The sequence below is a fragment of the Rhipicephalus microplus genome, chromosome 7, assembly GCF_043290135.1.
Source record: "Rhipicephalus microplus isolate Deutch F79 chromosome 7, USDA_Rmic, whole genome shotgun sequence".
Taxonomy (NCBI): Eukaryota; Metazoa; Arthropoda; class Arachnida; order Ixodida; family Ixodidae; genus Rhipicephalus; species Rhipicephalus microplus.
The window spans coordinates 86,812,916-86,924,925 of NC_134706.1; the positions used below are offsets into that span (position 1 = coordinate 86,812,916).

A 112,010-nucleotide genomic window follows, 5' to 3' on the forward strand; every position below is an offset into this window, starting at 1 on the left:
CTGAGCAGCCTGAGAATGATAACAAATCAAGGCAACTGATGATTAATGCTTCAGCGCATCCGTATTGTGTGCACACAATTGGCTTGAAACAGCAAGCTTACTAGGTAAACTTGCTGTTTGCTGTCAAGGCTAACATCGTGATGTGGATCATGGTACATGAATTCCTCCTTCAGTGCCAGCACTGAATCTGTGAGAAGCTACGGTATATCAAGCCTCCACAGTCTTCTTAATTTGAATGAATGCATTAGGTACGCACAAACACTATTTAAGCATTTTCATTGCACAGAAATAAAAGTTTATCACAGCGATAATAGAACTGACACATCCCCGAGAAGGTTGATATTTTTTACAATAAGAATACGTAGTGTTATTTACCCACACATCGAGTTGTTGCGCACGATCACACGCCTTGAAAAGCGAACATGCGTACTTATAAATCCAACACGACTGCGGCGGAGATTTCGAATACTCACGCATGACATATCCCATTCTGGCAGCTTGACGAGATCTTCTTTCTTCTCGAATCACGCCCTTGCATTTGTTTGCTTGTTTTTGCAATCTATGGCCCATACCCGATTCGGCGGATTGGCCAAGAACGCGAAGCTGAAAATTTAAAACGTTATTTGAAGAATGTTTGTTGATTTGTCACGCACATATGAATGTGCAGACACATAAAATATTAGAAAAAATTAAGGCAATATAACTGATTAAATGTTAGACCAGCATGAGAAAGGGAAGTGTTTTTGGTATATTTTTTCTCTAATATTTCTGTGCCATGTTTCCAATATAACAGTCTGTGGTGTTTTATGTCCAAGTTTTTCACCCGAAACTCGCTAAGGTAAGTCTCTGGAAGCCGCTTATAACGCAAATGCATCTCTCTTTGATCAATAAACGACTAAGTACGCCCTACTAAACACTGCCGAAATATATGACGCCCTCAAAATTTGGAGCGGAAGTAGAGGCATCATGACCTGCCATTTCGTTCAGCACACTTTCTCGCATACCAAGAGCTTTTGAAGCAAGAGTGGGGGCTTTTGGCACGGCACTGGGTAAGCGTGGTTTATTAATAGAATAATGCAGTTTTCCTCTTAAGTGTTCATATGAAACGACAGTTTCACCGTATCGCTATGTTCTTCAACCACAACTACCCATGCGGGCCGGCCCCTTGCCATGTCGCGCTGATCTTGAGGTTGGTGAGCGGCCAATAATGGGAAAATGTGCAACGCTAGCACTCAGTTCTTTCTTTATTTATTTATCAGTTTATCAATAACAATTACGAAATTGTCCGAGGAGACACGGCAAAAAGCAAACATTGCGTGACTGGGCCGTGCCACGCATACAGCAGCAGCAGCAGCAGCAGCAGAAAAAGGCATTCACAAAATATATAAAAGGGTACATGCAAATCAAGTACTACACCTCTGATCAATATTACACAGTCATATAGCAATAAAAAAAATGCCGCCATATCCACGAAGTGAATGATGATGAGTGGGCGAAACTCCGGAGGTAAACCTGGTAAACCATGAATCCTCTGTACATTTTGCCCACTCGATTTTATTACATCGCTCCCCCTAGCGTACGTCGCCGCACTAAATCGAACGATTGCCTTCAACCAATGACACGCGCCATATGTGACATCATTCCTATTTTATAAGATCTCGCGTCTTTCATCAACTACAAGTACCGCTTTCTAGTTTATAACATCTTGCATCTTTTCATCATCAGCTACAAGTACCACCATCTAGTAAACACTACAAGAACTATACGAGAGGTGGCTACATGGATGGATGGATGGATATGGCTGTACCCTTTAGATCGGGCGGGGGCTAGCGCCACCAAGCCGTAATACCTAATGAACCAAAAACTATATTTTTTTCCTTAAAAAAAGAAAAAAAGAAAAAAAAAGAAAAAAAAGAAAGAGTTTGAGGATTCGTACTTTGCAGTGAAGAGTTTAATTTTCACTCGTGCCTTGACTTTAGCCACCAATCAGATAACCTCCTTCTAGTTAAGTCTACCCGCTTAAAGTTTATTTTGCCCTCCCGGTCCCTAAACCCAAGTGCTTTGAAAAACTCTGCGCCATCATCCTGAACTATAGGGTGAAGCCCTTTACAGAACATTATCAAGTGTTCGGCAGTTTCTTCTTCCTCTCCACACGCACTGCATACTGTGTCTACCCCTTCGTATTTGGCCCGATATGTCTTGGTTCACAGTACTCCCGTTCTGGCCTCAAACAGTAGAGAACTACTCCGAGTATTATCATAGATCCTTTCCTTGACAATTTCCTGCTTAAACGTTCGATAGATCTCTAGTGCGGACTTCTTTATCATGTCCATTCTCCACATGTCAGTCTCCGTTTCCTTCACTTTCTTCTTAACCGATAGTTCTTTTTGGTTTGGCCACCTGCTGTTTTCTAAGTATTTACCAGTCAACTTCCTGGTTCGCTTCCTCCATTTTGTATCGACATTCTTCATGTACAAGTAGCTGAAAACCTTCCTAGCCCAACGCTCTTCCCCCATTTCTCTCAATCGCTTCTCAAATTTTATCTTGCTGCTAGCTTCCCTGCCCTCAAATGATGTCCACCCCATATCACCTTGTACTCCCTGATTTGGTGTATTCCCGTGAGCTCCTAAAGCAAGCCTACCTATTCCACGTTGCTTAATTTCTAATCTTGCTTGAACTTCTGATCTCATGCACAAGACCGCATTGCCGAACGTCAGCCTAGGAACCATGACCCCTTTCCATATTCCTCTCACAACATCATACCTATTGTAATTCCACAGTGCCCTATTTTTCATGACTGCTGCATTCCTGTTACCTTTAGTCGTCACGTATATTTCGTGTTCCCTCAGATACTCGGTCCCATTGCTTATCCATACGCCCAGATATTTGTATTTATCTGTTATCTCTAGCGTGACCTCCTGTATTCTAAGCTCACTACCTTCGTTGTCATTGAAAATCATGACTGCTGATTTTTCCTTACTGAATCTAAAATCTAACCTATCTCCTTCATTACCGCAGATGTCCATCAATCTCTGCAAATCTTCCTTGTTGTTGGCCATTAGCACTATATCATCTGCGTACATTAATGCTGGTAGTGCCTGATCAATAAGTTTTCCTTGTTTGACTAAAGAGAGGTTGAAGCCCAGTCCACTTCGCTCTAATTTTGCCTCTAATCCTTGTAGGTACATCATGAATAATAAGGGTGACAGGGGGCACCCCTGCCTAAGCCCCCGTTTTACCTCTGCAGGCTTGGATACCTGTTTTTCTCTTTTTATAACTACCTTGTTACCTTTATAGATACCCTTTAAAAGATTAGTGACTACATGTTCCACGCCTAGTGTGTCCAGTATTCCCCACAATTCCTCTTGAACCACGCTATCGTATGCTCCCTTGATATCCAAAAATGCTAGCCACAGGGGCCTGTGTTCCTTTTCTGCTATTTTGATGCACTGCGTCAGCGAGAACAGATTGTCTTCCAACCTCCTGTGTTTCCGAAACCCATTCTGCAGTTCCCCCAGCACCCCGTCATCCTCTATCCACGCCTGCAGTCTTTCCTTTATAATCTGCATCGCCAGCCTGTAGACCACTGATGTCACTGTTATAGGACGGTAGTTGTTTATGTCAGCTTTGTCCCCCTTTCCTTTATAGATCATGCTCATCCTGCTAAGTTTCCATCCATCGGGAACTTCACCACCGATTATTATTGTGCTCACTGCCTCTCTCAAAGCCTGCTTAGACTTCGGACCTAATGTCTATTTCAGCCTAATTGGAATGCCATCTGGGCCTGTTGATGTACTACTAGGAACTCTTTTCTCAGCCCTTTCCCACTCTTGTTGTGAAAATGGAGCCATTGCACCACTTGATTCGTCCTCGTCTATTGTGGTGCATAAAGTACTTCTTTGTTGAAATTTTTCTGTCACTTTTGTTCTTATATATTCAATAGCTTCGTCCCCTTCTAGCCTAGCACCTTGGGCTGTAGTTATAAATCTCTGCTCTAGGCTCGTTTCATTTCTTAGGGAGTTTAGATGGTTCCAAAATTTCGCAGCTGCCTTTCTATCTTTTTTATGTACTTCTGCCAGCCACTGAGCTCCCTTCCTTCTAATCTTTTCATTGATCAGAAGGGATGCATCCCTTCTACAGCTTAGAAAGGTTACCCATTTTCTTTCAACATCATCTGTCGGTTCACCCCGCTGCTTAGCATGTCTGTGTTCCCTAGAGGCTTCCTGACGTTTTGCTATGGCTCTCTTAACTTCCTCATCCCACCAACTTTTGGGTTTGTGTCTTCTTTTCCGGTGTGACTTGTCACGCGTCTTAGCAAGCTCTAGCTCAAAGAGTCTAATTAGATTCGTGTATGTCCACACTGTCTTATTATCCTCCGTGATTACTTTCTCAATTTGCTTAGTGGCTATTTCAATTTGCCTTTCTGGATAAACATTTTCCTGTAGTTGCTCTTCTTGTCTCCTTCCCACTTTCACTCCTCTTCCAAAACTTAGCTTGATACGTTTGTGATCGCTACCCAGACTTCTGGAGCCACCTTCATCTATGTGCATACCCCTGAGCTTATCATACATACATACATACAGGAGACGGTACCGCCACTAGTGAACACTGCAAAAACTAAACTAGAGGTGGCTACATGGATGGATGGATGCTATGAGCGTCCCCTTTATAACGGGGTGGTGACAAGTATGCCACCAGGCTCGACAAAAAAAAACCTTTTTTCTTTTTTTTATGTTGGCCTAATGCCTCTACATCGATAAATTCTATCTTAATGGAAAAAAGGTAAATTTTCAGCTTAAGTTCTCTGCCATTTACGGCACACTGTCCATATTTTATTTTTCCAATATTTATTTTTGTCCTTTCTCTCTAATTTTCTGCCACCGATACTCTAACCGTCTCTTGCTTATTTCAATCGCGGGTGTGTTCAGCTTTCCATTGGTGTCCCTAAAACCCAAGGCTTCCTGTAGGCTCGTGCCCAAACGTACACCTGGGTGGATATCTCCACATTCAATCAGAACATGCTCCGCCGTTTCCTTATCTTTCCCGCAGCATGTGCATTGTTCTTCTTCTTTACTGAATCTTGCTTTATAACTACGCGTTCTAAGGCAACCCGATCTCGCTTCAAACAGTAAAGCGCTTCCCCTTGAATTATCGTAAAATGCCTCCCTCCTTATTTCATTTTTGCCCTTTCGGTAGTTACTCAAAGCCGGTTTTTTCTCCATAGCTGCCATCCAGTAAATCCTCTCCGCCTCCCTGACTTTTCCCTTAACGCTCTTTGTTGACATATGGCTCACAATACCAGCCGTATATTTACTAGTGAGTCTTCTAGTTCTTTTTCTCCACTGTGTGTCCACGCTCTTCCTATACGAATAACGGAACACCTTCTCTGCCCATCTACTCTCCTTCATATTTCTTAGCCTTTCTTCGAACCTTATTTTGCTCTGCGCTTCCCTCGCCTGAAAACCTGCCCACCCCATATCGCCCTTTACAGCCTCGTTTGTCGTCTTCCCGTGAGCACCCAACGCGAGGCGTCCCACAGTCCTTTGATTTACATCCATTCCCGATTGCACCTCTGCCCTCATGCACACCACTGAGTTCCCAAAAGTAAGCCCTGGAACCATTACACCCTTCCACAGACCTCGAAGCACCTCATACCTATTTTATCCCCACAACGCTCTGTGCTTCATTATTGCCGCATTCCTCTTTCCTTTTGCTGCCGAGGCTTTTTCCTGTACCTCCATGTATCTATCACTCTCATTTACCCATACTCCAAGGTACTTGTATTCACTTACCCTCGGTATTTCTTGGCCTTGTATGGACACCGTCTGATCACAGGGATCATTGAATACCATCAAACCACACTTCGTTACACTGAATCCTAGTCCAAGAGCTTCACCTTCCCTTCCGCATATATTCGCCAGCTGCTGTATATCATCTCGACTGTCCGCAAATAAGACGATATCGTCCGCATAAAATAAACCTGGAAGCTTCTGCTCAATCATCATGCCGCCCTGTTTGTGTGACAGATTAAAACCAATGTTGCTACCTTCTAGCGCTTTTTCCATACTCACCATGTACAGCATGAATAACAGTGGGGACAAAGGACATCCCTGTCTCAGACCCCTGCTAACCTCAACGTTCTCTTTGCTACGCATTCCTTCCCACTCTATGCAAACTGTATTTTCTCGGTATATCTCCCTCAAAAGCTGTATACAGTCGTCGCCCATGCCCATTCCTTTCAATATATCCCACAAGATTTCCTGATTAACGTTGTCGTATGCCCCAGTGATGTCTAGAAAAGCCACATACAAGGGCCTATTCTCTATTTTAGATATTTCTATACACTGAGTGAGAACAAACAGGTTATCGTCTAACCGCCTGTCGACTCGAAATCCGTTCTGAAGTCCTCCCAAAATATCGTTATGTTCGGCCCATGTTTCTATTTTCATTTTTACTGCTTGCATCGCCAACCTGTATAGTACCGATGTAATGGTTAGTGGTCTATACGAGCGAATCTTGTCCTTTTCTCCCTTGCCTTTATAGATTAAGTTCATTCTACTTTGTCGCCAACTGTCCGGTATTTGTCCGTCCTTTAAGCTTTTTTCTACTGCTTTTAACAATGCTTCTTTAGTGTTATGTCCTAGTTCGTTAATGAGGCTAACGGGAATCCCATCTAAACCCGCGGCAGTGCGCTTTGGAATTTTTCCTTCGGCCTTTTTCCAGTTGAAATTATCTAGTACTAGCTCTTCCTCTGTTGCTTTCTCCGCCACACTTTCACTCACCGGGGAGATCCCCTGGACGCTCTTTTGAAACGAATCGGCTGTTACCTTTTGGATGTAACCTAGCGCTTCGTACCCTTCCAGTTGATTTCCTCCTTCATCTAGAATATGTTGTTGCGTTGTGACAGACTTCCTACCTAGCGCCTTTATGTGGCTCCAAAAAATCCTAGGCGCGGCCTCCTTAATTCGTGTATCTCTGTCATCCAGCGTTCACTTTCACCTTTAATTTTTGCCTCTACCAATTTCTGTACAAGGGATTTTTTCTCCAAATATATTTCCCATATTTTTTTGACTTCGTCCTGCGGGCGCTTCTCCTTTTTTGCCTTTCTATGCTCCCGTGATGCTTCGCGTCGCTTCTCGATCGCCTCCCGGATTTCCTTGTTCCACCATCTTTTTGGCTTCCTTTTTCCTTTCCAGCAAACGGTTTTCTTCTCTTTTTCTATCTCCTTCGTCATTAGATGTAACAGCTCCCTATACTCCCAGTCCTTGCCTGGTATTTCGCCTACTTCTTCCTCGACTCTTGCGGCTATATTTATTATTTGTTTGTCATTTAAATACGAGCTGCCAGACTTTGATTCCATGCTCATATTTTTAGTTTCGTGTCCCATTTGTAATGTTATTCGTTTATGATCACTACCCAAGCTGTTAATGCCTTCCTCGTCTATCCTCATTTCTGTCAGTTTGTGGTAAATTCCTTCAGTCATGAGACAATAATCAATACTTGATTGCTTGTTTCCGACTTCCCATGTGATCTGGCCGTCACATTTAGGCCCCGTGTTAACTATCTCCAGACTATGTTGCTCGCAAAGATCTAGTAATAACTTCCCATTGGTGTCTGAATATCCGTCAAGGTCATGTATGTGGGCATTCATGTCCCCTAGAAGGATGATTTCAGCCCCATTACCAAATTCCTTAATATCCGCACTCATGCAATCCACTATCTCCTGATTCTTTTCTCTGCAGTTATTCCCCGTCCACAAGTGGGCTACCCCTAGCCACGTTTCCTTTCCACCTACTGTGCCCAGAACCCAGAGGTGCTCTGAACACGTCTGTTTCACTCTAACCCATTTGGCTCCGCGGTGAATTAGCATTCCTACACCCCCACCTTTCCTTTCCGATATGGTCCTGTTACACCCTTCCCAAACATAATTTTTAATATGTGGTGGCTCTTCCAAGTCTCTAAGGTGTGTTTCTGTAACCGCATACACGCCTATCTGTTCTTTGTTTAACTGCTCCTCAATCTCTAACCATTTTGCCTTCTTTCTGCCACCCTGCATGTTTATGTAACTAATTGCAACACGCGCCTTTTTCCTTTTTCTTTTACCTTTTTTCTGGTTTTTCGCAATTCTACCTGTCAAAGCGTCCTCCTGGTTGTTTTCCCTGTTACGAGCTACCCCGGACTCCGAAGGGCCCGTGAGCCCCCCAAAAAAGCTACTGCGCGTCCTGCCAGTCGCCAGCCCACCTCGTGTCCAAGCCTCTTATCGAAATGAATCTTGTCTCTTTGGAATCCACCCGACCTGTGCACTTCCCTGTTTAAATCCACTACCTCGAAACCCTTCTCTCGACTAATTCGCCATATCTCTTTGTTTGCGTCGACTACCGCTCTTTGCAGGTTGACGTTGCGTACTGGTACTTCCGGTACTGTGCATACTACAATTTGCACCTGGGGGGACACGGTGCGCATGTCATCCACCCCTTTCGCCAAGGTCGTCGCTAGTCCTGACGATTCTTTTTTCAGGACGTCATTTAACCCTCCCGCAATTACAACGAGGTTACGATTGTTAGCTTTAGCTGCGAGTTGTTCACCCGCTTGCTCATTACTGTCCCCAGCGTTTGTCCTGGGAACGTCCCTATCGCAACTCTCTTGTCGCCTTTCACCCTTTCTTTGATTGCCGCTGCGCATCGGACTAAATTTGAGTCACCGGCGATGATGACCTGTTCAGACATTCCTTCTGAAACCTGCACCTGGCTGCTGACTAGGTGACTAGCGTGAGTCACGGCTGCTGGTTTGCTCCCTCCCTCCCTCAAAACTACTTTCCGGTAGCTGGGCCCTGTGGCCAATGTATCTGCCTTTGTCATGCCTGTTTCCCTCATCTCTCCCGCACGGGGGGTCGTCGCCATAATGCTTCCGCCGTCACCTGCGTCTTCGTTCCCCTTCACGGCCTTCGATAGGCCCTTCTCGGCTGCCCGGAGCCTCTCCTCCATGGCTGACGTTTTCTCTCGCTCCTTCGCCAATGCATTCTCCAGCTCTGCGATTTTCTCCATGAGCCCACTCTGGACCGCCATCATATTTTTCATTGTCTCCTCGAACTCGCACTGTCTACACTTGGCGTCATCTTCTGCTTTCTCTTCCGCACTAATTTCCACCTTCCACCCTATCCCGCACTCTGAACACTTTACGGTCTTTTTGACCATGGCTAGTTCAGTTTACCGATGCCCACGTGTTAGAAAACTGTACTAAAATACACTGGTCTAAGCCAAAAGGAACCACAATAATAAATAAATACGCTACACTTCACAGCACCTGCGCATGCACGTGGTCGGTCTACGCGCAGGCCTCAGCCACGTGGTGGCTGGAGAAAAAAAGACACAGTACAGAATACTAAAAAAAAAACGTACACCGTACTAGACCTAATCAAGCTTTACGCTAGCGCCTTACGTTCTCATAACGCTACATACAGAGGCAAGCTGGAAACATGCAAAAACACTTATCTGTAGCTGTCATTCCGGAGCTCTCCAAAAACACGTCCGACCTCGACGAAGGCGCCTCACCTTTCCTCATACAGGGGACACATACAGGGGACGGTACCGCCATCTAGTGAACACTGCAAGAACTAAACTAGAGGTGGCTACATACAGGGGACGCACAGCCCGCGCCCTAAGAAGCTTCGCCCCAAAAAAGAAAAGAACACAAGTACAGTTCGGGCCAAAAAAATTGCACACACACACGCACGCACGCACGCACACACACACACACACACACACACACACACACACACACACACACACACACACACACACACACACAAAAGCAAGGTAGATTTGTTAAGCTACGGCTACATGGATTATCACACATGCACAGTACTGTGTTTTTCTTGCTCTCTCATTCAACTTTCAGTACATTATAGAAAACGAATATCACAATCGGCAAACAGGATAGGCCCGAATTTGTAAATAGCTTTTGTGATCCCGGCCTGTACGTATGTGATAGGTGAAAAATAACTGAGAAGCTTGTGCCGTTATGTGCGTTCTTGAACGAGAATTCGATGGCACGATGGCACGAGAATTCGAATACGATGGCACGGGATAGATGTGACATAAAGTGTTTTTAGCTGACCAGTCTGGCCTCCCGCTCCGCTCAGGCACTCAGTGGTTGCGCCACTGCGCATGCGCCATACGGTCAGCTGCTGAGCGGACCGTCATTATCGGCTTAGACTCTCGCTAGCGAGGCACCACGGGGCGCAAGTATAAACAACCGAAATGGCAGCTTCTTGTGCATCGGAAGATATAGCGGTTGTTCGGCACACACGCTAGTCCCCGGCAGCTCTTCGGGATTCACGAGAATCAGTGCCTCCTCCGCGAAGTCGTCGCAGCCAATCCCTTTGAAAACCCGCGCATAGTAGGCGACATTCTACGCAGCGACAGGTCGAGATCTGACACTTCGGGGCATAAACGAGCGTATCGAGGTGCTTTTTTGGTATTTTGGTGCAACGGTCTGAGAAAAAATTGTTGAAAGCGTGTCTGTCCACCATTGTTTTATTCAAACCCTCCTTTTTTAGCACTCTTTTTGTTTTTGTTTTTTGTTGCTCTTTCTCCTCTTCCTACTTTCTTTCTGTGTCCACATATTTCTCCTTTTCCTTGCTCTAGTCTCTTGATCTCTCTATATTTTTGTTTTCTGCAATTTTATTTCACTATATTTCCCTTTAATTCTTTGTATGCTGAGCCAAACTCTCTTCCCTTTCCCGTTTTTTTTTTCCTCAACCAAACGTACTTTTGCCATTCTCTTGGAGTACTACACTATGTAAGACTATGTTATGCTAAAATAGCGTGCCCAGAAACTCATGTGGTTGTGATGCTCTCTTTGATATCTTGAAGACAACGGTTCGAATCCCATGTCATCACGATTTTTGTTTTTTCGCTGGGAAATTCCTTTTTTTCATCTTTCTTCTTTATTTTTATTTCTCTCTCTTCATTCCATCTATCCCCTTTGAGTGTTCAACCGACCACGTCTGACAAATCACTTCAGATATTTTGGTATTCTGGGTGCAAAGCCGACAACGATGAGGTTAAAAAGAAGTACTGGTTTACAATGACGATAACTTTGGCTTAGCCGTCATTGGCCTATACTATGTTTAAATAGCTCCGCTATTAAGAAAATATGGTGTAAACACCTTCGACAGTTTTGGCACTAAGTGGCAGTAAGTTGTCTACACCCAGTGAAGGACTGACTGTATTTTACACAATAAATTTGCAAATCGTTGCTACGAATATGCTGCTTATCCATTCCGATAGTTGTCTGAATTACCGCGGACAAAAACTGCATTACACATATAGCCGCCATTCTCCACATGAAAACAAAGGGGCCAAAAAAACACAAACGTTTGCTTCACTGTGAATCAGAGAATGCTGTGTGGGACTCGTATTTGATCTTTTGCAGCATTCGCGCTCTGCAGAGGGCTTGCTGCCGAATAACTGCTCGATGAACGCGATCAACACAGCACAATCACTATCGCTCGTTAGCAAGAGAGAATAATGAACGATGAAAAAAACAGTGTCACTCTAAGAACTCCGTTTATTTTATAGTCATATTATAATGACAACTAACAGACAATGACGCAAAGAGAAGTATAGAGGATGTAGTGTAGATGGGAAGAAAAAAAAACTTTAACCAAAACGTAACCTGCCACCGGGTGTACCAAGCCTGCGACCTTCGAATAACGCGTCCGATGCTCCAACACTTAGCAACGCTGGTGGTCATGCCCCGGCTCACTTTATATGCTATATACTGTTACGCGGGTGATTTATTTATTGACTGCTAGCGCTGCGCAGACCACGCAGTATCGCAGACCAAGCGGATAGCTCGAGCGTTCAACTCGCATCAACCACGTCACGTTGTCGTCTTCCTCTTTTTAGGTATCGCGCTTGTGCCAGAGTCACAGTTCCATACGCGCGTGGCTGTTTGCAGCGCCTGTAAAAATTGAGCCCCAGTAGTTTATAACGAAATTGCAACATCAGTAATGTCAAAGATGTGCTTGGTTTAAGAAATTTTTACGGTAAAGTTACGGCAGACATTGCATTATAATATATTATGATGCGCGATTCTCTCACTTAACGTGTTGCGTGCATCTAGAAGGGTAGAGACATTGACCTATGAAAGGCCAAACGAGAATGGAGGAAGATCAGCGCACTTGACGTTACAAAAGAAGGTAACAAAAAAATATGACAAACGCTTGTGCTCGCGTTTTCGCACTGACCAATAAATTCTCCACAGTTAAAAATTTCAGCAACGAAGTGTTTTCTGTGCGAAACTTACGCCGCTTCATGCGTAAACGCGGCACAGAAAGACTGCTGACTGAACGAGACGTAGCAAAAGACCGCCACATTGGCTGACTTGCTCATGCAGTCTAGGTAAGCGCTTTCGTTTATTTTATACCGCTGGCATGGTAGGCTCAAGGATTATTGTTTTCGACATGGTTCGTTCGAGTGTGCCTGCTGTTCGATTCCCAGACATTAGTTTCCTGGTGTGTGCAAGGAAGGCAGTACTTATACATGCAACAGATCACTTTCGGAAATAGACAAAGAGAACCATGCTTAGGAAAGAAATGCCACACGCCTATTTATAAAGCAGCTCCCATGTATGCATATATGTATATATGTATGTATATATGCATATATGTATGTATGTACGTATATATGTACGTATATGTGTCTTTACGAATGCATGTATGTACGTATGCATGTATGCACGTATGCATGTATGAACGTGTATATGTCTGTACGTATGCATGTATGCACGTATATATGTCTGTACGTATGCATGCATGTCTGTATGCATGTACGCATTTATGTATGTATGTACACGTCCCTTCATACACGTTCTTTGAAAATGTATTTAAATAAACAGATTAATAATAAAAGAACATTTTATAGGACAAAAAATTGTCTGACTAGTTCCAGGCAACAGTTAGCAACATGAGTTTGGTCACATCGTAATCGCGTGTGCATGCATATTTTGAAACTCTGACTAAAGTTATCTCGGGCACCCTGTGTATATATATATATATATATATGTATGTATATATATATATATATATATATATATATATATATATATATATATATATATATATATATATATATATATATATGGCATGCCCAACAAGCACATCTACGGTTGCCCTAATGCATGCTACGTGAAACTTAACTATGGTCACACACACACAAGCGCAATTGCCACTGGGGGTTCCACAGTGGTTTCGTTAGCCGCCGTATTTCGCGACTAGCTTCTTTCACGTTGGCGTGTTTCCCCATCAAAACACCCGTTTGCTCGCACGCATCGCTGTCGACACATTCGCCGAGCCGTCGACCGTATGGAGTGGTCGATAGTTACCTATGTCAGTATCACATACATTCATACTGCACGCGCGCGTCGCTTGTGACATCGTGTGGTTTACACGGGCTGAAACGCCGCAGGCGTAAGTCAGGCATCTCCAACACTCTAAACTGCACTGGAAGTATTTCTTTCCCTGAAAGGTGGCAGTGCATCTCGCCTGCGGTCAGACCTGTCCGAATCGAGCCGACCAAAGCTTCAGCGAGACGGCTAAGCTGTGCTCTTGCTCTTTACAGCATTGCACAACGCACTAGACGTGCGAATCGCTGGCGGATGTGGCGGCCAGCGGCGCCCTCGCATGCATGAGGTGAAGGCTTCCGTTCAGATGCTCAAGGCCACGTTTCCCAGTGACCGTGTAACTTAGAGCGCGTGCACAACACTCCCTTCTGAACCACCGCCGACAGGGCAGCGCTCTACGAAAGTCACGGCAGCATTGATACTGGTAAGTCATAATTTGTAGGCTTGTTCTACATATGGTGCACGCTCGTTCTGACTTATAACGTCTTACGGGCTTTGAGGCTCTTCCATTGCGGCATTGAGACTAATGAACTACTTAAATCGATCTCAAATAAATGACGTTTCTCACGCTCTCTGCCGGAGCAGAGTATTGTCTTACGAGTTGCAACTAACAGCTGACAAGCATAATCGTCCGTGAGCTGCATAAAAAATATAATTCGAGAAGCGTGAATTCAGTGATAAAGAAAGTTATTACACTTGCAGAAAAGATAACATATGCCATTGTAATAATAATTTCAGGATTCCGGGCAGATAAAACCTAGAAACATTGTTCTAAAAACAAAATGGATTGCTTGGAGTGTTCTCGATTCACTACTTATTTTGGCAGATGGTAAATTTTTTTCTGTCCATTTCACTATTTCTACAATCTTTTTAATTCACTTTGTGATGACATGACATTAAAATTAAATCACGTTCAAGTGACCTCTTGTAGGTAAAGCTGGGGTTGGATCCTTTAAATCTGTACCTTTAAAAAACAGACAAGAAATGTTCAACAGAAAACAATTTACTTGCATAAAAACAGGATTCAGTAGTCAAGCATCAATATGTGGTAATGCGTGTACCAAAATGCTTTATTTGGCAGAATTATCACAGTGAACGTTGAAAAATGCCAACACATAAAAAATCAGCCAGTTGAATGCTCGTTGCATTGATTTATTTTCAATAAATACAAATGTGACCTCAAACCTCGGCTCCGCTCATCTGGCCTGTAATGTTTCTTTGATAGTATCATTTGGACAGTATAACCCTTATAGTTGAAACCCACTCGTTCTCTCCAGTTTCCAAACAAAGCACTGATCCTCAGGCGGCCAGTTATCTTGGCGCATATGTGCTGATATAATCTATATATTCTGTTCTTATCAGCAAAAGGGATTCACACCTGTAGAATAATCGTGTCTCGGTGTTCCTAACATAGCGCGAACATTTCAATGCCAACAAAATCTTTGAGGGACACTAACCATGCAAACTGCGCCAACCATGGCAGTGATATTTTTTTTATAAAATTCGGAATATCGCACGCTTGTAGGAACAAGTTATACAACGTCTTCCCAGATTATTTTGGCCGGGAAAATTGTTTAGGCGTGTGAGCGACATTTGAACATTACACATAGGTTTAAAAGGAGGTACGAGAAAAAAAGTCGCTAATATTAATCTTTTCACGCACTCGTTAGCCTCATGCTTTTTCACGTTTCACGAGCGTGGTGTTTTTGCTATACGTAAATATGTTATACCTTTCTATTATTTCTCTTTAGCGTGTAGGTGGGCTTCAGTAATTTGTAGCTGCGTGGGGATTTTTTTTCCACAAAAGAGGATTGCAGTTCATATGCGTAAATTATTTTTGAAGACCTTTAACTAAGACATTATATCTTAAAATATCCGTCGACCCTATCTCTATTTTCAGGGCTCTCAAACAAAATAAATAAATAAAAGCACTACTTTCGACTATTTTGAGACCTATCTTGCGCCGTAAGGGGGACATCAGAAAAATCTATCAGAAAAAAAAACACGCACGATTGAGAACCATAAGCTTTGCCTAGAGAATTTTTTACCGAAGAAGTTTTTGTTTCAGCCGAGAAAACATTTCTCACGTTTAGAGTCACCAGTGCTTTTTGGCTGTGAATAGAGGGGGGGGGGGGGGGGAGAATAAAAAACTTGATTTTGCTGCACAGAAAAAAAAACACAATAGTGATAGGCTATGTTCGTAGAGTGGGATCTTCAAATCATTTTGTTGGTGCTTCATTTTGTATATAAGATGTGAAGGTCATAACAGCAAGGCGGAAAAATGTCACAAGTAAATTGTCTAAAACGTCGCATTTCTGCCTAAAATAGGTCGCGATATTTATTCCATATTTTATGCACACACGCGGTGGCGGAGAATTACTCCAGGAAAATTGGCTGTTCCTGTGATCTAATTACAAGTGTATAACAGTGCATGTTAATGTATGGACAAGTCGTACTATAAGCAAAATCTGCTGAATATTGCCACGAGGAATTGTTAAGGCGCAGTACAACGCAGACGTTGTTAAAAGAGGAACGCTGACGGCATCGCTACGACTCATGAAGCCCGCCGGAAGGCACGAGCCGGCCCAGCCTGTGCACGAGCTGCTACCGAGCAGCGGAAGAGAAGAGAAGAAGAGGACGACGAGCGTTCGCTGCTTTCTCCCAGCTACTGTGTAGTTCTTTTGGCTTTGGGCACAAGTTCGCCCTTATTAAACCTTGTAAATAGGACGTCCCGGTTGTGAGGTTGTTATATCCGTTACAATATATTATCAAATCGAGACGGAGACAAAATTGCGTGGCCCATTCTATGCGTAGCGTCGCCGAACGCTTACGGAATGCACCAACATGCAGGGCGTGGTCACATCGTGGGCTGTTGAATGGAGCATACAGAGATGAACGTCGTTTGGATCCGCTACAAAAGGCCATGCTCACAGCTTTGTTCTGCGCTGTATGCATGTAAACTTCAGAGCTACGCGTCACACACACGCGAAACAGCGCTTTTAAGAGACGGTACCCTTTGTGGAATATTATATAATGAATAATGAACACATTCGATATATGCTCGTGTTTTGTCGGAAAATTCTAGAGCATGATGCACTTTAGTCTATTTCACCCTATAACTAACGAGTAAAAAAGTATGAATTCATGGTAATAAGGGCTGCAGCGCAAGCACGAAGGTGGTAGAAGAAACGTGAAACGAAAGGCGAGGCAAGGAAAGCAAAGAGGACAACACGAGCGCTGGTTTTTTTGTTTTGTTTTGTTTCCCTGGGAGGTTGGCTCATACCCACTAAGGTGGATTGGCCAAGAAAGTGTAGTGCAGTTTTTCCGTGATCATTTTAACTATGTGTAAGGAATTGGAATTTTAATAAGACTAATGTAAATATAAAAACAACATGAAAAGAGCAAACGAAAAAAAATCAAGTTGAGCAATTTTGATATCTGAGGTGTTATGATTACCACTCAGCTGCGTTTACTTCACTCTGCCCTGGGGAGTAATAAATAATTTTTTTAATTGAAGATCACAAAGGTATACGCTTGGTTGCCTGAATATAATCGCAAACGGCATTGAGAGCATCCCTGTGGCAATGTCCCAAAGCTGAGGCGCCAAAGCTTAGCGCCGTTTCCGCCGTCAATCTAAGGCCTATTTTCCGAAATGGCATAACTAGTAACCTTTTTCTAAGTATCTCGTAGCGGCGACAATACAAAAAATAGTGATCTAGTGATTCCATTTCTCCGCAGAATGCGCAGAGGGGTGATGTTGTCTGACCAGCTCTGTGTAGATACAGGTTTAGGGGGGGGGGGGGGACACGACATCGAAATTTAGTAATTAAGACTTCGAGCTTTCTGGACTGACTCCAGTGGTGTTGCCATGGAAACATGAGGTGGTGATAGTCTGTCCATGTAGTTACTTTTTTTATCGTATCCGTGGAGATTGCTGATTTACGATATCTTATAGCCGTGATATATTCAACATCTGGCAGTATGGACAAAACTGCCCCATCAAGTGCGGCTCGTGCTAAGGAATCGGCCAATTCATTTAATCTTAATCCACAGTGTCCCGGAACCCATACTAATCTTAGGAGTCTCAACTTCGGGGGTACTAATGTTTTGAATGTGCTTAGAATTTGAGAGTTCTCTGAAGCTGTCAGAGCTGCACAAACTGAAAGAGAATCTGTCATTATTACTGCGTTGTTTTGATTTATTGGAAGTTTTCGAAGAGCTAAAATAATCGCCAAGAGCTCCGCTTCAAAAACTGGAGTAAAATCAGGCAGTCTCACTGAAAAGGACCAGTCAAGCAAATCAGAGGCAATGCCTACACCTGCCTTTTGATTATTTACGGAAGCATCTGTGCCTATTATATTTTTAGTTTCTGCATGCTCCAAGTAATCTAATAATATGTTATTTAAAAATTTGAGGGATTGTAATTTGGCGTTTTGGGGGAATATATCATCATACTCAATAATAACATGACAATTCGAGTCATTAGTCTCAATTACATTTCTAATGTTCACATTTATACTTTGTAGATTTTTTTGTACAAAAATTATCTGAGGTGTGTGAAACCGTGGCCAATGAGCAAGAAAGAAGGCGTCTGGGTTTGCGATAAAAGCATATAGAGATCTTCTTGCCGGTGAGCTATAAAATTTTAAAAATGCTTGTACGGTCAAAATTCGAAATCGACAAAGTAGTGTAGGCAGGCGCGCTTCCTGGTACAGTACGTTGATAGCCACAAATCTAGGGAGTCCCAGACACATTCGCAGTGCTTCTCGCTCCAAGACAACTAGAGGTTTCGTTTTATAAGCAGGGCAACCCGAGAATAATATGCAGCTGAATTCCATGATGGGGCGCATGTACATCTTGTACAACGTTATCAAGGTGTGCCTCCGTAACCCATATTTCCGGTTACTTAGCTTGTGTAGTAAGCCTGAAGCCCGCTGTGCTTTGGTAGTTATATACTCTATGTGAGGACTCCAGTTAAGTTTGTCATTATAAATGATTCCCAAATATTTTATAGAGTCTACTTGCTGGATGGGTTCCTGTTTCTATAGAATTGAAATTGAAATTGGTTCTGCAAGCGGAAACGCCATGAGCGCGCTTTTGTTGATATTTAACGATAACGAAATCGACTGCAACCAAATTTCTAACATGTTAATATATCTTTGTAATTTAAGTTGTAATGAGTAAATACCACAGTCAGCAGCAAAGAATGCGATGTCATCAGCATAAATGTAGACAGTAACTTCTTGATCTGTTGGAATTGTGCTCATTAAAGCATTAAATATTATTGGAGATGAGACTGCTCCTTGGGGAACTCCGCGCGTTTGTTTAAATCTAGATGAGGAACATCCATCCTTGACGCAGTAGAATTCTCTTGATTTTAAGAATTCTGCCACCCACTCAATAAAATATTGTGGGAAGTTCAATCTCTCTAGCGTATTTAACAATATGAAATGCTCCACACTGTCATACGCCTTGGCTATGTCAAGCGTTACTAAAGCAGCGTATTGCCTTCTTTTACGCGCGAGCTGTATTCGGCTGTCTAAATCAGCATGGGCACACCAAATTGAGAAATCACTACGAAAGCCGATTTGGTTCGGTTTTATTACTAAATTATCTGCCATCCAGATACTTACTCGGCTATGTAGGACCCTCTCTACTAGTTTGACCATGTTAGATGTTAGAGAGATTGGTCTGATATTATCGACTGTTAATCCTCCACCCGGATTTTTTAGTATAGGAATCACCTTTGCTATCCTCCAATCCTGCGGCACCCATGAGTTTTTTAAGGAGTAGTTAATAACATTGGCGATGTCTCGAGGCGATAAATTGAACAGAATTTTAATCATGGGTACTGTGATTCCATCTGGGCCAGGAGATGCACAGGGTAAATGTTTAATCACGTTGGATACTTCAGTCTGTGTCACTTCTTCAAAGTCAGACTTTGTCGTCGACTTGTGCCAGTTGTTTGGCACTATTGAAGTGAATCTGCTTTCCAGACCTTTACCGATTGCCTCTAAGGTAGTGGTCATTTCTTGTGCCGACAGATTATCACAAGCTACATTAACTGGTGATGGCAAGATTTTCCGAGCTCTCATATATCGGAACAGTGCTTTCATATGTTTAGGCTTCGACAGGTATTCATAATATCTTCTGTCATAATCTTGTTTAGCTTGAGCTACCGTTCTTTTAAAGCCCGCAGCAATGAATTTATAATCGGCCCAGTTTTGTGGGGATTGATTATGTAAGAGCTGCTTCCAAGCTGCCTGACGTCGTCGGTGCTCTCTTGTACATTCATCATTCCACCAACGGCTATATACTCTTTTTGTGGATTCAATAGTAAATTCGGCTCTTTTGTAGGATCGTTTAATGACTGCGTTTATTTTCAGTGCTTTTTAATCATCGCTCTCTTGCGAGTGAACAGCCAGTGCTGACTTCAGGTCATTCCTAAATTTAGTGTAATTTACAAATACTCTTACATTTGAACAAGATGGAATTATCGGACAAGAAATTTCAAAACTTATCGGTAAGTGGTCACTGTTGGTGCCACAGTCTAGCGCTTTCCAAGAAGAAGTAGTAATGGCTGAACTGACAAAACTTAAATCTAAGGCCGACCTGGAGTGATTACGAATAAATGTGGGGGTTCTGACGTTGAGGCACGTCAGGTCATTAGCCATTGTCCACTCCCACAAGCGTTTCCCACTAAGATCAGTTCTAAAACCCCAACTCGTGTGGTGGGAATTAAAGTCTCCAACTAAAACTTTGTATTTGCACCAAGATTTTGTAGCTAGATCCAAACTTCGTGTGTCTTGAACTCCATCCGGAAAATACATATTAACTAAAGTGAAAGGAGTGCAGTTGGGCAGTGTAATGTCTACTGCCAAAATTTCGCATTCTGGCGACATATGTGTGTATGAGCATTTGACTTTCATACTAATGCTATTATTAATAAAGAGAGCTAGACCCCCACCTCTCGATGAACGGTCTAATCGAAAAGATTGGAAGTTATTTAAATAGAACAAATTATGTACAGATAGCCATGTCTCTTGTAATGCTATAATATCAGGAGCGAATTTAGAAGTCAAGTATACCAAATCCGTAGATGCAGAATGGATTGATCGGCAATTCCAATGGAGAATCTTAAGCGACCCTATGGTTTCGAAAGAGCTGCTTCCGCTATAGCTTTCTCTAGAACGCTTTCTTTCAAGAAATCCCTCTTTGAAAGGCTCTCTTTTTCTTTCAGATACTTTTTGTTCTTTGTTTGTTTCGGTGAGTTAGTTTTCTTTGACACATTGCAGAGGCTCCTGCGGGCTGATAATACGATGGCGCAGTTTCAGATTCACCGTCAGCTATTGGTCGTGAACTCTCAACATGTTGGGATACTAGGCCTGACTCTCCCGCTGTACCAAATATGCGAGTCATCTGGTTAGCCAAACTTTGAGATAGAGAATCGCAAAGGTTAGAGGTCAGTCGTTGCATGGCTTTTTCTAGAGCCTTTTCTATGGCCTGCGCTATATTCAGGGAAATCGACCCATTTATTTCCGAGAGATGTCGTGCTGCAACACTGGCATACCCCTGAGTTCTAGTCTGTATTTCCGCTAAGGCTTCTCGTCGAGAACAGCGCCTACGCCCAATAATTTCAAGAATTTGCATTTCTCGAGCCTTTGCAGAACAATCAGGATTATCTGCACAGTGTTGTTCGTTGCAGAGACAACATTTCTCTTCTTTAGCTTTGCAGTAATTTGTTTCGTGGTTGTCACCACACACTCGGCATCTGAGTTCTGACCTGCATCCTTTAATAGTGTGACCGTACACTTCGTACACTGGAGTGGTCGCGGTGATAGCGGTTCCACTCTGTATATTAGTGGCCATGCCTTGATTTCGCTTGGGAGATTCGCTCCAGCAAAGGTTACAATTACCGACTCCGTCAGCGTCTTCTGCTTCTCTACTAGTCGTGAACACCTATAAACGGAAATAGCACCAGTCACGGCAAACATCTCTAATACCTCAGACGGGGTCAAGTTAACATCGACACCGCGAACAATACCCTTCACACATGCCAGATGCGGGGGAATAAAGGCGCTCACCGGATTGGTCGCGAAACTCGAGCACTTCAATAGGTCTTGGACACAGAGCTGATCAGATGAAAAACATAGAATACCACCTCTGCCGAACTGGCGGACCTCTGTGATGCTGTGAAAGTGAGACGTCGCAGCTCTAAGCTCCGCCTGGATCACTTTCGGATTCTTCATCCGAATGAAGCCGTCATTGCTAGGGACGAGGGCCACAGGAACTGCAGGAATGCCGTTGCGTAGAAACTGATCCACTGGTATTTCCTGTGGCGGAAGCGCTGGTGTTGTCCTCTTTGCTTTTTTGCCTCTCCTTTGTTTTCACGTTTCTTCTAGCACCTTCGTGCTCGCGCTGCAGCCCTTATCACCATGAATTCAAACCAACTAGCCCAAATAACCGTTCTTCATAAAAAAGTATGAAGCTGAAATAAAAACTGGCCCCACAATAAAATCGCGATTCTCTGAATACTCGCCAAAGGAAGTACAGAAAAAAATATCCGACCCTGTCGATTCACAGCGTTTTTATTTGTGCTTTGTTTTCCAACATTCAATGAGGCTCATTCTGACGGTGTTGTGACGGCGACGAAGACAGAGACGGCTTGTCCAAAGTGAAACTGTTTATTTCGCTGAACTTTTGTCCGATAAACGAAATTTCAGAGCACACTGTCACTGATCGCAACGAACAGAGCGTCAGCCATCGATAATGCAGCGGTGAATGGAGTCTTCATTTATACTTACAGCCGTCAGCACCTTTAACACGAACACTTCGATGCGTGGCCAGGGATAGTTTGATTGACGCCAGTCGCGAATTGCTGGGCGCTTTTGCCGAGATAATACCTTGGTAGGCATGGATAGTACGTCGGCAAGAGTGGTTAGCATCTTGGCAAGAGAACCCAAACGTACGTGGCACCAGCGTCAATCGAACTGCTGCAGGACACGTGGCGTAGCGTTCGTGTTGAAGGTTTCTGACGGCTGTATATGTGCCGTCGAATATTCCAGCGTTATTTCTAGCGGCCACGTCGGTTCCAGAATAGCCTGTAATGTTCGCGAAGTTGTCGTAATCTTAACAAAATGATGTGCTACAGTCCTAAAGCTTCTCGAACATTGCAGGTGCGCTTTGCGCTGAAAATTACGGTGTAATGGGGGCGGTAACAAAACTTGAGGAAGGAATGCGGCATTATGCGTGTGATTTTCTCAGAATGTTTTGGAAAAACCCGTTCTTTTCGACTGCTATGGCTGGAATAGTGGGCGTAGAATGACCCGATATACCAGGAGCTTCGAACTCGCGTCAGCGAGCTGGCCAGTCACGAAATTTTGTCCCTTGAGAGTCGAGGTATAGTGAAAGAGATAGCAGCGGGGAAGGGGAGTTACAATGTTCCACCAAACGCTGCCACTTGACGGAAGAAACTTTCCTATCTCATATACAGGGAATTTCTGAAGGAGACTTCATGTCAGGGTTCCAAGAACATGTCAACACCAATCTCCAAACTGGCCCAAATCTGAACTCAATTTGCAGAATAATACTTTAGTTTTGTGGCTATGTTTGGAAACAAGACAATCACATGGAATAACTCATGAAGGCCATGCCTTAAACCAGTCATACCTGTGCAGCCCACGCACATATCTAACCGAAGAATTAAAGAAATATATGGGGTGAAAACAGTCATGTGTGGGCCGCGGGGGGCAAACAGAGTGTTGGAGAGCGCTGCTGTATACAAAAAGCGCACCTGAGCTCTTCGCGTAGTAAAGCGGTTTTTAAAAAGTGGAACGCATCTGTGAAACACATAGCCTTCAGATTATGCCTAAAGCACACACTACTATACTAGTTAAATAGGGCTTCTTGTACGTGGAAGTTTCGTTTGAGTTTCCTATGCCACCTTATATCATAGATTATGACGGAAAATTATTACTTGTCAAAGTAAGCGATTTTCGTTACCGACAGGTCCCGCAGACGAGAAAAGTAAGCGCTGTTGAATTTTTCTTAGTACACTTTCTGCTGAAGTGCCTGAAGCCACGTTCTTTCCAAGTGATCATTTATTGAGCGAATATTTGTTTTGCCTTAATATTTTGCCAAATATGTTATTTATGAGCAGGCACTGGTTCAGTAAAATATATCAGAACAGGAAAAAAGTGTGAACTCTTTCACAGAATGCGAATGAAGCTGCATATTTTACTAGTTATTCATATTATGTAGATGTAAACATAATGCGATTGGTTCTCGTATACCAATTTCCTCGGCAGTGTCTCAAATTTTTCTCCTTTTATTCAAACTAGGCCTAACATAACGTTACTGTAGGAGGAAGACAACATTCAGGCAGACTAATCAAGGTTCATAATTCCCTGCACCTTGCGCTCAGTACACGCTTTGGTATTTTTCGTGCAGAAGGTAATTAACTGAAGCATGTTGTGTACAGTCTGCACCAGCTTTAGGCAAATTCCTACGCCACAAATATGAAACATGAGTTTTTCTTTGACTGAGACGCCAGGGTAGCCTGTGTATTCGTTGTGCACTTCCCATTCCATTATGGCAATGCGAGAAATGTGTTTGGGGGCACTCAGTTACTACATTGTGAATGATTTGCTTGCGTAGCTCCCTTGAATTACGTTCACGTTGATACCTGCGGTTTCGGTGACGCACAATGAATACCTTTAGGAGCTTGCCCCTTCTGCTCATTGCTGGCCCTATGGCGGTGGGCGGTGCGTACACTTCTTGTTGCTTGTACACTTCTTCGGTCGCGCTCAAGGTTGTCTCTTCGGTGATTTCAACAATGCTTACAAGATGGCGCACCACCACCCAAAGCTTTAGAGTTACTGTACTTGCTACCTTTAGGTAGCAGAGTTGCGCCACTGTTATCCGGCCACCACTCACTCGGCTTTTGGCAGTTTCAGCAGCGCTATTGGTCGAGCGTTATTACATGGTTATGGGTGGCTTATTTGCACTGCGGAGAAGACAACACTATGCAGACAACGCTGACAGCATCGATGATTCGAAGATTCCGTGCAGACCAAGCGTGGTTGACATGGGCTGTTATTCTCGCCACGCTACTTCGGTACCGTAGTCATGTTGCCTGTTGGTCGCGAGAAAAGTGCTAACAAGTGCATTCTATGTTGCATTGTACTACGTACAGCTCATGTGATTGGACGCGGGTCTAGCGGGCTATAGACGTAGGATATACACTCGGGCTATAGGTCACGCGGGCTATAGAAATATTACAGTGTTGAGTGAAAAACGAATAAACGCTTGGCTTCTTTTTATCTATCCACGGTACTGCAAAACCTGCACTATTTGTATTACCCACAGATGCAGTGAATACGTTATACGTGCAGAGTGTGTCAACGTGTGTCGGCCACATACGTCCAAATCGGTCAACGTGTAAAACGCTGAAAATAAAGGCAGACCATATAGAGTGACATGGACAGACGTTAAACTAGAACTCTTCGAATCGGCAAGGTGTTGCAGCAAGCGCGTGAATTTATTGACTCTTCCAAACCACAAGCGAAAGGAATGTGGGACGCGACAGGGGTGTTTAACAACGAATCACTTCCACTTTCGTGAGCCGCGATCGTTTCAGGAGCGAAATACCAAAGCCGCGATTAACACGGGTGTCGCTCTATCACTGCCCAGCTCGATTTAGCTGAAGACTGTAAACTAGAGCTGGCTTCTTTACACAGTTAACGATCGAGTCCAACGTGACGGAAAAATTCCATCCCTAAATGGCTTGATCACAATGAAAAGTGCAAGAAATGTGATATATGATAATGAGAAAAACAGCAAAAAACGAAGATATTGTGTGAAGAACTATGAATATAATTTCACTGGTCCAACAAGCCGACGCACTTTGATTTCTTATTGCATACAAAGAACGTAAGCATCAAATCAAAGTTGTAGGCGTGACCACTGCAACAATGTTTCGCTCGTACATTTAATAAAAAATAGAAAGAAAACCGGAAAATTGGGGTTGATCTTTTTTCTAAAAAGCGGTTTAACACGAAAGTGAAACATGCCTTCATAGAGGTAGTTGAGCGTTTCTTCTGCATTGTTTCACCATTAGAGCGAAGGAATGAATGTTACAGAAACAAACTGCAAAATCATTCGAAGAACGAAAGCATGCTCAAAACTTGCAGCACACCTCAAATAGAAAGCACGCACGAAATGAACATGCACAAAACGTGCGCGTACTAGCAACTGCCGCAGCTCAACACCTGAAGCGCGCTATTCAAGCAGAATGAAAGAATCACGAAATAAATGAACGCCCAGTGATACACAGGACGAGTGCGAGCAACTGTCATAATTCTTACTTTTTCGTGTGTGAGCAGCGTACTCGTTTCTTCTACGCGGCCGCGGCGGCGAGCGAAGTGACCTTCACGCCCTTCTGAATCACGAACCTGACAAGGGCGTATTCGTCATATCCATGCCATATCCGTCAATGCCATATCCGTCACAGAAATACATCAGCGGAGCTGAGGTGAGCCCCGGCATAAAGCACTATCGTGTTAAAAAAAAAGACGCTGTATCTGCATGTTACACTGCAAATGTCGTCAAAAAACGATAGTCATACATCTGGAGAGTAAACAAAACGTTTATTTGATGTTCTGCGCAAGAAAATCGGTGGGTGGTATTCTGGAGGCGCTGCGTTTGAGTTCCTCGAGCGTGCAGCGAAGACGAACGAGCGAATCAAGTCACGTCACATGTTAGAAATGAGTGTTATCGCGTTATCTTGCAGTTACCTTGGAAAACGAAGCGCGCGACTTGTGCGCCCGTCTCGGAGGTGATAAGGTTTTAAGGTGTTTGCAAAGCGTTGAAAACACTTGCCTTTTCGTCCAAGCGTTGCATGGTCAGCGTAGCGTGATAGACGCTATGGTCCTTAGAATTGCTTACGTATACCTTTTCTAGTAAAAGACACACATGTGGAATACTGACATACAGAATATTGAATATCACGCATCAGATATGCGCAATAATCACTTTTTAATTGACAATCGCACAAGTATGAACAATGAACCTTGAGCAATACTGGTGGACGCTGCGGATGGGGTCGGCCGTTCAGAGTAGCGTCTGGTGCTGTTCACAGTGCCGCTAAGAGCGGATGGACAGACAGACAGACAGACAGACAGACAGACAGACAGACAGACAGACAGACAGACAGACAGACAGACAGACAGACAGACAGACAGACAGACAGACAGACAGACATTTTTCCGTCGAAGGTCCCCAAGAAAGACTATCATATTTAAAAAAAAAAGAACAACGCTACTACCCTGAAGTGTAAGCACTGCTCCTATGCGGGTGGTGAGTGGCTTTCCCGCAAGACTTTTCAACTCAGGATTGCGTACCTTGGCACAACTCTGCTACCTGAAAGTATCATACACAGCAACTCTACAAGGCTTTGGTTTTCAAAGGCCCGCGTGCTCTCCCCTTCGATGTGGATTTGAAAGAAAGGGAATTGAAGAAAAAAGTGTGTCATCGTAAACTCAGGAGACCACACGGGGGATGAGTAGTTTAGCCTTATTTCTTTGCAACGCTCACAAAAAAAGAAACAATAAAAACTTACATAGGGGCGGAACGGGTAAACAGCAGTAGAAGCGTATCCCGGACTTTCCGGGGGACATTTCGTGCCCGCTGCAGATCGAAGACGTTAGTTCGAAATTAAACATACATCGCCGTAGAAATTAAACATACATCGCTTCCTGGAAGCTCAAAGGATGGCTCAAGCTGCGGCAACCAGCTATGACACCGCCTATATAAGAGTCTTAAGCGCCCTTTATAATCCGGTGCCACATCGGTGGCAGCTACCGGCGGCAGAAATTGGTTACACTCGATTGAGCACGTTAAATTGAAGCGAAAACCAAACGCTCAATACACATACACGCGTGCGCCGCGCCACTTTGACGTGTGTACAATCGCTTAACTGATCCCAAAATGAAAATACCAAACCAGTTTTGCCGAGAATTTGCATTAGACAGTGTCGTAATCATGAGTAATATTTCTTTTCTACAACAGCACGTGCACCATCTCATACGCAGAGCGATAAAAAAGTACGTTGCCTTTAACGTCAATAACGGCATGGTACGCTGCAGCACACTCTCATCAAAAGAAAAAAAAAAGTCCTTGACTCTTTTTTCATGATTCCTCTTTTGCCACGTGTATGACAGTCTTTATTTCTTTGTCTGTCTGACTTTCTTTGGAAACTAATACACTCTCGTCTGAGAGTCGTGGCAAGCAAAACAGAGTTAACGACGTGTCCCTTTTGGAACACTGACATACCTGGCGTACCTCGTTTAAAACAAATGACGAATACCTAATATTTTTTTTGTCTTTTTACGGTATACCTCTTTAAGTTTGTCACAACTTTCTGTGGCATTAACGAGAATCCGTCGTCAAAACGAATGGTTTCGGCTCTATACAATATATGTCCCGTCGCCTAGAAGCGGCTTGGTGGAAGAGAAGTAGGTGGAGAGACGAGTGTAAAGAGTGAGGATACGATATAATTAAAACACACTTTCTCGGCGAGACAAGATTTGAACCGGCGCAGCCACGGTTTGGAGGCTAGTTGGGTAACTCAGCCATACAAGAATGCTAGTAGGACTAGTACTGGCAGAAACCATATAGTTGCGCTGCATGGGCAAGGAAACTAGAAAAAAATAGATAGAAATAAATAGGGAGAAAGAAAATAGAGAAATAAAAACACAGAGATAAATACTTTCATTTGACCGAGTGAACTAGTGAGAACAACAAATATATATATATGAAACGCACCGCATAGTTTTCATAGTATAGAGCACCAAGCGGAAAGGAAATCAAACCGGGCCTGCACAGGCACATATACCGAAACATTGATATGTGGGGTTTAACGTCCCGAAACCACCATAGATTATGAGAGACGCCGTAGTGGAGGGCTCCGGCAATTTTGATTACCTGGGGTTCTTTAACGTGCACCCAAATCTGAACACACGGACCTACAACATTTCCGCCTCCATCCAAAATGCAGTCGCCGCCGCTGGAATTCTATCCCACGACCTGCGGATCAACAGCCGAGTATCTTAGCCACTAGAACAACGTGGCGGGGCTAACGTAATTCGTATGAGCTATTGTTACCTGGTGATAAACAATGTTTTTTCAATTATTGTTCGATATGTATTCTTTCTTCCTTCCGTAAAGTCATCGAAAAATAATTTATAGTTTGGCTTAACGAGTATCTGACTAAATTTAATGTATTCAAGTCCTGTCAGTTGGTGTTTCGCTCTGGAAGCTCAGCTAACCTTGCCCTGGTTTCCTTTTCTGACCACATCAAACGCTCTACTGATTCAGAGTGCATCGTCCGGTCAGTTTTTTTGATTTTTCAAAGCAATTCAACCTCATTAATCATCTAGTTTTGTCCAAGAAGCTAGACACATACGGTATGGCAGGTCTACCACTCAAATTTTCAAACTTTTAGATGTTTAATAAAACATACTGTATGCATAGACGGTTCACTTTTATCTCCTAAAACAATAAATTAAGGTGTTCCTCAAGGCTAACTACTGAGTCCCTTACTTTTTTATACTGTACATTAATGGCGTTCCTAACATTACAAATAAGGCTCATTGCATTTTATATGCAGTTATTAATCCAAATAAATCTAAGTTTATGGTTCTTAGATCACCTCTATGCAAGGTAACTTGATCACCAGGGATCACAATTGGCTCTCATTTTAATAATATCAGTGACAGGGTATCATTTCTCGGTGTTATACTCGATGCTAACCTTAAATTCGACCTCCATATTGCTAACGATAGAAAAATGACAGCATTTGGCATTCGCGCAAGACTTAAAGCTCGCTCATATTTTTCTCATAAAGCAGTCGTTTCTCCTTACTTCGCTTCACAAATTTTCATGTATCTTACGGTATCGCTTCATGGGGTAATACTTATCTGAGTGATCTTTCAACCTTGCAGCATTTACAAATTAGAACCCTTCGCGTTATTTTTGACTGTGCTCGCAACAGTAACATCACTCACCTCCTCCATTGTAATCTTAATTGTTAGCAAATTATTTGGATTTAGTTTATATGTTCCTGCAAAAAATAACACATGAAGTGTCTACTAATATCACTGAATATGAAATTCTAGTTAATAATAACACTACCAGGTTTCCGGCTAGCAACAACTTCCTGCTTTATAAGGTTAACGCTAACTATGGTAAATCATCTTCACAGTTCTTTGTCATCTCACTATAGAACTGCTTACCCTCATCCCTAAAATGTAAAATTTCTTTGATTTCGTTTCAAAATTTCCCAAAGCATTATTTGTTAAATTTATAAGTTCGTTTATTAAGGTGTACCAGATTTATTCCTATGTATGAAACTAATTATGTATGCTTTAGTTGCATATCTGTTTGTTTATTATTCAAATTAGGTATTTCTTGTTTGTTAAGTTCTTCCGGTGTTTTGCTGCTGTTAGGTTTAGTTATTATTTGCTGCGTGTTTAATTTTTTTTTGTTTCTTATATGCCTTTTGGCTTTTCATATTCGGTTTTTTCAGTTCTGACTGCTGCTTTGAATTATTTTATTCAATTGTAACCATAACCAAGGGTCCCGTTGCAGTTCCGTACTTAGGGATCCTCGTCTGTATATTTTATACTTCGTATTGATTCTTTCTGTCTTAATCAAACTCATTGATTTTATTTAGGAATTAGAAAAGGCATATATATTCCCAAGCTTATTCTATGCAGCTCAGTTTATTGTTACAGTTCTACGCAACATTCTATTCTATGCATTATGATAATCTTTTTCATCATTGCCAGCCTCACTACGCCCACTGAAGGGCAAAGGCCTCTCCCATCATCGCGAATGTGCACGGTCCTGTGCTTTCTGCTACCACGTTATACCTGCGAACGTTTTTCATCTCATCGTCCCAGCTGACTTTGTCTCCCTTTCTTGCATTTGCATTCTCTGGGAATCCAGTCAGTTACCTTTAGTGACCAGCGGTTATTCTGCGTACGTGCTACGTGCCCAGCCCATGTCCATTTAATAATCTTCACTTCAACTGCGATACCCTTAACTGCACTTTGTTCCCTATGGTTGCTTTGAGTCCACTGTAGATATCTTCCAGAATGTTTATGTACGGATCGTAGATGCCCTGATTCCATAGTACCTGCATCACTGCTGATGTCTTGGCTAAGACAAACGCCTTCTCGTAATCTATGAAGCCTAAGTATAGGATTGGCTGTATTCCGCGCATTTTTCTGTCATTTAATTTAAAGTATGAATGAGGTCTATTTTGGAAATTTTTCTTGCTCTTTTGTTTGACTGAACTGAAAAGTCACCCTAATTCTGTAAGCTATTATTTTAACCCGAGCTTGTTTTATGCCGGGGTCCTCCACGTCTGTGCTGGCATACTTCAGTCACGAAAGTGACGTTGAAAATGTGTAATACGAGATTGCAAGGGAAAAAAAAGCAGAAGGCAAGCATCTGTTCCATGAAAGCGAATCGGCAACCTCTCGTTTCGCAGCGCGCGGCACCAACCACTACGCCACAGAGCGAACATTGTCCGGTATGCTAACGGCAAGCCATTTATATACACCATACATCGTGAGGAGGTTTTTTGGGCTTCAATACCTAAGCCCTTTTTTGTTGTCAGTAGGAAGATAATGCGACGGGCTCACGTTGGGAGCGCTCTGAGAGCCCTCGCCTTAGGGAGCCTACATGAACGGCCGTGTTTAGGGTGATGTCAGCCTTTGACCCACTACATGACGCCGCCCCCCAAAGCACAATGTTGCCAGACAGCAACGCCACGCTGTCGCCCCATCTTGGTGCCCGCACTGCGTCTACGCCCGGTTGCGTTTAGTTCTCATTAATACGGCGTCGAACGTTGCGGTAGCGTGTTAAATGCTGCCGGTGAAGCCTTGGAATGTCTGGATGCTGCGTACCACTCTGCACTAACCACAACAGAAAGGGGGTGCGAATGTTCCGCTTCCCAGCGAGCCTTGGCCGACGACAACTATGGCTGGCTCAAGTGAAGCGAGACGGCTGGGAGCGCACCGGTGCGTCTCGTATTTGCTTTGTGAGTACTGCGTATTTCGTTCACTGTTTTTCCTGCGGCACACGTATATGTGTTTCGCGGTGTTCGCGAATGAGTAGATAACCGAAGTTGTCGTTGCTGCGTCCACGCATTGCGAGTAGGAAGCCCACAAACGGGACGCGTCCGCGCGTTCGTACGGAGACGCGCTCGCTAGTCTGAGCTGTTGCCACGCTTGCGTTCGTGTCAGTGTAACCTCAGTATTATGTCGCAAGTGTTTGTGTGTGGGCTGCGAATTTCTTCGTGCGCTCACTTTGAGAACTGGGTCGCTTACACGACCCTGAGAACCGCCGCTGTCAAAAGCCCAGGCTCCTTTTTGTTGCGCCGTACTTCGCGTAGCTGGAGGGAGCGGCGGCTGGCTCCAAAATGGCGGCGCACAGAAAACTATGCTGAATTTGGTGGAAGCTGGCAACAGCGTGCCCCGTTGCCCGCTGGTTTTGGCTAAGTTTCTTGAAGGCACTTATTAACATGTCTCCACCCTAAAAACGGCCGTTCATGTAGGCTCCCTACGTCGCCTCCACGAAGTGCCGCCTTTGCGGAGGGTGGTCTCTCCTGCGCGCGCGCTTATCAGACTCATATCCCGGGAGAGGACGAAGTTTTCTTCGCTCGATGCTGCGGCCGAGTTTTCGAAAGGTGCGGGCTAGTCATGCATGACGACGGAAGAATTGTGACAGCTGTTTGCGGTTGTCCTTTCGACCTTTCTGTTCGAACAGTGCGCTTCTAATGTAGAGCTGTGACAGTTTTTAGTCCGCGCTCTTCCTGTATATTATAACTCCGTCCGTGCTTTCTGCTTGAGGTGTGTGCTGCAAGTATGGCAAGTGTGCTGCAAGCCACTTGCCATACCTAACGTGACTTTGCAATTTGCTGAAACAGTGTACAATACACGCTTCGCTACCTCTGTAACACAAATTTCACTTTCATGATATACCTATTCCCATATAGTGGGATCAGCCACGTTTATTGTAGCTAATTTGCAGAGAACGGCCAGTAAGCTGATGGACCTGTGATTTTACAAGCATTTTGTGCAGCTAAGTATTAAACCCTGAATACATATTTTGTTCGAAGTAAAGACGTCTAACGAATGCAAACTTTTTGCCAGCCTAGCCCCTGCTGACTGGATGTGCCATCTGCTGCCTCAGGTGCCAGCGTACGCAAACGTCAATATCAACACTCGCGTGAACCATGTAATCAAAACAAAAGACAGCCAAAACTGGAGACAGTAGCATACGCTGATCAATGATCGAATTTTCCCGGATCAACGATCGCTGCACTTGCCGAAAATGCGCAGCTGGTCCGGTGGTGTTCACTCCGGCCTATCGGTCGGACGCCTCGCAGTCTGTAATTGCTAACGCTGACTCACGCTGCCTGAAATTGCTTTGACCACTTTCAGGTGAGAGATTTACGCCATTTTTTTCGGGTCAATCAAAAGAACTCCCTCGTTAATTCACTTGTTATCTGCGATGTAAAAAACTGTTGAAGGCCTACGCTGCTCAGTGTGGAAGTAACGACATAGCCCACTTCCATCTTCCGAATGAGACACTGGTATAGTTCGTATTAGAGAAAAAAAAAGAATAACAAACAACACGCGGACTGTAATTGCATACGCCTTACATGTAATGTGATAGTTGGAGGAAAAAAATAAAACTTTTAGGCCATAGTGAGCTCTCTGGCAGATCATACTGACCATCATGTGCAAGTCCCGGAGCTAAGAATGACGTCATTTTATTACCTGAGGTGCAACAAAAAGCACGAAAAAATTGATGACAGTAGGATACAGTATTTACAACAACAAATCCCAACTAACAAGGACATTTGTTTTTTTAAAAAGCATTTTTAATGTGCCCTAACAAAGCTTCTTTTGCCCATCTTCTAATTTTTGTCGTCAGGATAATAGAAATACTTCAGGATTTTTTTTCCTCCCAGCCTTTTTCTGAATTTATTTTCTTTCTCTCCAGGATTTTTTTATTCCGGAACTTCTAACAGTGAAGGTGTTCTAGCAAGGCGCAAATCGTGTGGAGTGTGTGACTTTGTGCGATAACTTTTATAATAAACGAGAACATGCCAACCAACTTGGGGGCATGCCACTGTTTTCCGCCACGTCCTGGCCTGCGAAAACTTTAAGGACGAATATAGTGAGAGTGAAAAAGAGGAAGAAAGAGAAACAGAGACTCTATATATATATATATATATATATATATATATATATACATATATTGTTAAGACGTTTATTGGCGGACACTCGTTGATTAATCACGACAGCGACAGTCAATGCGGGGACCGACTCTCTGCACGAGCTGCTCTTCTTCTAATGAAAAGGGCGACCCACTAGAAGGCACTCGAGAGGACGACCCACTGTTCGAAGGCTTTGCCACAACTACCCCGGGTACGAGAAGGGAGCCGCTTGGCGACCTAAAAGGTGGTTACAATGAGCGGGTCATGGTAGGCCTTGAGGCGCTCCACGTTAACAATGTTGCGTCCTCGACGGCGCATGTCCGAAGATGGTTCGATTGGTTCAATCAAGTAGTTGACAGGAGAAGTGCGTTTGACGACACGGTAGGGGCCTTCGTATTTGGGCAATAGTTTTGAAGATAGGCCAGTTGCAGTGGTAGGGATTGAGAGCCAAACGAGCGCTCCAGGGAGGAACGTGGGCGCAGTAGTGCTGGCGTCAGCGCGAATGCTTTTTTGCCGCTCTTGATCGTGCGCAGTAAAGGTCTTTGCAAGCTCTCGACACTCTTCAGCAAGCTTGGCTGTAGCAGAAATAGGCGCCCACTCAGACGGATCTGGCCTGTACGGAAGTATCGTGTCGATGGTGTGCGACGGGTGCCTTCCATATAATAAAAAGAAAGGTGAAAAGCCAGTAGTGCTCTGAGGGGCGGTATTATATGCGTAGGTGACGAAGGGTAGAATGTAATCCCAATTTGTGTGATCGGCGGCGACGTACTTGGAGAGCATGTCGCCGAGCGTATGGTTGAAGCGTTCGGTGAGGCCATTTGTCAGCGGGTGGTAAGCAGCAATTTTGCGGTGAACAATGTTGCACTCTTTAAGAATGGCTTCAACGACTTCAGACAGGAAGACGCGGCCTCGGTCACTGAGCAGTTTCTGGGGTGGACCGTGTCGCAAAATGAATCGTTGGAGCAGAAAGGAGGCCACATCGCTCGCTGTAGCCGCGGGGAGTGCGGCCGTTTCGGCGTATCGCGTGAGGTGGTCCACAGCGACAATGGCCCAGCGGTTACCAGCCGACGTCAGTGGAAGTGGCCCATACAAATCGATGCCAACGCGCGCAAAGGGCCTGGCAGGGCAAGGTAGAGGTTGCAGACCTGCCGGTGATAGGTGCGTTGAAGCTTTTCGGCGCTGACAATCTATGCAGGAGCGAACGAATTTCTGCACGTAGCGGTACATGCCGCGCCAAAAGTACCGTTGGTGAATGCGGTGGTAAGTCTTTGATACCCCGGAGTGCGCACATTGCGGATCGGAATGAAAAAACTCGCATATATCAGAGCGCGTACTGCGAGGTCTGACTAGTAGCCACTGGCGGCCGTCACCGTTGTAATTGCACCTGTGGAGGAGGTCGTCGCGAATGGCGAAACGGTAGGCTTGACGACGCAACGCGCGAGTGGCTGGAGTGGATGGATCAGCCAGCAAGTCGATCAGTGAGGCGATCCATGGATTCTTGCGCTGTTCAGTAGCAATGGTATGAATGCTAATGGAAGAAATAACAAGGTGAGACGCGGAGTTGAGGGCGTTGTCGTCAGGCAAGGGAGAGCGTGACAGGGCGTCGGCGTCAGCATGTTGCCTTCCATTGCGGTACAGCACGCGGATATCATAGTCTTGCAGGTGAAGTGCCCACCGGGCGAGACGGCCTGAGGGATCTTTCAATGACGACAACCAGCATAGTGTGTGATGGTCAGTAACGACATCAAATGGGCGACCATACAAATAAGGTCGGAACTTCGTAAGGGCCCCGACGATTGCCAAACATTTCTTCTCGGTGACGGTGTAATTAGTCTCGGCCTTAGTAAGCGTACGGCTTGCATACGCCACGACATATTCCGGGAACCCTGGTTTGCGCTGCGCAAGGACAGCGCCAAGGCCGACATCACTGGCATCCGTGTGTACCTCTGTAGGGGCCGTAGGGTCGTAGTGGCGGAGTATGGGAGGCGACGTCAACAAACGACGGAGCGTTGTGAAAGCGTCGTCACACTGTGATGACCACGAATGGAGAGGCCCATTACTTCCAAGGAGCTTCGTCAGCGGCGATATGATAGTAGCGAAGTTTCGAATGAAGCGCTGAAAGTAGGAACACAGCCCTACGAAACTGCGCAGTTCCTTGACGAATGTTGGCTTGGGGAACTCGGACACGGCCCGAAGCTTAGCTGGATCAGGGAGAATTCCGTCCTTGGACACAACGTAGCCGAGTATTGTCAGCTGCCGAGCTGCAAATCTGCACTTCTTTAGGTTCAGTTGCAGACTGGCGTCACTCAGACGCGTTAAAACATGCCGTAGGCGCTGAAGATGCGTCGAGAAGTCCGGAGCGAAAACGACGACGTCATCGAGGTAGCACAGGCACGTGTGCCATTTCAGGTCACGCAGAACAGTATCCATCATGCGCTCAAAGGTGGCGGGCGCGTTGCACAGCCCAAACGGCATGACGTTGAATTCGTACAAGCCGTCGGGAGTGACAAAAGCGGTCTTCGGTCGAGCGTCCTCAGCCATAGGTACTTGATTCTGCTCCTTGCAGGCTGCCAATAGCGTCATCTACCCGCGGTAGTGGGTACACGTCCTTACGAGTGATCTTGTTGAGGCGTCGGTAGTCCACACAGAACCGCACAGAACCGTCCTTCTTCATGACGAGAACGACAGGAGATGCCCAGGGGCTGCTAGAGGGGCGAATAACATCGCGGCAAAGCATGTCGTCGACTTGCTCGTTGATTACACGGCGTTCTGTGGGAGATACGCGATATGGACGCTGTCTCAGTGGTGGCTGTGTGCCTGTGTCGATGCGATGCGTAATGGTGGATGTGCGGCCGAGAGAAGGTTGGGCGACATCAAAAGAAGACCGGAATTCTTCCAACAGGCCCAGAAGCTGGGAACGCTGGCCTGGCGTAAGGTTGTCGGGAACGGAGGGACCGAATACATCATCGGATGATGAAGCAGATGTCGAAACAGCACTAAGCGTACTGGAACTTGAGCAGCGCATGTCATCGGGTTGATCCATAACTTGTTCCATAACTTGTTCGTCTTCGATGGGTTCCACGCTGCCGAGACATTCCCCTCGCACCAACGTAACGCTGTACGGGGATGAGTTCACTACAAAAATATTGGTGCTGCCGTGAGTGAGTTGCACGGTCGCGAAAGGAACCAGCAAGCCTTTTCTGATGAAAACACGATGAGATGGCGAGAGGAGTGCAGCGGTGTCAGAAAGGCTTGCGCAGTAGACCGACACCGTCGCGGACGAGTTTGCAGGCACTTGGGTGTCATCTCTGACGAGTAACTTGCTTGCGGCAGATGGACTGCCGGCCGGGTGTCAAAGAAGAGAATTGGGTGAGTTCTATTTCTGCTGGTGCGCAATGAATGACGGCGTCATGGCGGGAGAGAAAATCCCATCCTAGGATGACGTCGTGAGAGCATGAAGGAATTATGATGAATTTGACCGCATACATCACGTCCTGAATCATAAGGCGGGCTGTGCACATCGCCGTAGGGTGAATTCTTTGGGCGCTGGCTGTACGGAGGGAGAGTCCGGAGAGTGGCGAGGTCACTTTGCGCAGTAATCGGCTAAGTTTTGCGTCCATGACTGATACGGCGGCTCAGTATCTACAAGGGCAGATGCACGAACGCCATCCACAAGTACGTCTATCACGTTCGATGGGCTTTTCTGAGGGCTTCCGCAGTTCGACAGCGTCGCAGCCCTTGCCTCGTGGACTGCGACGACTAGTTTTCCTGGTCGCCCTCGAGTGGACGTGGCCGCATCGGCGACAGTGAGCGACGTCGCGGAGATGGTGAACGGCGGGTAGACGGAGCGGGGCGGGACGACGGTGACATAGATGGCGGTTGGTCATAAGAGCGGCTTGATTGGCTGGGAAAGTTCGAGGCGACCTGTGGTTGCTGCACACGATTGCAATAACGTGCTACATGACCGACGCGACCGCAAGCAAAGCAGATGGGGCGATTGTCAGCAGTGCGCCATCTGTTCGCGGGTCCCATCCATGTCGCAGAACGCGTTGGGCGAGCCGGCTGCTGATATGAGTGCATGGTGGGCGGCACTCGGGGCACGTGGGTGACGTCGGCGTATGTAGGCGACACAGTTTCTCCGAAGGCGTGGGGCCTCGTGGTGGTTTCGGTGTAACTTACAGGGCAATCCACAGAAATCGGTGGGGGCGGCCTGGCTACAACTTGGGCGTAGCTGAGTGGCGCAGATACAGGAGGCGGCTGGTGGTATTCTGGAACTACCTGCGCGATTTCCTGCTGAATGGCTCGGCGGAGCGGAGGTACAAGTGTACTTGATGGCGGCTGAGCATGTTGCGGCGGAGCAAAAGCCAGTAAAGAGACCTGGCGGGCAACTTCCTCACGCACGAATGACTTGATTTCGGCGAGCAAGGTTGTGTGGTCAGGAACCGCTGACAAAGCCGAGAGACCAGCATCACGTGGTGGCGATCGACGGGTCATCAAGCGCTGCCGCCGCAGCTCGTCGTAACTTTGGCATAATGTAATGATTTCTGCCACAGTATGAGGGTTCTTGGCCAGAAGCATGGTGAAGGCATCGTCGGCGATGCCTTTTAGAACATTCGTGATTTTGTCAGCCTCTGAAATGTTCAGGTCGACTTTCTTGCACAAGTCAAGGATGTCCTCGATGTAACTTGTGAAGGACTCGCCAGTCTGCTGTGCTCGTTCACGTAAACGCTGTTCGGCTTGCAGTTTACGAACGGCAGGGCGGCCGAACACGTCAACGACAGCGGTCTTAAAAGCGGACCAAGTCGTGAAATCAGATGCGTGGTTATTGTACCACATTCCGGCCACGCCCGCAAGGTAGAAGAACAGGTTACCGAGTTTAGCTGCCTCATCCCAATGATTGGGGACGCTCACACGTTCGTACATGGCAAGCCAGTCCTCGACGTTGGTGCCATCCGCGCCGGTGAAGACAGGAGGGTCGCGGATGCGGGGGACACCGGGACATGGCGTCGGTGTAGGAGGGAGCGTTTGCTGAGCGGCGTCCTGGTGCATGGTAGAAGGCACGGTACGGGATCGAAGCTCGAAGGGCATCGAATGCGAACCAAAGATGTTTGAAGGGGACAGCACTCTCCACCAAATTGTTAAGACGTTTATTGGCGGACACTCGTTGATTAATCACGACAGCGACAGTCAATGCGGGGACCGACTCTCTGCACGAGCTGCTCTTCTTATGAAAAGGGCGACCCACTAGAAGGCACTCGAGAGGACGACCCACTGTTCGAAGGCTTTGCCACAATATATATATATATATATATATATATATATATATATATATATATATATATATATATATATATATATATATATTTATCAGGCAGGATCTGAACGCACTAACCTTGGCTATGAAAGTGGCGTCGTAACTACTGAACTATTCAAGCACTTTAATATTATTGTGATAGCAATTATATCAACATTCTCTGCTGAATTTTACTGCCGGCATCGGCGTTGACTTGGTCGTCGCCGTCACTCAACATATATGCATACATATCTATATACGTGGAAACGCAAAAAAAAGAAAAATCTAGGAAAAGACTACGGCACGCGGAATCGAACGCGGAACCTTTGAAACGTAAGTGCGAGGCGTTAACGAAGCACGTCCTCCAACGATCAAATGGCAAGTTATTCATATTTATCACTTGCAGCTGGTGACGGGCAACTGGAGAGGGGGGTGGCAACTATCCTATTTTCAACATCACCAGCAAGATGGTGCAACGATCACACGTCGCCACATCGTCACAACGCTGTGGCGTGAGTTCTCATCTCCCACGCGTATTTTGCCCCGCAGAAAAGAGGGGGGGGGGGAGGCGAACGCTCGGTCACACACCCTTAGCTCACGGTGGGGATGATTATACGTCATGGCTGGTCTTTGGCCGGAACAATTCTGCTGTAGTTACCGGGCACGCAAAGGTCACTGCAGTCGATGTACAGCCTCCGTTTGCAGAAAGCGCGTGCTTTTCAGACTTAGCAAACTAACAACTGAGACTCTTATTCGCGTTCATCTGTACCAGTGAGCGCGTTTCGTGTGTTATTTGTGCGTGAAAAACGCCGGCACGTTTCGATGTGCTTGCTATTCAGCGCGTGATCTTCCAAGTCGTTGCTATCGCGTTCATTGCTTAGCCCTTATGCCAAAGCTGTGACTTTTTTTTGTTTATAATAAGCATTCCCAACCATTCAAGTTATGTTCAAATTTCAGAAATGTATATTGAGACAGACACAATCGCAAATCAAACACAGACAACCATGTTAATGGATGACTAAGACGTTTGTATATGCTGCGTGTTTGAATTGTTAGTTTGTTGTAAGATGTTTTTTCGTTGAAAGTAGAAGTTCGGAATGTCTGTCAATTCGTTTTGCTCTCGAGCGGGGCTATGAAGATCAACAAGATGAGTTTATAAGCTATACCCTTTCCGCCTCATTAAGATGCCTACTCTTACGGTTTGCACGGCTGATTTTAGTCTTTTTTTAGTGTTCGCTGCACTACACCCGAGAGTAATATATCATCACAACAATCACTAAAATAATGATCGGTAAGCTCTTGTCTTTTTGAGCAATTTATAATTACGCCGCAGGAAATGCCGAGATATCGTAGCAGAGAAGAGCCTAGCCTTGTATAGAAATAAAAACAGCGTACCCCCCTCGCTCCCCTAGCAAGACTTTAAAATAGACCAGCTACACAGGGCAACCACACTTTTTTGTTGTTACGCACCCATGCCAACTAGCCCACCTCACTACTTTTTTCTTTGTTTTGTATAGTGCAGCAACGAGGCTCCTAAGCGAAGTAATGGTTGCAAAAATATATTAAAAAAAATCTTTTTTGAAGCATGATTCGTACCTGCGTACCTTATATACGAAGGCGACTGTTTTGACCACACGATTATCTAATTCACGCTAGCAAACCGTACTCAGCGCTGTATAACATAGCATATAGTATAGTACAAGTGTTTCACTGAGAAAAGAAATACTAGTATAGACTGAAGGGGGAGCAACGCTGGTTGTGTTGGTCGACGGGAAGTATACGGGTGGCGACGAGACCTTGCTTGGCGATGTCGAGCATTGCGTTATTTAGTGAAAAAAAGAAAACGCGCATTTTTAGCCACTCGTCCTGCATTAACTTTGACTAAGCACGTTCTTGAGACGTTTTAGCTCAGGGCACGCGTATTGTTTGGCTTGATTCAATATTTAACAAAAGCAAGTGCAGATTACAGATCTACCAACAATTCTGAAAACATCTTGAAGAGTTATTTTCATTCTCTTATATATTACCATCCTAAGTGATATTGTGAACATGTCGAACAATTACGTGCAATACGACTTCTGTGTCATGGAAGCTACGCATCTGCTTGCTGCATATGAGAACACAACTTAACAAAGAAAAAACGAGGTGGTGTAACAGCGAACACTAGGATTGCATAATGAACGAAAAAAAAACGTCCTGCGCAGGAGGAAATTACCGTAGACGGAATTCAACTGAAACTAATTTTCCGACACGTCTTCTGTGTCAATGAAGCAACTGGCACACTTTGAACTTCTTTGAAAAATATTCGTCCAGAAAGGGGCACTTAATGAGTGGTGCCGGGCCCCGCTGCGGTGGTCTAATGGCTAAGGCACTCGGCTGCTGACCCGCAGGTCGCGGGATCAAAGCCCGGCTACGGTGGCTGCATTTTCAATGGAGGCGGAAGTGCTGTAAATTCATAACATATCAAAGAGCGGTGCTGCACTGACAAATACAAGCCATTTTGTCGAAGCACCCACACATACGACATTCCAATGCTTATAGATTTCGGATGCTTTCAATCCTCTATCCTCCCCTGAACTTCTTTCCTTGTTTGACGGCGAGTATGAAGATAGGCTACCGAAATTAATTTCGCGATGCCTGTCCAAGACATTATCGTTCCAACACGTAAGAAACACACACACTACGCAAGAAAATTGGCGAAGCTTGTGTTAAGCTGCGCAAGTCCGGAAACTGCAGAACCGGACGCTTCTGAATAACCATCGGATTTCTTCTAGGTTACTTAGCAGCCTTAGCTGGGTGATGTAGGTTCTAGATTGCCTCTAGGCTGTTGCAAGCCTTTAACAAGGTCTCGCTTGGTTATTTTAAGACGATTCTCAGCGCTAAGAGGTTCGAGGTTGATTGATTGATTTGTGTGGTTTAACATCCCAAAACCACGATATAATTATGAGAGACGCCGTAGTGAAGGACTGCGGAAATTTCGACCATCTGGGGTCTTTAACGTGCACCCAAATCTGAGCAGAGGTTCAAGGTGGAGCACACGCCTCGGTCGTCCTACTCCGGAGACATAAAATGGCGCTGAAACAAGCTTTCCTGTCTCTCGCAGATCTACGAGCACGTCGTGCTTCGCCTTCCACCGTCTTCTCGCAGCCGACTTCACCCCACCGATGTGGTCGGTCGCCTCACCGAGGTACTCGGCTGCTGACACACAGATGGCGGGATCGAATCCCGGCTATGGCGGCTGTATTTTTGATGGAGGCGGGAATGCTGTAGGCCCATGTGCTTAGATTTCGGTGCCCGTTGAAGAGCTCCAGGTGGTCGAAATTTCCAGAGCCCCCCTCTACGCTCTCATATTCATATGGTGGCTTTGGGACGTTAAACCCTATCTATCGTCATAATTATTACCATCAATCGCAGCCGACTTCGTCTTTTGCGTTTCTTGCCGTTCTCTCGTTGTACGTACCCGGGCCTTCTGCTCATCGTCGTCCCTTCCCAGCCATCATCAATTGGCATAAATGTCACCTTTTTTATAAGAGCACCAGTGAAGAGTAGTAGAAAGTGTCCAATATCGGTAGCACTTACCCGTTTCTGATAGGGATGCATGGTAGATCCACGTGGGTGAAGGTACGCTTGCCAATGCACAGACCACTAGAGTGGCAGACCATGACCGGAATAAGATAACACTAATTTATTGAGCTGACCTGCGCTCGAAAAAAAGCTAACACGCGCCGCTCCGCGACGGTGAAAAACAGGACAGCGGGCCCGAATGGTGGCGGTGGTCTCTTATCTGCTTGTTGCGTCGCAGCACAACCAGCATCAGGGTGGCGCATGGCTGCACTTGATCAGATGCGTGAGGCTAGTAAAGAACACGATAATATAGGCCAGTTCACTTTTTTTAAATGAAAAGGGCAACACTTTTGTGCGATCAACTCACGAAGCATAATTTCCGAATCAGCTTCACTGTCTAAAGTTGAAAGCGCGGGAATATAGGCTTATCTCGGTGGGTAATGACTTACGTTTCGGTAGCACATGAACTTATGCCTTCTGACTTCAGTGTTGTTCTTATCAGCGTTATTTTTATTTGGGCATTGCCGTGCTATTCCGGTGCCGCCGTCGGCCATCTATCCGGATACTGCCGCGCTTCACCCGTATAGCACTCGTCCTGTTCACCACATCCACATCACATCACATCACATCACAAGACATGGAAGGCTGGTGCACACCGGCGACTAGCAGCGGTCGCGCGACCATTTGCGACTGGTCGCAAATAGTCGCGAACGGTCGCAAACGGTCGCAAAGCGACTGCTTTGACTAGTCGCTGTCTGACCGATTTTTCAGTTGCAAACCTGCTGGAACCAATCATCATCATCATCATCAGCCTGACTACGTCCACTGCATGACAAAGGCCTCTCCCATGCTCCACCAGTCAACCCGGTCCTGCGCTTGCTGCTGCCAATTTATACCCGCAAACTTCTTAATCTCATCTACCCACCTAACCTTCTGTCTCCCCCTAACCCGCTCCCCTTCTCTGGGAATCCAGTTAGTTACCCTTAATGACCAGCGGTTATCCTGTCCACGTGCTACATGCCCGGCCCTTGTCCATTTGCTCTTCTTTATTTCAGCTATGTTATCCTTAGCCCCCGTTTGTTCCCTAATCCTCTCTGCTCTCTTCTTGTCTCTTAAGGAACCAATCAGCGATGCTCAATTTTTGCTGTTTGTTTTTTCATTGAACTGGCAAGAACGGATAAAAACAAGAAATGCGACGTGCTCGGTTTGCTCCACTCACTCAGCTGAAGGCGATCGGCTGATCAGCGCCGGTCTCGGTAGTTCTCGCTGATAGCGAGATCCGGACGTGACTCTTCAGTTTTGCGACTTCCAGTCGCTCGCACGCTGCCTCTGCCGGTGTGAACATCAGTCGTTTTTTGGTCGCCAGTCACAAATGGTCGCGTGACCGCTGCTAGTCGCCGGTGTGCACCAGCCTTTACCGCACTGTCGAGATCTCTGCGATGACATTCCTACGATTTGCGTGTGAACTAAAGGTTGACGAACTATTGCCACGAAGCCATTTATATGATGTGAGGCGCTGTTGGTGCACCTACAGCCACTTCTGTTGATGGGGTCGAGCATACAACACACATAATTCTCGCCGCTACGCACGCAACAGAGCAGGCCGGTACAGAATTGCCAAATGGCGCTGCTACACTAAGACCAGGCCCAAATGAAAAGATATATTCACATCCGTGCCTGCTTACATATCAAACAACGTCCTCAAAGTAAACGCAAAACATAAATAACGCATTGTGCATATGCAGTAGGCAACTTAAGTAACACTGCAGATAGCGTAGAATTGTTCGAAATGATAATATGCTATAGATTTTTAGCAATCATGGAGATAAGCTCTCACATCTGTGCACCTTGACAAACAATATATTATACAAACTATAAGACTTACGAGTAATAAGTGACTATAGATGGAGGTTTCTATTGCCACACTTAGCCTCTTTCCGATGAAATGAAAGGGAGCGGGACGGAAGCGAAAGCACACAAACACACTAAAACGTCACAAACGTTCGATGAGGCGGGTCAATCGCAGGAAATTCAGGAAGGCCTCCGTCGCTTTTTGACGTGAAGCTCTGTCTTTCCGGTATTCCAAAATTAATTTTTCGGAAAGCGGCAGGTCGTGGAGGCGTGCAAACACTGCTGACAGGGACTGTCTCTGACAGTTGTACTGAGGGCACTGACACAAAATATGTTCGATGGTTTTGTCAGCGCCGCAATGATCCCACGCAGCACTGTCTGCCCATTCTACGCGGCAAACGAAGACGTTCGTAAAAGACACCCCAAGCCACATGCGACAGGGAACGGTTGTCTAAGATCTGGATAACCCTAATTCCCCAGTGCAGGGTAGCAAACCAGACACTTGCTTTCTGGTTAACCTCCTTGCTTTCTTAATACCATCTTTCTCTCTCTCTCTCTCTGGTGGAACTAGCTTTAGAAAATATGGTGAGATTTTCGGCCATACTATAAAAAATGTATTTTTAGAACACTCATACTTTACGTACGTGACACACTATCGTACTTCTTTTTGAGTGTCCCTCTAGATTTCTATAAGGAAAAGGGAAAGCTCAAATTTCACCACATTTGGCATTTTAATCATTTATCTGGTCAGAGCAGTCGCATACTGTGCGATTTGAGCTATCTTTATTATGTGGAGATCATCGTAGATCACTCATGTAATATACTTAGCCTACCTACAGATCATGCACAAAACAATCGGCTGACATAGAGTACGTTCAGTTCCACTTTTTGTATATTTATATTTACTCCCACAACCCACCAATGTGATACAACTGGTCTCCGAGAGTAAGCCAAAGAAGCAACTTAATCAGCCTTCTTGTTGTACAGTATTATAGCGATAGCATTTATATGGATACTCTCGGCTGAATTTCGCCGCCAGCTTCAGCGTTGGTGTCGATGTGGACGTCGGCGTCGATGTCATGCACCGTATATGTATACGTATCTATATATATATGAAAACGCAAGAAAGAAAAAAATCCTGGAAACAAGACTCCGGCACCCGAAAATGAAAGTGGTGCCTCCGCGTCGTAAATGCGAGGCGTTAACCACTGAGCCACCGAGAGGTACCTCCTTCAGCGTTCAAACAGCAAGCTATTTATATCTACCACTTGCCGCTGTTGGTGGGCATCTCGAGGGGAAAACTATCGTGTTTACATCACTATCAGCAAGATGTCGCAGTGCACGCGCGGCTGCTCCAATCTCCCACACGTACTTTGGCCCGCGTAAAGAACAAGGGGGTGTACTTTCAATCGCGCGCCCTTATCTTGCAGTGGGGAAAATCGTACATCTTGGCTAGCCTTTGAGTTTCGTTGGAACGATTCTGTTGTAGTTACCGGACGCACAAAGGTCACTGCAATCATTTTAGAGCCTCGGTTCGCGAAAAGGGCGCGCTTTTCAGACACAGCGAAGTAACAACTGAGGCGCTTATTGGCGTTAATCTGTACCTGCGAGTACGTTTCCTGCGTTCTTTGTGCGTGAGAAACGCGGGGCACGTTTCGATCTGCTTGCCATTCTGTGTGTGACCTTCCAATCGGTTGCTATTGCATTCATTGCTTTGTCTTCGTGGCAAAGCTGTGACTTTTCTCATCACTCTTCTTGTCGTCGAAGAAGCGAACAATGTAGTGGGTGCTCGATCACATCTTGGAAAGGTACCAAGCCAAGGATGAACAAGAACGAATATAGGCAAATAAAAGGCACCGCCTCATTGAAATGGAATTCTCAGAACCAGCAGTAACACATACTCAATGAATAATAAAATTGGCCAGCGTGCAGGGGACGCGGCACCTAAAGCGAAAGGCGTGCCGCCTTTTTGATTTCATGAGGGGGGTGTATTGTGATAGACATTCACCCCTCCTCGGAGGGGAACTGCGTTTGCCCATGAATAGCAGCTACCCAGTGACAACAACATTACCTTGGAGTGTACTTTGTTCCACATCAAGAACAAAAAAAGCAACTTGTATATCAATTGTTCTGGTTTAACGTCCCCAAACCACCATATCACCATGAGAGACACCGTAGTGGAGGGCCTCCAGAAATGTCGACCTCCTGGAGTTCTCTAAAAGGCCCCTCATTAGGCTCCCAAAATACCAAAAAATAGCGCAATATTCTTTCCTTCATATTTCTCGTCCTTCTTGGTGCCCTACAGTGACGCAGACAGTAGTACCCGTGACGTCTACAGCGTACGCGCTCTCGATTAGTTCATATACGCGAAATATCACATGAGATTTGTCACCTGCACTGCTTTGCCACGCAATGACCTGTGTGTTCTTCTCTGTCTGGCATGAATATCGAGCACAATCAGCTCATCCAACTTCATTTTTTGTGTTTACAACTGCGCAAGCTGCAATCACAGCGTGCTGCCCAGAAGCGCGTAATCCTGATAGGCTCTAGCGCTTAGTGCTGATGCTGTTCACTTGCATCCAAGAAATAAGGGGCGAGGAGGATGCATCGTGTGTATGAAGGAGAACAGAAAGTCACCCTCTCGTTTTTAAACGCGGGGTGGTGAGTGGCCCTTTAACGAGCACGTAAAAGTAAGCCCACGGGTCTCAAACATATTTCCCTACATCGAAAATGTGACCGCAGTGGACGGCATTCGGTCCCGCAACCTGCTGCTGGTCACGGATCGATTCCCGTCCACTAACTACTAAACCACCGTGGCGGGTACAAACAAAGCAATTTGCTCAATGCTATTCATCGCTGCGGAAAACGTCTTCACGTAGTATAATTTCAATGACATGCTACCTGATAGACCTCTACCGAGGTACGTCACAGCGTGACGTCACCGGTGCACGTGCAATGTGGTGGTTGGCAAAGCATTCCCGCCGGTGCCTCAGTGGGGTGCAGTCGCTCGGTGCTTTGGGCAAGTTTTAAAGATGACAGTCTTTCTTGGGGACCTTCGACGCAAAAATTTTGGTCTGTTCGTTTGTCCACCCTTAAGGGTACACTGAAAGGCACCAGACGATACTTAAACGGCCGACCCCATCCACAGTGCCCACCAATATTGCTCACGATTCAGCGTTTATACTTGTTCGATTGTGAATTAAGAGAGCAACTATTGTGCATATATGAGGCACCACGCACCACGTGAATATTTTGTATGTGCATCTTTTACTATAAAAGGCATAGATAAGTAATTCTAAGGACCGTAGCATTTATTACGCTGCACCGACCATGCAACGCTTGGACGAAACGGCAAGTGATTCCAACGCTTTGCTAAGACGACACGGTGGTGGCATCTACCCGTCGTCTTGCGTTCTACACCTTATCCCCTCCGAGACGGGCGCGCACGCCACGCGTTCCGTTTCCGATAAAACTACCAGATGCGCTAATGTGTCACGTGTGAAGTGACTTAATGCGCTCGTTCGCCTCCGCTGCACGCTCGAGGCACTCTAACGCAGCGCCTCCAGAATATCATTCGCCGATTTTCTTGCGCAGAACATCAAATAATTGTTTTGTTCACTCTCTCAAGGCGCAAGACTATCGTCTTTCGACGACATTTGCAGTGTAACATGCAGTTACGGGGCCAATCTTTTTTTTTTGAAAGCTTAATCTTTATCTCACAGTGGCAACATTAGCTGTGGTATGTGTCAAAGAACATCTACGTGTGTCTGAAAACATCTATGTGGCCTGGGCGAGCGACAGCAGCCTCGTCTTCGAAAATGTGCAGTGTTTACTGTGGCGGGTACTGTGCATTGAAAGGCATCGACAGCCTTGATTCACCTTTATGGACAATGAAACTGGGAATATTGTGCGTGGTGTGTGCAGTTTGAATAACGCGATGCGCCCTGTTTGCGAAAACACTGGTATTCTTCGTGGGTCCGTTGAAGTAACGAGTTGTTGATGTGACTTTACGATTTGACATTTTAGTCAAGGTAAAAATGCATTTGACGAGATTGTCTGCGAGTGGGTATATCTCAGTGTATGCGCGGCGTGCAGAAAAATAAAAGTGCATGATCTCCGGGTGAAATGTACGACTACGCATTTCGTAGCGTTGTCGAATCTGCATATACGCTTCACCACGGCTATAACTCGTATTATCGAATATTTGATACGTGTTGATGGAAACAGCGGGAGTTTTCATTTCTTATCGACTTTGTACTTTATCAGCTTGATCATTATGAAGTGACAATGCGCATTAGAAGTTGGTGTATCAGGCCTAAATAAATGACCAATATAGGTACGAAAACACGTTCTAGGTGTCAAATGCACCAAGGTAAGTAACCTCAGCCTAACGCACGGCAATAAGTGTTTTTTTTATTTTGCATTAATCTCCGATCAGAGCTTTGTGCATTGGGTGAGAATCTTATCTGTGACGTCACGCACAGCAGCTCAAAACCATGCTGCTGCCAATGCTGCACCTCGTTTGAAACTGCATTGTACATGCCAAGATAGAAATTGAATACGTTAATATCCATGCTATGCAAATATTTCTCAAAGTGCCAGTCACCGTGTCCATTCAAAACGTTCGCTTACGAAAAAGATCAGTTTTCTTTTATGGCTGCCATCTACGTGGGTGAAGCCCACTGCGCGCTAGTAGCGTCTCTCAGTGCATTAAATAAAGTTTCTCCATCCATCCATCTACGACGAGCAAATTTTTACACTATGTGCAGTGACCCTTCAGCGAACCCCTTCTTTCAAAAGCTGTGACCTCAGGACAGAGCAATGTTGAAATTTTTGTCAAAGGAATGCAGACAGCAGCTCTGCTATGCAGAAAAATGCTGCGAGTGGAACTTTCTTGCAACCAGCACCTGCTCCGAGAGAGGGTATGGTGGGCGGGGTGCCCGCAGTGACGTCACACTGTTTACAAAGAAGGAGAGGTTCGTTGTTAAAATGAATATGAGGATTCGGAAAAAAGTTTTATGTATTTTCCCGAGTTACTTGAAAACAAAAAAAAAGAAATCTCACTCTTGATGAATAAAAAGGGCTGCTTTACATGTAAGCTTTTTGTTTTCTATGTTCCTGCTTTAAAACGTAACTTAGAGATATCAGAACAATGTATTATATATTTAAAAAAATCCACTTCACAGTGTCGCAGGTTCTCATTGAAAAATGATACAGGTTCCCATTGAAGAAACGAAAGCAAAGAAACAGGAGATCAGCACTGGTTCAAAAATATGCAAAGAAGTCAGGGGCAACAATACCTAAATGTATCATCAAAACTTCTTTCTCCCAAACTGCTTGCTCCCTTTGTATCTAGATTTGATTCCTACCTACTACTGGAGATCACAGCAAGAACAAACCAATAGTAAAGCTTTTCAATAGTATAAGTTGAAGGCTGCATAAACCGGGCTGTGATATGCGAGCAACAAGAAAAGAGATAAATAAACGAACCACTATGATATTCATAATTCCGTAACATTATGCAGCAGCTGTGCTGATCACACATAATACGCGTTTGCATTGACATGTGTCTCGAACAGCTGCCCAGCAGCTGCCGTACGCTGGGCGATAGAGTATTATGCGTTAAGATGGTTGCTCGTATAGGAACCCTTATAGCTCTGATCGCACGTGCAAAGTATTTATGAACAGTCACAGGCTCTAAAATAAAGCCTATTTTGGCACCCTTTTTTTCGGAAATACACGATCCTCAATTCACTTTCTGTCTTTGAAAGCTACAAGTTTGTTCGTCATTAAAATACACGCACACGTTCGGGTTGGTGCACTTATCGCATAGTCAACATTTGCAGCACTTGGCGATGTGGCCTGGAAGTGTGTGGTGGACAGCTTGTGGTCGAAAAAAGTGTTATCAGGGCGGCACTTGTCTGAAATGCATGCGCAGAAGTACAGCACGCATTTTGTCGTACAGACCGTGTAAGCGTTTCGTTTGAGTGTAACGTCCGATCACTACCACATGATTACGAGAGACGCCATAGTGGACGGCTCCAGAAATTTTGACCACCAGGATTTTTCAACGTGCACGTAAATCTAAGCTTGTAAGCATTGTATAAAACGTCGTCACAGTAATTGAATTCTCTTACTTTTGAATAATTTTTGCCGTTTCTTTCTTAGAACCCGTGTGACGCCGTCGGCAGTGCCTCTAGAACGCTTTCCGCTTTATGAAACATGTTTCAGTGCGCTTCCAATAGCGTTGTCATCAATCTACTGGTCTTCCTCATTTTATCACAAGGTGAGTGCTTGGGTTTGTTTATTTCAAAAAGTGAGCTGATTGCTGTCTGCTGCTACGACATAGCCATAATTTGCGCTGTTAGTATGTTGAGGCGGCACCTAGTGATCATTCACCCACTTGTAGAAAAAAAAACTCCGCTTAACATTTCACGGCGGGACTCTGACGTGAACTTAATCTGATTTTTTTACAGGGCCTGGTAGTGACTGCGTCAGTTAATCGCTATAGCATTACACAATAATAACCGGTAAAATAGTACCGCTACAAACCTGTAATTCGTATATGCATCATGATACTATTGGTCATTGTGTTGCTTCACGTAAATAGTAGATGCTGACTTGTACGTAGATACATACGCATCACTTATATTTTATAGAATAGTTGTAGTTCAATATATAGTAATGAACGTCAGAAATAACTTCCTAATGGTTAAGGTCAACGTAGAGAATTAAACAAATATATTGTGTATAGAAATAATATACCATTACCCAAGAGATTATGTGAACATTTCGCAGCTAGTTTACTGAATAACTTGAGTGCACATATAAACGCTCAATTATAAGGTGTCGAACAACCGAAAGTTCAAATCATTCAAGGAGCTTCCGTGGTAGCACTCCTTGGACGTGAACTGAATTGATGAGATGCGTCCAATCAGGCATGCGGGTAAAACTTTTTACTGCTCTGTAGTCTGGTGGCATATGAACGAAATCATGTTGCAGCGTGCACGTATTCAGCTACAACAACATCACCTTTTTTTTTCACCAGACGTGTTTTGCCGGACGCGAGTTTGTGTCACAAAATATTCCCAGTGAGCAGCTGAGGAACTCGCACCAGACACATCACCTAAATCTCAGTTGACATTTCTGGCTGTCCAGATTTCTTACAGCGGAGCTTTATAGCATCTGTTATACTGGGCAGAGCAGACAGAAGACTCGGTGGGCGTGAGCCTAAGAAAACAGATATGTGTCAAGCAGATCCTACCGAGGAGTGGGCCGTCCAGCTGGTCAAGGCCATCACCGAAGACCTCAAAAGATCTTTCTCGAACGGCGGATCTCTGGCAGCCTAACCCCGGACACAACCGTTGGGCCAATATAGTTTTTTCAACTCAACTGAACAACATAGCATTGCAATGTGCAGTAATAAGGGGGAAAAGTGTAGTGATGGTGAAGAGGACTGATGAAAAAACCACATCAATGAAATAATGCGGCTTGTTCTGGCTAAGACCAAGCAAACCTAGGCACGTGACACGTTCCCGCCAAAATTACGTTCACAGCCTTTTCGCTGTAGCTGTATGACTGGCTGAAACATGGTCGTCCATTGCGATGCCATTTGTACATTGCACATGATATTTCATGTCATAACAGTGCTAAGTGTATAATGTTAGAGCCAAAGGCGTAAAGATGTTCAGCTGATGCAGGACATGTAGCACTATATATTGAACGCGAGATGTTAACTTTTGAACGTGAATTGATTGCGAGAAGCCCTAAAATGAGGTAAGAATTTTTCGATGGCTTCTCAAAACTGCATCACGTGTTAAGTCGTATCTATAAAAGCCACGACTGTATCATGGCGGGGCGTAAAAGGCACATTCTTGCTTCCTCTGTGCATGGTGTGCTTCTAAATTCTCTCTTCACGCTCAATCGTTGCGAGTACCTAAATGGATCCTTTATCAAGCTTTGATCAGCACTGACTAATATATTACATTCACTGCCATACGCTTCAACACTGTCGCTTGTCTGAAGTTCAAATAATCAATCAACCTAGTATCGAAGTACTTCCCGTTTGGACAAGGTATGCATGGCCATACGATAAGGACATTGAATGCATTCTGAAGTTGACCCAGCATAAAAATTTTAAAAATATGGTAAAAAGCCCAAATATGTTCTCACAAAGTCACCTAGAGGGAAATCTGGTGCCACCGTCTATGCGAAATTGTTATGGGGCCTCATCAAAGCACGGGGAACGAAGGTATATGAGTCTGCGAGGCTTGCGTTGGCAGGTGTTAAGCGACGCTTCGGCTCAAAAGCGGATACGACTGCGCAAATAAAGCTTCTATAAAACAAAACTTTTATTAGGAGATCTCGTTCACGCGTTTCATATTCTAAAGGTCCATTCACGCTGACAGCACAAACAAATGACGAAAAAAACGCGGACGACATAAATTGGCAGACGGAACGCTGGCATTGTCTGCCTGTCAAGTTTAGCGGCCGTTGATTACTTTTTACGCTTCGTGAAATCGTACATCAACGCACACGTTTTGAGTGTTAAATAAAACACGCTTCTGCGCAATGGTAAACATGCAAAGCTTATTACGTGCTATTTTAGCAAGAAGTCGACCATTGCAACGTTACGCCACACCCGTCTTCGAGGAATACAAATCTGAGTCAAGTTCGAAGCTCGCATATCTTGGCATTGTCTTTCATCCAGCAGCTGACTAGTGCCAGATTTCCCTCTAGATGAATTCGCGAGGAATTATCTGGTAGAAACGCAATAAAATGCACAATAAAAACGCTGAACGATTTCAAATATTGCAGCAAGCTTCGAATATGTCAATGCAAAGCCCTGGCAAGAGGAGCAAGATGAAACAGTGGTTACCATAGACGACATTCAACGCTTGGGCGAGGCCCGGATGGATACTGCCACCAGGAGCTACATCGCCAGTGGGGCAGAACGAGAGCAGACCCTGAAGGAAAACACAGCAGCATTTTCAAGGTGCTTTTTCATAAAGTCATTCATATTCATTGCACAAATCTATCAGTTCAGGTGCTGTATAGATAAGGCAAATAATATTCGTATGATAAAAGAAGAGTTCAGATAGCAGCTCTTGAACCGATCAGTTGAGTAGTAGTTTACTATTGCCACGTGCCTTCTTTATTTTCACTTTTGTTTCATTCGGTTTTCGCCCAGAAAGCCTGTCAGGAATGCTCAGCGCAAACTGCGCCTCATGGTTCGAGAACGTTCGTGATTCTTGGAGATCTTTTTGTTAAGACTGCTCGCAAGGCGCCAACACTCGATATTATTCCAGAGCTTTTGCAACAGCAAGAGATAAGGCTGAAGTTTTCGACAGCTCGCGTATAAATGCCGATGCGCTTGGCCGCTTGTCAATGTGTATAACCCCAATCTGACGTTCAGTTTACCACTCAGAAGTTCGGCCAAATAAAGATTTTCATCTTTCACCTACAGTCTTTTCCCTCCGTTCACGTTACGAACCCGAGACAGTATATCCGAGCGTGGGCTTTTGCTACATCATCCAACTAGAAAGTGTGAAGCCTACAAGGTTGACAAAAACATCAATTACTTGCAGTGGCGTGGCTATAATGAAAACACATATTTCTATGCCCTACAATCGATCTCGCAAAATATTAAGGTGCAAACAATCATTCAGAACTATTCTTATGTGCCTTATTTGGCATGGTGAAAACAAAACAGAATTAGTCAAAGGCCAACCACTTAACAAATGTTATTTTTTTCACTCAGGTTGCGCTTCAAGCCAAGGAGTCTTGTGGATGTTTCCAGCATTCAAACGGGCACTACAGTGTTAGGCCACAGGATATCTTTTCCTGTAGGTTTCTCACCTTCTGCTGCACATATGATTGCGCACAAAGATGGAGAGTTCGGAACTGCACAAGGTAAGTGCACCCCACTAGCTCACCTGTCGTTATAGACAATTGTGAGAGAGGAAACAACTTAGTTCGGTCCACGCTATACGAAAGGAAACTCAACCTCACGTGGCTAGGCGCGCTTGAAAACCCTCAGTTTATACAGGATGGCGCTCGCGTGGGTCCTCCTGGTGGCAAATATTTCAGATGTTTGACTCCAAATAATAAACATAATTTCCGTTGCATCTTGGGTGAATGAAAAACAGGCACCGCAAGACATAATCGAAGTCCGCATAGCCACCACACCAGGGGAAATTGAAAAACATTATTCCAGACAGTGGTTATGCCGCAGATATCACTGCTGTTACCGCTCTAAAAAGCGAGCAAATAATTTGAAACTCTCGAGTTAGTTTAGGAGGAGAGGAAGCATATCCAGCATCTCAGACATTTTTATTGCTAGTAGGCAAAATGAAAGCAGATTTTCTGTTCACCCGCGGTACCATTTCGTGAGCAGTGAAACTGCATTCAAAGTTTTTTTTATTTCGATGCCTCTGCTGAGATGGTGTTGGCAGAAGTGATAACTGAGTCTTCATCCTGCCTTACTCCAACTTCCAGAAACTAAAAATGCTTTAACGCCATAAAATGGCCTCTTGTACCTTGAACAATCTCGTTATAAAACAGTTGGTGGGCAAAAGTGTTAGGAGTGAAGGACCTTAGGGCCGATGCTTTCTGTTTTTTGGCACAGTACCTTGAAAAGATTAAAGAAAAGTTAACAAGAACAAAATAAAAGACCAGAACTCTTTAAAACACAGACATTTTGACACCGATGAATCAATGCACATAAAGGATTATGAATAGCGTAATATATATAATTGTGATGGAACAATGAGAAACACCTACAAGCACGCATTATCCCAGTCGGCGACTTCAGCGTACACATTGTGGACCTTGAGACCTACCTTGGTCGTCGACTCTCGCTGTCCGCTGTGAGTGTATGTAGAAAACCTATGATATAATCGAAACGTATGTATGTTACGTGAATAAAGAACGTTACAATAGATGAAAAATATGATAATAGTGGCAGACAAGTATAAAACACGTACAAAACCAAGCCCTTTCCACCAGTCTGCGACCTCAATGTAGACATTATGCACCTTAAAAACAAGCTTTGCCGTCAGCGCTTTGTGTCTCTTCATGTCACCTAATTTCACTCAATTTACTTCATATTGAGCAACTGTCTGGTAACGTACGGTTGGTGAGGAGCCCGTACGGTTGCTCATCTTCAACTAGTCATGACTCACTGTGGGGATTTGTGTGAATTGTTTCCTTATTTACCTCCTACTTGTTACTACAAGTTTCTCGCCATTACTATTCAGACGTGCGTAGAAACGAAGCATACGTAAGCGACTGTCTTCATACGTATAGTGGTGTTGCATTAGGCTCGGCATTCATACACAATAGCATGCATGAATAAAGGTAAAGCCAGAAATATCAGCGCCATATTCGCAAAGAAAACTATGTAAAAAAAAACTTGCTTCGAGGTGCGCGGGGCGTTCCTTGGCGAGACCAATTTTGTAGGAAGGCTGGTTAACGAGCCGGTGCACGATGTGTACGTCGAAGGCAGCTTCATTGGGCTCGTTCCGCGGCTGGCACAGCACAGTGTTGATGACGTCAATTGGCACGATAACCACTTGACCATTCATGCCATACTGGCTGCTGCTGCCGTGAGTCAAATGCCTAACGCTCATAAATGGCTGACGTGTAGCTATCTTGTTCTTCAACGGTATTGAGAGCTGGCAGGTGAGCGGGCTTGCGAGGGTATCGGTATACGTGCGTAACACTCATCGTAGCAACCTGCCATGTGCGGTCGGGCCTACGAAGTGACGAGAACGAAGTAGACGTACTCGTGGGAAGGCGAGCGCGTGGGCCCCCTAAACCTTTGGGAGGCGGCGCGCCATCTAGTGAGCATTGTTGGAATCACCTGAGCAGTGATCATGAGAAGTGACCGGAGAAGGGTACACTGGCAACGCTGGTGTACATGGCGGCAGCCGCCGCCGGACAATGTACGAGCAATAGGAGGAAGCTCCTAAAATAGGGTTGTTCCAGCAGTCAGTATCAATGTTGCAGAAATGTCCTATTCGAAGGTCAATATTAAAACAACTAACACCAATCAAGCCGTGGAACCTATATGGGATGGTATTACTAGTACTTACAATATAAATTTGAAGAAAATAAAAGTGAACGACCAGATATCTTGCCGCTAGCAACGATTGAACCTGCGATCTTCATGCAATGTTTCTCATGCTGTACCCACTGAGATACAGTGGCAAGCATTACCACGTCTACGTTACGGGGTGCTTTTAAACTTGGCAGTGTTAGTCAGCACAGCGAGTAGCCACGGCGTCGAATGTGGAACACCTTCTCTGCCTGCTGGCGTCACGGTGCACGTGATGTTACTACGAGCTGGCAACTGACAAATAATTGCTCGCATAATATCTCAACTCGTAGTTTCCCAGACCAAGACTTTCATATAATTCGAAAGAAGGGGAAATTTAAGGGTTCGGTTTTCTTGTTTCTAGACAAAATAATAATAAAAATATCAGAAAAACATGACGTGAAAAGTACATGAGATGTTTGTAGTAGTAACACCAATGTACATTTAAATAAATAGAGTGGGACAAAAAGCTAACTTACTTCTGGCAGGGACCACATTTTCGACCTTCAAATAACACGTTAAATTCTCTACCTACTCAGCTAAAGTGGTGGTCATTCCAACGTCTCTTTTATAACCTATTGTCGGAACGTCGAAGGTAAGCTAAGGACGAAATTCGCGAGATTTATTACAATTTTTCTGATGCTTCAACATAACGAACGAACAAGATTCTCTATGTCCGAGGAAGCTGAAAGTACGGAATGGTAATTTCGTCAACACTGCTCACCGCGCACTGTAAAAAAATTGCGCAGATACGCACGCAGCTGTCTAGCAGAACTTTAGTGCTCTATCTTACTAATTCCTTATTGCACTGCAATGCAGGCAGAAAAAGCGTTAACTAATAAAAGTTCTTCAATGAAATATTAGAAGGTATAGCAGAGCAAAAGATCCAGACGCCAGCCCATTGCAACTTCATATCCTGCAGCGGCTCGCGACGCCGGTACCTTGATGATTGTGAGTGCCATGAGCACAGCCACGATGGAAGATATCAGAGCCAGTGCACCAGAGTGTCTTCTATGGCAGCAGATGTACATCTTCAAGAACCGCTCCTTGACCGAGTCCATGATCAGAAGGGCGGAGCGTCAGGGCTTTGGTGCCATTGTGGTCACCGTGGACTCGCCCGTAACTGGACAGGCTGTCAGCCTTGGCAAGCATATGTTTGTACTTCCTGATGGCCTCAGGTGAGAACGCTCTGTGCGACATATGCATGTTGATGTGTGTGATCATTAAATTAAATTTTTTCGCACCGCATGTGTACATGATCTTAGTTCGCGTAAGACGTTAGTGTGTGAAGCATATCAAAAGCACTCTAATCAGGATATTCTTAGAAACGATTCTGTTTCATGCCCACTGACGGCAAGGGACTTATTAAGTAGGCCTTGAAGCTGCAAAGCTCCACTCAGAACCACTTGTGGCAGCAAAATAATGAAAGTCTGACCAGGGCTTTACGTGAAAGCGCCGAAAGAAGCAAAAGCCTCCCTAAGAAAGAAATATTGCAATGTGTTTTGGTTAAGCTACCCAAGTGTCTTCATGTAGTATGCTTGTGAAAATAACGCTAGGTAGCGTGGCTAACAATATAAAATAGGAAATGTCCGGGACAGTAATCAGTAACCAGGATGCTTCAATATTAGCTGTACTTTCTTGATGTTCGCGGTATAAACACTTAGGAAGAATTTCTCTAAGCGCACTTGTATGAAAAATATTCGATGTACCCACTCACACGAAATGCTTCCCTTAGATGATTGATTGATATGTGGGCTTTCACGTCCCAAAACCATTCCCTTAAATGAAGTGAAAGCTCCTGTTTCGCACAGTTCTTAAGGGACATGAAAAAGATGCAGCATTGCAGACTAAACTGAAATTAGAAGGCTTAGGATTTCACTGTCCAGCATTTTCCACAATAGAGATCGATGCTACCAACTGAACAAGAAAACTATTTTTTCAATAAACTATTCTCTAAAGGGCATCCTCCCTGTGGTTGCAGATCCTAAGGTTACATCTTCCCTAAGGCCGTAATGAAATAAGCAAGGACGACAGAATTCAAGAGAAATCCGTATTACAATTACGTATTTTGCTAAATAACAGTTTCCTACTGCAACGTAGTGGATACCAGGCGCTTCCGTCCTATAGGCACGAGACGAGACGTTACACATTCTACTTGAGTACCTTTACCTTTGAGCCTTCCGTGTCGGAGTAACGCTATTTCCCAGTCTATTACATATTTCACATTTTAAAGAAGCGCGATTTTACTGTCTGGCAAGAGAGAGAGAGAGAGTGAAAAAGGAAAGGCCGGGAGGTTAACCAGATATTGGCATCTGGTTTGCTACCCAGCGCTGGGGGCGGGGAAGTAGGGGCAAGAAAGAGGGGTTAGATAGACAAAAAAAACGCACGCGCACTCATAAAAAAAACGAAAACACACACAGGAAGGGCGTCCTAGCTACAACCGTTCAGTAAGGCCGGTCGATCGCAAAAAGTTTAGTAGCGCTGTCAGGGCCCTCTTCTGTGAAGTCGCATCCTGACGATACTGCAGAATTCCCTGCTCCAACAGAGGTTGATCATCTAATTTGTTGAGCTCCTTGCGAAGGCATAGTCGTTGTTTACTATACGCTAGGCACTCAAAAAGAATATGTTGAATGGTTTTCTCTTTGCCACAGTGGCCACAGGCTGCGGTGTCGGCCATCCCAATGCGGAAAGCGTCGGCGTTGGTAAACGCAACGCCCAACCACAGCCTACATAACAGGGTCTGGTCTGCTCGGCGAAGCCTCGACGGGACTTGAAAACTTAGCGTAGGGTCAAGCGAGTACAGTCGGGCATGCTTGAAGTGTGGCTGATTTCATTGCGATGTGGTTTGCTAGCGAGCAAGTCTGCGGAGCTTTCGTGCAGCATCTGTCCTAGAAAGTGGTAGTCGCAGTTTATGATCTTCTGTGTGGGCTGAGCGGACAGCTTGATCGGCCCGTTCATTGCCGATGATCCCACAGTGACTGGGCAACCACTGAAATGTAATTTGGTGCCCTTTCTCAGTCAGGTGGTGTATAACCTCTGCTATCTCTAGTACCAGCTGCTCGTGTGGTCCACGGCGTAAGGCTGATATTAGAGACTGCAGTGCCGCCTTCGAGTCGCAGAAAATAGTCCACTTGCGTGTAGGTTGATCAACTACAAATTGCAACGCGGCACGAAGTGCTGCCAATTCTGGCTGTCTGGCAAATGCAGCATTGGTTCAATGCTGCTTTGTCGTTAGTGTGAAGCAGTGGTGCATCTACACAGAATGGTATTTCGGACTGCTTCAAACTTCCTCAAAACATGTCTTTCTGACTGTTCCATGCTACCTGCAAAAGTCGCTTATTGCTGCTCCCGGGACTGCTCCCAAACTACTATACCCAGTACTACCACTCCGTAGAATATCTACACTTGTGACGCAAACCAAGTTGCGGCAAGTGAAACAAGTGGCTTCTTACTTTCTCCAGGTTTGCAAATCTAGAAGCCTCATCGCCTGGCAGCTCATTCACGTTCGATCCTTCCAAGGAGGGCTTCATAGGAAACCTCCTGTCATCATCGGCGACGTGGGATGATTTCCGATGGCTGCGTACCATTACGACGCTTCCTCTTGTAGCAAAGGGTGTCCTGACTGGTAAGGATGATGAAAACGAGGAACTTTCACGTTTAAGTAACCTAAGATGTCGGAGCACACGTCACTAACAGCACCAGTGAAAATTTTCCATGTAAAGTGTTAAGCATGAATTGTACATCAGTGTGCATAGAAAGCGAACACCGATACTGACTCCTTTGAAAGAAACGCCAATAATTCCTGTTTTGTTTTCGTGTATATTGATTTGGAATACTTTTTGTGATTTATCCCTTCATGTTTATGGCAAATAGGTGAATGTGTGACCATGTAGTGTGTTATTTCGCGTGCCGGGCCACCCCCCGGCTGCATCTAAATTACTGTCTTCGAAACCATCGCGTTTTGATATCCCCACACCTTGCTTTACAAAAGCATTGTGGTCTTTGAGATAGATAGATAGATAGATAGATAAATAGATAGATAGATAGATAGATAGATAGATAGATAGATAGATAGATAGATAGATAGATAGATAGATAGATAGATAGATAGATAGATAGATAGATAGATAGATAGATAGATAGATAGATAGATAGATAGATAGATAGATAGATAGATAGATAGATAGATAGATAGATAGATAGATAGATAGATAGATAGATAGATAGATAGATAGATAGATAGATAGATAGATAGATAGATAGATAGATAGATAGATAGATAGATAGATAGATAGATAGATAGATAGATAGATAGATAGATAGATAGATAGATAGATAGATAGATAGATAGGCAGGCAGGCAGGCAGGCAGGCAGGCAGGCAGGCAGGCAGGCAGGCAGGCAGGCAGGCAGGCAGGCAGGCAGGTAGGTAGGTAGGTAGGTAGGTAGGTAGGTGGGTAGGTAGGTAGGTAGGTAGGTAGGTAGGTTACGGCATGGGATGCGTTTGACCTTGAGACATCTAAAGATGTCTAGGGACGACTGATATGCGAGTCTTCTTTGTAACGCCATGAGGTTATGATAGCATTTGAGTGACTTACTAAGCAAAACATAAATCAAAGAATGAATAATAAGCAGATCTCGTCCTGAACTTTATTCAAGAATATGTTACACTAAGGCACTAAAAGAAAAAAGAGCTCGTTGTTGGTATTTTTGTTTCAGAGAAAAAAAACAGTGCTGAAAAAGAGGCAAAGACGAGGTAAGACACAACACAGGTGCTGACTTTCAACTTGAAATGTATTCGAAGGTAAAAGTGGCACACGCTGTGTGTACTTGTGCTTTTGAATGAAATTCTAGTTGACAGTAAGCACCTCTGTCGTGCGTTCTCTGGTCCTCATCTGTTTTGAACGCTGTCGCTTCTGCACAAAACATACCATTAGACGTCCCGGCCGCTTATTAACCGTCGATTCAGTAGTAGCTCCTCGTAGCGACTACATCAGACAGTGTATTTCACACCAAAGAGTTCAGCGCAAAAGGTTTTGAAACTGTTGTCATTGAACGAAACCAAAAAGAATTGTGGCTAGCGCTAATGCTACCACTCCTGATACGCAGAACAAGTCCCCGCGTGGTTCTTAGTCGTTTAAAACATTTGCATTTTGTTCATGAATTGCGGGGAAGTATATGATTGATTGATTGATTGATTGATTGATATGTGGGGTTTAACGTCCCAAAACCACCATATGATTATGAGAGACGCCGTAGTAGAGAGCTTCGGAAATTTCGACCACCTGGGGTTCTTTAACGTGCACCAAAATCTGAGCACACGTGCCTGCAACATTTCCTCCTCCATCGGAAATGCAGCCGCCGCAGCCGGGATTCGAACCCGCGACCTGCGTGTCAGCAGCCGAGTACCTTAGCCACTAGACCACCACGGCGGGGCGGGGAAGTATATGGTTGACAAAATGTAAGAAGTAGGAATAATGTCACAGAAATTCTGTGATGAAACTTACTTTTCAGGTGAGTCGAGTGCATGCTCAAACGGTCATGCGGTTCTCTGGCAAATTCGATGGGTGCTGTTGTGAACGACGCACTGCTTCTGCATATGATGTTTTCAGTCAACCCTTTTTTATAGATGTTTGCCACAGGTCATTCAAGGTAACGCCAACGACTGATGGTTAGAATATATTCAGTACATCTGTCGTGTACCTATTGCTAGTAAAGCCTAGAATAACATAGCGCTGAGCTAGTTTGTATATGTACCGTCACGTGATCATGACGTTGCCGAAAGCGGCCGTCGGCGTTTTCAAGGCAATACACTTTGTTTGGACGAACGTGCGCCTCAGAAACGAAAAGTCAAGAGTACCGCAATGTACACTGTACATTGACAGCGCCAAACGGAACAACGACCGTCGATAAAACAGATCTGTGGTGAGGAGCGTCAGCATTTATACATTCAGCATTGAACATTACAGCTAATCACTGGGGCTCGTGCGAGAAATTATCTAAAGTGTCGCGTCCTGCGCACAATCTGAACAGAATGATCTGAGAGAATCGCGAAGTTTCTCGAACAATGTCGCACGTTATGTGCCGAGCGGTGCAAACTGTCATTACGGTGGAAATCTTAATAGATTGACGTGAACACAAGTTGTAGCATTCTTGTCAAAACACCGGACGTGCATACAGCTGCACGGGAAAGAAGTGACGGCTTCTCAAAATAAGCTCCCACCTACGACTGAAAAGGCGCACCATTTTGTAACCGTGTTTGCGCGCCGTCTTTTCGACATGTGTTTTTGAGGCTTCTCAAGTTCGATAATGCTTAAGTGCAGACACTGCACGCTCACAGAAGATACGAATAATACTACTAATTGCTGAGGTTTAACGTCCCGAAACCACAACTTGAATAGAGCAGTTGCTGTAGAAGAGGGCTCTGAAAAGTTTGACCATCTGGGATTCTTTAGCGTGAACCAAAAGCTAAGTAGAAGATCATCAAGTATTTTCGCCAGCGTAGAAAATGTGGCCTACACACCCGGGATTCACTTCTACGACGTTCGAACACTTTAACCATTCGACCAGGATGGCGGGTGGTATACGCGCGTAATAGGATGCTCATCCGCTGCGTCCATCTGTCCCTCCGACCGTCTTGTGTACTGTGCGGCGTCTTCGACGTAGACATTATGGACGCTAGTAGAGAGCCCGGGTCTATCCTAAGCAGTCACGTTGTAGATGTGCGTGTGTTTTTGCTTGAACTACAATAAGATAATCGCCATAGCGCGGTTGAGTGTTACCTCTCGCATCGAACTTGAAATAAAGCACACTTTCAGTATGGATACAAATAATACGTTAAAATAAGGGGTGCGCCTTTCCTCGCCAAACATCTTTTTCCGACACGAACGCTGGTTAGGACATTACGCGAGTGTCACTTTATTTTGGAGGACAAAGAAGTATAGCACGTGACGTAAAATCTGCATGCCGCAAAATACAGCCATAGTTCTAGCCTATAAAAACATTCTTTTTGTGTTGTACTTTGTGTTGCGTTGTTCACAAACACTGTCAGTAGGGACTGAAACCATTTACGTTCTTGCAGCTGAATCGGCGCTCTCTGCTTACCACAACGGTGCGTCGGCTGTGCTGGTTTCCAATCACGGAGCACGGCAGCTTGACGGAGACCCTGCGACGGTGAGGGCTTTGTCGTAGTCGAGTTCCGGTTAAAGAAATAAGCATGAACTCATGGCCTCGTTTTCTTTGTTAGACACATTAACAATCACAACAGACAATGATACCAAGGGAAGTAAAGGGGAACTTCTTACAAGTATTTGTTCCAAGATACAGATCTATGCTGGTAAAAGCCCTTGTAGTAGAACTAGATGTATTTTTCGCACAGGTCGTGTGACAAAAAAAGTCACAGCTTCGGCACAAGGCCGAAGCATTGAATTCTATATCAATGTGAACTTTGAATAATCTTTGTCCTTTTGTGTTTTTCACTGTACATTTTTCTTTATATAAGATGTGCAATGAGCATTGTACTTATTTCTTTCTGGAGCATTGTACCTATTTTCTCTGGTTTTGCTCCTGGGTGTCCGATGTGTGAATCCGGGGTGATGGCCTCGTCAGAAGACGTACGAGTCTCATTTTGCCTTGCCTCGTGGGCATATTTAATGTTGTTATGTAACTATGTTCGAAACGAGCTAAACTAAACTAAGCTATACTAAACTAAACACATCAGACTGTTATACGGAGTAAGGCTAGGATATTTAGGAACCATACGAAATGTAGTCTTCATTTGAGACTGAGTTGTGAGTAAGGTAGTAACCATAGTATGTAAGCAGGCGTTGTGTATAGCTGACTGTGTGACGTGCGAGAGGAGGCCGAGTTCATGTTTGGCCTCGAGAAACGTGACAAGCCAGTGCTTTCCATGTCGGAGTACACAAACACTTGAGTCTCCTGTGGGTATCCCCGGCACATCCCGGAGGAACACTGCACGGAAGTTGTGCAGCAAGAAATTCGTGACATCAGTACGCAAGGTTCTTGGTGAGATGTATACTTGTTGCGATGATGAAACCGTGGGACGTTTCTACGGCGCAAGCGTCACCAAAACTCACCTGGAGAAGCGGGTTGAGTTTGTCCGTCTGAAGTGATAGTGACTACCAATGGAACCAAATTCACAGACATGGCAGGACCAGCAACTTTTTGAATATTCCTAGACTGTGCGGGCAGGACCAGCAACTTTTTGAATATTCCTAGACTGTGCGGGCAGGACCAGCGACGTTTTGAATATTCCTAGACTTTGTGCGAGCAATTTTACTGCGAAAGTGGATATGAGATCGCAACTCAGGTCTCGCGCAGCGCCTAGTTGTCCGCCGCCGCCACCTGTGTCCGTAACTCATTGCTTGAAATTAGAGAAAAAACCTAGTACCAATGACACAGTGGGGCACGAGCCCGGGTCCACTGGGTGCCAGCCTAATATTCTACCACTGAGCCACGCCGGTGCTTCGGACTTGTTCGCAAACTTGCCTTAGACAGGCTTGATGCCGGGAAAGCAATCGCGTTAATACAATTTATAACGCACTTTAAAACAGCTAAAGAACAACCAGTCGTCACACAATGCGAATAGCGTAACGAGTGGATCGCCCAATGCTCCAGCCCATTACAAAAGCTTGTTTTCGTTCAGCTATTAACTGTGGCGCATACCCACTTCAGGCATAATTCCTCATCGTCGTCAGCCACTGCGTAAACAATTTTCACAAAATTCCTCGCAGTACTTTAGGGGATACCACGCTTCTCAGAAGAACGACGAAAAATAGCATGGCGAATGCCGGCTACAACTTTAAAGTTTTTATTATGATTGCTGTAGTAATCATCAAGCAAATGTTCTTGCAGCAGTTACCCAATGCGTGTTTACAAATGGCTCTGAAAGGACGCTCTTCTAGCTTTCGCTGTGACTGTGCTGCACCTTCTGCGCAGGCCTGGTGTTTTTTTTTTCTTGTGATTTATTTTTCTGTGCCCCCCACACACACGCATGTATATGTATATTCGGGACATGACAGTGACGGCAAAAATTAGCTCAGAGTGTCCACATAGATCTATTGCAATAAAAGGGGATGTTACTGAAGAAATCAACAAAACGACACAACGATGGTCTTAAGCAAGGTAATGTTAAAGATGGTCATTCAGATGTTCGATAGTCTAAGCAAAATGTGATCTCACTAGCCAAATAGATACATATACAGCATTACAGCTATGCCATTCGATGTTTTTCCGGCATGCAAGTGGCTGCCATATTATGGCGTATTTAATTGGGCGTTTACGCGCACGCGCTCTGAAAAGTGGCTGAACGTTCAGCTGGTAGAATTCGAGCGCTGGACCTACCTTTGGTGGGTTCTTTCCGACTCGTAGCGCTGCTGACTGCTTTGAGTTCGAAGCGAGAGCGTGGCGCGAACTGACCGGAAGTACGGATTACGTGACACAACGGATCACATGATCACGAGCAACGTGACACTGTCACGTTGCTGCCAGTAAATAGACCAGGTGAACAGCGCCAACAGTCCAACAGTGCGAGCGTGCATTTCAGAAGACACATCACCAGGCGCGTAATACTACGTGCACGTGCACTGTTAGTGGCGTTTCTGAGCTTGTGTGTGGAGAGGTCACATCTACAAAACCGAAAATACACCATGTCAATATGGAGGCGGCTAGCAAAGGCGGAGGAAACTTCCGTGCTGTCTTCACTGCATGCAACTCGCAGACAGTCACGTGATTTGTCCTTAAGATAGCATCTCGGACGATGACCATCGCCTGATTCACAAGCTAAGCCCGAAAGTCTGTTGCTGCGTCCAGGTTTGTCGATGCGCACTGAACTGATCGGCGCCCCTTGTCGATGCGGCGCAGGAATGTTTACCTGGAAGTTTCCCGCGCTGTCTTCACGATGGCACTACAGGCGCGCTGTTCTAAGCGATCTGAGATCGTCGATGTATTCGGTTGGTACGCTGCCTCTCGCACTCCGATTACGAGCTGGCTCGGTATCAGGTGGCCCTGAGCCAGATGACCACACAGGCCAGTCGCATGGGCCGTTAGGAACGGAACACCTTATGGGGCAGGCTTACCCAGTGTCAGTATGCCACGGCAACATTATATGGGGCCACACTCGTTCATATATTCGGGGGTCTGCCCATAAGACCGGACCCAGCCAAAGTCCCGCTGAGATGTCGAGGAGAGAGCCGGTGCTGTTTACAGGAGCGTTTATTTACACTATATACAGGTTCAAGGTAGCGTGATAACGTATGTAAGGCACAAAAATTCTTAACAATTGACTAACACCGATCCTAATTGTGACGAAACTGTATAAACCTCATACAAGCACAAACGCATTATACTATTAGAGTTGGTGACTTCAACGTAGAGATTAAGGACCTTAAGACCTATCTTCGTTCACTTGTCTTGATCGACTCCTGTGGAGGTGTGTAGATTTTCTAGGGAGAGAGGCAACTAAGAGCTGTTTACCTTGCCCTTCAAGTACGACCTATTTGTAACCATTCGGCATGCTCTATGCTGGCCGTGTAAGGCAGTGCTCTCCTTCCATCTACCTCATTGACAGATCGAGGCCTTACCAGAAGTGGTTGCTGCAGTTGGTGATCGCATGGAAATCTACCTCGACGGTGGCGTGCGATCTGGAGCCGATGCTGTGAAGGCCGTTAGCATTGGTGCCCGTGCAGTGTTCGTCGGCAGGCCTGTGCTCTGGGGCCTCGCTTACAATGTATGCATACATATTCTGTTTTCATTTTTTTCAAATGCTTGCGCCAGAGAAACGCTCATCTGTTGCTCGCCATTGCTATAGTTATCAATGTTTGCAATGGGCTGCGATATCACAGATGTTTTTCTTTCTAAAAGACAAGCTTTGCTATATCGTGTGTATCATCATGAAAAAAATTGAAAACAGACATGTGTCGTGGTACAACGCGAACACAAGACAGATGGACGTTGACACAGTGGTTCTTAACAGCCAATTGTTTGTTTGTTTGTTGTTTGTTTGTTTGTTTGTCTGTTTGTTTGTAGCCTAGAATCGATAACTCATACCCACTCTGGGGGATTGGCAAAGAGAACATATAGTCTCATATGGACGATAACTGCACTATTGCTTATAAAAAAAGAGAAAAAAACAGTTGTAAAATGAAGACAGTGTATTTAAAAAAGAAAACAAAGATGCAAAGAGTGAGAAAAAAATCAACAAGAACATAGACACTAATAACCATACCTTGATTTTGTGAGCCGACCAGACGGCTGGTTATGTCAAACCTGATTAGTTTGGTATGTCACGGATTTATCCACATTCAGAAATTACTTCTCAACCCGTTATCTTTTTAGTATCTGTTAAAGTGAGTAATATGGTTAAAAACGTTTAAAATCTTGAATAAAATTACACACCGCATCGAATGCATCTTTGTGGCAATTTCCCAAAACTGAGGCACTGATGTTTAGAAAATTTTCATTGGTTAAATTTAAACCTAGCTTTGCAAATAAAATAGCTAGAAGTCTTTTCCTAAATACTGCATAGTTCCAACATCAGCAAGATCGCCGAACATCAACCGATCATCAGTCGAACAGCAAGATTGCCTTCTTCGTCCTCGACCAGCCAGAGCCCGACTACGTGGTGTCCGTCGAATGCCCTTATCAATCGTTATGTGTCATAAGCGGAGCGCGAAATGATTTTCGGACTTTAGAGCCTACATAAAAATAAAGCATTCGTTCCAAAATCAAAAATAGTTTGCAGAATGAAGCATAAAAAGAAGGAAAGTGTTAATATAGCACGTTCTCACAAAATCTGCATACGTAAGGAAAGAAAAATATTTGCTGGCTGTTTTTTTTTACAATTACTATACACGTAGCGCCAGAAACCAATATACAACTAGATGTATCACATATGGCGATAAAACACTTTACATTAACTTTTCTCGTTACTAGTGGACACAGTAGTTGGGTCAAATGGCGCGGTCCATGCCGTTCGAGTGACGAATTCATGTCCGCTTGAAAATTTCAAAGCAGTGGTCTGCGTTCCTTAGGACGCGAGGTCACTTGGCCGCATTCTTCCCATAAAAAATTGACGCCTAAATTGGTTTATTTGAACGGGCTTTACCTCAGCGTTTTTTCGCGGAAAGTACGCGTTGATTAGCAGTGTCTTAACTGAAATCAATTCATCCCAGCCGCTTCACCGCAATAAGCTGACCCAGATAAATGGGTTCAGCAACAGCACAAAAGGATATTAGGAATGTGCCATAATTCTTCACTACATTTTAGAATACAGCACTCGCGTTAGCGACGTTTCACCGTAGCGTGCGCCACTGTAGCACTCGGCGCCGTTTTTCAGTGGATCAGAAAGAATGATTTATTACGTTTGTGAAATCTCCGAGCAAGCTCTATTTGTGAGTGGTAAATGTGTTAAACATAAGCAACATGCACTGCAAATACGTTTCATCGCAGCATAGGTGAACATGTAAATTCGCCAATGGGTCCAGCATTACAGCACTCCGTCTTACACTTTTAGCTCTGACAGGTTACACCAGATCTTTTGCGAAACTACAGCGCTGGAAGTTCATAGTTGCTAGGGCGGCTCCGCGGCTCCTTGGCCCGACAGGAACCCGAGTCTGCGTATATACGCCATGACTTGGTCGTTCACCGTATGATCAGGACTGCTGTCAACTAGAATAGCTGTTTGTATTTGTTCTAGCTTAACAACAATGAATACAACACCAGTGCAATTATTCGGTCACTTAACATCAACGTTCGAGCTGTTTTGTTGGCTGACGCCCTTTGAGCCATGGAGGTAGGTAGTGACTTTCACCTTCTCCTTGCCTCCCGTTAATTTGTTTGTTCATATTTATGGCACATATTTAAGAATTTTGAATATAAAATATACATGCATAAAGATAACTTCATTCAACAACTCTATATAGATGCTCGGCCTTTGTCACATTGCCTGGAGAATGCATAAACAATCAGCCACTCAGCTGTGTTGGTGTTTCGCAGCTACGTGGGTTAATAGCCTATTCATAATATGTGATGAAAAATACACGGATGTCAATCATTAAAAAAATGCGCTACCATTTCTATAAAGCAGCTTGCTTCCGGATTCTACAAAAGCGAACGATCTTTTAATTATTTCATGACCATGGGGGCTCACAAGGAAGCTTTTAGTACTACGTGCTGGCAAAAGCAGCGCCATTTTTTTTTTTGGTCTTAACGCAGCCGATTGACAGCACCCACCCCGGCTTTAAAAAAGCGGAGGGGCAATAATGCTTCCGCACCACATTTCTCATTGCCACGCGCTAATTCATTTCATTGCACCTGCACGTACTTCTCTTATGTAGGGAGCGTCGTGCTTTCAACGCAGACATCTGGGCTACCAGGAAAGTTGAGCAGGTCAACAAACTTTTGTTTAGTACGCATTTCGTATTTGTTCTTATTTGGTTTGGGTACAAAAAACAAACAAGGACACAGAAGGAATAGCGAGAGAACAGGCTGACAACTACCACGTATACTGTTGCCGGCAGGATGAAAGAGATGAAAGAAAAATCAGGAGGTATTATCAGTTGAGAACAAATTGGTGGATGTACGAGAAAAATATCTATGGACTTGAAGCCAAATCACTTGTGTTTGTACGAATGTTAGCGGCCTGGCTACGTTGAGCAGCACGTCTTCTTGAAAACGCGCAAGCGGCAGTCATCAAGGATCGGGCACTTAAAGCGGCCGTGCACTACTTATTCAAGTAGCCATAAAGTGCATTCTCTAAAAAAGTTTATCACCTCACGAATTCGACTCATCAAATAGTAATCAGAGTCCGTCCAGTACGAGCGGAGTTACAAAGATTAGCCGCACACTGCAATTGCATTCTCTCTTCTCTCGTCCCAATGAAGGCTTTGACTGCTAAGCAGGGAAGGATAGCTAAGGAGTAAAAAATACGCCATGCACGCCTCAAAACCACGAGCACTTTTTCTCTCCTATTTCAAGACTATAGTACTTCTTGGGGTACTCTGACGTAAAATTTTTGCTCTGTCTGTCTGTTTTCTGTATGTATAATTGTCTGTTTGTCCATCTTAACGGTACTTCAAACGGAACCAAGCGATACCTCACACAGTCAATTTCATCTTCAGCGCCCAACAATATTGCTCAAGTTTCAGCGATCATAGTTGTGCGATTGTGAACTAAAAAGCAATAATTGCGCATATCTGAGGCACCATAGCAACTCGTCAATATTTTGTGTGTGTGTCTTTATACCAGAGAAGGCACGCATAAGTAATTTTAAGGAACCCAGCACTTATCACGCTGCGCTGACAGCGCAACGCGATGCTCGAAAAGGCAAGTGTTTTCAGCGCTTTCCTAAGACAACATGGTGGCGGCACCTGCCCGTCGCTTGGCGTTCTACACCTTATCGCCTCCGAGGCAGGCGCGCATTTTTCTCCGTGGGCGCGCACGCCTTCTGTCGTTTTCGAGGATAACTGCCAGATAGCGCTCTTGTCTAACGTGCCTCGACGCGCCCGTTCGCATTCGCTGCACGGATAGAGACTCTAACGCAGCGCTTGCAGAATACAATCCACCAATCTTGTCGTGCAGAACATCAAATAAAGCTCATGTTCATTCTCTCCACACGCAAGACTGTCGTCTTCGGACGACATTTGCAGTTGAACATGCAGATACGAAGCCATTTTTTTTTGTTTTCTTTGAACTCACCGCTTCCCGCGGAAACTTCGATAACGACGAAGAACGTGATGCTCAAATCAGCCAATGGCTGATACTAGGCCTGGGATGAAGTGATTTTTCACACTGCCTCATCAGTTCACGTGAGAGGTCAATTGTTAGGTGAGTCTGAGACATACTTCCTGGGCGCCATTTAGCATTCAGTACAAATATTGAACACTCTAGGCCGTATTATAAATACGTTGCCTGATGGGGAGTTTGAAGCTCTTAGAAGAGCGCCGCTGTTTGTGGTTGTACAGGGGCTAACTAGTGCTTCTGGCGTAGCAAGCGCTGTATGGCGGCCATTTTCATACCGCAGTGGTAGTAATGTCATTCCGTTTACATCACACCGTTGTCTGAGCGTTGTTATCTTGCCACTGTCACCATTACAGCGTTATTCTGCTGTCTAATTCATCAACTCTAGCCATCCTGCTGGGGTCGTGAATATCCCGATTACTACATCATTTTGACAGCATTGTCTCTGTCACGTCCAGTAACAAAACATGCCGAGCACAATCTGAGTACACTGCGCGAAAAAAAAATGGCAGTTGGAAGAAAACACACAGGACCGGATCTTAAGTATTCACAACTAACTAGCTCCGTGAGGTCCTGGATTAAAACCGCAATTTGTTCCGTATTCTTTAAGCCTTATTCCTGAGGTCAGGAACCCACTTTACTACAATCTTTATTCATAAGTATAAATTATAAAGCTGCTAGCGTTCGTCCGAGTAAATCTACGTCTTCTTCTCTCTTTTATAGGGAAAAAAAGGGGCTGACAAGGTCCTGGATATCCTCAGGAGTGAATTCAACCGCACGATTCAGCTACTTGGTCAGTGATATTGATTTAAAATGAATAACACAGTTGCCGTTTTTTTTTCTTCTTAATTTACCAGGAAGACTTTGATCATTGTTGCGCGGCTCCTCCGCGCTGATGTTATATCACTTTATAGGCCAATGATGAGTTGGCTCATTCAAAGAGGCAGTGGCATGAAATAGACCTTTTTAAGAATTGTAAAATTAGCTGTCCTTTTATGCCTTTTGAACAACTAACGGCGGATAGTCAGTTCATGCTGACGGCCTGTTCAAGCGCCATTCGCTCACGCAATGACGTCATAAATGTAGCATCGGTTCTCTTCATATAAACACAGAAAACATACAAGCCCCAGCACGTTCAACCAAGACCAGGTGTACACTTGAAGCATGGAAGGTGGCGTTATTTCTTGGACAAGTATGCAGTGCAAAGAAGCGCACCTGCGAATTATGAAAACGGTCTATAGAACACGATGGCAAGCATTGCACCAAGTATAATATACAAAAATGTTGCGATACTTCGGAGAACTCAAAGATATTTATGAATCAACCTCCGTGCCTGCTTGAAACGTTTTCTCGAGCACCTTGCATTATCAGGGCTCGGCTTTAGCGTGCGCTACTACTGAAAGCACTTGCTTCTTGCGTGATGACACTTCCTATACAGAGGATGCGGGTATGTTCTTGTGAAGCAGCAGGTTCGGGTTTATATAGTATGCAAATATTTTGAACAACTGGAATCGGATCTTCAGCATGTTATGAATGACGTGGTCTCGAGGCTGGCTTGGTCACATGTGATGTGTTACAACTTGTTGGAAACCACAATATTTCAACCTTTTTTTAGCAAAATAGAAGAGATTGATTTATTTGTGGGGTTTAACGTCCCAAAACCACCATATGATTATGAGAGACGCCGTAGTGGAGGGCCTCGAAAATTTCGACCACCTGGGGTTCTTTAACGTGCACCCAAATCTGAGCACACGGGCCTACAACATTTCCGCCTCCATCGGAAATGCAGCCGCCGCAGCCGGGATTTGAACCCGCGACCTGCGGGTCAGCAGCCGAGTACTTTAGCCACTAGACCACCGCGGCGGGGCACAATAGAAGAGGAGGTCTTTTACTTCAGCGAAATAAAAAGTACCTTTTGGACAAAAATTTTTCACGCTTTGGGATTTTCGGTAAACTATACTTACATTTTCATCGAAATCATGAGGCAAAAGAAAGCGCGATCAAACAGCTAAAGGTATTTTCAAAGAAGCGGAATTATCAACAGTATTATGTACTGAGTTTAATCACCCACCATTTAAGGAGTTTGCAACAATAAATCCTTGACTTAGATCTTTTTGTAAGTTTATCATGAATGTGAGTTTTTTTGTGTACTTTTTTTAACATTTAAGGAAAAAATTGACTACATATCACTCGCTCATCAATGTCAATAAATACTGGGCTTGAGATGCACACCATATTTAGTGGGGCGCGCTCAAATCTCAGAATGCGCGAAAGAGACGAAAATATTTTCATCACCAAATTATACGATTTTTTTAAGGCGAACGGTTTTTTTTTTCAGAAAGCTAACTTTTTTTCTATTTGTACATACTGCAGGCCCTGATCAGGCCCATGCAGGAGTGGATACATCGAGATAACATGGGACATAATAACGCTCCACAAAAAGAAAAGAAAGTATTGATACACATAGGATTGGACATGCCCCTGGGTTTTTATGCCTTATCTTCAAAACCATAGCTCAGGTTTAATGTCTAGACCCGCAGTAAATTCAATCGAAATCGGTAATGCTGACGCAGATCTCGTGTTCGATCTTATTTGGACATGCCCCTGAGTTGTTTTGCTTCCGTGTCGTTCACAAGACTTGCATTTATGATGTACTAAAAAAGTTTATCATTTCATACGTTGCTGTAACGCGTCTAGGCACTTTAGCTTAACCAACTTTTTAAGCGAAACAATTGCGATGATTTTTTGTATCAACACACACTTAATCGATCACCAATTATTCTTTTTATTAGTAGAAAAGTAAAAAAATATTCTTAATTGAAATCAAACAGAGAAAATAGTTCGTGTAAGTGCATGCGTGCTGGGCAAGAATTAAGCAGTTAACTTTATATCAGAGATTTATGTAGTCTGTATTGCTTTTAAATAATGAGGTATACTGCATTGGTTGCAAAACAAATTTTGATTGGTTTTCTAAATACTGTTGACCTGAGCCCAATTGTGGAATTATAAATTAGCACGTTATCATAAGCTTCAAAATGCCCAACGTTAATTGCATTCACAGCTCATAAAAAGAATAGTAGTCACTTTGCTTGTTTCAACAAGGTAAACAACAGCGGCATTAGAACGATTCAGTTCTGGCTATGACAGGGTTCAGTGTCGCATTGGTGATGTTCGTTTGTGACTGTGAATTTTCCCGCTTCGTTTCAGGAGTCCCGGATGCCAATAAATTATGCACTGACTTTGTCGTTCGCGAGCCCTACTACTCTGAACCACTCCCGCGCAACTGCCAACCGACACATCTCTGGAGTGATTTTGTCCCGCACAAGGTTACGAAGTAGTATTGACAAGTATTCACGACACTATCACTCCCGTAGCATGAGACCATGCTTCGACACTTCCATTCTTCATTTTCATTGTCAGCGAAACAATAAAAGTGATTCACTCTTTTTATTGCATAGAGTATTGATAGCTTCGCTCACAAAGAAATATGTTTTGATAAAGGGAGCATGCTACTACATCGCCGGCAATATTATTATGTGAATTGTTTGGGAAATGTTCTTTTGAAACGACTGCATGCCTCTATATTATTCCTACTCTATCAAGCCATATCATTTGGTAGACTCACAGTGATATTGTAGTAATGGATCCCCGTACAGGAATGTTGACTATCAAGGGTTCAAAATTTTCGCCATGATCCCATAATTAAGCGACATTTTCATGGTAATGCACGCAGATAGTAGGCGCGCAAAGGAATTACAAGCTGGGTATTAGCAATCTTGCCGACGTTGAATATACTGCCAATTGACTTGCGTCTAATCTAAGCGTTATCTTTCTCTATTACATGTTTGTTATGAAATTTGGGCGCTTTTATTGCTGGCTACTGTTTTTCACATGGTTAAAAGCATTCGAGAAACTCACAGCAACTCAACGGTTTTCGTGAAAAGAATCTCATCTAGGCGAGAGGTGAAGATTTCAAGGAAGTCACTCAATCGTGAAGAAAAAAAAATAAGCACATAAACATAACAAGTTGACGAAGTTAATTTACGCAATGACATAAAAAGCAAACCCAGTTTATTCACATAACACAATGATTGGCAGAATATGCACGTCGCATGAACACCGTATACGTTGATGGTAACCCTAAACAGCATCCTGTTACATAACAACACTGAAATTGGTGAAGTACAGTCACCGGGATACGGGATAAGTTTCCACATGAAGCGACCCATAACGCGTCACAATCTCGACGAAGTGTGTATCATATAGGGCATCAAATGAAAGGCGAGCAGCGGCAAGCAATGCAAATGTTCAGTCCCCTCCTCCTACAGTCATCACCATTGAAAGTGGGGATCACTCTGGTTCGGCAGCGCTGCGCCTGTGGATGGATATGACTGGATGGTGTGCGCTAAAATATTGGTATAGATGGTTTGAAAGTCACAAGCGTTGTACCCCAAAAAACTTCCAGTCACTTCAATTACCAGCCCCTAACCCCAAAACGGAAAGCATGTTTTCAAGTTCCTTTTAGATGTAAAAAAAATATCTTTCTTTAGTTCTTCAGATATAAAAAACCTGCGTAAGTTTCAAAGGAATCTCTTATTCAACAATACTGTAGGCCTTTGTACAGTCTTTTTACAAAATATTTATGTAGCTCAAAAAAAAACAACCTTTATGTAGTTCAGTGCAACGCGCGTGCTGCTGAGCAAGATGCAGACACCGACAGCCCGAAGTGTGTTGCAACTGCTTGACACCATCACTCCAGTTCTCGCAAGGCTTCAGAAGTCTGCTGCTTGAGGACGCAGGCGGCACTATCATGGCTTCAGCATCGACAAGATTTTGGGTGCATGGGACCTCGCATACAAGTGAATGCAACGAATGTGCTCATTTGATTAAGACACGTGTGTAACTCACTGTCTGTGATGTTAAGCACATAACTGCCGTTACGTCGACGGCATAGGTGACATTTCTCTCCTTCTCTCTCTCTCTAACTTTTATTCCCCTTAACCCCTCCCCAGTGCAAGGTGGCCTAGCAGGCTCAGCCATGGTTAACCTCCCTGCGTTTCTTTCACCCCTATTCTCTCTATTTTATGTAGCTCAAAATAACATTTATCTGAATATATTTTCTTAAATGAGCAAAAAAAGGTACACTCTAAGGCAAAAAGGTGTTAAAAGGTTCTGTGGTTCGTCCTTTTGGGGACTAATGGGGCTGCCACAACCATTATTCCTTTCAGGACTAACAGCACCGGGTCTTAGTGCCCACAGATGAGCTCAAGGAACTAACATTTAGTCTCACATTTACACCTTAGTGAGTAACCGTCCGTCCCACAATCTACCTCAAAGAACTAACATTTAGTCCTCACATTTGCATCTTATAGGGCAACTGTTAATCCCCACATTTACATCTTACCGGGCAACCATTAGTCCTCACAGTTGCACCTTGCCGGACGAACGGTTGATTCACTCAAATACTCCAATCGGGTGAATTTTTTGCACCCAGTTCAAACATTGTTTTTCGTTTATTTTCCACCAGGCCTAATATATTTTTCGCCTGTTTTTCTGCGCAGTGAGCAACAAATCGCGCAGAAAAAAACACGCGAAAAAGTAGTTAGCCACATATGTGTAGCGCTGAGCGCTACTTCTTCGTTCCTTCACGGCCGCGCATATAGCTCGTCTTTCTACTCTTCTGGACAACCGAAATATATTGTACTGAGGCATCATTTACGACAAGGCTATATGTTTCACACACTGTACGCCGCGAAATAACGGCTTCTCCTTTAGAAGGCATTTTTTGTTTCTGTATTCATTTACCTACATTCATATCACAAGGATTTACATTATATGAAGTGAAATTGTATGCTTCACTTTGAATATAAGACATATTGAAAAATAACACATGTAATTTATTCATTTGCTGCCATTGTACTAATTAAGATACAGGTTTTTGCTTAATATGGCGCACGGTGCAGATGTATGAGCAATCTGGGTGTCACGATTCGAAAAGAAAACCTCACTGATCGTGGTGATTTTAGCGTGACATCTAGAGTTAGAGCAAGCCAATCGTTTTCTAGGTTATGGCTTAACAAATTTCAAAACAATTTCATACAGTGTAATTGACCGCCGAGGTCTACATGCAAAGTAGTCGCTTACACGTTCGCTGTTCTCACGGTGCCGCATTAGTACGAATTGCTGCGCATAATTCCAGCGACTGACTTTCTGTTAGACGAATGAGTTGCCGGGAAAATAAAAAAAAAGAAATATCGGCTCCTCTATTCAGACTTCACATATTATCTTTTATGTACACGCACCAATATTGTAACAAAAAATTTGCAGGTATGCAGTTGCTGACACTTGAAAGCTTCGGGAAGCATCTGAAGGCCTGCCACCGCAACCCCAGTTGCACAAAATAGCACTGCTGCATGACGTCAGAGACTGTTCTTTGCTTGCATTTGTACTGCACCACAAAATATAGATGGCAGCATATTACGTAGTTTTCTAGCACACGAAAAACACACGGACAGAAGTACACGGGGGCAGGCACTACTTTCAACAATGTTTATTCCAGAAAAAGTCAACCATATGTATAGGCAACATCGCTTTTTAGCCATCATGACCGCACGCACTCCGAATTCAGATATTTTTTCGTAGATAGGCTAACTTCTTACATGGAAGGACAATTGACGGTTCACAAATACAGTTATCTGCCAGCCTATCAATCATTTCAGCCTCGATTATTTTTCGGGTCGGCTGACCTCTGCTCGTGCCGACAATTGAACACTCATTAAAAGCCGGCGTGCACATGTTTAACACATCGTCACTTGCACTGTCACTTGCATTACTACAATGCCTGTAGTGGGCATCAAGCCCCTCCGCGGTGGTCTAGTGGCTCAGGTACTCGACTGCTGACCCGCCGGTCGCGGGATCGAATACCGGCTGTGGGGGCTGCGTTTTCGATGGAGGAGAAAATGCTTTCGGCATATTATTGATTGATATGTTGGGTTTAACGTCCCCAAACCACCATATGATTATGAGAGAAGCCGTAGTGGAGGGCTCCGGAAATTTCGACCACCTGGGGTTGTCTAACGTGCACCCAAATCTAAGCACACGGGGCTACAACATTTCCGCCTGCATCGGAAATGCAGCCGCCACAGCCGGGACACGAACCCGCGACCTGCGGGTCAGCAGCCGAGTACCTTAGCCACTAGACCACCGCGGCGGGGCTACTGTCGGCCCATGTGCTCAGATCTGGGTGCACGTTAAAGAACCCCAGAAGGTCTAAATTTCCGGAGTCCTCCACTACAGCCTCTCTCATAACCATATGGTGTTTTTGGGACGTTAAAACCAAGATATCATTGAAGCAGTGGCCATCGAAAAAGTAACCCCTTTCTTTCTGTCACGTTTTAGCGGTGTTCCTTTAAATGTTGATTTACGCGACGCCCAATTTGAGCCAAATAATTCTTGCCACATGTCAACTGAAGCTTGAACACAACGGCGTCATTGCACTCTACAAACCTATTTTTATGCTTAGTTTTGCATTTCCTCTTGTTTGATGAGGCAGGTCTTATTATTCTGCACAGACTCTGCAATTTTGTGGAAGCAGAAAACACTACTTTTACGTTCGCATGCTTGATTGATTGATATGTGGGGTTTAACGTCCCAAAACCACCATATGATTATGAGAGACGCCGTAGTGGAAGGCTCCGGAAATTTCGACCACCTAGGGTTCTTTAACGTGCACCAAATCTCAGCACACGGGCCTACAACATTTCCGCCTCCATCGGAAATGCAGCCGCCGCAGCCGGGATACGTTCGCATGCTGTCCTATCTTCTTTAGTCGGTGTGATAATCCATGAATATACGGTAGGACTGCGACTTTTATCGTATCAGCTGGGGGCTGGCTGACGGGAGTCTTCAAGACGGCCAATTTGTTCGTTGAACTCATGCGATCAGGACATCATCGTAAGGCACTTAGCAAGTATTCAAAGTGGTATTTAGAGTGCGTAAACGGACAAGAAACAATAAACAAAGTAACCCAGAAGAGCGCTCATTTCAAACTTCAGTTTATTCATAGAAAAGGCCCGGTTTTATTCTACACCAAACACCAAAACGCAAGCGTGAAACTACAATCTAAAAAAAAACAAACAGCATGACAGCTATGACTTACGAGTTAAAAAAAACACTAAAAAATGTCCTCCTCTTCTTGTTTTAGATAAAACTTTCACTCATGCCTTTCCGTGTTCGGTATGAAATAAAACCTCGCCTTTTCTGTAAACAAACTATAGTTTGAAGTGAGCGCTCGACGGTGTAACCCTGCGTACCGTTTCCTCTCTTTTGACACCCTCTAAATACAACTGTTTAAGTACAATCTCGCCCAAATTTCAGTGCTTTTAGGTATTTCATCTTACCCTCTTCACCAACACTGAAAAAAAATTAGTATTTGGAGAGTGTTTCTGGCACACAACAATAATTGTCATCTGTTTACGTGTTCTTTCCTTTTTATTTCCACGGTTCAAGTAGTTCTTGGTCGTGAATGGAGCGCGTTATTAGTGTGACATAGGATTCCTGAATGTGAAGTGACCAATGCTGGGTTTATAAGAAAGGATACGCAAGCAAGTCAGATAACGATTACTGTTCTGCAGCATAACTACTCCCCGAATACTCCATGCTTTCTTACAGTGACACAGTGTGCTGACAGATACAGAAGCAGCGGCTTGTTGGGGCGAGGGTCATACTTCCATTGGATGCCTTCGTCATGGAATAAAAGCCTGAAGTCTGAAAATAGAAAACTGCCGTCCGCCAGCATCTCGTTTGTTGCGAATAGAGAGAATAAACCCTCACGTATGAGCGTTAGTGGTTGAAGAATCAAAAGGGTCAGCACTGCATGCAGTCAAAATCATCGACGAATGTGAAAATTGTTTTAATCTTTAAATCTGGGAGCTGATGGCACATGTTCTAGTGAAGTTCCGCTCTGAATGAATCGCTGAGAAAAGGCGCAATACAGAAGCCGATGCGAATTTTCTGCTTTTGTATGTAAGGCTTCCATTCCCACAAGATAAAAGTGGGCAGTAGATAAAAACAAAGAAGTTCTCGAAATTCACCATCTTCCCTCCCGGTAACGTTGATGAAGGCGACATTTCCGAATCTATCAATACGAGACTGAACACAATAAAGCAGACTAGAATGTGGCTGAGGTTAGAACATATTTGCAATGTCTACGGAAAAAACATTATGTACTCATAGGATGAAAATCTGAGGTAATCCAAAACAACGTCAGAGTTTTTAGCAAGAAAGAGATCGTCAACTGGTAACACGTTTAGCATTTTTTGCTGGAACACGGCAATACACTTTTGCCAGGTGCCGTTTTTCGACACAGTGGCCCGGAAAGGTGTGTCTGCCTTGTTTGTTTTGACGCTATTAGGTAAAGGTGATCACATTTACTAGCGCCTATGTCATTGGAAATAATGTCTAAACAAAGCTGTTCACAGAACTTTTTTGCTTTTGCTTTTGAGGACGAGGTTTCATAAGCGCGGGTCGTGTGCCCCGACTGTGTGCATTTGTAGGTAACCACCTCTCGTTTAGTTTTTGGAATGTTCGGTAGATGGCAGTAATTGTATGTGATCAATATATGATAAAAAGACGCGAGATGGCGGTATTTGGTGTGTTCACCAAGTAGTTCACCAAGTTCACGAAGTTCGGGCTGTCAAGGTGGATGGACGTGTTTTTTGAGCGCTCCGGATCGACTGCGAAGATAAGTGTTTTTGCATATTTTGAGCTTGTCTTTATAATTATAAGGCAGCGGTTGAAATGTTCGTAGCACTTATTTTATGGTACGGCTTTTTCGGAGGCCAGACACCAGGTATTTATTAGTTAGTGCGGGTGTGTGTGTTTGAAAATTTTTTGTTGTTGGTTTTTTTTTCTTTTGCCACCCCGTGGGGGAGGTGCGCGTACATTGAACACGCAAATTTTTGTAGTAGAGCTTAGACTTTCTTTTTTTTTCAAAGTGCAGGGCTCGAGTTAAGTAATTATCGAGTATAGGGACAATTGGTGTCAGAAAGGCATGGTTAAAAAGACTGTAAAGTGTTCAGGTTGTGGAGTGGGTTTGAAAGTGGACCCAAGCGTAGAAGCGGATGGAGAAGAGGCGGACGTGAAGTGTAGGCAATGTGAGGTCGAGAAAAAAATGGAGAAAATGATGGTTGCCCAGAGTGAACTGCTGATGAGAATCGCCGAGCTCGAGACTGCGTTGGCGACAGAGCAAGAGAAAACGTGGGAAATGGGAGAAAGACTGAAGTCCGCCGAGGAAGCTCTAGCGAAGCTGAACAAAGAAGCGACCTACCGAGAGAACAGTAGAGAACCGGCAACCAGAACGGTGGAGAAGGAAAAGCAAGCAAGTTTGGAAAAAAACAGGTTTAGCCGTTTCAACTGTCGCAAGGCCCAGCTTCAGTAAGGTAGTGGTGGGGCAGAGAGGGAACAAAGCAGCCGGCGTCACAGGTGCAAGTAGCCCACAGGTGCAGAACGCTCCAGCTGAAAAGTCACAGCATGTGATAATCGCCGGGGACTCGAACTTAAATCGATGCACAGAAGCCAATAAAGAGAGGGTAAGAGGTGACAAGAGAATTGCAGTAGGGGCGTTCCCAGGACGCAAGCTGGAAGCAGTCATGAGGCAAGCGAGCACAAAGCTCAAAACGACAGCTGATAGACGAAACCTCGTGATAATTTCAGGCGGTTTAAACGATGTCCTAGATGAAGATGCAGCAGGACTAGCAGCCACACTGGCGAAAGGCGTCGATGACATGCGCGCCACTTCTCCTAAGGTACAGGTAGTGACATGCACGATACCGGAGGTACCGGTGCGAAATAGCAACCTGCAAAGAGCGTTGGTCAACGTAAACCAAGAGATATGGCGGATGAGTCGAGAGAAAGGCTTTGAGATAGTGGAAATAAACAGAGAGGTGCATAGTTGGGGGGGGGGGGTTCAACGAGACAGAATTCACTTCGATGGGCGGCTAGGTCATGAGGTGGGTTGGCGACTTGCAGGACGCGCAGTAGCTTTTTGGGGGGGCAAGCGAGCCCTCCGGGGTACAGGATAGCTAGTAACGAGGAAAACAACCAGGGAGACTCTTCGACAGGTGGTATGAACAGATACGATTCCAAAGTGGCACCAATATCTAAGATAGGTAGAGTCCGGGGCATAAATAGACGTAGCCACGAGCGCCGAGCCAATTCAGACATAGGGTATATTAACATGCAGGGTGGTAGGAACAGGCTAAAGTGGGAAGAGATAGAAGAACAGCTAAGGGAAGAGAGGCCGATGGTATACGGTTTTGTAGAAACACATCTCAGGGACATGGAACAACCTCCGAACAATCCGAACTACGCGTGGGAATATTGTGATAGAACAGAAGGCAGCAGAAAAGGGGATGGTATTGGGGCATTCACTCATAAAAGTACAGACTGGCAAAGGGTCAAGCAGGAGTGCAAGGAACATTTATGGCTAAAAGGGAAAGTGGCAGGTCAAATGACACTCCTTGGTTTCATGTATTTGTACGGGAGCAAAGGCCAGAGAGTAAAACCAGGCAATGGTAGAGTGTATATCAAAGGACATTCAGGAGTTAGGAAGAGAGTGCGAGATAATTATACTAGGAGACATGAACGCGCACATAGAAGATATAGATGTGTATACCGACCCGACAGGCAAAATGATCATGGATATGTGTGAAAGGCTTGATTTGATCATTTGCAACAGTACCGAGAAGTGTGAAGGGCGGATAACATGGGAGGTAGGAAGGCTTCTGTCGACGATAGATTATGCACTGATGTCACATAGGTTGTATGATAAGCTCAGGGGAATGCACATAGATGAAGGTGGCTCCAGAAGTCTGGGTAGCGATCACAAACGTATCAAGCTAAGTTTTGGAAGAGCAGTGAAAGTGGGAAGGAGACAAGATGAGCAACTACAGGAAAATTTTTATCCAGAAAGGTAAATTGAAGTAGCCACTAAATAAATTGAGAAAGTAATCACGCAGGATAATGAGGCAGTGTGGACATACACGAATCTAATTAGACTCTTTGAGCTAGAGCTAGCTAAGACGCGTGAAAAGTCACCCCAGAAAAGAAGACACAAACCCAAAAGTTGGTGGGATGAGAAAGTTAAGACAGTTATAGCAAAACGTCAGGAAACCTCCAGAAAACACAGACATGCTAAGCAGCGGGGTGAACCGACAGATGATGTTGAAAAAAATGGGCAACCTTTCTAAGCTGTAGAAGGGATGCATCCTTTCTGATCAATGAAAAGATTAGAAGGAAGGGAGCTCAGTGGCTGGCAGAAGTACATAAAAAAATAGAAACGCAGCTGCGAAATTTTGGAACCATCTAAACTCCCTAAGAAATGAGACGAGCCTAGAGCAGAGTTTTATAACTACAGCCCAAGGTGCTAGGTTTGAAGGGGACGAAGCTATTGAAGATATAAGAACAAGGGTGACAGAAAAATTTCAGCAAAGAAGTACTTTATGCACCACAATATACAACGACGAATCAAGTGGTGCAATGGCTCCATTTCACAACAAGAGTGGGAAAGGGCTCAGAAAAGGGTTCCTAGTAGTACATCAACAGGCCCAGACGGCATTCTAATTAGGCTGATAAAGACATTAGGTCCGAAGTCTAAGCAGGCTTTGAGAGAGGCAGTGAGCACAATAATAATCGATGGTGAAGTTCCCGATGGATGGAAACTTAGCAGGATGAGCATGACCTATAAAGGAAAGGGGGACAAAGCTGACATAAACAACTACCGTCCTATAACAGTGACATCAGTGGTCTACAGGCTGGCGATGCAGATTATAAAGGAAAGACTGCAGGCGTGGATAGAGGATGAGGGGGTGCTGGGGGAACTGCAGAATGGGTTTCGGAAACACAAGAGGTTGGAAGACAATATGTTCTCACTGACGCACTGCATCGAAATAGCAGAAAAGGAACACAGGCCCCTGTGGCTAGCATTTTTGGATATCAAGGGAGCGTACGATAGCGTGTTTCAAGAGAAATTGTGGGGAATACTGGACACATTAGGCGTGGAACATGTAGTCACTAATCTTTTAAAGGGTATCTATAAAGGTAACAAGGTAGTTATAAAGTGGGAAAAACAGGTATCCAAGCCTCCAGAGGTAAAACGGGGGCTTAGGCAGGGGTGCGCCGTGTCACCCTTATTATTCATAATGTACCTACAAGGATTAAAGGCAAAATTAGAGTGAAGTGGACTGGGCTTCAACCACTCTTTAGTCAAACAAGGAAAACTTATTGATTAGGCACTACCAGCATTAATGTACGCAGATGATATAGTGCTAATGGCCAACAACAAGGAAGATTAGCAGAGATTGATGGACATCTGCGGTAATGAGGGAGATAGGTTAGATTTTAGATTCAGTAAGGAAAAATCGACAGTCATGATTTTCAATGAAAACGAAGGTAGTGAGCTTAGAATACAGGAGGTCACGCTAGAGATAACAGATAACTACAAATATCTGGGCGTATGGATAAGCGATGGGACCGAGTATCCGAGGGAACACGAAAAATACGTGACGACTAAAGGTAACAGGAATTCAGCAGTCATGAAAAATAGGGCACTGTGGAATTACAATAGGTATGATGTTGTGAGAGGAATATGGAAAGGGGTCATGGTTCCTGGGCTGACGTTCGGCAATGCGGTCTTGTGCATGAGATCAGAAGTTCAAGCAAGATTAGAAATTAAGCAACGTGGAATAGGTAGGCTTGCTTTAGGAGCTCACGGGAATACACCAAATTAGGGAGTACAAGGTGATATGGGACGGACATCATTTGAGGGCAGGGAAGCTAGCAGCCAGATAAAATTTGAGAAACGATTGAGAGAAATGGGGGAAGAGCGTTGGGCAAGGAAGGTTTTCAGCTACTTGTACATGAAGAATGTCGATACAAAATGAAGGAAGCGAACCAGGAAGTTGACTGGTAAATACTTTGAAAACAGCAGGTGGCCAAACCAAAAAGAACTATCGGTTAAGAAGAAAGTGAAGGAAACGGAGACTGACATGTGGAGAATGGGCATGATTAAGAAGTCTGCACTAGAGATCTATCGAACTTTTAAGCAGGAAATTGCCAAGGAAAGGATCTATGATAATACTCGGGGTAGTTCTCTACTGTTTGAGGCCAGGACGGGAGTACTGTGAACCAAGACATATCGTGCCAAATACGAAGGGGTAGACACAGTATGCAGTGCGTGTGGAGAGGAAGAAGAAACTGCCGAACACTTGATAATGTTCTGTAAAGGGCTTCACCCTATAGTTCCGGATGATGGCGCAGAGCTTTTCAAAGTACTGGGGTTTAGGGACCGGGAGGGCAAAATAAACTTTAAGCGGGTAGACTTAACTAGAAGGAGGTTATCTGATTGGTGGCTAAAGTCAAGGCACGAGTGAAAATTGAACTCTTCACTGCAAAGTACGAATCCTCAAACTCACTTTTTAAGGAAAAAAAATAAATATAGTTTTTGGTTCATTAGGTATTACGGCTTGGTGGCGCTAGCCACCGCCCGATCTAAAGGGTACAGCCATATCCATTCATCCATCCATCCACTGGATGGACAGATGGCCAGACATATAATCAGACAGACAGACAGACAGTCAGACAGACAGACAGACAGACAGACAGACAGACAGACAGACAGGCGAAATAACGGAAAGATGCGGCCTGTGGACGGACGATTCACTGTTTACCGATAAAACCTTCTTCAGCTTCTCCCCACTCATCGTCGTTCACTGCATGGATGTGCTGCGATTTTTTTCAAAATCAACCACTTTTTTTAGTTTACAAACCTTCATGACAGCGTCAAGGGTTTTTGCGCTAATGGCACCATGAGTCAAAACTGCAATATCACCCTGAATGTCAGTGGCCAACACGCCGAGGTGTATTTTATTTATAAAGTAAGCTACGCGTTTTACAGATACCTTTGGTACAGGTGGTGCCTTCAAGTTCGAGGTGTCGACACCATAAGACATACAACGCACTGCGTTTTACATACACCTTCAGTACAAGCGGCGTCTTCAAGTTCAAGATGTCGGCACCACCGGACACACAACGCACTGCGTCCTCCACCGGCGCCCTATGAAAAACCTGGCTAACGAGCTTGAGAAGTTCTGGAGCGGTCCTCTTCTTGTAGTCAGCGAACTTTAGCTCCAAGGTGAGGGCTTACTGTACATCCTGAAGGAGAATTTGAAGGCACTGGACCTTTTCTCGTAGCACAGTCGGCTTGTCGGTATGGTGTTGTCGAAGCTGTTTGAGCTGGAACTGCCACAGAAATTCCGTCATGCGGTCAATCTGCCTCGAACACTCCCGAAGTCTTCTGCTGACCGTGGAAGAATCCCTCGTGGTGCTTTTTGTGCAACTTGAAGTTTTCCGTTGAGATGGGTCAGATGAAACCGCTTAGAGTTTTAGAACTTCAATACGCGAACTCTATGGTTCGCAGAAGGCAATAAGCTCAGATGTCTCATGAAACAGCTGCTGTTTCCTTTGCGTTGTACATGTGTGCTCAAGCCCACACATCCAGTCTCTTTATCTAAGGCAACTAACGTCACATAATGTATTGTGAAGTAACACTTCAAGTCAATTTTTTCGCTTTGCTGGCGACAGCTCGTAGGTACATCTGCACCTCCAGATATACACCCTCCATATTCCACCACGGCAGCTCATCTGCCACTCAGCGAACATACGCTGCAAGGTCGGGTGCTAATTTCTTGGTTTCAACGAGAAGTTTGGACTATACGTCAGAAAGTTCTCTACTTTTTCTGGTAACGCCACGTTTCCCACGATGCGGAAAAGTATTTATGACATCACGGCCTTTCTACCAGCATCCTCACAAGCATACGAAAGCATAAGCCACCAGAAGAACGTCATCTTGACGATACTCAAGGGTTGTGGTCAGGTGTATGCTAAACCGCCTTCTGCATTTGAAAGCGCAACTGGTAATGTGGACTCTCACATGTGGTGCCAACGGGATGCTGTCTGAATGATGCCCTACTTGACCACAAGTGCAACGCTAACATTTCTTGCGGGATCACACTTGCCGGGAGTATTGCAGACTTCGAATGATGTGCTTTGTTCTATCAGCGCTCAGTAATAGTCTTGATTTCGAATAAGATTCTACTCGGAATTCGTGGTGGTCTTAGAAATCACCATTGATGTTGTAGTGCCATCATCACCATCGTCATTTTTTCCATCACCGCGCCGCGTCTCTCGCGCAGCTGGCGCGAGCTCGAGCTGCGCGAGAATGAGAACGAGCTGACACGCCTGGCGTGGTGGACGCTGGTAGCCGACGTGGCTCCGCTTCAGGTTTAGAATAAAGTGGCAAGATCGGCACGGCCCCATTGGCCGCCTTCGACGTCATCTCAAGTCTCTCTTCTCTCGCCGCTACATTGGTGACCCGGAGAACACGCCCTTCGCCGAGCGGCCCGCGGCCATGTTCCCGCAACTCTGCCCGCCAGTGCCGGCGTACCAATCGGCTTACCCCAAGGTATGGTTCATGCAGCTCGATGCCGTTCTGGCGCTGAATGGCGTCACGGACCAGCTGCAGGTGCACGCCATTCTTCTCGACGCCCTCCCGGTAGAGTTGCGCCATCTCGCTGCCACTTCAAGCACCAGCCCGCAGCCTTACGATGCCCTTTGCACTGCGGTGCTCGCCCGCAGCGGCAACACATACCGTCCGCTTCCGTTTACCCGCACCAGGCAGGTTTCCCCGGCGTCGCAGGGCAAGGTACGCACGCAAGCGCACGCAGAGCAAGCGACGGCACGTGACACCGTGGCCCTCGCCGTTTCCGCGACCACCAGCTCAGACGTCTCGGCCTTCCCCTCACTGCAGCTGCTGGTCAGCTCCTCGACGGTGCCCCCTGCCGCTCCGCCACCTGCCACTGGTGCCAGCAATGGCCTGCCGGGTGCCTCGCCACATTCCACTCTCACCTCCCCGGCCAGCAGCCGTCCACCCTCGGCGTCCCCGCTCCCCGCCCCTGTGCCTGTCTCTGTTTCGTGGTCTATGACGGGCCCCCGCGCCGTGTTTTCGCGGAGCCAGAGCCTGCCCTCATCGTCGGCGTCGACACCGGCAACCACCAAAGCAACTGCCACCGTCGCCCCTCTGCCCGTGGCGCCGCAGCAGGCACCTGCGTCGAGACCCGGCGTCGCACAGGTGGTTTCGGCCAGCCCCAGTTCTCGCACCTCTGGTGCCCGCCGGCTCATCCAGCCGAAACAGCCACAGATCCTGCCCAAGCTGTCGAGCGGCAGCGCGAACATGACGACGCCTTCGGCAGCGGCGACCACCCGGTCCCAGTCTCCCCGGGCGGCCCAGCACAAGGCCACAACGCGGCCCGCGCTTGTACCGGCGCCGCACCCTGCGACCACGGTGCAGCGCGGAGCCGCGATGGGGCTCAACACAGGGAGTCCGCTGCTCATCGGGAACCCCGCGGCAGCGCAGCCGGGCATGTTTCCGGCTGGACCTGCGCACGGCTCTTTCCTGCTGAACCAGGACATTGCGGCCCTGGGCCACAGCTTGATTCTGATACAAGGCGCACTGGGGCAGACCCAGAGCTCTCTGGGACAAATACAGGAGGTCCAGCTAGCCCTGCGGCCACCCCATGCCACGGGCCTGACCCTGGGACCTCAGACGGGACCCAGGCCCCATGGGGAACATCCAGGACCGCCTGGCACCCCAACGCTTGTCATTCCACAGAACCTGGGGCCAAGGCCTAACATCTTTCTGGCACTGCCACGCATGATGTCACCCCCCTCGTTTGCCATAGTCCCGGGACAGCCACTGACGCTGCAACAGCTGCAGGCCATGCTGCCCACGCAGACCATGCTGGCCCAGCCCACACTGGGTGCGTTCCAGACAGACCAGCACCAATCCCTGGTGCAGATACCGACGTTCACCCAGCCGCAGATACTGGCGCATGCCCACCATCATCACTACCACCACCACCACCATCATGGGGCCCTGTCGGGACCTCTAATCTCGACAGGCGGCAGTATAGTGTCCTCGGCACCCAGCGCCAACATTGTCACCCACCATCCTGGCATGACCTCGCGACACACGGTCCACTCTCGGCCTTTCCGACCAGGTCACCGTGAGACCCGCTTGTCGGCTGCCACAGCGACCCGGCACTTCCTCCTGCGTCCTCTGCGCAACTCCCAGTGTCGCCCGCCAGAGACCGCTGCCTACTGATGGCCCTTACACGTTGACAAACTGGACTTGCCAAAGGAACACTTTATGGACTGCCATTCATGTACATAGCATTTGTCACCCTCTTTCTTTTTTTTTCATCTGCGTTCAAATCGCGCAAAGCGCTAAGGGGGGAGCCCTGTAGTGCCATCATCACCATCGTCATTTTTTCCATCACCGCGCCGCGTCTCTCGCGCAGCTGGCGCGAGCTCGAGCTGCGCGAGAATGAGAACGAGCTGACACGCCTGGCGTGGTGGACGCTGGTAGCCGACGTGGCTCCGCTTCAGGCCTAGAATAAAGTGGCGAGATCGGCACGGCCCCATTGGCCGCCTTCGACGTCATCTCAAGTCTCTCTTCTCTCGCCGCTACAATGTCAAAATTACTTTACTTCTCATTCTGTAGCCTATGCATGGAAGGAAATTTGCTGTCTATGGCTCTAAATGTGATATTGCGCAAGTAATGAACCCTATATTGCTGCCGTGTCGACCGATGTTCTTTAACATATGTATTTAGATAATTATGCTATTCAAATCTTCACAATGACCCCCTCAGTTGCGTCACTGCTATCACTGATGAAATTTCAGTGGTTAGCTTTTACAATGAGTCCAACCTTATCCTATAGTAGATATTTAAAAGTGCTATTCTTTTATCTAAACTGAAACTTTGCGACATGGAGTAGTAAAACGAACACAAAAGAAAGGCCCGTGTATCACGTCGTGTATGGCTCCTTGTTTAACGTTTTCACAAACTAGGACAGGCTTTTCAGCTGGCGTCTAAACAAGAAAATCGTCGTCGTGTTTAGCTTTGTGCGAGACCATTTAGTTACTCAAGCACGAAAGCATGCGCTTTTATTCATATTATTTCAAATTAACAGGAAGAGTTTCCCCATTGCCCCCACTTACCCGCGAAGTTTCTGTTCAAGGTTTATAATTTTTAAAAATTAGTAATGCTTTTCCCTGACGAAAATGGTTCGTGTGGTTTGACGCTGTGGTGATCGCTGAGCACAAAGCTGCTCAACTTCTGTTTTCTAATTGGTTAACTCGGCATTACTTGGCAAGTTGCGGCTACACGCTTCCTATAAAAGACAGCGCCACTGAGCAGCTTTAATGGAGGCTTACGTCACATCGGGTGTATAAACCAAAGCTGTGAAGCTGAGGCTCATATTTTGCTTCGCTACCCATTAAACTGCAGCGCCGATATGCTCGCCTCGCAGCTGATACAACGTTAATAAACAGTCGTTCTGTTTTATGTAGATATCCCGGCTGCGGCGGCTGCATTTCCGATGGAGGCGGAAATGTTGTAGGCCCGTGTGCTCAGATTTGGGTGCACGTTAAAGAACCCCAGGTGGTCGAAATTTCCGGAGCCCTCCACTACGGCGTCTCTCATAATCATGAAGTGGTTTTGGGACGTTAAACCCCACATATCAATCATCAATGTTTTATGTTGACTTGCGTTCTTCTGTCGACACGGCATCCCACATCTGGGGACCCGGAAAACTAACTAACGCATCGCCATGGCCGACTCAGAAGCCCTCACCACATTCCGCTATCATGTGCGAAAACTTCAACAGGAACTGCAGACCCAGTAACACCAGGAATGTCGCAACGTCTACACAAACGAGGCCGTGCCTACCGGCTCTACTGAGAGCGCCACGGCTCCTACAGAAGCTATCCCACGAGCTTCTTCGGGGTGTCTTGCTGTCAAGCGTCCGCCTTTTTGGTTGGATTCGCCGGAGGTTTGACTTGCTCAGATCGAAGCCCAGTTCACCTTGGCGCGCATCACGCAAGAGTGGACAGGCTACGTTTACGTTGTCACCCACATGGACGCAGGTTACGCTGACGATGTCCGTGATATCCTCGCCAACCCACCAACGTCCAACATGTACGAACACCTTAAGATTGTACTTATTCGCCATTTGTCACTCTCCGAAGAGCAGAAGTTATGGCAACTGCAGTACGCAGACCTTGCTTAACGCCAACCTTTGCAGCTCTAGCGCTACATGCATGTGCTCGAAGGCAGCATACAAGTCCAGGATTCTTTTTTGCGATCGCTTGGGCTCCAATGACTTCCACCGCGCACCCAGGCAATTCTGCAGGCTCAGGTCAGGCTACCTCTCAAATAACTTGTGGAGATTGCTGATGGCATCGTCAAGGCCTCATTGCCGCAGCTGTCACCCACCATCCAGGTCGCGCACACACCGCCGAAATTCACATAGTATGCGCACCGTATTGACAACATCTACCACCAGTTCTTCATTCAGCAACCAATAGGTGAACGTATTCTGATGCAAGAGCGCCACCATTCGCAAAGCCACGACTGCAACACTACCTCATCACTGCAAATTGACATCAATGGTCCTTCCTACTACCACCAATGCTACGGTGACAAAGCCCGGCAATGTCGCTGAGTGGGACATGCGGAAAACGACAACGGCAGCTCATAGAGACGGCCGCAAGCTACCAAGCCAGATTCCATCACCTCTTTGCCATCAACTAAATCACAAATCAGCGTTATCTGGTTGACCATAGTTCCGACAGCTGCTGCTACCGGTGATCCCACCTTCAAAGTCGCCCCGTCGCGATGGTCAGGTAGGTGAGGTGCTCGGCTGCTGACTCGCAGGTCGGGGGAAGGAATCTCGGCTGCGGTGGCTGCATTTTCGATGGAGCCGAAAATTCTGTAGGCCCGTGTGGTCAAATTTCGGTGCATGTTAAAGAACCGAGGGTAGTCGCAATTTCCGGAGCCCTCCACTACAGCATCTCTTATATTCACATCGTACTTTTGGGACGTTAAACTCCACATATAAATGAATCAATCACCTTGAAAGTCCTCGCCCACCTACATCTTCTGAGCTCAGTGCAACAAACCAGTCCACAATGAAGATGTTTGGCTCGCTGCGCCTGCATCCCCAGCTTAATAAACTACGTCACAACTTTCATTGGAACTTTGTCCTCACCGGCGACGCCGAGCCAATAATTGGTTCAGGCTTTTTGGCTCGCTACAACCTCCTTCTGGAGTGCTGCAGCGATCGGCTCACCAACGCGATAAGGAAACATTCCACACAAGGCCAGCTAACAACCTCCTAACAGTCAAGCATCAAGCTACTCAGTGTCGATAATTACTCGCCAAACCATGCCATCCTCGGTGATTCCTCAACGAATTCTCCGCCTTGGCACGCAAAATGCAGCCCACTACTGCTCACTACATCCAGACCACTTCAGGCACAACATTTTTCTTCTGTGCCCGTCACCTTGCCCCAGGCCGCATGTGCGTAGTGAAGCAAAGTTCGAGGCTATGCTCCCCGAAGGAGTCATCCACTGCTCTAACAGCCTGTAGCGACGCGGCTGCCACCGCGCCCCCCATGGTCATAAACACCTGAGGAGCAGCATTCCAAGTAACGTGCTACTCTTCTCTCTGTTTCTTTTTCATCTCTTTCACTCTTGCCATTTCCGGTTCACTGGGTGCACCTGCTTTGTTTTCGATTCTGGTTGTCAAAATAAAGTAGACGTTCTTACTGAAAAGACGTGTCCGTCTCGTACAACATGGCTTTACAAAGTGGTCACCCATAGTCCTTCGCGGCACTGCCGAGGTAGTGTGGAGTCTTGGAGAGCAACGAGACGCACCTAAACACGGAAGCTACTGGCATGACCGATCATGACGTCTCTGCGATCTCCCTCCGACTACCAGCTTACTGGGACCGCATCACTTCAATCTGGTTCAGTCAAGCTGAGCTACAATTCGTGCTTTCTGGCGTGCGCATAGAACAACGCAAGTACCATGTCGTTGTTTCGGCGCTGCCACCTGCTGCTGCCGAAGTATCTGACCTGCTTTCCGGAGCCCCCTCCACCACAGCTTACAGCACTCTCAAGGCTGCTCTGCTGGAGCGAACGACGGCATCACAGAATTCCTGCATAGAGCAATTGCTCTCCGCAGAGGAATTAGGTGACCGCCGGCCCAGCCAGCTTCTTCGTCATGTGCGTCAACTCATAATTGGCTACACTGCCACTACTGACAAGAACCTGTCACGAGAACTGTTTCTGCAGCGCCTTCTGGCAATGTGCAAATGGTACTAGCCACTGCTTCTACGTTGAACCTCAGTGATTTTGCCAGCCTGATGAACAAGGTCTTGCAGGTGGCCACACCGTCTGTGTGCAACGTCACGCCGTCATTCAACAACGTGAGTGCCGCTCCACAAGCTCCATCTGACCCTGCTTCTCCCATCGACGTGCTTCGCGATAGCCTAGAACAACTGATTTATGCCATGGTCATCATACCACTCCACGTCACCGAAACCGCAGCCGAAGCTCCCCGCGTTATGGACGCGCAAAACGCTCTCAGTCCCCATACCACCTGGGATATGCTATCCCAGGTGGTGTGGGGGACCGCGTCACTGCCTCAAATCTTCTCGTGGCAGGAAAACAGGCAGACCGACCATGGATGGCGATGACTGGTCAAGGCCAACCCAAAAGACGCCTGTGTCACATCATGAACAACATCACAGGCCAGCAGTACCTGGTGTACACTGGTGCAGAGGTCCGCCTTAATCCAGCTCCAAAATCTGATCGAACAATACCCCCCATCTCCTACCTGCTAGCTGTCAACGGTAGCAAGATCTCCATATACAAATCACGGTCACTCACTCCGAACGTAGGCTCGCGCTGCGTGTTTTGTTGGGTTTTCCTCGTCGCTGATGTACGCCATGCCCTCATTGGTGCCGACTTCTTAAACCACCATGGACTGCTGGTCGACAAGAAACGGCAACGCCTGCTAGACTCTACTACGCTACTGTCTGTCCATGGTGTTGTTTCCCGTGACTCAAACATAATCACCCCAACTACAGCAGCAGCCGATGACCGTTTCGCAGAACTTCTTCGGGAGTTCGCAAACATCACGCAACCACCTGACTGGACAAAACCCGTGCAACATGATGCCTGCCACCATATAATCGCCACTGGTCCACCTGTTTTCGCTCGCTCACAGCTACTTGCTTCAGATATGCTCAACGCTGAGTTTGAACACATGTTGGAACTCGGACTAATACGACCATCATCGAGCAGCTGGGTGCCTTGTCACCACATCTTCCCCGAAAAAATCAGGTGACTGGAGACCCTGTGGAGACCACCGTTCCCAGAACGCAAAAACTATTCCCGACCGGTATCCTTTGCCTAACATTCAAGATTTCTGATTTCACATCAGCTCTACATGGCACCACAGTGTTCTCTGAAATCGACTTTGTCAAAGCCTTTCACCAAATTCCTGTTGCTGCAGACGATGGTCCATAAATGGCAATTACCACCTCATTTGACCTTTTTCAGTTCCTGAGAATGGCTTTCGGTCTCCGCAATGCTGCACAAACGTCCCAGCGGTTCATTGACACGGTCATACGTGGTCTGCCGTTTGTGTTCGCTTACGTCGACGACCTGCTGGTGGCAAGCTCATCCCACGAGGAGCACTTGGAACATCTCCATCAACATTTCGAGCACCTGTCAGCCAACGGAATCGTTGTGAACACTGCGAAAAGTGAGTTGAGAGTGTAATCTCTTGATTTTCTGGGTCATCGCTTGGTTAGCAGTGGAATTAGCCCCATTCCTGACAAAGTGCAAGCAATCGTTGAGTTCCCTAAGAGTACACTGATGACCAAGCTCCACCAGTTTCTAGAGCTTGTAAATTTCTACCACCGATTTATTTGGAACTGTGCTACGCTGTTGGAGCCCCTCAACAATTAGCTGTGTGGCAAACGCTCGTAAACTGCACTACCATGGAGCACCGCTACGGAAAAAGTTTTCAACGCCATCAAGAACGCTTTGGCTGAAACCACACTGCAGACGCACCACAATCCCAGTTACCTCTTGGTGCTCGTGACAGATGCATCCTGTTCTTCAGCAAAAAGTGAACGATCAGTGGCAGCCCCTTGCCTTTTTGTCCAATCGTATGACTTCTGCTCAAAGAAACTACAGCGTTTTTGGCCGTGAGTTGCTCACCATCTTTATCGCTATGTGCCATTTTCAACACCTACCTAAAGGCCGCTCTTTTACTATTTTCACTGATCACAAACTTCTCACGTATTCAATCGGCCGACCTGACTCACTATACGCACCGCGTGACGTGCGCCAGCTCACCTTCATCTTGAACACCTACGCTTGAACACTTACGCAAAGCGTCCACATAACTTCAGCTAGAACTCGTCACATTTGAAGATGTGCCAATTTTTCGTGACCCCTCAACAGGTACGCCCAGACCATTTCTAACCAACCCTTTCCGTAAGAAAACATTCGAGGCCTATCACAGCCTTTCTCACCCCGGAATTCGCACTTCCCGAAAGCTTGTTTCTTCGCGCTTTGTCTTGAACGGCGTTCAAGACAATTCGAATCTTCTCTCTTTTCGGAGGTCCTGAAACTTCTTGGTATTTCACGCCTGCGTACAGCATCATACTATCCGCAAACAAACGGCCTCGTTTGTTTGCGGAGCACATGGTTGCCCCTACAGGTGGGTTGGCTGCCTCCCACTCACGCAACTTGGAATTCGATATTCTTCTAAGGAGGATCTCTCCTGCTCCACTTCCGAGCTTGTTTACGGCACTTCACTTCGTCTGCCTTCCGATTTCTTCAAAGAAAGCGGCAGTGCCCCCCAGGTAACAGCAACAGAGTACATCGACCAGCTGCGCGACGTCTTTCGACACATTCGTCCGCAGCCTACACGCAGCCACCCAGGTGCAGCCTATAACACTTAGGGCCTAAAAACAGTGACACACGTGTTCATGCGGTACGACCCTGTGCGCGCCCCACTTCAACCAGAGTACCTCGACCCCTTCTGTGTGTTAGAGCGCTGGCCCGCTGGCTTCTTCGTTGACATCAATGGGGCACGCGATACAATCGCGCTCGAGCGGCTCAAGCCAGCGTTCTGTGAAGCGCCCAATCTTGATTGCCTCGCCGTGCCTCCCCCCGCTTGACACGAGGGCCCCTCCTCGCCAGTGTTCTTCCCGTCACCACCTCTGCACCACGTTCACTGGGATGACACTTCAACTGAGAATCCTTTGTCACACCAGCTTCCTCTCTAAGGGAGGAGCAATCTGTAGCGACGCGATCGCCACCAAGCACCCCGTGGTCATAAAAACCCGTGGAGCAGCATTCCAAGCTGCGTGCCGCTCTCCTCTGTGTTTCTCCTTGGTCTCTTTCACTCTTTACACTTACGGTGCACTGCGTGCCCTTGCTCTACTTTCGACTCTCTGGTTATGAGAATAAAGTAAACGTTGTTACTGAAAAGACGTGTCCATCTCGTACAACCTGCCTCTACAAGTCCATGGGTCTCGCTACTCCACCTTGTTCCAAAGAAGAGCGAAGGCTTATAGTCCTGTGGGGACTACCGCGCCCTCAACGCGTCAACCACATACAGGACTTCGCCCTTTGCATTCATGGCTGCCACGTATTCTCCGTGCTAGACTTGGTAAAGACCTAGACATAGATACAAGTGAATTCGGATAACGTCCTGAAGACAACTATTCTCGGGCCTTGTGGATTGTTCGAGTGTCTCTTTTTGAGCTTCGGCCTGTGGAACGCTGGGCAAACCATTCAGTGCTCCATGTACAATGTCATACGCGGTCGGGACTTCTGCTTTGTATACCTTGATGTCATTATGGTATCGCGCGATGCTGAAGAGCACCAAAGGCACATTAGACTGCTGTTCGAACTCCTACGTACCTACTCCGCATCTGCTACTAGAAAAAAGTAATGGAACTAATATGCGAAACAACTTTACACTAACGAAGCGGGAGAAGGGGGACAGTAATCAAAAGTATTTACGTTTTACAGAGTAGTCATTATGGAAGAGAAGTTTTAATCAACAGGCAGCTCCTACTCTCACAACAAACAAGAAAAGCAAGAACTCCAAGACAGCCCCATTGAGCTGCGCATAGCCAAAATTCACCACTAAAAACAAATTGGCCAAACATGTTAGCAGCAAGAACAACAGTCTACGACAGATAACTTGTGGCAATATACGATGTAGTGGAACAATTTTGCCATATTTTCAAAACAGAGAACCACACCATTCATACCAACAACAGGCCTCTTACCTACGTCTTTCATTTATTGCATAGTCCACCACCTACATCCAACATGCCAGCGGAAACGACAATGTGGACGCCGACATGACCTCCGCGTCGTGAGTGCGAGGCGTTAACCAGTGAATGACCCAGAAGTTCCATCGTCAATGTTCAAATGGCAAGCCATTCATATCTACCACTTACCGCTGTTGGCGGGAACCTCGGGGGGAGCCCCTCCGAGAGACTTGGAGACTATTATGCTTTCAGCATTATTAGCAAACTAATGAGTGAACGCGCAGTGGCTCTCATCTCTCACGCGTACTTTGGCTCGTGTAGAGAATAAGGGGGTGTACGTTCAATTGCGTGCCCTTATCTTGCAGTGGGGAAAATCGTACATCTTGGCTACCCTTTGAGTTTCGTTGGAACGATTCTGTTGTAGTTACCTGGCGCACAATGGTCACTGCGATCGTTGTAGAGCCTCCGTTTGCGAAAAAGGCGCTTTTCAGACACAGCAAAGTAACAACTGAGGCGCTTATTGGCGTTACTCTGTACCTGTGAGGGCGTTTCGTGCGTCCTTTGTGCGTGAGAAACACGGGGTACGTTTCAATCTGCTTGCCATTCTGCGCGTGACCTTCCAAATTGTTGCTATCACTTTCATTGCTTCGCCTTTGCAGCAAACTGTGACTTTTTCTTTTTTCTGAGAGTTTTTTTTTCCTTTATATATATATATATAGTCATGACCAAGAAAGACTCTGGCGCTTCGGCGCGCGGGTAACTAGAGAAAAGAAGGACGAAGTGCAGAATAAGAACAGCTGGCCCAGGATCGGGTGTTCTCTCTTGTTCTCTGTCTCGCTCATCGACGAAGAAGAAGTCTTACGTTCCGGCTTCGTCATCCAGGACAGCCGTGATAAGCGCCGCTTGAGGACGGCATCCAGGCCACCTCGGCAGCTGTTCACCTGCCGCCACTGCCACCACCGTTCGGGGACGGCGTCAAGGCCTCCTCGGCGGCTGCAGTACACAAGGCACGCCGTCCACGCGTCCTTGGCTATGAATTCTGCCGTCACCGCAAGCCGACAAGTGAACCCTCTGCGGAAAGCCACCGTTACGTGTCTTTGTGGTTCGTAGGCATCGCAGGCTTCTGCATCGAGGAAGGCCGTTAATGCTTCCTTGGCAATGGGGTTCCACCCGCCGCTTCAGCTACCCTTCAGCTACCCTCGCAACGTGAACAGGAATGATATAATTAAGGGACCAAACAGGGTATCTAAAACGACTTACCAAACGAACCTTGTACTAATTTACTCCTCATCAGCGCCACGAATCAACAACATACTTTCCCGCCATTTCAACATAATCAGGCAAAGCAAACGACTAACTTCTATTTTCGCGAAGCCACCTCACGTGGTGTACCGCCGGGATAAAAATCTGAAGGACATTCTTGTCAGAGCAAAAACAAAAACCCCAAATTTCAATCAGGGTGCCATCCCTGCGGAAAAGCTCGATGCAAGGTATGCCCACAAATGGTCACAACACGTGAATCCAAAGCGAACTTCTCGGATTTCAAATTCTGCATAACTGAAAGCCTTAATTGTGACTCCAGTAACGTAATATACATGCTATATTGCAACATCTGCGGACAAGAATATATCGGCCAAACAGACACGCCATTTCGGCTGCGGTTCAATAATCACCGGTACCACGCCACTTCACTGCCGAAGCTACCTTTATCTAGACATCTGCGCCTGCCAAACCACAGTTTTGAAAATATCAGCGTAACTCTTTTGCCGTCCGGTTTCTCAAACAGACGCGAGCGCGAACAGCGTGAGACATATTTTATTTTCAAATTTCGTACATTAGTAGCCGGCATTAACGAGGACCCCGGAAAACTCAACTGCCTCCGAGAAGTAAGCCAGGAGAAAATTGGTGACAAAGATTGATAGCTGGAGACCATGCTTTTTTCTGACTGGCTCGTACGTGTACACTGTCCTTTCTTGTTTTTTTTGTTTTTTTCTTTTTCTCTTTTTCTTCTTTTTTTCTTTTTTCCACATGCACATACAAAGTGTTTACGTTCACCTACCACTTGATGACCATTGAAGGGAAACGGACGAAGATTAAAGGTAAATAGCAGACCGACCCATTAACGGGAAACGCTTCCTTTACGCACGCCGCCCGCCGACCGACCCATTACGGGGAAACCCCTTTCTTTACGCACGCCGTCACGGACCCTCCCGATACCGCGGCGACAATCTTGGGTGGCCCGACACACGTCAAGAACTGAACAGCACATGATATGAAGCGTATGGGGACGTACACGGACAGTTGGTTTCGTTCTCAGTGTTGACAGTGGTTCTTCCTCTTTTTTACTTTCTTTCCTTTTCTTTTTCGTCTTTTTTCTCCCCCTTTTTTGTTTTTTTTTCTTTTTCTTGTTCCCTCTCACTCTCGCAAACATCTTTCAAGGCGAGAGGGACGCGGCAGCAACAAAGTTTGGAAGCTCATGTCAGTATAACTCATCCCCTGATGAAGGGAGGACCCCTCCCAAAACTGTTGGGAAATAAATATATTTATCCTTGTTGACAACGCTCCCGTTGTGCTATATCCCATACCTTCACTATATATATATATATATATATATATATATATATATATATATATATATATATATATATATTGTGAGCGCTGACTATGTACTTCATCTTCATCTGTATGACCAAACCATTGTAGTGATCATCATCGTATGTCACGCAGGCTGGCTCTCTGGCTCGTGCGTCTGGATTAAAAAAAAGATAACCTCATTGCTGCCGTACCGGACGTGGTCTCATAAGTGGTGGAGCGTGCTTTGGTTCCCACGTCCTCCTGCTCTACCCGTCACCCCTGGAGCTCCGGTCTGGTCGACGGTTGTGCCCTCAAGCAACAGCGATGGCAGAACCCAACGCGTCCGCTGCTTCAACCGCTCTTTCTCAGCCACTTAGGCTTCACTACACCGGGAGTACCTCTCATCGAGACCCTCCGGTATTTTCCGGCCTTCGCAATGAAGACTTCGAAGAATGGCTTGACAGTTACGATCGAACCAGCGTTTGTAATTATTGGGACGAGGCGCACAAACTGCGCTACGTTCCTTTTTACCTTGATGGCGTCGCTAAAACCTGGTATTACAACCACGAGAGCGACTTCTTCAATTGGTCGACCTTCACGGGGCATCTCCGTCAGGTATTTGGCACGTCAGCAGGATGTTCTTCAGTAGCGAAACAGAAGCTCGCAACCCACATCCAGGGGGACGACGAATCGTATACGTCCTACATTGAAGATATTCTGGCTCTCTGTCGCCGAGCCCAAAATGACATGACGGAGGCCGATCGCATTTAACATCTACTGAAAGGTATCAACTCTGTGGCCTTCAATGCTCTCGTGATTCCGAATCCGACTACCGTCCGGGACGTCATCACTACATGCCAACGCCTGGACGCGCTTCATTCCATGCGCCTTCCACACGCCTCCTGCGACGCTCGCTTTACCAAAGAGCATGAATTGCGGGCCCTTATCCACACAATTGTCAGAGAAGAACTTCTCGGCCTTATTCCAGGCAACCCTACTGTTGCGTCTGTCCAAACACCTCCTCCCAACCAGCGAGAGATAATCAAGGACGAACTGGCATCAATGACAAGCGCTGCACATGCCCCGTCTCCTGTGCGCTTCCCAGTGCCTTCGTACGCAGAAGTTGCATCGCGGGCCCCTGCACCAGTTCCAACCGTGCCTGCGGACGTCGGATGCGACCAGGTGGCTGCGATGACAATGCAAGCGCCAAGGCCACGCCACTATTCTACATGGCGTCCTCCCCGCCCCATCTGCTTCTACTGTGGCATAAGGGGTCATATATCCCGTTTCTGCCGCCGCCGTCAGCAGGATGAATGACGTGGTTACTCAGCTTACGAGAGAGACTTTGCCTCGAGACCCGATGAATACGATCCCGCACCCTATCCATTCACCTTCCGTCAGTCGCCCTCCCCTCTACGGTCTTATGCTGGGCTTCATCCTTCTCGTTCATCTCGCCGCCGTTCTCCGTCACCGTTTCGGCGTACGTCATCCCCCTTGCGTCCCGCTCCGATCTCTCTAGACTCGGAAAACTAGAAGGTGCAGTTTTTGGAGGGCAAACTGCTTGTCGTCGGAACGTTACAACTCCTCCGTCTCGTCCAGCTAATTTACTGCCTCTTTGTGTGGAAGGTGTTTTTGTTGACGCCCTTATAGACACTGGAGCCGCAATTTCGGTAATTGATCGTGAATTGTGCTTTCGCCTGCGTAAAGTGCAAACTCCTTATGCCGGTCCCATCTTATGCGGTGCTAATGACAGTCCAATTCGCCCGACCGGGTTGTGCACTGCTCGTATTCTCATCGATGGAATCCGTCATCACATACAATTGGCTGTGCTGTCTTCGTGCGCTCATCAGATAATCTTAGGCTGGGACTTCTTGTCAGCGGCGTCTGCTGTTAATTTCGTGCGGTCGGCCCCTCATTCGTATTACGGACACTGAGCTTTCTTCTGCTGCCGACGTTTCGTTGCCCAACCTTGTGACAGCTGCGGATTTCCTCTTGCCTCCCGGACGAGAACGTGCCCTTACGATCAAGTCACGAGACATTCTAGATGGTGACGCTGTGGTTGTTCCTTGCCAGCGCTGCATTTTTCGAGGGATCACCATCGCATCTTGTTTAGTGCGGTTCTCCCGTGGTTATGCAAGCATCACGGGCTGCAACACGACGCCAGAACCACTTATTTTGCCTGAGGAGACCACTGTTGCCAGCATTACCGAAGAAGCACCACTTTGTGTCGTCACTGGTTCATCTGCTTCGTTATTCTCAAAGTGTATACCAGCGGAAGATGCATTTCCTGCTCTCAAGGCCACTTTGTGTGAACATCTCAACCCAACGCAAACTGATGCCTTTTGAAGCACAAAACTTGCTTTAACGTTTGTTCCGATGGTCTGGGTCAAACAACAGTGACCGCCCATCGTATCGACACCGATGGATCCCGTGTGATTCGCCGCTGCCCTTACCGTGTGTCGGCTTCTGAACGCAAGCTTATAGAAGAACAAGTCAACGAAATGCTCGCGCGCAACGTCATCAGGCCTTCGACAAGCGCATGGTCTTCTCCTGTCGTACTAGTGAAAAAAAAAAGGATGGCTCGGTACGGTTTTGCATTGATTACAGTTCACTCAACAAAATCACTCGTAAGGACGTCTACCCAATGCCTCGCATTGACGCGCTCTTAATACTTTACAAGGCGCCGAGTACTTTTCAAGTCTCGACTTGCGCTCCGGTTATTGGCAGATTCCAATGCACGAGTCTGATAAAGAGAAGACTGCGTTTGCTACGCCAGATGGGCTCTTTGAATTCAATCTAATGCCTTTCGGCCTGTGCAATGTCCCAGCCACATTCAGACGGATGATAGACACGGTACTGCGGGGATTAAAAGGGAAGACCTGCCTTTGCTACCTGGACGACATTGTCATCTTTTCGTCAAGCTTCTCACAGCACCTGGAAAGGCTAGACGAAGTCCTCACGTGTTTAGCTAAGGCCGGTCTCCAGCTCAACACTAAGAAGTGTCGGTTTGCCAGTCACAGCATCAAGGTATTAGGTCACGTCGTCAGTAAACATGACGTTGAACCCGATCCCGACAAGGTTGCCGCGGTACTGCACTTTCCTACACTAACCACACAGAAAGACCTCCGCAGCTTCTTTGGCTTAGCGTCGTATTTCCGCCGCTTTGTACGTGATTTCGCTACTATCGCGGCTCATCTGCACAAACTTTTGACCACGAGCGCACCCTTTCCCTAGTCAGATGACTGCGAAGCCGCTTTTCACACCCTCAAGCGATGCCTCACATCACGGCCAGTGCTTCGCCAGTTCGACCCTGCAGCACCTACTGTGCTACACACTGACGCGAGTGGACTTGGCATCGGTGCTGTCCTTCTTTAGCGGAACCACGCTTCCGAAGAACAAGTCGTGGCCTGCGCGAGCCGTACTCTGTCACCTGCTGAGCGAAACTACAGCATCACTGAGAAAGAATGTCTCGCCATCGTGTGGTCCATACAAAAGTTTCGTCCTTACTTATACGGCCGGCATTTCACAATAGTGACTGACCATCATGCTCTGTGTTGGTTATCGTCTCTCAAAAATTTGTCGGGACGCCTTGGCCGTTGGGTACTACGATTGCAAGAGTATGACTACAGCGTCACATGTAGGTCGGGCCGAGAGCACCAAGATGCCGACGCTTTGTCCCGCTGCCCGCTCTCTCAAAGCGCCGAATTGTCACCTTCCATCTGTTCGTCACCGCCCGCCAAAGTGACCAAACAGACGGCTGCTGCTTCGAAACAGTTAGTTGCCTCGGCGGAGCTTCTTTCGTCCACAGATCTCGCCTCGCTCCAACATGCCGATACCTACTGCCGCACAATCATCAATCGGCTCAGTGGCTTATCGCGTGCTCCAAACAGCCGCCTAAGACGACAACTTGCCCGTTTCAAGCTTCAAGAGGGAACAATATGTCACAAATTTACCATCCTCTCGGTAACCAATGGGTTCCCGTCATTCCTCGCTCACTTCGTCTGGAAGTTCTACAAGCGTTTCATGACGATGCGACAGCTGGCCACTTAGGGTTCCACAAGACCTATGACCGCCTCAGGACTCGCAGCTTTTGGCCTGGCCTCTCCACTTCTGTCGCCAAGTACGTCGCTTCCTGCGCGTCATGCCAGCACCGAAAACGTACCACGTCTCTTCCCGCGGGGCCATTGCAACCACTGCCGTGCCCGTTCACTCCCTTTGAATTTGGGGGCATAGACTTATACGGACCTCTTCCGCTTACGCCAGCCGGTCACCGTTGGATTGTTACTACCGTGCACCACCTTACTCGCTACGCGGAGACGGCAGCTCTTTCATCTGGTGCTACCTCAGAAGTAGCCGATTTTTTCCTTTGCGCCATTATTTTACGACAAGCGCACCGCGTGTGCTCCTTAGTGACCGTGGCAAGACATTTCTTTCACATGTCCTTGCTGAAGTCTTACAGGCCTCTAATACCATCCACAAGACCACATCAGTGTATCACCCAGAAACTAATGGTCTGACTGAGCGTTTTCACCGAACTTTGTCCGACATGATCTCTATGTGCGTGCAACCGGATCACAAAAACTGGGACACAATACTTCCTTTCGTCACGTTCGCATATAACACTGCCATACAGCGTACAACGAATTTCAGCCCTTTTTTTCTCGTGTATGGCCGTGTACCGAGTTTTGTTCTGGACACCACCTTTTTGTCCACATCTTCCAATTCATCTTCATCTCTCCCGGAAGAGTTCGCCGCTCGCATCGCCCGCTGCCGTGAAATCGCCCACGCCAACACTGCTACCATTCAGGACAAGAGAAAAATCGACCTTGATGCGAAGCGTCGAGTTGTTGTGTTCCGCCCAGGCGACGAAGTCCTTTTTTGGACACCTGTTCGTGTACCTGGGCTCTGCGAAAAATTCCTTCACCAATATCTCGGTCCATACCCCGTCCTGGAACGAACATCTGAAGTCAATTATCGCGTTGCTCCTGTCAACGCGGCTCCTGATCACCGTCGCCGCCACACCGAGATCGCCCACGTCTCTCGACTGAAACGATATATTCGGCGTCCCAACCCTTTCTAACTTGCTGCCCTCTTTCGCGAAGGGGGGAAATAGTGTGAGCGCTGACTATGTACTTCATCTTCATCTGTATGACCAAACCATTGTAGTGATCATCATCGTATGTCACGCAGCCTGGATCTCTGGCCCGTGCGTCTGGATTAAAAAAAATTAACCTGGTTGCTGCCGTACCGGACGCGGTCTCATAATATATATATATATATATATATATATATATATATATATATATATATATATATGGAGATAGTGTCATGACCAAGAAAGACACTTGCGCTTCGGCGCGCGGGTAGCTAGAGAAAAGAAGAGAAGGACGAAGTGCAGAATAAGAACAGCTGGCCCAGGATCGGGTGTTCTCTCTTGTTCTCTGTCTAGCTCATTACAATGGCGCAGTCGACGAAGAAGAAGTCTTACGTCCCGGCTTCGTCATCCGGGACAGCCGTGATAAGCGCCGCTTGAGGACGGCATCCAGGCCACCTCGGCAGCTGTTCACCTGCCGCCACTGCCACCACCGTTCGGGGACGGCGTCAAGGCCTCCTCGGCGGCTGCAGTACACAAGGCACGCCGTCCACGCGTCCTTGGCTATGAATTCCGCCGTCACCGCAAGCCGACAAGTGAACCCTCTGCGGAAAGCCACCGTTACGTGTCTTTGTGGTTCGTAGGCATCGCGGGCTTCTGCATCGAGGAAGGCCGTTAATGCTTCCTTGGCAATGGGGTCCCACCCGCCGCTTCAGCTACCCTTCAGACCACCAGTGGACGGCGTCCAGGCCTCCCCTGGGGTTGTAGGGCATGACCTTATTTACACCCTACCACCGTTTCACGGCAGGGATCCGCACCGGATCCTGTCCTTTGGGAATGCCACTCATGCTTCCCATGGCCTACATTCCCATTGCCGCACTCTTTCAACAAACGAGCCGCCACGGAACGCCGTTCAGGCTTCCCTGCTCGTCGACTTCGCCGGGGTGAGTGCAGCAATTGCTTCTTACTCAAAGACCACAATCATTGACTCTTCGGGCTTAACGCCCGACCGCACCGCGGACCTGCGACGTACCATCGCGCTACTATGCGTCGAGACTAACGAACTGACAGCGTTGGTCGCCGAGCGAGCTCCTACAAAGTTGCCAGCATTGTGTGACATTAACGCAGTGTTAGATGTACCTGCCTCATACGACCTTGAGGCAAGCACAGCCGAGCAACGCAGGGAGCTTCGGTCTTCTCTGATCGAGCTCTCACATCAGCTCGACTGCTTCGCGTCGGTGATCTCTGCATTACCACCTGCCACCTCACAATCACCAGCCGTCAGCGAACTACCGGAATTCCACGGGGTACGGAACGACGCTGACAGCTGGGTGGCAACCGTCAACACGATAGCAATGAATGGGGTCTGGACAAAATCTCACAAATGGACCGTGGCTGTAGACCGTCTTCGGTAAGGTGCAGCGGCATGGCACCGGTATGAAGGTTCAAAGCAGCAGTCATGGGCGGAGTGGAGCTTCAAGCTCATAGCTGCCTTCGGCCGGACACTCTCCGATATCCCTTCCACCACCAAGTCCAACCTGACCGGTACCGAGGATGGAGTTCAAGAAGGGTTTCATCTCGAGGCTCCAGCTGAGCACTCCAGTTCTCCACATGAGCTTCCAGACTCGTCACTGGTACCGGACCCAAATTCGTGTCAGCCATCGCCCGCCCCTTCCTCTTTCGTGGGGGGAGATACAGGGGGCCACGGGGTACGTAGCTGGACCCTCTGGACCCTCTGTAACAAGAAGAGACTGAGATGGTGGCGCAGAGGCTCCTGCGTCAAATCATGATGCCCGGGCATCGCAGCCTGTCCAGAACGCCGACGGCAATGAAGACAAGTGCCCCAAACTGTGCCAATAGAATTGCCTGCTAAGCGTGCTGCGAGCGCCACGAGATAGTCATGGTCACCGACCAGAGTGTTCGACAGCCCCGCAAGGCGAGTCATCGCGCCCACGAGAGGCACCCAAAGACGCAGCCAATATGATGACAGCTTCACAGGATGTCTTGCCACATATTGCAAGACTGGTCAGGAATTTGCGTACCCACTCTCGACACTAATCAAGGCACCTAGCGCGTCTTTTGGGATACGCTTTCGGCAATTCTCGTCCAGCCCACCCCTTCCTCTTTCGTGGGGGGAGATACAGGAGGGCACGGGGTACGTAGCTGGACCCTCTGGAACCTCTGTAACAAGAAGAGACTGAGATGGTGGCGCAGAGGCTCCTGCGTCAAATCATGATGCCCGGGCATCGCAGCCTGTCCAGAACGCCGACGGCAATGAAGACAAGTGCCCCAAACTGTGCCAATAGAATTGCCTGCTAAGCGTGCTGCGAGCGCCATGAGATAGCCATGGTCACCGACCAGAGTGTTCGACAGCCCCGCAAGGTGAGTCATCGCGCCCACGAGAGGCACCCAAAGACGCAGCCAATATGATGACAGCTTCACAGAATGTCTTGCCACATATTGCAAGACCGGTCGGGAATTTGCGTACCCACTCTCGACACTAATCAAGGCAGCTAGCGCGTCTTTTGGGATACGCTTTCGGCAATCCTCGTCCGGCATTTTACGACAGTCGCTGATTTTGCGGCCCATCCGAAACGCGCTGTCAGGTGCATGTTTGGCTGCTTCCTACAGAGAGCCACTGCATGGCCGAGACCTTCCAAAACGATGCAGCCAGTCTCGACCTCCCGATGGACTTGTGGCAGACTCCGGCACCCAGTTCCAGAGTGGCCGAGGCCGACCTCCGAGATGCAGCCAGTATCGACCACCAGATCTACTTCTGGCAGATACCCGAACCAAATCGCAGCATGGCCGAGATCGTCGGCCGCAACGGAGCAGCCAGTGCCGGCCGCCTGAGTCCACAGCACTTTTTCAAGAGGCATTGTGGTGTGCAAAAGAGCGACCAGCTCCAGGCAGCCAGTGCCGTCCACCAGAGACGCTTCCCTCAGACCATCACTCTGTGTTGCATTGTGGTCCGGACTTACCATCACGATGCAGCCAAGACCACCCACCAAAAACTTTGCCGCCAGCTCCGCGCGCGCGCAGTCATGGCCGAGTGTCATGACCGAGAAAGACGCTGGCGCTTAGGCGCGCGGGTAGCTAGAGAAAAGAAGAGAAGGACGAAGCGCAGAATAAGAACAGCTGGCCCAGGATTGGGTGTGGTCTCTTGTTCTCTGTCTCACTCATCACGATATATATATATATATATATATATATATATATACGGTGCATTACATCGATGCCCACGTGGACGCCGACGCCGTGACGACATTCTGCCGAGAGTGTTCATATAATTGCTATCGCAATAAAAGTACGTCTGACACGGGATGGGTGAGGATTATAGAGGTGCAGAAGGCGGCTTTGATTTCTTCGAAGCCGTCTACTAACGTCAGTGTCCACGTGACGGATTGGTTTCCACATAGCCAAGTCAAAGCTTCATTGACTAAGCCTGGTGTTCGGCTGTGTGTGAAAAAAAAAGGCCTGCAGAAGTTCAGCATGCAGAGAAAACGAAGATCTTTGGCGGTAGTGGTTCAAGGATAATTTTGCACGTCCGGAATGCGTTGGGTCAAAAACCGAGTTCCTTTAGAAGTAACATTGAGGCAAGGAGGTGGATGACGGAAGCGACTAGCGTGCTTTTTTTGGATATTCAAGAGTAGACCGTGATCATCGAGGTGTTCGAACAGCAGACGAAGGTACCTGTGATGCTCTTCAGCGCTGCGTAGAAAGACCACTATGACATGAAGATATTAAACCAAAAGTCGCGACTGTGGACAACTGTGTCGTTGTAGCGCTGAATGGTTTGTCCAGAATTCCACAAGCTGAGGATCATGAATTGAAGAAACCTGGCCTTCACTTCATACTGGCCACATGCACCCTGGTTACACGTGAATCTTGGCCATATGCTCCCGCCAGCGCACGCATGTGGTACAGGAGCTTGGAAGGGTAGCGCTCAGCAAGCTTTGCGTACTGGGGTTGTCGTGTCTTCTGTTCTTCCGAGAGTGGATTTTTTAGGGTCGAAGCTCCTTATGGCGTGGCTTGTACGTCCCTCGTAGCACGTAACCACCAGTGGGACATACCAAAAATAGCGGTCCTTACGATTTTGACATCCAAGGTGGTTCCGGTGAGAGATTTCTTCTGTGCGTTGTTGAACAATAAAAGGTAGTGCTCAATGCACATGTTAATGGCTGCTAAGGGGGATTGAGAGACAGGCGCATTCGGCCTTTAGGAAACGCACACGCTGCGATGCCCATTAGCAGCTATTGGCATGTACATTGAGCACGATCTGACAAGAAAGAATTGCTACGTTGTACTCGCTGGGTGTAACCTCCTTGGTTTTAGAAAGGTTTAGCGAGCGTTGGGCCGCATAGCCATGAATACAGTCAACTAGTATATACCACGAACTCGAGGTGGTTAAAGGTGGGAAGTAAACCCGAAGCGCAAGCCGTAAGAAAGTGTGCATGTGCCACCTCCCGTTTAGTCCTTGAAATGTCCGCTGGATGGCGGTGCTTCTATATGGAGAATATATGATGAAAAGATGCGAGACGGTGGTACTTGGAGTGCTGAATAGATGGACGAACGGACACACAGACAGATGCATGGATGAAAGCATGAGCGGACGCAGGCGCGGATGCATGGACGAACGGACGCACGGACAGACGCACGCACGCACGGGTGAATGGACGCATGGATGGTTACACAGACGTACGCCAGAACGGACGGAAGCAAGAACGAATGGACGGACGAATGCTTCGCCCCACTCCCCATCATTCACTCCGTGGATATGCTGCCATTTTTTTCGGTTTTCGTACAGGTTGGCTATTGGTGGGTTGGCAAGAATATCATGGACGTCGCTAGCGTAACCTGCGTCCAGGTGGACGTACAGCGTGATTGTATCAAGCCTGATTTGCATAAAGCGCTTGAAGGGGAACTGGGCCTCGACCTGAGCAAACCAGACCTCCGGCGAATCCAACCAAAACGGCGAAAGCGTGACATAAACAGGCCAGGAATAAGTGAGGGGAATGGCTTCTGTAGGAGCTTTGACGTTTTGGCGGAGCTGGTAGGCGCGACCTCTTTTGCAGACGCGTTGCGAGATTCCTGGTGTTGCTGGGTCTGAAGTTCTGGTTGAAGTTGCTGCACTTGATGGTCGAGAGTGGTAGGGGCTTCTGGATAGGCCATGGTGGTGCGGGTCGCCAGATGTCGGTACCGTGTCGATAGAACGCACCCCAACATAAAACATAACGACTGTTTATTTACGTTGTAGTAGCAGCGAGCAAGCATGTCGATGCTGCGCACACCATGATAGCGAAGCAAAAAGTGAAACCGAACTTGGCAGCCTGAGTTTCATTCACCAGTGGTGATTTAAGCCTCCGCTGAAGCTGCAGTGGCACTGTTCGTTATCGGAAGCGTATTGCAGCAAGTTGCCGAGTCATGCCGCGCTAAGCAGTAACGAAATGGAGGCTTCGCAGCTTTGTGCGCAGTGGTCAACACAGCTTCAGACCACAGCAACTATTTTCGTCAGGGAAAAGCATCCCTAATTTTAAACATTCATTAATCCCTCAACAGAAACTTCATGAATAAGTTCGAAAGGGTGGAGGCAATGGGGAAGCACTTCCTCTCAATTTCAAATATTATGATTAAAACCACATGCTTTAGTGCTTGAATGAATAAATGGTCTTCGACAAAGCTAAACAGCGCGACAATTTTCTTGTTTAGGCGCCAGCTGAGAAGCCCGTCTTCGTTTTCCAAATAATTAAACAAGGTACCATACAAGACGTTATACATGGGTCTTGAGTATCGTCGACCTTGGCACACACTTCCTCGAGTAGCCTACATTTTCGTGGGCTCGTGAGGGCACCGGAAGGAAGCCCGTGGTGTAATCAATAATTGTGCGCTTCGTGGGAGACGTGGCATTACCGGAAAAAGTGGAGAACGTTCTGACGTGTAATCAAAACTTCTAGTTGAAACAGAAAAATCAGCACCTCAATTTTTAACGTATGTTCGCTCAACGGCAGACAAGCTGACACAGCAGAACACAGAGGACGTATATCTGAAACTGTTAATACATGTACGAGCCGTTGTCAGCAAAGAGAAAAATTCCTCCTCGGAAACATTGTTGATTGCTTCACAGTACATTCCTTGGCGTTAGTTTTCATGGATAAATAGGGTGAATGTATGGTCTTGCGCACACATGTACAACGAAAAGGCAACGGCGGCTGTTTCATGAGGATTCCAGGTGAGCTGAGATGTATCATTTAAAGTTCAAAGCGTCGCCAAGAACCTCTCCAAAAGATTTAACCTGAATAAGCTCACCGCAACATAAAAAGAAGCAGATTTGGCTGCTTAATAATGCGTTTTCAGCTAAAACACACAATCCTGAGCGCCAATTTCGAGCTATAGTTCAAGAAAAATACATGGTCAAATTTGTAGCTGGGTTTTTGCGGAAATATTTAAGGATACTCCCATGTGATGATCCTTCTGTCATTAAAGCTCTTAGCAAGTTACTGAACATTTTAATTACCAACACGCGGATACATTAAGTGTCTTTTCAATCGACAATAGGTTGCAATGCACAAAAACAGTTTTGCCTTTAGAAAAGTTGTGAGAAAACTCACGATGGTGATAATTTTTCTAGAGTTAATTTGAATAAAAATTTCAGTTTTTATTTTAAACGTAACATAATTAGTTTGAGTAAAAATAACTAATCATTCTGAATAATCGTAATTTACACATCATAACCTATTAAGTATGCATTAACTGCTTATCATAAAACTTTGACAGGAGTTTGATGTTTTAAGGCAATCTATACATGAAATACAATATA

The 112,010-nt window shown here is 46.2% G+C and overlaps 2 protein-coding genes across 4 annotated transcripts; both read left to right on the plus strand.

Moving 5' to 3' along the window:
- The first annotated feature begins 13,612 nt into the window (after nucleotides 1-13,612).
- LOC119179936 (2-Hydroxyacid oxidase 1) lies at nucleotides 13,613-74,710 on the plus strand. Of its 3 annotated transcripts, XM_075869422.1 has the most exons (11): nucleotides 13,626-13,831; nucleotides 42,097-42,180; nucleotides 50,577-50,694; nucleotides 53,226-53,403; nucleotides 54,169-54,320; nucleotides 57,428-57,683; nucleotides 59,967-60,130; nucleotides 63,585-63,676; nucleotides 67,092-67,250; nucleotides 71,984-72,053; nucleotides 74,468-74,710. In XM_075869422.1, the coding sequence occupies exons 3-11, from the start codon at nucleotides 50,631-50,633 to the stop codon at nucleotides 74,596-74,598; spliced, it is 1,266 nt and encodes a 421-aa protein (XP_075725537.1). In that variant the 5' UTR covers nucleotides 13,626-13,831; nucleotides 42,097-42,180; nucleotides 50,577-50,630; the 3' UTR covers nucleotides 74,599-74,710. The 3 variants fall into 3 exon arrangements, with proteins under 3 accessions (XP_037286959.2, XP_075725537.1, XP_075725538.1); XM_037431062.2 differs by lacking the exon at nucleotides 42,097-42,180 and having other exon boundaries at nucleotides 13,613-13,831; XM_075869423.1 differs by lacking the exons at nucleotides 13,626-13,831; nucleotides 42,097-42,180 and adding an exon at nucleotides 50,273-50,500.
- An 18,405-nt stretch (nucleotides 74,711-93,115) lies between these two features.
- On the plus strand, nucleotides 93,116-93,544 carry LOC142767813 (uncharacterized). The gene has a single exon (XM_075870055.1). The coding sequence runs from the start codon at nucleotides 93,116-93,118 to the stop codon at nucleotides 93,542-93,544; it is 429 nt and encodes a 142-aa protein (XP_075726170.1).
- The last annotated feature ends 18,466 nt before the right edge of the window (nucleotides 93,545-112,010 follow it).

Bases quoted from the DNA above. Each gene is read 5' to 3' on its own strand.
- LOC142767813 (XM_075870055.1), top strand. From the start codon at position 93,116: ATGACCGATCATGACGTCTCTGCGATCTCCCTCCGACTACCAGCTTAC.
- LOC119179936 (XM_037431062.2), top strand. From the start codon at position 50,631: ATGTTTCAGTGCGCTTCCAATAGCGTTGTCATCAATCTACTGGTCTTC. The intron at 57,684-59,966 runs GTGAGAACGCTC...TACTTTCTCCAG, and splicing joins GTACTTCCTGATGGCCTCAG to GTTTGCAAATCTAGAAGCCT. The intron at 63,677-67,091 runs GTGAGGGCTTTG...CCTCATTGACAG, and splicing joins TTGACGGAGACCCTGCGACG to ATCGAGGCCTTACCAGAAGT.